The following is a 138,672-nucleotide window of genomic DNA, read 5'->3' as shown; positions in this document are numbered from 1 at the left end:
CATAATCAAGATCTTGAAAGACATTAATATACAGTTACGTCGGCCGCCAAATGCCACGTGCATCACCGGCAAGTACTATGCGCATACTCACAGCTAGGGACAGTTAGGCAAAGCACAAGTTAGGAATAATCTGTTTAGATTCAGAACTCAAGAGAAGAGGACATGCCTCACCAGCAATAAAGAAAAATGTTTTTAAAACTTAATTCTTTGCCCTCGACTCATAACTATATACAAAGAATTCTGGAAGCCTTGCAATGCGAAGTTTAGATTCATTCCAGATTCTCTTCTTTTTCATACACTTGATTCTTCTCCGTTAGCGACATAGTCGCGCTGCGGACCGGTTTCAACTGCCGTAACTCTTCTCCGTTGAAAGATGCAGTCACGCCGCGTTATCTTCAATTCTAGGTTAAGGTAACCATGAAACACGTTGATACCAAAACCAAAGGGCTTCAAATTGAAGGGTGAAAGTTCTCGCGTCGAAGACGACAACGCCCGCGACCAAGCTACCTTTGCGCATGGCTGCAAAACCTGTTCGTTACATAACTTTTTTATTTATTTAATTTTAGAGACTTTGACCTTCTTGGTCACATTTGACTGGAAAATTCGCTTGAACTTTATATTTTAGAAACACTGGGCGCCGGTGAACATATGGTACAGCAATTCCTTCTTCTTCTTCTTCTTCTTCTTCTTCTTCTTCTTCTACAACGAGAATTTACCCCACTAGGGCTTTTGAATCCAGCTTCCTGAGCTAAGCTGAGTAAGCTAACCTGGAGACATAGACCTATATAATGTTAAGGACCAACTGCTAAGGCCATATGTCCCGATTTTCTGTGATTACTGTCCCTTACTGTCTGTTTCAGTCACAGCTTTCTGCGAATATCCGGTTATAATCCGGTTTCAGTACAACCGTGCACTGATAACCACACAGGCGCGCTGTCAAACTATGACTACGGCGCAACTCGATCGGCCAACATGTGTTTCATATCAAACCTATTATTTAATACGTGTGACCAAGGTGGATCCTAAGAGAGGTGAGCTCCAAAGCCTTGTCGTGGCACCCATATTGAATTTGTTTTCTACCAATAAAAGCACATAACAACGATGCGTTATCAAGTTACCGGAACTATTTTAAACGTTTTGCCTTTGCTGTTAAGTTAATACTTAAGTTAATTCTGAAGACGCGGTATCACCTACGACAATCTGATGACCATCGCGATGCAATCGAGTGCTACTGTTAGTTTGTTTCGATCGATGTGGGTCATCCAACGGCCACATTTTATCTTTCGGAAATTGATGTAAAATAAGATTCTTAGCTCTTCATTACCTCATTTTTTGTTTTATGTTGCACAGCATCCCCTAGTGGGACAAACCCTCCCTCCGAAGAGAGTTTCGGTGACCGAAAGACGCTATATTTGAGTCGTTTTTGGATGCAGAAATTGTTCCTCAACCGGAACGAAACGGTTAATCATCTACTCACCGACATAACATCCCAGGGAATTCAGGAAACGATCGAAAAGTTTTTGCGAATGCAAAAAAAAGATTTGAGCTTCTCCTTTCGATTGTTGACCCAACAATTACCAAAATGGATACAAATATGCGCAAAGCTATCACTCCTCAGGAAAGGTTGATGATAACGTTGCGATATCTGACAACCGGCGAAACATTCACTATTTGTACTTGGATGTTGGACAATTGTATTTATTATTTGATTTTAGGTTTCGCGGCACTCGATAGGTAACATTGTAAAAGATGTGTGCACTTGCATAAATAAGTAGCTTTGCGATTATGTAAAGGTAAGAAATAATGAAAACAAAATCGTATGTTTAGGTTAAAAGTTAACAAAATTAACTGTGTCGGTAGCGTTGGCTTTAAAATGTATGTTCTCGTATGCCGGAAACAAAACTGTAGCTAATTAACTCTAAATCGCTATTTGTGTAGAGTCCTCGAGAAAATTATGTGTGTTTGGAGACTCATCTCCACCTACGACTCGACCGAACGATGCGCCTGCATGAAAAATATTCTGGCAATATGGCATGCCGTTATAAAGTTATTCGCTTGTGAAAGGTGTGTCAGTTTTCAAGAGTCATGTGATTTAGAAAAGTAAAAGGAAATAATCAATTAATTTTTTTTTAAATTTATTCATGATTTCATTCATCATGGGTTTTCGCAACTTCCAAAATGGCCCGTTGGATGTCCATAATGCGACGGCGTTTTCTTTCCGGAAATGTACGAAGCACATTTGCGACGTACTTCGCAAATTCCTCCGGATCTGCACTGTCCGGTGTCGCGCTTTCTGGCGATTCACCGGGTATTTGCATCCGATGGGGGAGGGCTTCACTCTCCCCGTTTCCCTGCACGTCCTGCAATAAAAAAAAAACCATTTGTATATGAAACACACTATTTCAAACGCCACGCAGAACTCCCGTATATGCACTCGATTTGGATATGATTTAATCACACGCGTGGTAAACGTTCGGATCTTGCTGTACTTACCAACTTTTCGTAGCTTCGTCGATTTTCTTGAGTCATTGTTAAAAAAAACGGAATACAACTAAATAGCTTGTACACGTACAACACAATCGAAGCAACTGCTTTGTTTGTTTACATTTTGATCATATGTTTACAATCTGTCTAACTCGGGGTCCACACTGCAGCGCGACGTCCCGTTTCAAAAGTAGCCCAGTTTCGGCAGAACAATCGCGCAAGCCAAGCGCGACAGAGGTAGGAGAGTATGTGGAAATATGTATCACATTGGGGCGGAAACTCGGCTAAAATTTTTTATTGAATTTTGAGGTAATAATGCATGATATTTGTCTAGTTACGTCTTTTATGCACCCTGAGTGAGTTTGGCGCTTCTACATTTGAAATTCACTGAGAAAACAAACTTAAACAAACAACGACGATATTTTGGCCCGCCGTAGGAAGTACATTTCCACATCATCTCCTACTTGTTGAAGAGCAGTTTGTTTACGTTTCGGCACCCGAAAAAACTTTGGTAAAAATATCAATTAAAACGGAATTTGATAACTGAATTACATTTGTGAAGGCTAGAAATAAGTGATAAAACGAAAAATCCGATGTTTCGTGAAGAATATTGATCGTTTTGTTCGCGTTTGTATTTTGGTTTGTTTACGTTTTGTCCAGCTGTCGGCTTGTTTTCGTTTCGAATTGACATTTGACAAGAGCTAGCGCGACATCGCGTTTTTCGCTGTTTCTACACTAGCGCGATTTGTGCGACATTTTTTTTGTATGGAGTTCGGCCGCCTGTCAGGCGACGTCGCGTTTCGTGACGGGACGTCGCGCTGTAGTGTGGACCCCGAGTTAGGGTCAGAGTGAGAGGTTTTGTGACTACACTTGCATCGCTCGATTCTGACAGAAAAATCGGTTTTTGACACTAGGAGCGTATCAGTTTTTTGGTATGGTACGCCTAATGTAGTCACGCGGTAATGTTTTGTTTTGGATGGAAAATTTTGTTTGCGGTGGAAAACAACATAAATTCTGCAACTATCGTCGGTCGCGGTCAGTGTTTCTGCAGGTGCCGGTGAAAGCTTACAAGTGTTGCAACCGAAAATTAATCCAGTTAGTTAACCAGTGCCGGCCACAAACCTTTGCTAGGGCAAGCCCCAACAAGAGAGCAAGTACAAAACAATGGATGCAGACGGCTTAAGATGTTTGCTCAGTGGAGATTATGGGCTGGTGGAGGAAGCGTTGAATAAATTCAACAAACAGGTACCGTACTACTGTCCACCCCCTTCCCAATCGGATTTATGAAACTAAGACTTCATAATACATTCCCACGGGACGCTGATACGCAACCATTGGCGTAATTTTTAATCGTTTCTTTCTCCTCCTCGCGTTCGACCTAGAATTCCCAGGTGTTCAACTTCATGCATTTCACCAGCACGGGCCAATGGGTGCTAATTTGGAACAAGCTATTTGCGTACCTGGCCGATCCGGGAATGCCGCATCGCGTTGGGTGCCTGATGGCGATTAAAGTGCTCAGTCGGGACAAAACGTATCTGAATGAAACGGTGACGGTGGAACAGCTCGACTTGCTGCTCCAGCTGGCCGGTATTGGCACGCTGGACACGTGTGAGGCCACGCAAGAGGTGCAGGTTGAGGCCCTGAAATGTCTCAGTAACATGATATTCCAAAGCACCAAGTGTCAGGAGATGTGTCTGAGCAATGCTTCCACCGAGGGCATCATCAGGCGCGTCAAAATGTACAAGTAAGAACGACGCAATCCGAGGCTTTAGAGGGAATGCTATGATCTTTTATTGTTTTATCGCAGGGAAGCACCATACGGGTATGACATAAAATATTTCGACATGAAGCTACTGTTTCTGCTGACAGCGATCAATTGTGATATTCGAGCCAAAGTGCGAGATCAGTTGCACGGTCTGGTGTATCTCGTCGAGACGTTGGATCTGTTCATGGGTCAAGCGGCAACATTTAAAGAGTTTAGCGTAAGTCCACCACTTTCTCGTTCGTCTTCGTTAATTGACTTAAAATTCCCCCCTTTGCAATAGGATAAAGATTTGGATCTGATCAACGAGGTACTGAAGGTACTCTTCAATCTCACCGTTCGCACATCGGACAACCTCGTTCCGGAGGAGGAAGAAGCGACGCAATTCCACCGGCTCGTCACCGTGCTTCATGATCTGTTCTTCTATCGCACGCTGAACCGCGACAAGATCGTCTCACTGCACTCGAACATCGTCAACCTGCTGACGAGCGTCCCGGTCAGTTGCTACGTCGAGCTGGTGACATCGCTTAGCGCCAAATGCGACAGTCCTCCGGCGCGCGGTGGCGACGACCCGATGGTGATCGTGCCGTTCGAGAGCAAAAACATGTACGTGCTGCACGTGCTGGTGGAGTTTTTACGCAAGAACTTCCAGAAGGCGGAGAAAAAGTCCGACCAGTACGAGCTGCTCTCCCCGATCCTGACCGTGCTGATCAAGGCGATCCGAGCCGATGCAATCAACCGCCGCTACATTCGCTCGGTCGTCCTACCTCCGTTAAGGGATGTACGTGATCGGCCGGAGATTGGGAAGGAGCTACGTAACTACCTGTGCTCGCTGCTGACCAGCCCCTGCACCCAAATTGCCGACCTTTCGGCGGAGCTCCTGTTTGTCCTGTGCAAGGAGAACGTCGGGCGGATGATCAAGTACACGGGGTACGGTAATGCGGCCGGGTTGTTCGCGAACCGCGGGCTTCTCGGTGGCCGAACGGCGAAGGGATGCGAGCAGTATTCATCGGACAGCGAGGACAGCGACACCGAAGAGTACAAACAGCTGCAGCACGCCATCAACCCGGTGCTCGGGTGTTACGAACCACCGAAACCGAACCCGCTGGAGGGAATGTCCGAGGAGCGCAAAGAGTACGAGGCGATGGAGCTGGTGAAGCTGATGGATAAACTGCAGCGTCAGGGTGTGATACAACCGTGCAAAATAGGCGAGGATGGCCGACCGCAGGCCGTGGAACACATTATGGAGCTGCAGGAGGAAATACCGGAACAACAGCGAGACCATAAGCGAAAAACTTGAACAAACCGAAACTAGAAGCAAGCAGCTTCCCTATCCTCCCCCCTCGATAGCTTCCCGCATTCCCGTAGCTCGTCGTAGTTCGAACGTCCGACAGGTGCGCCGATGTGTGGTTTCAAATTGCAGTATTTTCAACTATATTGACGCTGGCGAAGTTGGCTGTGCGCGCGCTTACTCGATTGGCGAAACTAACGGAACGTTAGGAGAGAAAATGAAAAAAAAACCGCTGCCAAATCTTGTTCGCTCCAACACCATTCGTCGCAGCAATCCACGATGCGCGACGGATGTTCATCGTTTGCCAAAGTCTATTTGCAGTTGCTAACATTGAAAATTGGCCACTCCATTTTATTGCAATCGCTTCCTTCGTCATAACCAATCAAAGGATATCATTAAAAGTGACCCAGTTGAGCGATTTCTTGCTCAATATTCCATTCCAAAGCCGGGACAAAACTGGCGATACCGTCAAAATTAAGATTGTCCAATTTTGAATGTTAACGACAATGCGACATCTCCATAGCGATTATTTATATTGTAGTAGGTACAATTCTTTTTCCCTGCTCTGCTGTATAGAACATGTGGATGAGAGAGCCTAGCTGTTGGTATGTCTGTATACTATTTCTGTATGTCCTGCTACCTTTGAATCACTTAACTGATTGGTACTATCTAACTAAGCACCTCCGGGATGGAACTTTCTTAAGCGTTCAAGCATAATCAATGGCACCGTTTCGGAAAACGAACGCTTTCTTATTCAATACACATAACACTCCACATGTACACACCTCGAAAGGGAAGCAAATGTTTGCAAAGTCTGCACATTTGCTGCTAGTTGTTATTTGTTGTTTTAGTTTTTAGTTTAAATTTGCCTCGTGGCCTTCGTTGTTTTATTTAACTTACTTAACTGTAGTCATAGTGTTTTTGTTGTGCTTCGCTGTCCGTTTCGACTTCCCTAAATGTTGTAGTCCTGTGAATGTATATCGACGGAAACAAATATTGGATCTCCAGCCAACTTCAGCCAATAAAATTTAACATGAGAAGAAGCTACAAAACGATATGGGGCGTGTTTGTGTTTCAATCACAATACGATTTTTATTATTTTTATCTCCTAGATTTTCGTTTGTTTGAATTAGTTGTTTTTACATTGGGTTGACAACAACCACCGCAGAATATAACAAATGAACCATTCGCTCGCTCGGTACTAGAAGTTCGCTTCCGAAAGATGTTCGTTAGATTTAATCGCTTCTACTGAATGTACTGTGGTGGCGTAGGTTTCTCGAACTCATCCAACTCGGCATCGTAGTACAGGGCGGCACGGTACGGTCTCAGTTCCCATGGTACCTGTGCGGAGAACAGACGGTTATTGGAGTCTTTCTTTTTGGAATGAAGCTGCTTCTGAATGCCCTTACCTGATCCTCCATGTACGTCAGATTGACGCCCAAATCTTCCAGCGTGGGGACACCCTTCTGCACCTCGTCGGTGTGATACTCACGCTCCACGCGTTCCGTGTGCAGATCACCGATCGGGAACGACGGTGAAAGCATTTCCGTCAGCAGGACCTTCACGCGGAACGTGGGATCGTAGCGCAGATCGTACCGATAGTAACCCCACCATTTCTCATCCTTGCGCATCACCTGATGGAACCAGTCGACCAGCGCCGACAGCTTGTAGCGACGCGGTCCCAGCGCCTGGTATGTCTTACCCTGCGAGTCTGAATCCTTGATGGCGTTAACGATGCCCTGGGCCAGATCGGCGCAGTACACGGGCTGCTTGACCGTGCGCTCACCCTTATACCAGAGTGGCATGGCGCGGAACTGTCGGCGCCAGATGTGCGCGTAGTAGCGCAGGAACCGATCCTCCTGGCCGTAGATGTCCGACGGACGGAACACAATCGCCTCGGGGAACTCTTCCCGCACGGCCTGCTCACCGTAGTACTTGCTCGACAGAAACTTGCTGCCCTCCTTGGTAAAGAACGGCTGCGGGGTCGGCGTTGCGTTCAGGCTAGAAACGTGTACAAACTTCTCCACGCCGGCCTGGCGTGCGATGCGTGCCAACCGTCTGGCGCCATCGACGTGCACGTCTTTGAAGGAGAAATTCTTGGTCTCCCAATCGCGCCCCACCAGATTGATGACGACGTTCGAGTGTTTGACCGCCTTGTAGATCGCTTCCTCGTCACGCAGATCGTACGGGTGGAACAGAACCTGGCCGAGGTCACCGACCAGCTTCAGGCGCAGCGCTTCGTAATGGTCCGCCCGGTAGGGAATGATCACCTGGCTGCCAATTTTGCCCAGCTTATTGCACACGTAGCGGCCCAAGAATCCGGTGCTACCGAACACGGTTGCCACGATGCCGTTGAAGCTGGAACGACCACCGGTACCGCGCTTCATCGCGGCCAAGTTGGTCGTCTTCAGCTTACGCGGCGCATCGGTGCTGTAGTTGGCCTTCAGGCAGACAACCCCCAGCAATCCGGTTTGTTGTTCTGTCGGAGAAACCGAAGAGATTGTAAGAAAACTATCATCCGTCGTGGACCTAAACAAATTACATAACAAACAAACGGATTTGGACGCAAAAGCGGCTCGAATTGCCGGATTTGCTCACACTATCCAACCGTCGGAACGTACTTGCCAGGTGCACCCCGTTCACCAGAATCAGCGATGCCATTTTCAGATCCAAAATCTGATTTTACGGGATCCGACTGGTCACTTCTTTCGTTTCCAAATCGCCTTTTCGTCTATTGTTTTTGAAGAAAAAATAATTTCTCTGCTGTCATTTTGGATGTCAAAATTGACCGAATGACGTTTAGGAACGAATTGAAAGTGATCTAGATAAAAATTTATTTGTAATTTTAAATAAAATAAATTCTCTTCATGATATTTCATTAAAATTCTACACAATTGAACAAACATAATTTCAATTTGTTTAGGTCCTTATAAACGTTTCAAACAGGAAAGATTCCGATTTCGGCTGGTGATGCAACCAAAATATTTACCTTTTTTGACACACGAAAGCCGGCTGTCATCGCCGGACTCGTGCCTCACGAAAATAAATCAAAAGCGCGTTTATTTGTAAATTAGTATTTTGTGTATCCCGCTTACCGCTGCTGTAGAAAATGTTACACAATGTTTTACGATTACACCAGTGTCGAAGAAAGGTGCACATTTTCCCTCACGTTCGGTGCTTGAGACGACGATGGTTTTCAACGGAAAAGCTAGAAACCCCGGAAGTGGATGTACCATTGAGCACCGGGTAATGTGAACAGGACAATCAGCTGTGGGAATTGAAAATTCTAACAGAAGTTATTTGCTTCCCACAGGCGAATTGTTAGGATATCTTCGGGAAAGTATGCCCGATTTGCCGATGGCTGCGCCGTCGTGTCGATAGGAGACACTGCCGTCATGGTGACGGCCGTTGCGAAACAAAAATCACAAAACTCATCCTTCCTGCCGCTGGTGGTAGACTATCGGCAAAAGTCTGCCGCAGCCGGTCGGATACCAACGAACTTTCTGCGCCGAGAGCTTGGTCCATCGGAGAAGGAAATCCTTTCCGCCCGGCTTGTGGACCGCTCGATTAGGCCTCTTTTCCCGGCCGAATTCCGTTACGATACCCAAATCGTGTGCAATATGCTTGCGATCGATGCAAGCAACCCACCGGATGTGCAGGCCATTAATGGTGCATCAGCTGCCCTGGCCCTGAGTGACATTCCGTGGAATGGGCCGGTCGGTGCCGTGCGCGTTGGACTGGTAGATAACGAAGTTATCATCAATCCGACGCGCAAGGAAATGCAACTGAGTGCGCTCGATCTTGTGGTGGCGGCAACCCGGCAGAATTTAGTCGTTATGCTCGAGGGTCGGGGAAACGTTGTGAACGAGAACGAGCTGCGTATGGCAATTAAAAAGGGCACCAAAGAGGCGCAGCTCATCATCAACGGTATCGAACGGTTACAGAAAGCCTTCGGAAAACCTAAACGATCACTCGAACCCTTGCCCACCGTAGACGAGGAGATTCAAGCCGCCGTGCGCACAATGTCTGAGATGCGGTTAAGGGAAATATTTCGTGACTTTTCCCACGACAAGTTCAGCCGGGATCAGGCCGTCAGCAAGACGCGCTCGGACACGATCGACAAAGTGTGGTCGAGTTATTCGAGTGCAGATCCGGGTCTCATCTCGGAAGCTTTCAACAAATTCACCAAACACGTGTTCCGTGAGATGCTGCTCGAAGAAGATCGACGCTGCGATGGGCGAGGGTTGGACGATTTGCGTAACATTAGCTGCTCGGTGAATCTCCACAAACCACTGCACGGATCGGCGTTATTTCAGCGTGGTCAAACGCAGGTCTTCTGTACGGTCGCACTCGATTCGCCCGAAAGTGCCCTCCGGCTCGATCCGGTTGCGTCACTCGACAGTGGGATGAAGTCGAAAAACTTTTTCCTTCACTACGAGTTCCCACCGTACGCGACGGGGGAAACGGGAAAGGTGGGGCCGATCGGACGGCGTGAAATTGGGCACGGCGCGCTGGCGGAGAAAGGTCTCGTACCGATCGTTCCCAACGAGCATCCGTTTACGATACGGCTCACGTCGGAGGTGCTTGAGTCGAACGGATCCAGCTCGATGGCAACCGTGTGTGCCGGTTCGATGGCCCTCATGGACGCCGGTGTGCCCGTGCAGGAAGCAGCCGCCGGTGTGGCGATTGGATTGATAACCAAGTACGAAAACGATGATACCAAACACTTACAAGACTACCGGATACTAACGGACCTCCTCGGTATCGAAGACTACATGGGTGACATGGACATGAAGGTGGCGGGCACTCGACGGGGCATCACGGCCATACAGGCGGACATCAAAGTTCCAGGCATTCCGCTAAAAGTGGTCATGGAAGCGCTTCAAAAATCCATGGAAGCACGATTTAAAATTCTCGATCTGATGGACGCAACGATCGCGTCACCACGGACTGTTCGGAAAGACAGCTGGCCCGTAACGGACCGATTAGTAATCGAGGCTCACCAACGCCCGAAGCTGCTCGGAGCGGGCGGTACTAACGTGCGCCGGTTGTATCTCGAGACGGGCGTACAGTTGACGCAGGAGGACGAAACCAGTTTCAGAATTTTCGCCCCCTCCGAAGCGGCCATGCACGAGGCGAAGGAGTACCTCGAGAATTTGATGAAAACGGAAAAGATACCGGACCTCGAATTTGGGGCCATCTACACTGCCAAGATTGTGGAGCTGCGAGACACCGGAGTGATGGTGACACTCTACCCTTCGATGCCTCCGACGTTACTTCATAATGCTCAACTCGATCAAAGAAAGGTAAGTCATGGTAGGCGATGAGATAACATAAATTAAAGTTTGTTGTACGAATCCATATTTTTAGAAGCAAATCGTTAGGATAAACTAATTTAACTTAGTTTTAATTTTTCAATTTCAACTGAAACTTCTAACACATCTGTTTTAGCACAAAATTGAAACGTTTTAAGCAGCACGACAAGCACACATCTATTAATTTATCATTATGTAAGAATAATGGTTCATGCTATGATCATGCTTTACTCAACCCAAATTTAAGGTGTTAAATCCTCACTCACTTATTCATCATTTGAAAATATTTTTTTAAATCAATTGTTAAATGTGTTTAGGTGTTTCATTCGGTATTTAACCTAACAACTTCAAAACCTAACTCTTTACCTTCATCCCAACTGTAACGATGTTCTTATTACAACGTTGACATGCATGAGTCACAAACTATTCAACATCCAAAGTAGCGGAAACATGTTTAATGCAGCGAAAAAAAACATCATAATAAAAATTTATAAACATTCAAATCATTGGAGGCAACAGTACGCTCTGTAGAAAAACTAAAAAATTAAGCTATTAAATCGTTTCCTTCGATTACACCATCGCTCTTTCACAGATCGCCCATCCCTCTGCCCTCGGTCTGCTGGTCGGTACCGAAATACAGGTGAAATACTTCGGCCGCGACCCGGTGTCCGGTTTCATGCGTCTCTCGCGCAAAGTCCTGCAAGGTCCGCCGACGGCAATGATTCGCAATCTCGATCGACCATCCCGATCGTCTCTTGCGGGCGGTTCGGATCAAGCGACGACGACGACACCCACAAACGGCACTGGTGAGGGAATCAAGGCGTAGCCTTAATCAGTTTTATTTACTGGTGCGTGGTCCACGGTCCGTGATAGAAGAAAATTAAAATAAAACGTGTACATATTGCTATTCTTAAGTTCTAAACGTTAGCCTCTCCTGATTGATGTGCTTTGTTGAACACTATGTTAAAAACGGTTCACTGATATGTTTCCGGTATAATCAACGCAATACCGGCGGAAATAAGGGCAGTTTTGCTCAAACCCGGTGCCACTTCCATCGCGATCGTGCACAACAGCACATCGCGGGAAATATTGTTGTACAACGGTACTGGGAGGACGTCGACCCGGACTGTTTTCGCCGCTGCCGTCGATTCCTTTGGATTGTAGTTTAACTCAAACTGGCCCGTCGTGTTGACGTCGGTCGACGATTGCTGTATGGCCAATTTATTATGCTTCAATGTACCACCATCAATCTGCACCGTTCGAAGAGAAAGCAAATCATTAGAAGAAGCATATAAGTAGACGTAATTAATTAACTCCTTACCAATAGTGGTGCCACCATAACGCCACCATTCTTCGCAACACCACCACTACCGCCTCCGAAAGTGGCACAAAGCATTAGCTCGGTGGTGGAGATGGCCCTCTGTTTCGATCGACAAAGCTTAAGGGCCGTCAGCATGGCCTGCACATTGAAGAGATGATTGAAATCGACCCGTTCGATCGTCTGCCGTTCGAGTAAGTCTCCAAACATCCTCTCGGCGTGGTTCGTCTTCCAGCTGACCGCCCGCAGATACTCGATGACTGTCTTCGGTCCGCTCCAGAGGCGACGCCACTGCACCGGCACCAGATTGTCGCAGATCGTGGCCAGTAAGGCGCGATCCTTTGCGTTCAGCAGACCCGCATCTTTGAGCGCCATTTTCAGTGTTTGAAAGTTAGCGTCGATCGTCGCGTGCAGATTGCGGGCCACCGTCAGCTCCGATACGATGAAAATGGTCCACGGTTCGGTGCTGTCGCGCGATCGTTCGATGAGCGAATCCAGCCGAACGATGGTCGAGGAAGAAGCCGTGGTCGGACCCGATGAGAGCTTATGCCACAGGCCGACAATCGGGCGGAGCCGTTTCTCGAAGTTTTGTACCGTCCCCGAGGAGAAGTACTGGGAGCGTAGGATTTTTAGCGTATTCCGGCAGAAGATGAGATCCCGCGAGGCATTCGTTGACGCGGGAATACCGTACAGTGTGGGACTGTCCGTGTCCGGCAGTTGATCAAACGCTTTCATGTAGTCCTGCAGTACGCGAAAAAAGGGATTAAAAATCAATCTTTATTTATTTACCCCCATTTACCTCTACGTGACTTGAGTTAGGCACGGTTATGTTGAGGAACATTGGTTGCCAACGGCTTGTCATGATCTTCTCGTCGACAAACTCTCGTATGAGACACTCCAGGCGGGTAAAGTCCTGATCGTTGTCTATCCGACCACCGTAGCTCAATTTCTCGCTCAATCCTTGCACCAGTGGCCAGGGAATTCTTTGACTAACACCAGCCGCCGAACTTTCGACGTACTGTATCATATCCATGGCGGAGCGTAGATCCGCATCGGAGAAGTCGTACCTTTTACTCCAACCTTTGAAACAAAAGTTACTTGTGTAAAAGCTAAGGAAGCGTTGTGATATCAATCGTTTTGTGCTTACCTTGTGGGATGTATGATCTTCTCTCCTGCACGATCGAATGCAAGAGGAACAAGCCGACGTACAGCTTGATCGTTTTGTAGTCCCTCTTCTTGGCACCGATCGCGTCCGAGTGTTGCTCCAGCAGAAGCTTCAGCTTGTGCTTCAAACCCGTCGGCGGTTCGTACAGCACCTTGAGGCACTTCTTTAGAAACACCTCCCCGATGTGCTGGTCCGTCTCGGTGGTCAACCACAGCCGAAACCCTTCGGCCAAGTTGATTGTCTTGAGCGCATCGTCCAGCGTTCCCACCAGGAAGTTCGGCACCGTGTGAACGTTCTTGATGCAGATCCAGCTGCCCGTGTTGGCCGCATCCTTCACGAGCTTCAGGGCTTCCATCTCCTGTCCCTTGCCGATGGCGAACTCGCCGTACTTGGCCAACCCTATGCCGGGTGTTTGGCGTGCGTGCTCGCGGATTTCCTCCGACGGATCCATCCCGGATGCGGTGACCAGCAGGAGTGGTTCCGTGGGGGACGATTCCTCTGCGAGACACCGGATCGAGGGGCGCGTACTGTAGAGCGTTTTGATACCGAGCATGTTGCGCACCGATCGGTGGATCGTTTTGATGAGTAGATCCGGCCGGAGGACTTGCGCTATTAGAATCTGTTGGAACTCGCTCAACGATACCGGGGTGACGGCTTCATCCGCTTCGATGTACTTGCGCCAGGCTGTTTCGTTCGCCAGATCTAGCCGACGGTAGAGGTCTGGGAGGAGTGACTGCAGGGCGAGCACTTTCCCGCTCAACTCCGGCCTTATCCAGGCGGGGCAGTGCCCTTCCCCACCGGTCACTTCGACGTTGGTGAAGTTGTGTACGAACGATTCCCATTCCCTTTCGGGAGCAAGCTCCGGGAATGCTTGCTTGCACACGTTAAGCCCTAGAATGATCTGGTCATCCTTCGGAATGCTACGGCTCAGTAGGGAGTAGACGCGCCGTACCAGAATCCTGTACAGCTCCTCCTGGCCCGTGTGCTTATCGTTGTCGATGACGGAGAGGAAAATCGTCACGTACTTTCCTACGTTGATGGCGTAGAACCGACGGATGCCCATGTACAACCGGGCCGCCATGCCACTCAATTCCGTCCGCTGGGTGTAGTGTTGCATGATCGTGTCACGGACTTGCGTGAACTCTTCCAGCGCCTGCTCGATGGCCCCCGTACTGCTCTTGATGCTGTTGAGTGTGTTCAGCAATGGCTCGTTTTTAAGCAGATCCCCCTGGGCCGACGAAAGCTCCTGCAGCAGTTTGTCCTGTAGGTTCAGCTTCTCCTTCATCAGTTTTCCCTCTTCCTGCAGCAGCTCCGTGCGCTTGCGCTCGATCTCCGGTTGCTGGGCGTTTACCCATTTCGACGTTAGGACGTCCGTCAGTCCGGCCGTGGTGGTGGTGAACCGAAGCGACATCAGCTGCGCCCGCAGTTCCGCCCCGAGCTCCAACCCCTCGTTCTGCGTGACCAGTATCAGCTTGAAGTCGTCGTGCAGGTCGATCGCTTTATTGCCCACCTGCAGCAATCGCTTGTTGAACCGACTCTGAACGGCCGTGCAGAAGAGCGTCAAAAGTGGTGGCTCAATGACGTTAACGTTTTTAACGAGCAATATCTTCCCGAACCGAACGGCTAGCTCGAGACTGTAGCCGAACCGTTCCGCTCCCTGGCTCGTCACCTCGTAGGTGCGCCCAAGATAGGACAAATAGTTCGCTAGCCACCGCTGCCCGTACTCGGACGGATCGACCAGCAGCGGGACGGGGGTCGAGGCGTAGGGCAGCGAGAGGTACTTCACGAGCATACTCGCATTCTCCCGATATTGCTGGTCCGCCGTGAGTCCCATGCTTTCCCAAATGATCTTGTCCTGGTTGGAGACCAGCTCCTGGTCCATGTCGAACGCGGTGGTGTTTGTCAGCTGAGCCACCTTCGCCATGCAGGACCTGAACGAAAAGGCACGGTACATAAAGGAACAACCGGTATTTTATGGTACTAACTATATCCGAGTTATAATCATCCGATCGTAAAATTTAGTTTGTTTTTAATATGTAAACCCTTACAGGGATATTTTGTTTTAAAGCACTAGTTTTGTTCATGAAATTGTTAATTTTAAATCATTCATACACACTATTGAAATATTTAATAAACTTATTATTACTTTTTTAGCTTTTAAGCGTTTTTACATTGAGACACATTTAATAATGTACATTCAAGGGTTTAATTATAAATCGTTTTCGCAGTTTCTCCACCACGTTGTATTTTTTTTTGTTTTTTGATTTCATAGGCTTTGACCACGTTGTATTCAGTTTCACGTAGCTGTTGCCGTTAAAAAGTAATCTTGATCCTGTCTTTCCCGGGAGGACCAGTACTATTATTTGAACATTGACATTCGCAACTATTGCGCTATAGAAACGAAATGCATGAGGTTCAGCAAACTTCTTAAATCGGTCACTGATTAAATGGACTGCAAAAGAAACAGTCTCTTAAATGTCAACTACAAACCTTCGCTCCTCGAGACTCAGCTGCGAGAGGTGTACTATGTTGAGGGCGGTCAGAAAGCATCTTCCATCCAGATGTTTGATCGCATGGTTCAACTCGTCCAATTCCTTGCTCCAACTCGTGTACTCGGTATTTAGGCTCTGAACCAGTATTTCTGCGGTGTGGAGAGTGTTTCTGGAAGGGAGACGAAAAAAAAGAAGTTTATTGGACAACATTTTGATCGCATCGGAGCAAACTCAGATGAAAATGTCTATGGATCGATTACATCGATAAAGTTCTGTTCAATACGAGCGTGTGAGCATTGAATAAAATGGTTACATCGTTTGAAAAAGTTCGTCTTGGCGTTTTTGAGGGGTGTTGTAGAGTTGGTTTCGTTGGTTTTGTCTACTCCCATAGCTAAAATGCATTCTACTTACAACAGATTGAATATAACTGAAATATCACATTTAAATGTTTCTTGTCCGTCCGATAATACCGATAATCATCGGTCTCCTGATAACTAATCTTATTTAGCATGGATTAAAAATACTCCAAACTTGCAGGCGGAATTTACATTCTAAAGTCGATGCCTAGATCCAAAGTGTTGGTTTAAAATCGATCATCTTGTTAAACAGAATGTAGAGAAATCGATCGTAATGCTCACTTTGCTTCATCCAGTTTTATCTCCAACATGGCCGCCTCCTGCGTGTACACGTTCAGCTGCTCGGACAAACTCCGCACCGTGTCGTTCACGTTGTCCAGCCCGCTGGAAAGTGATTGCATTTCGGCCTCCGCCTGGTCAAGGTTTTCCTTCAGCTGGTTCTGCTCGCGCTCGAGAGGTTTGATGCTCTGCATCACCTTGGCGTACTTGACGTTCGCGATGACCCACGCGGCGAGTGGGGCGGCGGCCGCCGATGCTCGCTTGGCATTCCGCTGCTCGTACGAGTCTGCCTTCGCCTGCAGCAGCTTCTCGACGGCGGCACAGTTTTCCGGCCCAATGCGGGACGGATCGAGCGACCGGATGTCCTCTTTTACGCCCCGCTTAGCCAGGAACGTCTTCATGCTGTTCCACGACGTATCGCGAATGCCCATCAGTCGGAGCACGCCCTCGAGGATGTCGCGTACGATTTCCGGCGGGGCGCGCAGTGACCGGATCTCCGAGAGGGCTTCCGTTTTGATCTGACCGACGGCGGCACTGGCCTCGCGCAGTGTCGGTTCCACCAGGCTCAGCTCCTCCTCGATGGCGCGCTTGCGTTCGATCAGCTTCTCGCTGCTTTCCTGCGTCTGGCGCTGCAATTCGAGCAGTTCCGTTTTCTTATCGTTCGCCGAATGCATCGTGTTGGAAATCATCTCCAGCGATTGGTTGGCCAGTTTGCGCTTCTCGGCCAGCGCCTGCTGCTTTTCCTGCGCCTCGATCTTTAGCTTCTCGACTACGCGGTGCGTTTCTGAAAGTTTATCCACACCGATCTGGATCTTAGCCTTGTACTGCTCCTTGCCGATCTTCTCTTGCGCGTACAGGTGAAAGTATGCCCGCATCAACAATACCCGGCGCAGCGGACAGTGACTCCACTCGGTTAGACCTACAGCAATGAGATCGTTGAAGTACGCCGGAAGGGGTACCTGTTCAACGCTCTTCAGTTCGCCCGTTCCAGCGCTTCCATCTATACCGTGCAAATATCGACGGAGATCCTCCACCCGGGACACGCACTCCGGCAGCATCCAAATCATCTCCGTCTTTTGATACAACGCCGGGTATCTCTCGAACAGCGTGCGCACCGTCGGCGAACCGGACTCCAGCACCACCACGAGGTGAAAGTTCATCCGAAGCCGCTGCAGGAAGTACGCCGCCAGCGACATCTGGTACGACTCCAGCGCAGCCTGGGCTTTGAGCGGTGCGGCAATGTTTTCCAGATCATCACCGAAAAAGTCCACCAGATCACCACCGGCCAGGATGGCTTCGCATGTCTTCATCGCGTCCGGAAGGTATCCGGTGACGGAATGGTGCAACACGAACGCCACCGGTTCGTTCTCGAGGGCGGCGTTCTGCAGTACCAGTTTGAGATCGTTGTTGAACTCCGCCATCGAGTAGTGGCGGGATAGTTGTGGGAATGCCACCCGGACACTTAGCAACGTGCAGGCTGTGTAGAGAGCTTGTAACCGACCGGAACCAGCCCGCCCGGTGAGTACTAGATTGGCGTAAGGACGTGACAGGGCACGACAGATGGCGGCTACCGTTTCACAGAAGGCATCGCCCATTGGGAGATCGATGATGACACTCTCCGAGGCTGAAAATAGGGAAAATATTTGTGACTACATCCACTCAAAAACCACATCAATCCTTACACTTACTGCAAATAGACACACTATGGCCGACTGCTTGACGCCACTCGTCGGCCGACACCAGCTGCAGCTCCCCACGGCGTTGGGCGCCTTCCTTCGGGACAAACAGCTCGCTTGTTGGTAGCTGCTCCAGCATACGAAACTCTTCGCGTAAAATTTCATCGAACCGATGACGCTCCTCCAGGGACACCAACCGATCGCGGAAGATTCTTTGGCACTCGTGCTGCAGCGCTTTGCCAAAGTTTTCCTCCGGGTAGAACAGCAGTCCCGAGATCCACTGTTCGATCAGCTTCGGTGTGAAGCGGTAGTGCGTTGCCTCGGCGTGTTGGAATTGTGCGTTTATCGTCAGGTACACGTTGATGATCGATCGGACCAGCTCGTGTAGTTTCACCCGTACCGTACCCTTGGCCAGCAGATTGTACACCGGCAACAGGATGCTGCGCACGATGCTCTCCATGTCCTGCTCGCTCGGATAACCAAACCGAACCAGACGGCTGATCGACAGGAACCGGGGTGAGAGTACCGTTTTGCCAAGGTCCGTAATCGACGCACAGACCTGCACTCCGCTGACCGAAATCCACTCGACACCGTCCGAGTAGAAGCCATGCCGGTGGATGAGCTGGAGCAGCAACTCGACCACCTCACACGTGCCCCAGCAATCCACCGGGCAGAGATCGATGTTCTTGAGGTACAGGACGATGCGGGAAAAGTTTGGCCGATACTCCTTACCCTTGACGGTCGTTACGATGAGCGAGTTTTGCTTCAGAGTGTAGAGAATGTTGGCCGTCGTTAGCTGGGCACTGCAGTTGATCGTTACCAGCTGGTAGCCGCTAAACTCGCCGACGATCGTCTGCAGCAGGAGACTTTTGCCGTTGCCACTCGGACCGACCAGAAGCGCCACCTGGCGTTCCTTGGAGGCTATGATACGCCTCAGTAGATCACCGTTTAGCTTCATTAGTGGCGTTTTGACGAGCACGTTCACGTACGTACCATTCTCGATCGCCGCCCCCATGATATCGTCCGTGCTGTACAGTTCGATCATGTCCCGGAAGCTGTTGTAATAGTGGAACTCCGCCACCGATCCATCGGTAATGGCAATATCTGCCCAGGCATACACCTGATTCGAGAGAGAGTTTTTGGCCGCCATTCCGAGAACACCGCCTAGGCCGCACAGTAGATCGGTACAAAATTGATCGGCGTTCTTGACATCCTCGATGGCTACCAGGGCGGATTGGGCAAGGCTTACCAGCGAGTACCCGGTGGGTAGTTCCTTGTGCCCATCGATCCAATCGATGGCACGGTACAGGTGTTGATCGAAGTACGCCTTAAGGGCGTGTTGATCCCCCTGTTGTCGGGAGATCCAACCGGACACGATCAGCTGGTAGGGGAGATCCTCCGCGTTCAGATTGATGATGCCCATGCGCGAGATCGTTGCCGGTGAAGCCGTCGAGAGATCGTGCGTTTCGAAGATAAAGTTTACATTGCTTCCGAACTGAATGCGCCAACCGGAGGGAAGCGTAAGCAATCGGTTATCGTCCAGCACCGAGTTGAGGGCTTCGATCCACTCCGGGTCGACGTCTCCGTCACAGATGATCCACGAGGTAACGTTGCGCTGCTCGGCGTTCACTGCGATGGCCATCGAGGTGAGCACCCCGTCAGACCATTGTCGCGTGTCCGGATCAAGCTTCCCGAGCAGCTGAACTCGGTTCATCGATTTCGGTGATATGGTGTGCATGCGTATGGTGTGTCCCTGAGCCACCAGGGCCTCCTTTAGCAGTCCTATGATGGTGGTCTTACCGGACTGTGGTGGACCGATCACAACCACACCCATACGCTTCTGGAGTTGGGCGTGCAGTTCCAGGCACTTTTCAATCTGTCGTTCATGCTGCTGCTGACCGAGTAGAGAAAAGGCGTCGGCCAGCTTCTCCCGAAGCTCGGTGTCGCTGCCGCTCACAATGGGAATATCCGGAAAGACGTTCGCCAGCAGCACATCGAATCGCTTGGCGTCGGAAATCGTCAACCGGCACATCAGGTTCGAGCGGATCACGTTCACCACAACACCGGCCTCCTGTTCGTACGAGCGACTCCCTTCGGTACCGTTCAGGGCACCACCACAGGCCAACAGAACCGCCTTCAGCTCCCTCAAACCCCAGTCGTAGTGGCGCTGTCGGGAGAGAATCCTCTGGGCCAACTCGAACAACTCCACAATCTGGGCTCCTATACGTTCCGCGTTGACAAACCCCTCCACGAACAGGGTAACGCACGCGATCTGCTGAGGACGTGGTGCTTGCATCGCAATCGGACGGAACAGTGCCTGCAGGTTCAGCGGTAGCTGCTGTCGACCACCGTACTCCTCGCCAGCCGGATTCAGCGTCACAAACACACAACAATGCTGATCGAGTGGGATCGTTTCGCCGTTCATCGTCACCTCCGTGCGCTTGTCCTTGAGGGCCCGCTGAAGCGGTTGGATTAGCATCGAGATCGACGAAAGTGTTGCCTCCTGCAGTCGGTTGAACTCATCGAAACAACCCCACGCACCGCACCGAGCCAATCCGGAAAGGATGAGAGCCATCGCAGCCGTGTCGATGTTTTCATCGCAGTTAAACACCAGCACCAAGCGGCCGAGCATTGCACCGAGCGATTTGACGCACTCCGTCTTACCGGTGCCGGCTGGACCGAACGGGTTCCCTCCCAAACCGAGCTGCATGGCCTGCGTTAGGGTGAGGTAGCAATTGTGCGCCAGCGAGGTGTACACGAGCTTGTTGTAGTTGCCCAAAAATTCGTACGAATAGCGAAACTCGGCGTGAACCATCCGCACAGTGACGTTGGCTTTGGGGTCGGCATAAAACTTCAACTGCTGCAGCCAGTACCAGTCGGTGGCGTTGGTTACGTTGTGCGAGAGAAGGTAGTCCACCGTCGTCTGTTGGTACACCAGGTCAATCAGCAACGAGCGCAGCTTCACACTTGTCAGATGATTCTGACTTTGTTGCAATAGCGTCGAGTACTTGGAGATTTCATTTTGCACGTGCTGTTTGAGGTTTGCCAGCTGCATACCAATGATGGCCTTTTCGGCGCGCTTGGTAAAGTGAATCGCATTGGCAAGGCAAATCACCTGCATCGGAAAGCGCTCGATCGTGGCGAGATCGAATGAGTCCGCCCCTTGAACACACTGCCCGATGGAGTGCTGAAGTGTCTGCTTAATCCGTTCGACGAGCGTGCTGAGCCAGTCCTCCACTGGAGTCCCGGGGACCGTAATCGGTTCTAACAGTGACACCTCGTCACCCTCTTCGCTGGCAAATCCGACCACTCGCTCACATGCGTCCCCTTCTAACAGCAACCGATACACACCCGGGAACAATTTCCGGATGTGCTTCTGAATAATGCTCTCCTTGGACGACTGCCCGAGCAGCTCCAGCAAATCGTCGTCGGAAAGGAAGTAGAACCGCGAGAATGCATTCCGCTTCGATTTGATGTACGTACTGAGTGCATTCTGGCAGCGTGTGATTTGCCCCTGCAGTGTCTCGATGATCGACAAGATGTTATTGATCCGATTGAGGGACACAACGCGCGGATCATCTGCCACCTCCTTCATGATGTAGCGAAAGTTCTTGTCGATGCTGCGAAACACCGCTTCCTCCTTCTTCAGCGTACCGACACCGAAGATTGGCTCGAGGTAGATCCACCGCTTCTGTATCTGACCGAGGTGCGTTACAATGTAGTCGAGATTGTTCAGCTTTTCCTCCCAAATGTCCGCCTGGTCGGAGAACGACTCGAAAGACGCGGAGTTTTTCGCCGACTGCAGCAGAAACTGATTGTCGCCAATTTTGTTGAGCGTCTCGACGTAATCCTTGATCAGCTTCATCGGTGCACCCTTCGAGTCGATGTAGTCGGTTAGCTTCAGCATCGCCGTGACGCTCCACTGTTCCAGCTCGACGATCGCCTGCCGGATGACGTGCTCGGAAGCGGCACTTCGAACGATCGTTTGAATTTCACCTGCCTGTTCCTGCAGCCGCTCACTCGCGCCGAGTACATCGCCCAGGCAAAGATCGTGCAGCGATCTCGAATCGATGGCCAATATCATGCACAACTTTGCCCAGTGCTTCTCGATCAGTGCGTCCGACTGGAGCGTGGTGAGAACCGGTAGCGCTCCCTTGTACCGATCGATCGTGCCACTTATCCTCGCGCTTGCTACGCTGACCTGCGGCTGGTTGGAGTGCGCCTTTTCCCAGCGTCCAATGAAATCAGTCAGGATGTGCGGCCGACGTCGGTAGATTGTCCACTCCTCGTTCGCTACCGTGTCGTAATCGTTGAGGAACTCATTGAATATATCCCAATTTTTCCCCTGGTCCGTGATATCACGCTCCAGGTTGGTGAATATCTCGTCGAACTCCTTCGGTACGGATATATTAAACTTTTCCGTCTGTTTACTGAAAGAACGCGAAAAGAAAAGGTTTCACCTTTTGCACAACAACGAAAGTTACCGTCACTTACTTGAGGGTTTCTCGCTTGTTCAGGATCTGTTTCCATTGCGATTGCCGGTCGCGGAACAGAGACATATCCGCATTTTCATTGGTCTACAATATTATGCAATAGTTTATAGTCATGAGTTTTTAGAAAACCGGAACACCTGCAACATACCTCCAAATCTTTTATGGTCGACTCCCAACGAATGGAGAACTTTTCAGCCTCGTCATTCAACTCATTGATTTGTCGTAGGATGTTCTCTTTGATTATATCGAGCCGTCCCTGTAGCAACGTTTGGTGATTGTCGATAAGTGGCTGAAGCTGGTTCCACTGCAGCAAGATGCCACCGAGCGCGGACACACGCTCCTTGCACCAACCGGCCAAGCACGTGTCCTTACCCTGCAGCGACTTCATCAGCTCACTCATCTTGGGCAGATCGTGGATGATCTTCTCATACTTTGCGCTCGACTCCGCAATCCCCAGCTCATCCTGGGGAATGTTCTGCAGCACATTGAATGAGTACGCCAGGTACTCCTGGATCTCAGCAATACTGTCGAGAATGGACGTACGGAGACTCCCGGCCAACGCCTCCCAGTACCGCCGACTAAGCGCCTCGATGTCGCTACACAGCGGAGCGTAGTTTATCAGCAGACAGTCGATCTCCTTCTCGCGCTCCTGAACCCGGGCCAGCTGTTGGCTGAAGCGTTTGCACGCACGAAAGTTGTTATCCCAGTGCTGCCAGCTTGTGCAGTGTATCGTGCACAGTTGCTCCAGGTCGACCATCCCGAGCGCCACAAACGGTAGCCAACTGTCGCGGAACTCGAGCAGCTGCCGGAACACGATCTCCGACTTTTCATAGATCACGCCAAAGTGCTGATAGTTCCGATCGATCATTGTCTTGAAGAGGGTGGTGCTCTGGTCGGAGAGCCCCTTGAAGTTGACCGGTTTCTCGATGAAGCGGCGCACCTGTGAGTAATACCGGGACTTGATCTCTTCTAGTGTGGGGCGAAACTGAATGCGCTGCTGGCGGAAGATGAGATCGACGTGAATTTCAGGCAACTTTTGATGGACATCCAGTAGCCCGGAAATGTACTGATACTCGAGCACTTTGTACAGCTGGTGGTCCCAGTGAAACTTGAACGGGTTCAGATTCCCATACCCCTGGCGCTCCATACTGACAACTATTTCTCGCAAACCCCGTATCTCCTCCTTCCACACACCCGCCTGGCGTATCAAATCGGTCTCCATGAGCTTCAGTATGGCCTTCCGGGCCTGCTCGTGGTATCCGGCGAGCAGATTATTGTCTTTCAGCAGCCGCTTTACGGCATCCTGTAATGCCTCGATGTACCGCTCGACGGAATCCTCCTCGCTCCACGACACCGATTCACTCTTGACCAGCTTCGAAAACTCCATGGCGTTCTTCAGCATGATCGGACGAACGCAGGGCACCATGACGCCCCCGATGGTGTTGTGGAATGTGGCCACTTGCTGCAGGCGCCTAGCGTGTGCTACAAACCGCATCGAGTGTGACACGTTGCGCAGGATCTCGGGCGTATGCTTCAAGCCGAGGTTCTGCAACTGGCGTGCCTCGTCGATGAAGGTGACCAGTTTCGGCCCGAACGTTACCTTCATAAGCTGATTGTCCGACTTATCGAACACCACGACGGGTTGGTTTTCGCGAAGACTGCAAAAGAAAGTATTTACTATGATTAATGATGCCCATCCATCATTCATCACACACCGGGGGGAGACCGTACCTTAAAACTCCATCACGGATGGCCATCATGGAGTTTTCGGTCCACGTTTCAAAGTTGCCCCGTACGAGCGCCTGCATTTCCTCCTTGAACTCAACTATTCTTTTCAGCACTTCCGCATGGCCTTCCCGATCCCGGCACAAGCTGGCGACGATGGTCTCGAGTTGACCGAGCTCGTCCTCGACCACCCGGTAGCAGCGTGTCTCCGCCACAATCGGGGTCACGTCACTCTCGGTGAAATTAGTCCCGGACAGGAGCTCGCGAAGCTCCCTCAGCATGGTATCGACATTGCGGAAAATTTGATTCCTCTCCGGGGCGAGCGTTTCCAGCACGAGCGGACGGGTGAGTAATTCCCGATAGCGGTTGAAAACCATCACCGCATGCCGGGGATTGCCACCGGTTTCGAGGATCTTCTGCTGCAGCACAAACGCCGCACGCTCGTCGATCTTTGCGAGTGCGTGTTCCATTTTGGCTTTCGCCATTTCCCATCGTTTATTTCCCAGCGGCGTTAGGTCGTAAATGTTCATACCTGGGAAAAGGAGGGACGATAATTCGCTTCCATCGCTATCATTTTAAACTGTCTCTTACCATGAAAGGGTAATGCCACTTCGTTCACCAAAGGAAAATATTGTTCACTCTCGAAGAATAATGCGTACAGTAAATCTTTCACGTGTCTTATTTCTAGGATCTGCAAGTACAACAATATATAAATTTGAAAACGGACACACCTAATGATAAACGCCATTCTTACCTCCTTGTACCGTGTTTGAAATTTGCTCAAAAGCTTCGACCGGTACGGTTCCCCCATCCACGGATGGGGCTCGTAGTTGGGCCAGAATAGGCGCGTTAGTGAGTCGAACGTTTGAATCCACGAATCGAGCGTTTCTTTCACGTGCCCAATAGCGTCATCCTGAGCCACCGTTCCAATGTCCCACATGTCCACCTCCGTAAGGTGTTCTGTACAAGATGCGACCACACGGACGGCTTAAAAATAGTAGGGAATGCTTAATTACATCGCCTTTTTTTTTTTGGTACTACTGTGACTTACAAATCATGTCGAAAATGCTACACATCCGGTTCTGGGGGTAATGGTTGGGCAAGCGCCATATTTCATCCAACACCGTCTGGCACACGTCGATCATTTCGTCCAGCTTGTTCAGGCTCATTGTTTCGTTTTCACTGCAACGGAAAGGCGTATCATTGTAGGAAGCACTGTGAGTTCTTCTCTGTCTTCGTTACCCAAACTGTTGGCTGATCTTTTCCAACATCGTCGCGAACGAGCGTGCCGTTTCGCGATCCGCTTTGGTCGGCAGGGATTTCGTCTTGTGCAACCAGAAACCGACCTCATCCTGCAGTGACAGAATGCCCGACTCGGTAAGCCCCAGCGATAGACCCAGGCTAGAGTGTAGGTTCTGCAGCAGGCCCCGTATTTCCGCCGGGTACTCGGACTTTTTCAATATGTATGGCGAAAAGACGCGCTGCAGCGTGTTGTAGATGGACTTTGCCAAACCGCCCTCGAGCGTCAGGAGCCCTATTTTGGCTGGGCCCGTGTGCCCACTGAAGTCCAGGTTCGGTATCTTGTAGAACAGCAGCCCATACTGGTCCTCGAGCGGGACGACGTTCTGCAGCAACACCTCGCCGTCTACCGAAACGGCCGCCAGTACGGTCACGTCGTCGTTCTGGAGGAACTCCTTTATGACGTCACCGTTTTCCAGCACTGTCACGTCGAAGAACTCAACTGGAAACGCAATGGAACCGCAGTTTTCTCGTTATCCCGCAACACCTGAGGCCAGGAAAACACTTACCACAAGCATTGTAGATAAATTTGTACCGGTTGGACATCGTTTGAACAGGTTTCGATGATTAATTTCAAGGAAACTGGAACACTTTCATCGGCCGCTTGCCGTCCGTGAGTCCTGCTCGCAAGGACCGCATAAAAACTCGCTGTGTTTTCCTAACCTTGTTCCCATGGTTACGGTGACGACGGTATCGACGACGATGACGCAAACGGTTTCTCCGGGAAGCGACCGTTTGCCGGTGCCAGGGAGGTGCGACCGACGGGAACTTGTTTACATCCTTTTTGAAGGTTGTCCGGTGTTCCGGTTCGGCAGTGCAACAGGTTGGCGTGCATCGTAACCCATGGTAACCGGTGTTTAATTTCATTCATCGCTTTTTTATTTAGTCTCGATGATTGTTCCTTGATAAATGATCGATTAAAGTGGAAACTTCAGGGGTGTACAATCAAAATTTTATTTCATTTGTATGAAAGCAAGCAAAACTATTTTACAAAAAAAAACAACTCTACAGTTATTTCACGAACAAATCTACAAGAGTTAGATACGATGGTGCGTCCGAGGGTGCAGATATCACATGGGTGTATGTTTTAGTGTGCAATTAATAGATGTTTTAAAACACTCAACGTGCCGATGATGACAAGTAAAACCGATGCTGGTGTAACGGTAATGCTCGAACCTGAAAGATAAAACGGATAGTTTGAGATAGAAACGTGTTAATGATGTGTTCTATTCTATTTTTTTAACTTACTGGCTTTGAAGCAAACATTTTCCTTTTCTATGTGACCGGGCAGGCAGACGCATGCATTCATGAAGCACTCCATTGTTTGCTCGTGCGGTCCGACGTGGAACTGGTAGCAGTTTTGGTCGTTGTTGCAGCTATCGCCATGAGCTGAAAGACCGACGAGGTTGATTAGTCGAATGACTGTTACATTCTAGTTCGGCAGGGGAACAAGGAAAACAAGCGCGAATTGTAATTATTATCCGTTCCACTTACCTATCTTGCGCTCACAAACGTTCCGTATCTTCTGCTGTCCACTCGTGGCGTCGCTGGCGTGCACCGGAAACTGGAAGTGATTGCTATCGCACACGCACCGCTGCTGATAGCAGATCGAGCCGACCCCCAGCGTGGCAATGCACTGGTTCGAGTCGGTGCAAGGTTGTTCAAGTTCGGCCTCGGCCAGGCAGCTACTGTTGGTCGAGTCGGCCACGAATCCCGTGCCGCAGATACACTGGCCGCTGTGGCAGAGCGCATCTCCAATCGTGCCGTTCGCGCACTCCTCGTTCGATTCGCAAGGCTTCGAAAGGTTAGCGACCGCTAGCCGGCGCGGAAAGAATAATCGTTAATGTGCCATCATCTCCGTTGTCATCGGCTGACCGATTGGTCTACTCACCTATTATCGAGTGACAGCTGCCCTCGTAGGTGACGAAGTGCTCCTGGCACCGGCAAACCTGTTCCGTGCGATCGCATTCGGCGAAGTGATCACGGTGGGAGCACTGCCCGCTCTCCTCACACTCCCCGCCCAGCGGGATCGATTCTGCAACGAGAGCGAGAGGAAAGCGATCGAGCCGGCGCGTTTCGCATGATCCAGCAAGAAAGTGAGGTTAGGCAGAAGGTGAGGTGTCCGGGGAGCGGACAGGAGGACACACTTACCATGGACACACTTCTTCTCCACCCGGCTCGGGAGAAACCCGTCCTTGCAGACGCACCGGTGCGTCTGCTCGTGGCAGAACGAATTGGCGACCTGACACGGACATTGGCCACCGATCTGGTTCGACACTCGGTTGACCTTGAAAAAAAAAATGGAAGGGCGTACGGAAGGGACAGTGATAATCCTACGGCACGTGTGTGCGATCAAGTTTAACTTACCAGCGGCTTGCACTCGGTGGCATTGTTGTCCCGCTGGAGGTCAGTGCACCGGCAGTGCTCCTCTACGCACGTGGAGTTGACCGTGGCACTGCGAAACGCCTCGCAGTCGTGATCACTTTCGCACATCAGATCGATAATACCTGCGGTGTTGCAATTACTCGTGGTGTGATTGATCGGAACATCTGGACCACCGTTGTGTCATTTACTTACCGCTCGATCTGCTGCAATCCAGCGCAACGATCAGGACGAAAATCACAAACCGAAACATGGCGCCCACGATGATTCTGTGTGCGATTTCTCCGAGCAGATGGAATAGAATGACGCTTTTAGGGGCTTGGGGCTGACTAGCGAAAGCTTTTATTCTTTTCTTTTATAATGTTCTTGCCATAATTTAACGGCTAAACGGCAACACTCTTCGTTTCATCGATTAACTGGAGAAATGTCAATTTGAGCAGTCGGCATAAATTGTCCAATATTCAGTTATCATTTTCAATCAATTATATTTCATTTCTGATTCATGCCGTGAGGATTCTGACTTTTTACTAAAAGGTTTTTTTACTTTTGTTAATAATTGCTACGCCTTTTAGAAAATCGGTCCCGAGGCTCACAACCTCGACGGCGTGGGTTTGAATCCCAACCGAGACCGGACCCTCCCCTGTACGAGAGGGCTGACTATCCGCATTCACATAGGGAAAAAGTCTAGTAAGCCCTTAACGGGTAGGTATGAGATGTCTTGTAAGCCCTTAATGGGTAGGCAAGAGGTCGTTACGCCAAGAAGGTGAAGAATAATTGTTCCATTTTTTTAAATGAGGAATTAAATAATGAGGTTTTATATAGGTAAGAAATGCTATTAGTGAAGAAGTTGTTTGTACTTGGTTGGTCTTGCAGTATTCAAATTTTGATTTATAAATAAATTACGGCTTGGCAAATATTATTCTACTATCAAACTACCTAACCGGCTGAAAATGTAGTGACATGTCGGAAGAAAATCATGTTTGTCATGAGGTCATCACGATTGCTGAGACCTAAACAACGGTACCTGTCCTTTTTCTCGGCGCGATAATTTATACAACTATAAGCTTTATCTGCAAGGCTGTCGGGCTAAAATGTATGAATTTTTATCTTTCTCTGAATATATTTTACTCATGGCAACAAATGAAAAATAATTTAGATGAAGTCACCAACCGCAGCGTATTCCCAAGACAGACGCGAGCGCAATACGCTGGGATATCTTCTATCTCCTAGTTATACGGCCGTAATACCATAATATATAAATCTTCTTTATCCTATGGATTCTGCTTGTTGCAGGTAAGGCGGTTAGGGTAATGTAAGAATGGACGGACAGGAGCTAATAATGAATTACAATAAAAATAACATGCTGTAAGCGAGCTCAACCAGCACACGCCCTGGAGAACCCGTCTGCATCTTCCACCCTGGGTGCTTTGTGCGCGAAACACGTTTGCTTTTATTTCCGTATTCCCACGAGGTCCCGCAGCCCTATAAAGGGTTGCACCGAACGTGGGCTCAGATCAGTGCGTTTGCATCTTCATCGTCGACGAATGTGTTCCAAGTGCTCGAACCGACTAACGATATGCTTCGTTCTGTCTGATAAGTGATCTTGTTACTGGTGTTTTTTTTGTGAAGTTGTGATTGTTACCCGGAGTTTGTGAAAAAAAAAATTGTGTGAATTTTGCGCTCACAGTTTTGTGCTATCGATTGAAAAATGCAACATACGTTGAACATCTCGACGGCCGAGACTCCGATGGAGACGGGACCGCCGGAGGAGGGCAAGCTGAATGTTTCCGAGTTTTATCGCGGTGCGACCGTGCTTATCACCGGTGGAACCGGGTTCATCGGGAAAGTGTTGGTGGAAAAGCTACTACGGTGCTTCAAAGTGAAGAAAATTATTCTTCTCATCCGTCCGAAGGGCAACATTGGTCCGTCGGAACGTCTCCAGCAGATGCTGGACGGCCCGGTCAGTCTTTAGAACTTCTGTGCTGTGTGGAAGATCATAAAGAGTGTTCTAACGCTTTCGACGTTTTGCAGATATTCAACACGCTACGCAATAGCAAGGCCAACGCTCAGCATCTTTTCAGGAAGGTCGTCGCAATGGAGGCCTCCTTCGAGCAAACAGACATCGTGGACGATATCAATAGAACTAAAATTTGCAATGAAGTTCAGGTATGTGGGGAATTGTATCAGGTGTAGTGTTTGAAATTGTTCGGAGTTTTCGTCCAAAGACCAAAGAACCAAAGAACGAATGACTAAAGAACACTGATATCAGTTCAGTCAGAATAATTTGTCGGGTCACTTTTCCTCGTTCTGATCCAAAATGAATAGTGGTATAACGTAATCCATTTGCGATCTTTGCGGTTTTGGCTGTCCGACCTAAAATACAGTTTACAGAAAACGTTCAGCAACAAACCCAACATAAACTACACCACAAAAGTCAGCACACAGCAGGCCAAATATATTAAGAAACGCCATTTACGTTGTGAAGAACAATTAGTTAATACAAGTAAAATGAAGGATTCTTCTTTGCACTGTTCTCTACATATTGACGCATATTATCATAGATTAAAAATACTCAGAATTCCCGTCACAGTTGGGGCACTTATGTAGTGCTCAGCCTCCAAATCCTCTTAATCATGCGCCTCACCTGGTTCGTTATTGTGGTAAAACGACCAATTCTTCGTAAATTTTCAACCTAACATTTATCTAACAAAGCAAACGGCATTTGTTTCTGTTTTAACCTGCTGTGTACTGACTTTTGTGGTGTAGTATATTTTGCACTACTGTATAAATGAAGGAATTACCTTAAACCCGGTTAAAGTCCTGTAAAACGAAAAACGGACAATTTCCACTACTACATCTGGTTCATGTTACCTACATGATCGCCCGAGCAACCGTTGATAATATTTATCATTTCTTGTTCCGCGAAGATCGTCTTCCACGTGATGGCGTCCATCCGGTTCGATGAAGTCCTGGACGATGCGATCGCCATGAACGTTACGTCCGCCCAGCGACTCTACGCACTGTCAAACGCAATGACTCAATTACGCGCGGTCGTCCACGTGTCGACGTTCTACTCCAACTGTAACCGGGAGCACATTGAGGAGCGCATCTACGACGACATCCCATTCGGTGGACTCGATCACATCACGCTGATGCTGAAGAAGCTGGACACGCGAGAAAAAGAGCGTATGACGCAGCTTGTCCTGGGCGAGATGCCGAACTCGTACGTGTTCAGCAAGAAGTGCGCCGAGGCGATGATCGGGCGCGACTTCCGGCACCTACCGATCGGTATCTTTCGGCCGCCGATCGTGATCTCGAGCTACCGCGAGCCGGAACCGGGTTGGATCGACTGCTTCCACGGTGCCACCGGGCTTTGCGTGCCGGTTGTTGTCGGCAAACCCATGTGGTATTACGGCAAGCCCGAGGTTAAGCCGTTCATGACACCGGTCGACTACACCGTGGCCGGCATGATCGTGGCCGCCTGTGACATTGGTCAACGTCAGTGCAGCATTTTGCCATTGGAGAAGCCGGTTCCGGTGTACAACTACACGTTCGAGAAGAATGCGTTTCCCTATGCTAACTTGGTGGAACTAGTTAGCTCCGGGCTCCCGAATCCAGTTGATCGATGGTTAGCGTAAGTAGTGCTTTATCAAAACCTCTTCGTTGGCTACCAGTTTCATCCTTTTCCGTTATTCAAACAGAGGAATCAAGTGCCGAATAAGCCCGTGGAAAGTATTCCCCAAGATTTTGCTATGGCTAATGACGCTCCAGGCTCGGATAGCTGATGAGGTGTTGGCTTGGTTTGGAAAGCGAGGAAGGTAAGCGATCACTAGCAGCGCTCACCCAATTTGGGAAGGTTCTCTCCTAACCACTTTTTAATTGCTGCCCATTTTGTAGCAACGTTAAAATCGTCTCGGCAATCTCTACCCTTGCCAATGCGGTCGAATTCTTCCGCTGTCGCATGTGGACGATGGATAACGGCAACGTGAAACGCATGATATCGCTACTTTCGAGTGACGACGCGAAACGGCTCGACATAGACGCAGATCGAATCGATTGGCGGGACTACTACAAGTCCTTCGCCAAAGGAATCGCAATGGAGCTGATGCGAAAGGCACGTAGTAGACAGCAACGGGCCAAAAGAATTTAAACTTCTGACTGTTCTAATCTATACTTCCGGAAGTATGTTTAAGGATGAAATTTTAAAGTATTTTTGTTAGTTGTGCCTGCCTGGTTCTTGACTCATATTTATTTATGATTATTTTTCTCAATACAAATAAAAATGAAACAAACTTATTAAGTTGACTCATTAGGTTTGTGAAATCCAATATATTGAATATGAACATAAACAATTCTTTTCATCTAATTTTAATTCAAACTAATATGATTTGTAGTATGTGTTTTATAGAGAAATCTTCAAAACTAGAATTTACAACAATCATAGAAAAGTATAAGTAGTCATAAAAAATGGCATTCAAATTTTTTCAGTCAAATCATGGAGCCTTTTTTTGCAGCACCAATTTAAAAAAAAATAATAATCCCAACTGATTATACTGGAATGAATTTTATTTCGCACACCATCAATAAAATAACAAAATTTTGATGGTTTTTTTAGCCATGGTCATTTTATAAATAGAAAAAATTTCACATTATTGATGAATATTGATAACGTCAATTGTAGACTCAAGTACAGCCCAACACCGGTTTAACGGTTTTGAGTTTTTCAATCTCGTCCTCTTTTTTGCTTTCGTTCGATGTACGCGTAAAATCCACTAACATAATTCCTAAAGTAATCTTCCCAATCCAAAAGATCGACATCGAACTCTAGCAGCTTTTCTTCCTCCTTTAAAAGAAGCGAGCGCATCCGCTTCACATTATCGTTCCGTGCCGTCCAGCTATTGGACAGGAAATGCGTGCAAGCCGTATGCAGCCGTTGCAAGGATGAAATTGCCTTAACATGACTGTGAAGAAAAGTTATAGATGTGAAAGGAAACTTTAAAATCGAAAAAATAATCTCCAAATTATAAATCGTTACCGTTTAGGCTTCCTAATGAGGCAGCGCAGAAAATCGGCCAGATATGCCTGCAAGTAGAGCAACCAAAAGGTGATACGGGACAAAATAGGTCGTCGCGTTAGACGAACTCTAATCGTGCTGAAAAGTGGAATCGATGAAACACTTAAATAACTTTAATTTAAAACGTTCTAATCCGAACTCCAAACAAACCTTAAGGCACGTTCTATGGCCGTAGGTAATCCGGATCCAACATAGGCGATAAATTGCTTCCAGTTTAACGGATTTTCGAAGGCAAAGTTATAGACGGGAAGGCAGGGCACTGTTCGATTAAACGATTCCAACTTCTTGCGCTCGTCGTGCCGGGCTCGGATGTCGCATGCGGCTGTAATCATTGCAGCGATACAGTAGTCGGCCGGAGCTATCGTGGAAAGACTTGCTGGATTGCCCTGATACCAGACGAGCCGTTGCTGTAGGATCGCTACAGAGAGGCCGGTCGTGGCCTGTATGCCGTCCACCCAACCAGGCGCAGGTTCTTGGTAGCTGGAATTCACTACTGGAGGACGGAAGATTCCCATCGGTAGGTCCGCGAACTGCTGCTGAACCATCACTTCAGCGCACTTCTTGCTGAAGACATACGCGTTGGGCAGCTGACCGAGGATGGTCGGGGTTAGGGCATCCCTCTCGGACTCCGTCAGTGCATCGAGAATGCGTCGAATGTTATGAAGCCCGCCGAATGGAATATCGTCGTAGATTTGTTCTTCAATGTGAGAACGGTCACAGTTGCTGTAAAACGTCGAAACGTGCACGATCGATCGAAGATTTCGCGCATTGCGGATGAAACTGTACAGCTTCTCCGCAGTGGTAACATTGTTCTCGAGACTGTTTTGCAGATTATTGGTTAAATTTACATCGCCTATAACGTGAAAAACAATCTGCAAAATTGTGAATAGTAGAATTAATAATCGTTTGGGGATTACAAAAATACATTCAGATTTAGCTAACCTGTGTGTCAGTTAATAGTTCAGTCTTTTGAGGTTCCCTAACGATCTCTTCCGACGTGAAGTCAACATCGATAGATTCCAGCTTGGCAAAAAGAGCATCAGGATGAATTACCGTCCTCCGTATGGTATTGAAAATCTAGAAAATTTTGAATTTAAAAACTCTGTGACCTTTGGCAAACAGCGCAAGTTGAACACACTTCAAATTGTGGAAAGTTTCTGTTTCGAATACTTTCCCACTCGAACCAGAGATTCACGAAAAAAATTTACAAATGGAAACCTTTAGTTTTACGACATGATTAAGGCTATCCACTGCATATCACCATACTAACCGGATCATTTATTATTTGCTTGAGCCGTTCGGAAGGTTTAACATTTCTCCGTTCACGTAGCAAAAGATAGATTTTCTTCACCTCAAAGCTTCGCAACAGCTTCTCCACCAACACTTTTCCCATAAAGCCGGAACCACCGGTGATCAGCACTACTGCATTGCGATAGAAGTCGCATACGGATAATTTAGGAGTCGAATCTGCCATGGTCAGTCTAACACACTGTTTCGTATCACAATGGTACTGGATCCGAAGTCTTCGACCAACTCATGGATATCGCACACTAAGCTTAAAGGCTTAAATGCTACCCTTGTTGACCGTACTCAGGGTCGTAGAACTTTAGCTTCATTAGAGCGGTAAAAGTGCATACCTAATTATACCGTGTGCTAGTTATTTCATTGTCAAATATGATCTTTTTTTACTTGCTTGTTTTTGTAACAGCTATCCAGTGCAGTATTTTTTTTTATGCAACACGTACAGGTTGACCGTCATAACATTCCTCTATTTTTAGCATTCAATATACCGTTACGATGCACTGTTGAGAAGGAACAACTGTTGGGCATCAAATGAACTATTGTTCATTATTTTTAGCTCTATAACACACTCATTTTACTAATCTTCTCTTTTCAATATTTTGAAAACGGGTGGCTATTTTCGCAAACAAAATGAAAATTCTGAATAGTAAAAACTAATTTGAGCATTGTTTTCTTTTTCAATTATTTTAATATTTTACTTCCGACAAAAACTAAGACTCAATGCACGCATCTCTTCAATGAAAAACGGATCATGATTGGAGTTGAATAATAGTAAAACATGTACGACCGATTGAATTGTGCATTAGCTTTGTAATAACACATTTAGTTCTTTTCTTAAATAACCACCCGTTTAACTTCCCTTATGGGTTAAGAATAGTACCGGAGTTTTATTAGCATCGAGGGTTTATTTGATAACATCACACAACGTTTGAAGTGATGAACGTCTGTAACATCGAATCTTATGAATGGGTGGAATTTGTTTTAGGAACCTTCACTCGATAATTGTGCATCGGAAACAAATATGGTGGTCTCTTTGGTGCGTACTTGAAGGTGCATTGGTAGTGCATAGACTTCCTGTTTCAGTCGGATTGAAATAACACGAACTTGTTTAAACTTTCATTTAATTACCACTTTACCCTTCCAACATTAAAGTTTGAATGTAAGGCTATTAAAAAAGATTGACTTACATTTATTCTTACTATTTTAACTGAAAAAATCTAAAAGTATTCTATTTTTAGAAACCTGATGTTAAAAATGCATGGTGAAAGGTCCACGGATTAGCATTTAGAATATCAGTGCTAAGTAAAACTAAGAGTCAACTTTATAGTGCACAACACAACAAAGAACATTGAAATTGAAATTTACTCGATTCGTCTGTATCTACCAACGTGTGCATGTCTTATCACATAAAATAGCACCGGTTAAGTTTTCTTAAATTCGCGGATTTGTACACCACTCACACGAACGTTATCGGGTTAGATATCTATTGCACAATTTCCTTTGATAACGAGAACACCTTGTGCGGCAAACCAAAGATACCACGATCGTGCTTTCGAAGTGACTAATCCATCAAACAATTTCCGATCGTACCGGATTCACCTCTGCGCTCTCTTCTGACAACGGTGTACGAGCTAACACGCGATGTTGATAAGATAACGGCTGTCAGGTGCAGTTTAAGGTCATTTTCTTTCCCCTCGGCATAGTTCGAGCCAACGGTATGGCTTAAGTGTAAAATTTCTCGAATCAATATTCATGAAGTCTAAGACATTTAAAATTTAAACTTTTTTGAAATTCCAATCATCTGAAAACGTTGGTTTATCGGTCGGCGCCTGAATGTATGCTACTTGTTACAGGTGGCATTAATCTTGTCCAGGGATCGTCAACCTACCCTATTTAAAGATCAAATATCTTGATTTAGTCTTTTATGAAGTTTTCAAAAACAGAACGAGCTGAATGAGACGCTTGATTTTCTCGATTTTAAATGTGCTGTATAGCTCGGAAACAGCGTCACTCGTTGCCAACGTATATCGTGTGAAGTTACTCAAGAAGAAAAGAAGAAATGTACCAATGGTAATTAAAGCTACGATCAACTGTGTTTTAAAACTCGTTTGCGCTGAAAAACCGTGCGCTAAGTAGCCCTTTGCGAGGCGGAAGGTGTTGTAATGTGCATGATGAATACCTCACAACCCTCGAATGAGCTGTCTTCAGTTAATAACGGTTTCATGAGATGCACTTACTACTCCTATTAGCAACGATCCTCTTTTTCGCAGCCCGACCTCAGCGGTCCGTCAGCTGATCTTTAACAACGTGCTAATTTCTCTTGGTGTGTGCGTGCGTGTGTGCGTGTGTGGCACGGCTTGATGTGCGTCATACGCAACGGAGCTCCAACATCAGCTTTGCCGCGGATGACCCGACCCGACCGCCGATATCGCAGGCCGTTTTGGTGGAAAACCCCGCCGAAAAGCGTAAGTCTAAGCTAACAAAAAAGTAAAAAGTAAAAATAAAAATAAAAAGATTGGTACTGGGAGCGGCAGCCCGTCGGTCGGTGTGCACCCCAAAATCGCAACATTCGCACCCAGCGGGCTTGCATAACGACGAAATGTTGGATGAAGAAAACCGAAATCCTCAAATATCGGACCGAAGATATGCGTTTAGTTATTTTTTTTTTTGGTTGGTGTGCGAGGATCGACTCGTAGAGTGATTTGGCTTTACAGGAGGAGCTCGGACGAGGCTATAAACCGTCGGAAATCGGTGACCCGTCATAAGGCCACGCGTCGTGAAATCAGTGTCAGTGTTTCTCCTTCGAGATATACCAGGGTTGTCTATGTGAGAGGATCCTGTTAGCATAACCCTTTGATTTTTGGCACATTCCAAACATTTTCAGGAACATCCTTAAAGCTGCAGATGATTTGAGACCACACTTCTCCCTCTCTTCTTGTAACCCTCCACACGGGTTTCCCGACTCCAAAATGGCATGGCAATGACAAACGGCCAAATAAGCGACTCGGGTTACATCGGCTCGGCCCCCAACTCGGACAGACATTTTCACATTCACTCCCCTTTGTGGGTCAGCGGCTCCGATCGGCTGATCGCTGAATGGGAAAATTAATTTCATCTCTTCACCCTCCCTCTGTATCTCGTCCCCTTCCTTTCAACCCCCTTCCAAACCTCTTCAACAAAGAAAACGGGTGCCTTTGGGCTCCTTCTTGTGGAGATATAACTTTTGTTTCGGTGGCGTTGTTGTTCCACGAGCGAAAGGAATTTGCAGCTTGCGAATTGTGTAATTTGTATATTATTTGCTCGGTGTGACATCCACCAATCGGTTGGCGGCTTATCGCTCTCCCATACCTCCCCTCCATCCATCCATCCCTCCCTTTTAGAGTGCGTGGAATTATTCGGCGCAGGTTATGTAGCCGGTCGATCGTTTCGCCATTTTAAGTGCGTTTCTGTACATTCATACATTTATGACATTGAAACGAGACAGATGGTCAATAAGATGCCCGATAACAGCCAGTGTTGGGAGAGTGCGGTTGTTTTGATTTTGCATACATATTTTTCAAAGCCGTAACCAAACGGCCGAAGGAACGCAAGGCCGTCAATGAGCCGTTCCTAAAATATCGACTCCAAATAATGGACCGCTTTAAAACATGGGTGCGGCTCTATTTTTAAAAAGCAACGTCAGCATACGAATATGGGTTTTAAATATGTTTCTTTCCCGGGGTCGGCGTATTAAGTTACTGATGAAGTAAAAAATAAAACATTAAAATACATAATTTTAGAACATGATGGAATGGCGCGTTGGGTGTTCGACCTGTTGTATGGCTTTTTAAATTTTATTTAAATTCTAAATTTTCCTTTTTCACCATTATTCAAAGCGCAAATTTAACGGTTTAGGAGGAAGGAACATTTTCATGCGCTATTGCCATCGCTCATTTTCGTGTCTTCACGAGTAACGCCCGTTTGGCATTTTGTGTGAGCGTGTGAAAAAATGAAGCATCAAAGTTGTAGTACCGCGACACTAAAACACGTCACACAATGGGCTGCACACAAATACACCGCGCGTGGACACTGACCGCCGCAATCGACCGACAGCCGGCAGTATCCGGCGTCAATTGACACACACGTGTGACATTTCCGGTAGTCTAGAATCGGGTCCGGAGCGCCAGCGCACGCGCCCTGCCCGGAGATGCGTTTACTACCTTTACCAGAGGACATATCAGCGCCCGTCCGTTCCTCGTCCACCGGCTGGCGACACGCTGACGTTTTTATCGTTACGTCATTTCTGTTCGCACAAACGACTTTGCGAAAAAAAATGTAGACTCAAATGTCAATGGTAAGTAGAACAACTGAAGAAAAGTCCTATCGTGTGGTAGAATGTTATCTTAAACTTTTCCTGTGAGCGGTGAGTAGTACCACCGTGCCAAAATGCATCTGATTGGAGCCGCTCGGATGGTACGATTTTTGGAGATGCTTGTATAAGCAACGGCCAAACGTAGGACCAACTAACGCGAGAGCCTTTCCTGGTGGTGATCCAGCTTCGTGTGACAGCGCCTTCGTCAATCGGACACTGAACCCGTTGGGGGCTAACGAAAAAAAAACATTGAAAAACGAAAAACCTAGAGCGACAGATGAACCGCTGGGAAAAAGAGAGTGAGAGTTTTAGCCAAAACGGCAGGTCAAAAGGGTACGCCGTTGGTGGGGGAGGGGGAGGCGGCGAATATTACGTAAATTCTAATGCCTCACATTGGCGCGCCACAACATTCGCGGTCGCGGTTCAGCTGCTCCAAAAATCTGGCCAAAAACACATACCGATAACCGCGAGGAAGGGGGGGTGAGGATGGAGCGAGCAAGTGCCGTAACCAAGCCGAAGTGACCGCACTGACCCGAATCTTCCGTGGCTTCCCTCCGTCTCGGCCGTTTGGGGCGCCTTCTGCCGGTTGCTTCATTCATGCGCCCAATTTGCTGCATCTGGGCTGCGGGGTTTGGGGCCGATAAAAACGAGAAAAAGAAGGCAACATTAAACAACTCCCTCCCGCATCTTTTCTGCTCACTTCATTGAGATTGAACGGTGTCACAGTTTTCTTACAGATCGTACGATACCACCAGGATCATACCAAAACGGATACTAGGTTGGATTAAAAAATAAGCTAGACTAATGATTCAAGTAAAGTTAAACAAATAAAATTTAAAACCTTATTTTCGTGATTTTTTGGAAGCATACTTTAAAAAAAATATAGCGGAACATTAAAAAGAAACAAGAATATCTTTAACGAACAAGGTAAAATTCGAAAGAACATGAAAATAAAAAAAAATGAGTTCAGTTTCGGTACGCGATATAAAAACCGAACAAATTGATTACTTACTATCATTTAATCAAATTTATCAAATACATGCAACCACCATCAACATGACATAGATATTTCTGCTTTTGATGACAAAAAAAATTTAACATTTGAAATGTTCCAAAAATGTATCCACAATATAATCTTACCCTAATAAAACCCAAATTTCCATATTCCTACACAATGAATAAAAGGATCACGGTCTAGAATGGTCATAAACTGTAGTAAAATGTTCCCTTTTTGTATATAAAATCTCTGATAAGCGTTACAGAAGATACTTAAAAATTGGCTTTCGATAAATTAAATTTTAATAATATAATTTTTTGGTTAACTGTTAATTTAAATTCCCTCAAATAATCCATTCGAATTAAAAATATATTTTATTTCTCAAACATTATCTGCTTGATCTGCTTGATATTTTTCTTCCCAAGTGTGTTCCTAATTGTTATCAAACAAAAATGAACCATCATTGTCGGAGAATAGTAGCAATCTGGGAAATAGTCAATGAAGCGAATTTCCAATTAGAAGGCTTACTAACTATTAAAAGGAATAAAAGGAATCACCGGAGTGAAACGCTGATCGGCTTTTAGTATATTAATATTCTTAATCCTTAATTCCCCATTCTCGAAGGATATTACGTGTGCACACGCGTCCTTTCCGCTTTGCTTGCCAACTGATTTTTTATTAGACGTTTGGATTTAGCTGTGTTTGCGTGTGTGTGTGTGGTTTCCTCTCAAGGTTTTTCCTATTTATTTTTTGGTCCATTGTTTATGGTATGCTTTCGTTCCGTTTCATTTCTTCCCTACCTGCCTGTCTTTCTCTCTCACTCTTTTTCTCTCTGTTAGTTTTTTGTGTGTTGGGGTCGCGTGATTTCGCACCCTTCAAGGCCCCATCCCCCACCCTTTGCTCTCGTCGACCCCCGCCGGTCGACGGTGGTCGATGTAACGGCGAAGATGAGGCCTCCAAAACCGCTCTCGGGCGAGTGAGAGCCGAAAGCGCCAAACAACTGGGGCCGGTTACATAATCGGTGAGCCTGCAGGGCCTGGTACGCACCCCCGGCCTGCAAACATCCCGCTGGTTCCCGGTGGTGAAGGCGTGTGACATCGTGGGCCCGCGAGGGCGAGCGTGCGAGCGAGAGGCTGTGGGACTTTTTCCCCCAACAATCCGTCCTGCTCCGGTGCCCTGTTTCTTTTTTTGGGTTTGTCTTGTGCGTGCCGGGGATCCTTCACTCCTTTCCAAAGCTTGCTCGCTCGCTCGTTTGTTTTATTCGGGTCTCCCTCTAGCAACACAACGGTCACAGCATCTCCGGGGAGGGCATTATGTTTTGGAAATTATACTTTTACGAACATCACCGTGGGCCTCCCGGACGGTGGAGTGTAAATAGGTATTTCGTAATACATCCCGAAGCCCACATTTAGCTCCAAGCAGGCCGCGTAGTTCACGTCCACCTCCGATGACGAACGGGCTGGACCAAAGTCTCGGTCCGAGGTCCGAACGATATATGTCAGAAGATCGCGCGCGCGAGATACTTTCTCCCGAGCCGGACCTAAAGGTGCGATCGTCGTCGTGCGTGCATCCGTTCGAACGCGTTCACCGACAAGGTCCAGCAACGTAGTCAACAATTCCCTTTCGTTCTCGGTGGTAGTGTTGATCAGTCAGTCAGTGTCGGCGACTCCATTCACTTTCTCTCGCCCGAACGGGTTTTTCCCGAAAAAGTTGTTCTGCGCGTAGCGTTGTAGCCGGTTGGCGGACATTCCAGGCATAGCTCTCCGACCGTCCTAATGCGACGCAACGTAGACAGGTGTCCGGATTCTGGATGAAATGGGGCTCAGAATTTCTCGGAAGATCGAAGGATAAACAACGCCACTGCCGAGAGTTACTGTCGTTGGGTCAGTTAATCTCCACTTTATTTGATTAACCAATTCACACTGTCGCTTGTCGAAGGGCTATAATGCATTCTGTAGGCGAAAAGGGCGAAAGGAAGCGGTGGCAAGCGCGTCCAGACGAGACACCGGAACTCGTCAATTCGTTGTTTCGAAACGCTCAGCGTCGTTTGCTCAACCACACTTGCCCTTCCTCCGGACTCATAATTCAGCGCGTTTATGCGCATGGTAAGTTCGTCGGCCCTTTCGGGACCGGCAAACCCAGGATTGAAGGGCCACGGTGTTCTGTTTTCGTGCCCCCCCCCCCCCCCCCCCCCCCCTTCCCCTCTCGCTACCGGTGGGCTTATTTATTCGATCTCTCCCGCCCTATCCGTCCTCCCGTCAATCGTATCCATCCCACGTCAACAGCTAAACGAGCGTTAAACGACACGAATGTCCGGCCGCCTCTGGGTGGAACTGGGTGCGGCGCGGATGATCCCCAACTAGAGCAACAGCAAGCTCCGCTCGGTCCGGACGGCTTAACCTTCAGCCAGCATTAAGACGCCGTCGTGTTATCGGCCGCCATTATGCTGCAACACGCGATCGACGATATCACATCCGTCGTGGACGTCATGGTGTGGCGGTATTATGTAGGGCAAAGCTGTGGAGGAATCCAAGATCCAGGGGGAGGGGCTCGGGAACAAGCGGATCAAGGAGTGCGGCTCCCGGATTTGTGACGGACGCGTGACAGCACGCGACGAGTTGGTGTTACGGCGGTGTTGGTAAAGGAATCCAATTTCCTGGCTCACCGACTAAATCTGGAGGACGTGACTCTTGGAGTCGAAGAATTTTGGATCGTGACATCAAAGGCGTTGGAGTTTAATCATTTTAAATTAAATTAATTTTACTCCACGGATTCAAATCGACCGTTAATACTAACAATGTTATTAAATGTCAACAGCAGTTACTTTAGCCCTTACAATAGTCTGCCTTATGATTGCATTGACACCGATTTGTTTTGGTTTGAATTGTTTCAACCATTCTGCCTCCAGATGAGCTGATCCGAACCCGGACAGAAGCCACTAACTTCGACTCCTCAACCCTTACTTAAGCCCCCGCTTTCGAAAGGAACAACAATGCGCATCGGGATATTTGAATCCGCGGCGCCCCGGGAGACCAAGAACCTGCACCCGCTTGGGCGAAAGTAGGACGAATTCCGTGTGTCGCAGCGCGCGGAGAAAGAGAAAGAATGGTGAAAGTTTTTTTCCTATGTCCACCTTCCTAAACCATCCTTCACCACTAGCCCCGCGCTCGGCGCTTCATGGACATCTCGGTGGCAGCAACAGAGACAACATCCCTGCACGTCTCTCGCTTTCGCTGCGTTACGCACTGCACTTTCTCTTTCTTTCGTGCCATCCCTTTCTTCCAGCGTCTCTCGCTCTCATCGGTGCGCTCTCTCAGCGCTCTCTCTTCGTACCTGCCTCGATGCATCTCGCACACACGTGCGTTGGAGATAGTAAGAAAACAACAGTAAAACATATTTTCTATGCTCTATGGCAGGGGTTGCCAAGTTCCTGTTTGTTGGAGAAGTCAAGAAGTCAAGGTGTGCAACAAGCTGAAACATTTTGTGGATTTTTAGAATCAAAACATATTTTGCGTTTTGTAAATCACCGTTTATTGTCATCATTTTTTTTATTATTCAATTTTCTAAAGCAGGTATTGTTTGATTGATTAAAGTGGGAATTTTTGCGTAAATTAATGTTACATTACAGTTTGGCCCCGGTTTTCGTCAGCCTCGGTTTTCGTCGTTTGACAAATCGTTCGAAGCTGGTTTATAGTAGCGTGTTTAGAGGCCGGTAGGCTAACGGCCACCAACGGCTTCACGTACGAAGCTCACGGAACAAAAGATTGATAAGCGCGGAAGAGCTTCACATACGAAGCTTACAGAGCGGAAGAATGATAAATGCGGAGGGCTTCACATACGAAGCATAAAGGGACGGAAGGGAATGAACGCGGAAGGCTTCACGCACGAAGCTTACAGGAACAATCAGAAGTATATCAATTACGGAAGGCTTTACATACGAAGCTTGTAGGCACAACACAATGGCAAAGCCAACAATTATAAGAGACGAACGGGAGATGTATGTATGACAGAAGTAACATAAACAAGTAGTACAGGTTTTCTGCTTCAGACTACTTTGCGCAATCAAAATTATCTTCTAATTGAAACACTGAATGAATTATTGTAAACCTACACGGCATGGAAATCAAAGAAGTAAAACGGAATATAAAACGGTTGATGGCCATTGATTTGATGATAAAACACACAAACTTTGTTATAGTTTGAAGAACACCTTCATATCAACCACTGAAAATTCAGACGAGAAGAATGTACACATCCAACGTTTGTTATGTGTCAGTCAGGAGTAGGTATTACAAAATTAAGAACTGTAGTCCGCTAGCCTCGGTTTTCGTCGCTGTTAAAGTCTGGTTTGGTGATGAAAACCGAGGCCAGACTGTATTTATAAACATAAAATCCATTATTATTTGTCTTCAGTTGCAGAATTGCCTTGCTAAAACCTATTTCTTAAGGTAGAATCCAAATAACATGCATAGCGCAGATACTTCATGTGATGTTTGGCACTTCTTATTCAAACGAAGTGCGAAAAGAATAACAACCCATCGAAAATTGATACAAAAGTGTTGTCTATACCGAAAAAATGGAAAAAGCTAAGGGAGACGATAGCTTTGTTCTACTTATGTTTTACTTATAAATTTTACAAATTATTCAGAAATTGGTGTAGAATAATGAAGAATAGCGATCACCTAAGTTGTTTTGTCGAATTTAACAAAATAGTGAACTGTTTTCCTTTGTGTACGTGGATAGTCAGTCCTCTCGTCCGGTCCGAGGGGAGGGTCCGGTCTCGGTTGGGATTCGAACCTACGCCGTCGAGGTGGTCATGGGCCAATTCTCTAACCGGCACTACCGCTCGGCTGTCGCGTACCACCTTATGAATCCCTCTACATCTAATAACAGAGTAAGGATTAGAAAAGTACGATCAAAGTTTGTTCATACCATCAACTACGGCTAACAAAATATGTTCATGTCCACATTTAAAAGAATATTTGGCATTAGAAAGCAGCTATGCCATCTCGATGTTCCAATTACTTCTTGTTTTCGAATAGAGCGTACCGACATGAACAGCTCAAGATTTGGCTTTTGAATTGGCGAACCCTGGTCCATGGTAGACTTTCATGCACAATTGATCCCTGTCTCTTTCTTTTGGATAGACACTTTACCTCGCTCTCCTTCCGTCGGGCACACATACATACGTCCAACCCTTCTCTTTGGCAGGTACCCACATAAGATGTACCGCTGCGACAACTTGAGACGTCGCGTACCGATCCCGTGCTGCGCGGGTGCTTCTGCGCATCCTGCGTCTCTTGGGAGTGCTGTTCGGAAAATCTAACACACCGAGCGAGAGAGCAGACAGGGGTACACGCCGGTCTACCGGGGCCCTAGATAACAGCCGTCCCTGCCTGCGGGTGTACAAGGGAGCGACAATGCCCGCCGGGGGTAGGTGCCAAAGCAGGATGCAACCACTTTATATTACTAACAACCTGGTACGCCCGCGGCCTAGGGGTGGCGGTAGGCTCCGGCATTTTTCTAACGGGTGATTGCCGCTAGACGCACGACAGAGAGAAGATATTCGATCGGCCGGATCGGTGTTCAGCTGGAGTACACCGGAGTGGGATAGAGCGATAGTAAGGGAGCGAAAGAGACCGCGCGGACCAGCCGCGAGTAGTCCGACACCACGGCCAAGCTGTCGGGATGACGGGACTGCGGCCGCTCTGCGGGCCAGTCCGCGAGTTCAGTGATGTTTTGGATGTTGCGTGCACACATTGGTCGGTCGGTTAGTTGTTCAGTGCTCGCGTACAACGCAGTCGGAATCGAAGCCACCCTCAAGCAGTAACAACAGTCAGACGGTCCCCCGCCGGCTTTGAAGGTGGTCATCAGCAGCCGTGCCAGCGTGGTTTGGTGTGTTCCGTCTCGTGGTAGTGTGTTCACCCAATCCCTCCCCTCACCAAAAATTTGGCAAGAGGAAGAAGGATCGTGAGTGCGTTGGACGAGTCATTCGCGTGCGTGTCGTTCGTGCAGCGCGTAATGAGTGCAAGGGTACTGGGAAGGATTAACCACCATCACCACCACCACCACCACCACCAGCAGCAGCAGGAGGAGCAGCACCAGCAGGCGCAGGAGCACCAGGAGCACAAGGATCTAAGGCAGCACACTAGGGGCGCAGTACCGCACGCGTCAACGCAAGATATCCCAGAGTCGGCAGCAAACGCTCGGCTGGTGGGGCCATCGTGTGGTGCTCGAACGGCCATCCCATCTTCCCTCTGATAGTGCCAACACACAAGCCAGACACGTACGTACCAAGAGACCGTATACCAGCGAGGAGAAATCGAAGTCCTCGCCGGAGCCGCTAGTCATCGCGTGTATCCGCAGTGGCACTGCATTCCTCGGTGTGTCGGTGATGTGTGTACTTAGCGGGATGGGGTGTCATTTAGGACGTGGAGTTCCACTAGGCTCCTCAAGAACCGTCAGCCGAAAATCCTGAACCAAGGAAGAGCCTCTTCAGCTATTCGGAACCTTTTTCCCCGGATGTGCAAAGATTTCACCAAGGGATGAATTGATGATGTGCGGTTGTGTGTGAGTGTGAGTAAAGAGGAAGGACCCGAAGGGAGGAGTGTAAATGGAAGCGCCGCCAGGCCTGCCGCCACCCTTAAGTGGCGATTAAGGCGGGCGGCTGTGTGGCGCGGGGGCTGTCGCAGTCGGTCTCGCCACCTTCAGGCCGACCGTCGCCATAATGTGTCATAATGGCAGTATTCTGTGATTTCGCGAGCGTCGAGTACCCTCCACCTTCAGGATATGTCACCGGGGAAGGCTGTGCGTTCGTGGACGGTTCGGTTCCGTTTCCCTTTTACCGAGTACCGCACGGGAGTATAAAAGAAAATAAAACCCCGTCACTTCGCCTCTTCGATAATATCAAATCCCTCACCCCCTGCGGGGTCTGCAACCGCCCGTCGCACATCTCACAACGCAAACAACGACGGCCACACGGTTTCGTGACGTTTTCCGGTGTGTGTTTGCAGCGAGCGTGTGCCGAGTGTGCGCAAAACGGAAAGGCAAACGATGCAAAAGGAACAAAAGCAAACAGTAAACCAGCTATCATCGCCACCCCGCAGCACGTGGTAGCAGGGTGCGAGGGTGGCAAGGGTTTGGTCAATTTCCTTTCCCTTTCCGTGTGGCGGTGGCGGTTGTTTCCATGATGGCCCTTTTTTGTTTTTTTCGGCGGTCTTGTATAGTTTCCCGTCCACTGGGACATTTGCAGTGCAGTAATGAAACGTGCTCTGGAGACCGCGTGCGTTTGCGCGCCCCCTATTGTGTATGTGTGTTTGTGTATGTGCGCCCGTTAATATGTGTGTGTAATTCCTTCTGTCAAGCAGTGTCGTCGGTGTGCTTTTAACTTTTCCTATCACCGAGACAACCGCGAAAAACCGCCTCCAAAGAGAACCTCTCGAATGGATGGAAGGAAGTTGCCAAATACGCGAATTATCTGATGTTGTCGAGCGAGTCTTATCCATCAATGGCGTTGTTCCCCTCCCCGGTGACATAATTCACTTGATTCTTGATTCTCCTTTATCACCCGGGCGAAAGGGAGGTGGTGGTGGTGGTGGTGGTGGCGGTGGTTATGGTGCTGGTATCAGTCATCATCCTAATCGGTGATACTAGGCGTGGTGATTGACGACTGTGTAGTCATCTACCCGGTGGTGAACTTCTTCGGCCAAGTTGCTCGCATTGCTTATTGCTCAACTTTCCCCCATCGCAAAGCGGTTCCTCCGCCGGGTTCACCTACCTTCCCACGCACCGATCCTTCCCCATTGCTAGGGGGAGGCATACACGTGCACGTGGTTTTTTTTTCGTACTGAGAGCGATGGATGACAGCAAGCTCCATTTGACGGATTTAGAGTCGCGGACAACCTCGGACAATCAGCTCGGTTACGTATGTCTGCGTGAAAATAAATATTTATAGTGAGAGAGAGAGAGAGGTGGGGTAGCACACCACACGAGAACGGAAACGCTGTAAATTGATTAATATTTAAAGTGCAAATCGTGCCCCCCTGTTTGACGTTGTGAGGCACGCATCTACGTCTAACGCCGTTGGATCCAAGAAGGCCGAGCGAATGGACTATTGAACGACACGGACGAATTCTGCATAGTGTATGGCAAGGACACTGGCGTTTGTTTACATGTCATTGCACTGCGGTTGAACTACGTGCGACTGATGAGGTAATTGAGGCGAGTTCTCAATCCCCATTCAGAACTGTCACCGTTGTGGGTCTTCCGCCCACTGTACATGGCTTTCTGATAAGCTCGAGGGTGTGTTGTACTTACTAGGGCACGAGGGTGGACATCTAAGTACACGCACCTCTGTGTGTTATAACCCTGCTTGAGTACCGTTTGGAGAATGTGCAGTGAGTTTTCCCCCTAGCGCCATTCGCGGAAACATTCACGCGGAGGACAACTGCATGAGCTGTAGTGCAATCAAACAAAGGGACGAAATCAGGCGAATGGTAGACAATATAGATTTACTGTCTGCGACGACATCATCCACTTGACATGGCGTCGTTGATTAAACTCAACTTTCTTCTCTTCTTTCTCCCACCGGCGTGCCATTCCTATCCTTTACAGAAGTTCTTCCAGAAGTTCCCGCGCAGCGAAGTGCTGGAGAGGTGTAATATTTCGGACAGTGGCTGTGAATCCGGGTGCTGTTCGGATGCCGCGGATAAGTTGCCAATAGCACCGAAATTCAGTGTGTGCGTGTGTGTGCGTGTGTGCGTTTGTAGATCGCGATATCGATGATCGTAGGATAATACACAGTGCATTCCCGGTGTGTGACACCAGTGCAAGTCAGGTGTGGATCGTGGCGTGGTGATCGGTTTAGTTGTTTGACCGTCTGTTTGTTAGTTCGTTTGTTCGTTCGTGTGTAAGACGCAGCCAAGGTTAGTGAAGGTTCCCACAAGGTGTGTTCCGAGAGAAGAAGAAAACAGAAGAGAAGTGTAAAGGGCGTTCCATCATCGTCCGATCGACCGAATCAAGGCCGGCCTGCTTCCAGGAGTCGAGGTATCGTTACGCATTCGATTCAAAATATTGCCAGCATCATGAGTGACAGCTGTGGGTCGAAGGTGATCGAGTTCTACCAGGACTCGGTCGTGATGATCACGGGCGCCAGCGGTTTCCTCGGGAAGGTGCTGCTGGAGAAGCTGCTCCGATGTCTGGAGGCACGCAAGATATACGTCCTGATACGCCGGAAGCGGGACTACAGTGCGCAGATGCGGTTAGAGCAGATCCTAAAGTCGGTGGTAAGTGTTGTGCACTGCTCCGTTTATCATGTGGACGTTGGACTCGCGGAATGGAAGGCAATTGGAACAAAACCTGTGACATACATTCTACTAAACATGCCTACGATGACCAACCGGTTGTGATTTAATCAAGACCTTGGATAGACGATAGACGCGTTCAAGATTCATTCTGTTCCGCACTACTTCCTCGTGGAGCATCTGCCTTAGCGGGAAGTGGTACTTATCTTTCCTATCCCGTTCCGTAGTTGTTACTGTGCCGAGCACACTCTCCCTCGTTTACGGTACATCTAGAAAAGCAGGTCTTACGTTTCACAGTCCACAGCGTCACGGCTGCTCTTGAGTTCTTCCTTCCGGAGTTTGTTTGATTTAATAAGTACGCTACACCGCTCGGCCGACCACTTCGTGGCGTCGCAATGCAGCTGGTTGCATATCTATCACGCCGTGTTTTGCTTCTTCTTCCACCGCTAAATAATCATTCGTCCATCTCCTTGCCCCACCCCCGTGCCCGTACAGTTATTCGACCGCGTTCGCAGCGAAACCAAGGCGGCCAAGGGGCTGTTCGATAAGATCGAGGCCGTGGAGGTAAACTTCGAGCGGGACGATCTCGGTCTGGAGCCGGCGCTGCGTGACCGGCTGCGGAGCGAAGTGGAGGTGGCGTTCAACCTGCTCGCCTCGGTCAACTTCAACGAGGCGCTCGACCAGGCCCTGGAGACGAACGTCGAGTGTACGCGGCGCGTGCTAAATCTGCTCAGCGGTGCCCGGCGCATCAAGTCCGTCATCCACGTGTCGACGTTCTACTCGAACTGCAACCGGACGATAATCGAGGAGAAGATCTACGACGACATCGGCTTCGGCGGGTACGACAACATCAAGAACACGTTCGCCAAGCTGCAGGACGACCACAAGCAGTTCCTGTCGCCGGTCGTGCTCGGCACGTTCCCGAACTCGTACACATTCAGCAAAAAGTGCGCCGAGGTGGTCGTGCGCGACAAGTTCGGCCACCTGCCGGTGGGGATCTTTCGGCCACCGATAGGTAAGTGTCCTTTAAGGGAATGTCCCCTGAACCAGGTCGAATTGTAGCCAGGGACCATTTTGGCGACTGAGATCATTTACAAATAATCTCCCTATTTGTGACCTGACTCTGGGATACTCAGGATTGTCACCCAGAATTGATTCCTGGAAAGTCACAATTATCATCCAGCTGTCATATCAAGTAGAACCTAATTTCTCTCCGCCTTTTTGGTTCCACAACATAATTGGTAACCGATGAGTAATTGACAATAGTCAGATCTTTTAAAAACGTTGACGAATTGGTCGAAACAGGAAAACCTTTACCTTAAGTACTTAAAATTAAAATTAATGTGCCTAAGAGAGTATGTCGAAAAGAATACGAGGTTCTTCGTATACAAGAAATTCAAAATTTCAACATCATAACAGGGTTTGAAAAGCAGATGAGGTATAACTCATGTAGTTGGATACTATCGGGTGTGGAATGGTTTAGGAACCGCTGCAACAAATGTTCTTTACAGCTTATCACAAAGATGCAGAATCGTAATGTTAGGTATTCTATTTTTGTGAGATAACTTAACTTAGGCACGTGACCATCGTAGATAATTGAATTTTTGATAGCCTAGCAAGACCTGATACGGATAAAACGAGCTATAATTCATTATCGTTGTATCGTCTTAGCGTGGCTGAATTACGTAAGGTCTGATAAGATTCCTTAGAAACTCTATCGAGCAGCTCTAGCTCGGTGAGGAGCTCGCTTAGGCGGAATCCCCGGGCACTACATAAAACGTGAACAGCTAATCCCCTAACCGGTGATGTGTGTCTTTCTTCCTCCGCCAAACAGTGACCTCCAGCTACCGGGAACCCGTACCTGGATGGATCGATAACTTCAACGGGCCAAGCGGCATGGTGGTGCCGCTGTCCCAGGGCCTGTACAGTGCCGCCCTGCTGGATCCGAAGAAGAAGCCGTTCATCGTACCGGTCGATTTCTGCGTCAACGCACTGCTGATGTGTGCCTACGACGTCAGCAAATCGAGCGTCGTCACCAAAACCATTCCCGTCTACAACTACACCGACGACAGCAACCTCTGGACCTGGGGCCAGGTGATCAATGGGTTCTTCAGCGGTCTCGGCCCGATCCGAAAACTAGTGGCGTAAGTAATCCCCTCGTCCCCCCCTACCCATGCTTGGACCTAACGAACTAACGAAATTCCACCGTTTCCATTTTTCTGCTTCCATCCAACAGAAAATACTTTACCGGCACAATCACGGTCAATCCGATCCGGTACGCAATCTGCAAACGGATCATGATGTTCCAGGCGTTCTGTCTGGACCTGGTCCGCACGTTCACCGGAAAGGAAAAGATGTAAGTGTGAGCTGCCCGATTTGTCTTTCGCCGTTTGCCCTACCCGAAACTCAGCCACTCCAACGCGGCTTAGCTAAGTGTGCGGCTAGTGGCTTGCTCCTGACACGGTTTTATTTCCGAGCCCCGTTACGGATTGAAGGTTACGGAGTCGCCGGGCGGGAAACCGCGCCTGGTGAAGGTGAAAGAAAAACAAACCAGCCCGAACCGGTCGCTTTCCCGTAGTCCCGCGGAGTGCCTTTACCATTGAGCCATCTCCCGGAGAGACTCTTCGCTGGGAGCGGGCTATCATCCGTCAGCTGAGATTTGCAAGAGTCACCGGGACTTCTCCGGGCGGTAACGGGAACGATGACTCCCGCTCGCTTCGGAGCCTTTTCTTTCGTTTCATTCGGTTGATTCGAAAGCTACGGGGGAACGGGGGGGATGGTTTCTGCGGAGGATACGAAACAGCATGTGGATAACTGGCACGCCGTCACCGCCCCGCAAGCGTTCCTCCCATCGGAACCCCCTTGCTATTCGCCTTGCGGGCCATAAACGGGGCCGCAAGGCGCAAGCACACTGCAAAGGTTTCGCGAAGAAAATTCCGCGCGAGAGTTTGTTGCTCCGGTTTGGCTTCGATGGCGCTGCTGTGCATAACTTGTGGCCCCACGATCCTCTGCGCACGTTCCGCGTCGACCGTTTCGATGGGTTTATTTTGTTGTTGTGGCGTTGTGCTGTGTTTAATCAATGGCGAAAAACATAAAAAAGCGCCGGAAACTAGGTTAAACCGCGGCGACGACGAGGCCGCGCTGGATGAAATGGGAAGATGCAGCTGGAAAAGAAATAGGACAGTACAACTTTTCATTTTTATTCGCTAGTGGTGGTAATAATGAAGCGCGCGAATTTTGAAACCAAAAAAAAAACATAAGGCATGCAAATTCCTACCCATCCAACGCGTCAAAGAGGCTTTGGCTCAACCTTAACTGTTTGATAATTATAATCATAATCAAAAACCCCGGCAAAGCAAATCGATAAAGAAGCGAACCGAATCGGGTCTGTGTTGAGCCGGCTTTGGGGTGATGATCAGCTGAACGCTTTCACCCTGAAGTAGTGGTAGTTCGATCACCCACCAAGAGGGCGATGACTCATTGGGATTGATTTAATAGTGGAAACCCAGGCGAGGTTGTGTGGAGATGGGTTAGTTCATGACGACGAAGTGCTACAAATCAGAGGTTAGAGGCGTCTCTCTGGACGTGATCAGCCGACGCGATCATAAACAATGAGCCAGCGCCGAAGGGGAAAGTGATCGGTTTACTCACTGCGGCGTTTTTCCGAGGAAAAAAGATTACTTTGGGTTGTGGTCGCAAACAAACTTGGGTTGGACTCTTGCCTCGTCAGATTTGGGTGGAGATAAATTGTCTCTTTTGAACGCTGAATTGCAGAATAGCTGGCAGAACAACCGAATAGAAGGGAGATTTTCATGAAGACAAACAAAACTGGAAATCCTTTATTGCTTGAAACGGTACATCGCTTTCTATGTTTCGTTTGATCAACGTCGCTTTTGATAGACGTGAGTGTTTGGCAAATTATTGCAAACGGTATATCAACATCTGCAGCGCGGAATCACGATCCGTGGATCAATTATGGCAATCAAATCAACGAATGATAGGTATGAATCCGGTCGAAAACGGCGCTTGAGCTATTCCCATATCTTTCCTCTCGATCTCAGTTCAAATTTCTCCATTTTGGTTCTCAGATATGTATAAGAAAAGGAGCTCATTGCTTTGGTTATCTTTTATTTATGTTGGGGGAAACAACAAGGAATGAATAAATTAACCGCAACTCTAGACTAGGGCTCTTGGGGATTTATCCTTTGCTTACACCTAACAATATTGTCCTTCTTCAAGCTGATGAATAAGAAAAACTCACAAGGGAAAACACGAAGTCCTACTGCTTTCATGTGAAATTCTGAAGGAGTTCACCGGTAACCGGTGTAGGTTGATAAGTTATTTAATAGTAATAGCAACACAGGGGTGCTTTTAACCTGTGCTGTGTCATAGGTACATATGTTTATGCTCGTGTTTATTTGGATAAATATACCAAAGGGTTCTTGTGAAGGGGATGTCCGATTTGTGGATAAAAAAAATAAAACTTCAAATGCCACAGGGGCTGATACACCTCCGTCCCATTCGGTTGTATTCGGTTTGATTATTAATCGATCTCGATCGATCACAGTTTGAAGGAAATTACCCTCGTCAAACTTTTCCACAGAGGGACCGAAACCAGGTTCATCGTGTCTGGTCGGGAGTTCGCCCCCGAATCTGTGGTAGAACTCATGTTATTTGCAGTGCGCAACCCGGCCAGAGCTGACCTTGTGTGTGATTCGCCCCGGTCCCTGGTCGGATGACAGCATCGTCGTCCGTGCAAGTTCGTAATCCAACCGGGCAGCCTCTAGCCCCGCGGACATATTGCAGACTTGCCGCCGGACGGGATGGTGCGTCGAGGGGGAAGAAACTAATCAAGCCCGGGAGTAAGTGTGTACGCCTGCCGCTTGTTAACGGTACCGCCGGGCCCGCGGATCGGTGTTGGGTAAGAGTCCGTAGTAATGAGTAAATTGGTTCTTATGCGCGCGGGGACCGTACGAAAATAAACGCTACCCGCGGAGACCGTTACGGCGGGCGGCAGGCCGAGTTTGTGCAATTAGTTGGAGTGGATGGCGAGTGGAGTGGCGAAATCGCACGCGAAAGATATATCATCACGCGCCCGCAGCATCGTACGCCACCATCGTCGTCTCGGATGCAGCATAAGAACGCACGCCTCGGCAGCAGCCTCGAGCCGAAGCAATCTCCTGCACCTGTTGCGACGGTGTCCCTGCGGTGCTTCAAACCCACCGTTTGTTGTTTTTTTTTCTGTCTAAACGGACATGCCACGGTCAACGGGTTGTCGGAAAGGGTACTGAACCGCTCCGTGCGAATCCGTACATGGCGCAATCGCACCGGTCCACACATGGTCCACAGGGCATAACTGCAAGGGTCTGCGTTGCGATTTGCTTAGATTTTGCCACCAGCTAGTGGACGGCCATGTCACCGAATTCGGACACGGACCCCGACGGCGATCGAGTGGTGCGGAGGGCTTATGACCATTCGGATCGATTGCACCATTGAGAGTGATCTGCGTCTAAGCGCCGTTCCCTGTGACCTCTGCGAGAATGCACCCTTGCTGTATTAACTTGTTTTTACCTTCGCCTTATTGCCAAAGCCTTCGCAACAGCAGATCGGTTTTTTTTTTTGGAAAGGGTATATGTTTCTAACGACTCGGAAGCAGTTAGACCAGTTTGTTGGAGCGTAGAACTCTTGTGTCGGTTCTTGCACATTAAACCACTTTGTTGCACCAATTGCATCAGACTTATGTCTACTAGATTTCTAAATGGTCTTACTCCAGCACAGATCCTGAGACTGATGGAAAGATAGAAAATTGATCTTTATGACTATCGATTGGAGCTTGGAAGCTGAACTCGAACATTGATGTTTAATTACATAATTGAGTGCAAATTATCGTCAATTCGGTTAACCAACCGATTGTTCTATCTCGTCTGATAATCTGGTCTGGTTTCAAGTCGTACGGATTTTTTTCTAGTTTTACTCTCTAGAGTTCATGATCATCTCAATCAAATTCTCTTCCATCAAACATGCGTTAAAAAAACTTGCAAATGAACGCACGTCCTAGCTGGATCAAGACCTTTCGCATCCTTTTTTCTACCTTATTTTGCGGATGAAAAAAGTATTTGTGTAATCGAAAATTTAATCGCTATATTTGTATTCGAAGAGTTTGTTGTAGAAAGTTTCAAACAACAAAAACTGGAGCTGATCATCAATCAGGCATGACTCGAACAAAATATGAAATGTTGTACTATTTAACTACTTTGTGTTATAAGAATTGATGATTCCAACTTTAGTAGTTCTTGTTGTTTTGAGAAGATCTTTGAACCTTTACATTTTAAAAACATTGTATACCAATTTGGAGGCGAATGTCTCCTGCATTCAAAGTTAATGTTGAGTTGCTAAAAAAAATTCAGTCAAGCTGCTGTTCCTTAAATGAGTTTAAGTTTTTTACAAGATAATAAGAAGATTTCCTATAGCATCTAAACAGTTCATGATCGCTATATAAATTGCATAAATTACAAACAACAACGATAGAATTGAAATTGCGCTAAAACATCAGACAACTAGCCAAATATTTTCGACGTGCGATTTTCTCTGACAAGGGAGTCTTTTCTTCTTCTCTTGTTTAAGCTCTTTTGAAGACAATTAACTAATCCATCGTAAGAAATAATGTTAAAGCTATGGGTTACCTGAGCTGATTGATAATGATCTAACGAGTTACCAAAGCTGAAAGCAACAAACAGAACAAAAGCAACAATCACGATTTACTAATATTTATTTGTTTTGCCGCTCGATATATCGATTTCATGTATACGAAACCTTCACCTTTTCGATAAACTGTAAACAAAAAAATCCTTCCCAACATAACGAAGCATAAATTTAGAAGCAAAAGAAAAGCAAAAGATGTGTCTGGACCATTTAGGCTTCCCACAACCGATTCCGTTCGATTGACATATCGATCATACGATCGTCGCCTAAACCAGTTCCACGCAGACGGGAAAGGCCTTTACCTTAAGGAAAACGAAAAGAAATGAAGGATTAAAGCCCGTCCGTAACAGCGAAACCCAACAATGAGTGACCCCTTTTTCTTCTTTCTAATGCCGCGCGGGGGACGTCGTGGGTCATTTTTACCTCGCCGGGTATTCGAGTGGGCGGGACAGGCGTATCTCCGAATTTTATGTAACCTCACGTGACCCAAAATTCGCTTTCGACCACGGGTGTGGGTGGGGAGAGCGAGGGGGGGGGGGCTGGGGGAGGCCTTCATCTACCCTCTCCGAGCACCCGCATCGATTGATCCATTGTGACGATGCTGGACATCGATGCCGTTCGGAGAAGAAGTATGAAATGGAGAAGAAAATGAAAGAGGATAATAATAATCCGGTTTTGCAAACACGCCTGGTGTGATGATGCTAATTTTTGGGAGCACGAAACCTCGCGACATACCGATTACATAGCCGCCATCGCAGCCGCCTCGGCCACAGTTATGTCAGCTCGTAGGTCAGCCGAGCGACGAGTCCGTGCCAGATTCCTTTCCGTGATGTTCCAATTTATCGCCGGACCGACTGACCGGTGCGTCCTCAATGGAAGGATGTCGATGTCGACGTTACCTTCGATTACGAGACGATGGCGTCCTCGTGAAGCATCCTAACGATCGTTTGTTTGCCGTATGCGCGTCGCGACACAGATTCCTCGCTCGGTTTTGCCCGGCGATGCGTACTTAACCTTCGATGGTGTACAAACACTATGGCATGGCGCTTTAGCGTGCGCAAACAAACGGGCAAAGTGCTTCCCCTGGCGCCAATCCGGGGCACGCTTTCGAACGGATGTCGCGAAGTTTTTTCATGGACATTGGTCCGTTTTTGTTGTTCTCGTTTTCGGCACGCTTTCCAGAATGCAACGATTGTTCTCCAAGATGGTGACGCTGAGCGAGGTGTTGCGCTTCTTCTGCCTGAACGACTGGAAGATGACGAACGCCAACATCCGCCGGATCAGCGACGAGATGTCACCGCTCGAGGCGGAACTGTTTCCGCTCGACATCAGGAAGATCGACTGGACCGAGTACTACCGGAACTTCGTGCCGGGCGTGATCAAGTACGCCGTCCAGCCGCGCACCCCGCGCAGCAGCCCGAGCATCACCGAGCGCAAGCTGAAGGAGTCGAAGCTGCGGGAAACGAAAAAGCTCAACAGCGGCCTGTTCTACCTGCTGTGGAGCTCCGTGTTTATCATAGCGCTGAAAATATTCAAAAACCTCTTCAACAAGGTGTGAAGAACCCCTTTCCAACTCAGTACGCTTCCAATTTATTTAGGTTGAATTTAAGGACGGAAAATGGGACACGAACACACACACACACGCGTACACACACAAACAACACATCAAAACACACGTGCGCACTGCAGGATTGGGATAAGCAGAACCCATCGGCGTACGCAACAAGCAGCAACAGCAGCAGCAACAGCAGCAGTAGTAGCAGCATCAGCAGCATCAACTATTGATCTAGAATTAATGAAACATACACAACTCACATTCAAACATGGAAACGGAAAACATCAACAACACAAACAAAAATCATTAAAATAAAGTATAACAAGTTAAACAAAGAAAAAAAAATGAAACCAAGAACAACAACAACAACAACAACAACAACAACAACTTTGCCACTAGCTACGTAGAGCTAAGATACCTGAAAAGTTCAGTGACAGATTTTTTTTCCACAAATGATAACGATTAAATTAATTAATAAATAAATAAACATTTTGTAGGCTTTTTTGTACTTGTCGATTGTTGTTATTCGCCGTTGAAGCCGTGTTCTATCACAATGTGCTAAAGAAGGAAGAAAAAGGTTTGTCATTTTTCCATTTGATCATTGATCACGTCCTTATTTTGTTCGATTCAGATGTGAATTAATCGTAATAAAGAACAACGATTGTGACTGATGTAAATGTTCAATGTTGATCTCGTAAAAGATGGGTTTTATTATTTTCTTTTTATCTAGGAAGTAGGTTTTAAAAAGTTACAAGAAAAATTTCAGTTAATATACAATGAATAGTAGTAGTATATGGTTTATTTTTGAATTAATATGTTGGTGATTTACATCATTTTTAATACAGTTGTACCGGGTTCACTTGTTGTTTTCCACGTTGAATTTGAATACTTTTTGGCATTGCCATTTTGAAAATGATAACCATTGAACTCCGTAACGCGGGAAAAAATTTGGAAAAAAACCCTCAGACAAAAGAAAAAAAAAATTATAATATTTACATTACTTAACCTAAATCTTAACCTAGTCTAACTTATTTACTTATCTCTTATGCAGAACAAGTTGATTTATAAAGTACATGCTACTCATTTCACACTTGTTATAATAGTTGCAGTTCAGATTTTCTAGGAAGTCACTTATCATAGGTGAATTAGTTCTTTCATGTAATGACCGTGTGCTGTACCATGGTGGCAGATTGAGAATTATTTTGAGAATCTTGTTCTGTTTTTTTTTGTAGTTTCTTAATGAACGTTCGTGCGCAATTATTCCAAACTGGAAAAGCGTAACTAATAATGGGACGAAAGCATGTTTTGTAAAGCAGTATTTTGTTTTTCTGATTTAGTTTCGAACTCCTGTTTATAAAGGGATAAAGTACTTTTATCAGTTTATCTATCCTATTTATAGTTCAATATACAATGAATCTTATCATCTATTTGCAAGGAAAAGCAATTGCAAATTATCATCAAGAAATCGAAGGTTTTGTGGCAACTTACATAATCGACGATTGAGCCAAGATTTGTTTTAATGATTCAGTAAATCACTATTTTGATCAACTAGCGGTTCAGTTGCGTAAACTAAATATTGAATTATTAAAACTTTTCGCATTTCAAACTGGTTTTAAATTGGATTTAACTCAGTTCAAACTGTATTCAAAATACAGCCGTTGGACTACCCCTGAATGTAGGCTTTACAGCAATGCACAAGGCAAGTTTGAATTGAAAAAATAGTTCACGGCTCACCATTTCAACCAATGCCAGGAATAGTTTTGTTATATCAATTTATGAATAAAATATAATCCAACACTAATAAATTTTCTAGAGCCAGATTGTTGCAAAGCAAACAGCTCCACAGCATTGTCCTTGCTATTGACAAAACTTGTTTATAACGACATCGTATCAAGCAACCCGTTGCCATGATGATGGTTTCTGTTTGTTTGCTCGAGTTAAAAATCGTAGTAAGACAGTTCTATTGCTAGGAGTGTTCATTCAGATCCCTTCGAACGTTGGGTGCGTGAAAATGTCGAACAGACCGACGCGTCTGCTGGAAAAGTACGACCTTCTGCTGGATCAGTTGGATTTTGAGCACATCCGGCAGTGCAACGATGGTCGGCAGGTGGAAAACATTCTCAAAGTGTTGCGCTCGGGCGAGGAAGGATATTTTCCGCAGCTGACCGCGTTCGCCGAGGAACGGCTGCGGGTGTTACGGCCCGATAGTAAACTCTTGCGTAAGGAGGTGCCTCTTGCTACACGCCATACCATGCCGGAGGAACAATGGAACTCACTGTGTAGTCAGTTGAACCGCTGGGAAGACGAAATGAAAACGCTTAGCAGCGAAATTCGCTCCGTTGAGCTTCCGGACGACGACGGCACGTTACCTCCGGTGCGAAAAATTATTCCCGACGCCGATCAACAGCCGGCCAAACAACGCAATGCCTCAGAGAAACCTCCCGCCGAGAGGATTCGCTCGTGTGATTATGCGCGCTGGGACCAGTACGATCCGGAGACGGAATTGTTGAAAATGGATCTTGACGAGGAGCGCCATCGGGAATTAGTCCGTGCGAATAATCGTAAAAATGTCGAACCTCCAAAAATCGTGGAACTGCCGCCTGAAGTGAAACTGTCGGAGCAAGAAAAACAGGTACTGGCGGAAAACCTTCGGCTCAAAGGGAATGATTTCTTCCGCGCGAAAGAGTTCAAAGAGGCCATCCGGGAGTATAGCAGCAGTTTGGAGCTGTTGCCGACTGCCACATGCTTCAACAATCGGGCCATGGCAAGTGAGTACCCTTTGTCGAATTTCGACTAATGGTAAGCTAGGGCAAATATAAACTCATCCGAATATTACAGATATAAAACTGCATCGTTACAAGGAAGCCATTGCGGACTGCGATCAATGCTTACTACGTGAACCGGAAAACGTTAAAGCATTATTGAGGAAAGGTCAAGCTTTAAAGTCAAATAACAATCCGCGAGAGGTAAAACTCTTAACTGTTTCTGTTTGTAGTGTTAGATATAACCCCAATTTGTCATCTTTTTAGGCCTACAAGGTATACTGCGAGGTGTTACGTCTCGAACCATCGAACTCTATTGCCCTCAGCAGTATGGCCGAGCTCAGGCGACAACTACCGGATCTTCCACCACCAAACGCTTTCCGAATGACGATCGAGGAAGTGAGCAATAGTCCGGTGGAACCAAAGGAAGATGAAATCGACTTTAGTGCCTTGGTGAAACCGAAGAAAATTATCAAGGATAGGCTCCCGACGGCGATCAAGCAGCTGAAAAAAGATACGGCTAGTGTTATACGCCAGGGCGCTCAGGAACAGGCAGTACGTAGTAAGCAACCGATAACGTTACAAAGAGATAAGAATCACGCCCAACGTACACCTTTGATAGAGGAACTGTAATTTATAACAAAGAAAATATATAATTTACACTTCATTGAAAAAATAGCCAAGTATACTCTTGAACTTCTTAACACTGTCGCTTCGCTATCCTCATTCGCTGCAACGCGGCGGCAACTCCTTTCACAAAGTAGCGAAAGTAGTCCTTCCAGTCGAGCGTTTCGACATCGAACGGTAGCAGCCGCTTCTCTTCGGGTGAAACACGATCCCATAACCTCCGAATGTTGCCATTTTCCACCGTCCACGAATGGCACCGGAAATAGCTGGTCGAATCGTCCAGGTTCACCAATCGTTTGATGTTGGTGTAGTGTCTGTTGAGGAAGATATCGAAAGGTGACGGGATTTGTCAACTAGGAGAGGGATTCTTGTATATCTGCTGGTGAAATTAGCTAGCCTTACATTTGTTTCTTTCCGGTAAACATTCTAACGAGATCTGCTATCGTCGCCTGGAGGAGCAAGTAGCAGATGAACAGTTTCCTCATGAACATCGAAGATGTAATGTGGATGGTGTAGCGGCTTAATTGAGTGTCAGAGAAGTAGAGTTAATATTCATTCAACTGCGTAAAAGGCAATTCTTACCCAAAAATACGGCCGACCCACGAGTCTATGCCGCGGGCTAGCAGCGCACCAGCGTCCCGATTTCGTATCAAATTGTCCCGGAAGGCGTAGTTGTATACCGGTACGAGCTCACCATGGAGTAGTCCTTCTGTTCTGGTGCTGTGTGCAATTAGAAACGAAAGTTGATCGGTCAGAGAATAGCGGAGCATTTTGAGGAAACGTTCCCAGGCTGATACCAACCGTTGGGCGTTATTCCAACCGACCGCCAACAACGCGTTGACGCAATAGTCCACAGGAACCATGTGCACGGTGGCATCGTCCGCACCATAGCACCAGAACACCTGCCCCCGAATGGCACATACCACCAGCCCAGCCGGACCATTGAAGTTGTTCACCCAACCGGGCGACGGTTCCCGGTACGCCGAGGACACGATCGGTGGCCTAAACACGGCAATTGGTAGATGGGCAAACTGCTCGTGGATCATCACCTCGGCACAGCGCTTGCTGAACGTGTAGCTGTTCGGCATCGGTCCGAGAATAAGTGGCTTCAGTGCGTCCTTTTCCGCCGCCGACAAATGCTCGAACAGGCGCAGGATGTTTTCGAACCCACCGAACGGCAGGTCACCGTAGATCCGCTCCTCTATATGGCTCCGGTGGCAGTTGGAAAAGAACGTCGACACATGCACGATCGACTGGAGCGCCGGAAATTGTTCCACCATCAGCAGCAGCTTGCGCGACGATACCACGTTCGTGTCGAGTGCCGTATCGATGTCTTCGTTGAACTTGACCGACGCCATGACGTTGAAAACTATCTGCGGGAGTCGTAACCATGGTAAGCGATTGCTGCTTGAATGCATCCCGAGTACCTCGTGGCAGTTCGATTGATGCAAATTACCTCCACTTCTGCCGCAAGTACACGCTGGCTTTCGGCACTGATGACTTTGTCCGACTGGAAGTTCACCTCGATCGGGATCACCTTCGAGAGGAGTGGTTTCCCGCCTCCCGGAGATGCCTTCAGGTTGTCGAAAACCTGTACATAAAAAAGAGATACCAATGAAGCGTTATTGCGAACCATCCGCCAAAGCTTGAAAATCGGCGGAGTCTTAAGAACTTTTAATTGATTATTCCTTCTTGAGCTTTCTTATTCTCCCTTTTATTTGCCGTTTATTTGAATGGCTCTCTTGAATAAGATGAAATCATTCTGGGAACCCCCAATTAAACACTCATTTGGCAAACTTCAGGAAATAATGGAGAACATTTAGAACTCATTTGGTGGTATTAAGAAGGATAACTAAGGAGGAAATATTAAAAATTGATCTTTGAAGTAGGGAAAGTAGAATTTTACGTTGGCCTGAGCTCTATTGCCTCTATCGATTAAGTTAGTTATTAGGATAAGAGTATCAACAGATAGGGAAACTAAATACTGACCACATCCTCGAACACATCCTCCAGCCGTTGGGTGACGGTTCTATTGCGCTTCGGTCGCACCAACAGGAACACTTTATTCACTTCGAAACAGCGCAGTAACTTCTCCAGTAGCACTTTTCCAATGAAGCCCGTTCCTCCGGTTATTAGTACCGTTTTGTTTCGATAATACTTCCTTATGGCACCCTCTGCACCAGGTACACATCCCAAATCTCCCATTTTTATGCTCACAACTCAAACGATTACTTTTCCTTCGCAATTCGCAGACACACGTGGAACACTTTACAGAACACAAATGCAGCGTAACAATTCAAAATTCGTTCCGACCTGTTCTTCCCGCTGGTGCACGATCGACAATGAAAGTGTTCCCGGTCTTGTGCCGGTCTTATATCGTAATCCACCGGCTCTTCAAAAACCACGCATTACTCCAAGTGTATTTAGAGAGCACCGTTTTTTTAGGTTCCCCAAACTTTGTTTTGAAGCTGAAGTGGTCGAGAAGTTTTGCATACACCTTCGGAAGGGGTGATCATCTGATTCGAACTTTGTTCGCCGATCTGAAGATCCTTCTCGAGGATGGATTCGACCGCGTCACACCGGTCGTATCACCACCACAACCACTTACCCGGCACATGTAATGAATGGGTATTATGCTTAGGAACTGGACCCTGATGAGAATCCGATTCGTAAGTGGAACACATTAGGTTTATCAATGACGCATGTGGATCTCGTCCAGCTAACAACACTATCAGCACCATAAGGAAATTCCAATCAAAAGAAAACCATCGGCCATACTTCAGCAACTGATCTTCGACAACAACAACAGCCAGCAAACCTGAGTTCAAGTGTTTACATCCCCCCAAAAAATAGCGCTAGGCAACGTACCAGCAAACATCGTACCAGTCACATACTTTTTGACTGAAGTCAGCTAAGGTTTGGGAAATGTCTTATTTTTTGCGCCAAGACACATGCCTCAGAGTCAGGGAAGCGTTTCGCAGACCGTGTGGTGTCACCGATTCTTCTTCTGGTTCGCTTCGTGCACTTCACCTTGAAGAAGTGCTCGAGCTGACGCACTCTCTCGCTTACTACCTGCTTTGTTTGCGCTGCCGGGGAGATTCCTAAGTGTCGCGTGGATTGTAAGGCAAACTGCTAGAACAATTAACCAACAGGTGGTATTCACCGGGGAATTTTAGGTATTAATGTATTCGATAGGACAAGTAGGTTATTAAAAGGTACGAGTAACATTTTATTTTCACAACGAAAACAGAGTATTTTTTCACATTGGTTTCGTACTGGCTACGACTATGCGCTACATCTCTACGCTCTATGGTTTATGGACGATCAGATCCCAGGTGTCCTTGAGGCGCAACCCGAGAACATCGTCCGCAGATAGTGCCGTCGTACCGTAGCTGAGTACACTGTAGCGTCGGAAGAAGTACAGCACTCCGGCGAACCAGGTGGCAAGGATGGCGCGGAATATGGTGAGTACAAGCTTCGAGCGGCTACCGGAAGCTCTGATAGCCTGCTGACAGTGGTCGACTACGAAACAGAGGAGAAGTATCTTGAACATCAGCGCCGGTAGGTAGTTGTACAGGAACAGCGTGCGCTCCATGAAGAAGAACGGTAGGTAGTGGATCAGGTATCCGGCCAGAAAGATCTCGCCTCCGAGCCGGAAGCGATTCCACGCTGCCGGATCCAGATCGAAGAGCTGGCGTCGTCGGCGAATGAGGTAGAACACGAGGAATCCTACGTATAGCACGATTCCGAAGGTGGCCGAGTACCAGATGACGAGGTTTCCGAGCAGATGGATCTGAGCGTTCGAGTTACCATCGATCCAGTACGCGATACCCTTGTCCATAAGGGGCCACTCGTGCGGTTCCGAGGAGTACATGTGACTTTCGAGCTTGTCGTTGTGCAGGAGCATCTTCATCTGCAGCTCGTAGAACTTGTTCCAGAAGGAGAGGGTCGTCGGTTCGGTTGGAATCATCTCCGTCGTGAGGAGTTTGTTCAAAACCTCCTTTTTGTCCTTGTGCTCGGTGTACCGGTGTTCCTCCACGTTCCAGATGGTGTCGATCGTGTACTGACGTCGGTCAGCGACCACCTCGAACTGGTTGAAGCCCCAATCGGGCAGCTGTTCGCCGGAGTACTTCAAGGCCGCGCTCGTGTTGACGTGCACCAGTCGCACCTGGGACGTGATCGCATGCCACTTGTTCTTCGACTCCTTGCCGTTCAACAACTCCACCCTCCACAGCAGGTTCCCCGGCATCGAGATGTTGTAATCAATGTAGCAGGACACTTCCTGGCACAGGGGCGACATCGGAGACGCCACGTCGTGAGAGTTCAGCGCCCGGCTAGTGACACCGTGCACGAGCTGCACAACATCTCCATGCTCGATGTAGTCAGGCTCGTCGTCCACCATGAGATTGTCCTTTTCCGGACGCTTCACTATCCACCAGTTGTTGACATCCTTAAACCCGTAGCAGGTCACCTGCTGCTGATGGCTCGAGCCACGGTCGTCGCTGTACTTGATCGGGTACACGGCTGTATGGGAATGCAACCAACACACTCGACCGTGGGTATGCTTCAGCGTAATCTGTGAGCCGTGTTGAATGCGCAACGGTTGACCCTTGGTGATCGAGGCCAAACCTCCCTCCAGCGAAGCCTGGAAAGCGCTCGTCATCACGTTATCATGTGGACCCGCTTTGTACAGCATCGCAAAGTGTACGTAGAAACACCCGAGGTAGACGGCCAGCGAGGCGACCAGAACGAGGGCAATCTGGACGACAGCCTTCCCGATGATGTAGACGTTCGACTTGCGCCGATCCGGCAGCTCCAGCCACACGTGCCGTCCCACAATGTACAACGCCACCAGGTAGCTGTAGAATCCGATAAACTTCACGCAGATGGCCGCCGTCAGAGAGCAGCCCGTAAGCGATCCGAGGACCCACCAGCGTACAGAGAATGGTCGTGCCTGGACAAACTTCAGCACCGACAGAATACCGAACGCGGCGAAGAACAACAACATCGACTCCATCAGGACGAATCGGGAGTGCGTCAACAGGGCATTATCTGGAAATGGAAAGGTAGGGAATTTATTTATTTTGGTCTCAAGCAATTTGAGATGTTTTGCATACCGAGAATAATGAGCAGTCCTCCCAGAATGCTGACTCCTCGGCCAAGTTTCACCTGTCGCAGGATGGAGTAAACGATCGGTGCCAGCAAGCTTCCACAGAGAGCCGGCACAAACCGAAGGGCAAAGATTGGGACGGACTGGAAAAGAAGTTGTAGAGATTAATATTGACTTAAACAAAACAAACACAAGTTACCAAACTCGTTAATCATTACCAATTAATTGGAAAATTAATTTAGATCTCATGCTAGTTTTAAATATTCAAATTAAATAGGGAAAAGTGAGGCAAGTTGCCCCGGTGGAGTCAACACCGGCACTTTTTTAGCTGAATTATGCCATTCAAAACACAATGAAATAATAGATTGTATTCATTGCCATTCCTAATGTTTCTCATGTGAATTTTTGAATTTTTACATTTAGAATGGACCGAGGATATAGAAGATTGCTATAACATGTGTTAAAATGTTGTTGCAAATTAAATAGAATTACTTTTGTTGCTTAGCGAATACTGAACAGAATTGGATTCGTAATCCTTGCAAGCTTATTGTGGAAACAAAACTAATCAGGGGCAATACGCATCGACTTATTAGGCTTAGGTTTGAAGATACAAACTTAGGCTTGGGCTTAGGAAGATCTACTAACTTATTTGTAATGTCCTAGCTAAATTAACTCATGGTTCCGCTACTAACAAATTATTAATTTTTCATATTTCATATTGAAATATATGAAGTAAAAGTCATTGCAGCAAAACACATTCAACTCAATATATTCTCATTGCAGATGTTTAAAAAATATCTCATCACGATTAATAGCTCGGATCAAATAATTACTAACGGGCGTGAGGAACGTCCTCCCTACCTGGGCCGTTTGGCTCCACAATTTAAAATGAAGCGTGGAAAAGAGTACTATTCAAAGTCTTCATTTATATGACAATTTCAGAGTTTCGATGTCAATTACTTTTTTGGGAGGATGACAGAAGTTAGAGAGTCATTCTGTGAAAATTGGGAATATTGAAAAGTCGGCGAGAAGTTAACGTTTTCAGAGAGTCAATTTGCCTCACATTACCATTACTTGACAACAAATAGAAAACATTCAAAGTTACCAAATTTGTTTAAATAAATCCCAATAAAAGCTTACGCGTCGATAAAGAGGATGCCATTTTTGGTAAAAACCATCATTATTACATTGACCCAATCTATTCATTGCCAAAATATTTGTCAGAATGGTTGGCACTGACATTTGACAAATATTAATGACACACAGTTAGGCTGTACTTTCATTCGGCATCAGACAGTCCACTGCATCAGTTCCCCACTCGTCTTTCGCTAAATCATGCAAGGTGAGCGAGTTTTGCTAAACCCTTCTGTAAACAGTACCCACGTAATGCACACGACAGCGAAGACGGGCAGCGTCTTCACTTTCATCTTCAGCGAAATAATCAAACGCAACGGGCGGAACCCCCTCTCCGCAGTGAAGGTTGCGGTTGAACTTGTCAGACTTGCTGAGCTTCTGAAACCAGTTTTCTATTCAAATCTCATCGGCCACGCCATTGAGTTCGGGGTAATAAATCGGCCGGACGAAAACTGGTTCCCTGGTGGACGGTTGGCAAATGGTGGCTTCTCTTTTTCGGTTTACGTACCTCATCGTAGGCGCTACCGATTTTCGGAAACTCGAAACTGCCACTATAACCGACGGCTCCGGCCGCGCCCGCGATAAGGAGCTTTCCCAGCGGGGGATGCTGGTCGAAGTAGAACGTGTTCTTGAGGTAGAGCGATACAAACTTGCCAAAGTGGATTTCGTCGAAGCTGCAACGAAACAACGGGGAAAGAGATAAAAATGCCACACATCCGGGAGAAAAGCACTGAAGCTTGGAGGTTCAGTTCACACCACACTACTTACACAACTCCCCTCGGGTGTGTTATGCGATAGAATCGCGTCAGAAACGATAGCAGGAAAAGACCCACGGTGGCTGCATTGAACTGCACTCGTATTGTGACGTTGAAGCGATCGTCGACGACGTCACCGTTGGTGACTTCCTCAATCGCCTCGGTGAAACCTTTCAACTTTTTGTCCACACCATGCCCAGACTTCAACGGGGCGGGTTCGTCGCTTGATTGATGTCTTTCGTTTTCGTCAAGCGCAGCGCTCTGTTTACTGTCCTCTTCGGTGACTTTCTGTTGCTTTTTCTGCGGTTTGCGATTCCGCACCGTCGTCCCGTCCAAAGAATCACCAATTACCTCCATCTCGAGCGGATAAAATCACCAACGCGATGACCAATGCCACGACATTTACACACAGCTTTACGCAATCGACGCCACGGTCTGTTTTCGTAGCAGAAGCAGCACCCCGTCCCTGTGGGCTACCACGCAACAACAACAGGTACAAAATGGAGCTCTGCTTGGTCGTGAAGTGAGCAGTAAACTGACTATTGGGAACAGAAACAGGGCGCTACGGAACCACCCTCGGGGGGATTTTCGGAAAGCTCGTGAAGGTAAATGTCAAAACGAGCAGTTTCAGAGGGGATTGATACACGGAGGGAAATATTTTCACGTTTTCGTGAGCTTTTTGGTTTTGTGTTGCAAAGCTTTTTTCTCGCAAGGCGCAAAGTAAGAAATTTTATAGTTTTAATTATGATGAATTTGTGTTAAAGACTTAGATTTATTTACACGTTGTCGAACACATGCTGATATCTTTTTATAGGATTAAATTTCTTGCTCCAACTGCTTTTCTCTATCTCGTTCGTAATTTTCAGAATTTTTCATATTTTTTCTTGTACAGAATAAAGTGAATTAATATATTTGAATTGATTACAATGAAACATTTATCATAAAAAATAAAAAAAAAAAATATTCAAGAGCTTCGTTAGACTTGGTTTTAAGTTTTGGTTGTCGTTACTTGATTAAAGTATGTAATAACAGTTGAGCTATGGAAAAACGACTGTTGTTTTAAATATCAAACGTTTTTATGGTTATTAATAATGAACCCTTTGCCACAGGCTTCATCAAGTTTTTTTGATAATATTTTAACATATTCGGTTGTCAATTTCAACAAAATCTGCATTATATGATATCACTTACCTATGATGTATTAAAATAACAATAATTTTAGTTGTATTATTTGTACAATTGAAATAAGGTTTGTCTCTGTTATTTTGTTTTGAGAGCATTTTGAGTACCATGCACCCTTAAGGGTTCAAACATTAGATGGGGTGGATTTTTCTTCTCATCTCGCGTGAGAATTACCAACACTCACGCAGCTACAGGTGATGGCACACCTTTTGCCACCAACACAGACGCAACAGCCTACGGCCCTTTATGGCGGTGTGCGTAGTATAGAAAGTTGCTGGGTACGATCAGCAGCGCGATCGAGTCGAAAAGGTTCCTCAGTTTCGTTTGTATTTCGCTCGCGCACGGACCTTTTTCCCCGAGGAGGTCGTATCGGTTGTCGGCCGTGCCGTGCTTAGATTTATTGTTCACTTCCCCGCCAGGAAAGTGCGGTGCTTTTGTAATATCAGGACTGAAACCGAGAAAGATACAAAAGGTTAAAGAAAATTTTCGTCTTGTGGTTGGAGATGAAAATACATACGAGAACATCATCTCACGACGATTGAGTGATTTCGCATCGTCTCGCAAAAGTGTCAAGCAAGTGTATGTCATTGTTACTCTCCCCCCAAGGGTGCTGTTCGCTGTTTCTGGTGCTAACTTTTTCTACCCTCCGCAAACGTGCAAACATCCTCCATTTCGGGAAAACTTTCTCGTGCATTGAAATCTAGTGATTATTGATCGTGCGCTGTGTGTGCGCTTTTTGATCGCCTGTCAACCCCTTTTGCGGAAAAATCGTCAAATTTTTGTCGCGAAACGATCGCGCTGTGTGTGAGTGTGAGCGGGAGAGACTAGACTCGCGCCGCGGGCCCGAGAGTGAACGAGAAAGAGAACCACCAGTCGCCAAAGAGGAGCGTTGTGGTTGTGTGTTGGTTGTTTTTGTTTTGCTGCCCGTTTTCCATTCCCTTCGGGCGCAACCCCCGCCACCGCGCGTGGAAAAGGGGTGGGTGAAAATAATCCATCAGAAGAATGTGAAATTTGTGAAAGGAATTTCCCTCGCGCCACGACAATGTTGTCCACCGCGAGATGATTAGTGAGGTGTTGTTGAGGTGCTGTTTAGGCATTCGCTAGTATATTTTTTTGCCTCTCGAAGTGTGTTTTAAAGTGTTCGTAACTCCGTAAGCGACGGTGGCAAGTTTGTGCTCGTGTGCTGCCCCAAACAGCAGGAAGCATTGTGATGAATCTTTCCACCCGCGAACAATAGGTATGGCAAAAAAAATGGTAGCTTGTGTATGTGTGTTTGGTTGTGGTTTCCTTATTGCTTCCTTTCATTCCTTGTCCAGCTCCTTCGGACAGTTTCAGTTTCAGCGACCTCCAATCGGCTCCAATCGGCGCCTAACCTTTACATTTGTGTCACTGTATGCGTGCGTATGCCAAAGGTCCAACGCAATCGCGAAATAAAAAAAGAAGCGAAAAAATGAATGGATAAATGCAAATCTCTCAAGGCGCTCGCCTCGAAGGGCCCCAAGAAGTCTGGCCGCGAAGCGTGCGGAGGGGGCGTCGAGGGGAGCGTTACGTTCAAGCTAAGACCCCTCGGTTCTCCCTCCCAACCATCGGTTTGTTCTTTCGCACCACGATCGATGGCACGAGACACACGAACGGCGGTATTTGTTTTTTGCTGATTTAAGGAAATGCCGACTCCGAGCGTCGGTTCTACGGTCTGGCTAAAGTTTAATAATTTTCATTATCTAACGACGCTGCTCGGTCGAGCGCACACTTCGCATGGTACTCCTCGGGTCCACGCCGTTCCATCCATTATGTCACGCCAAAATGCCACCCGATGCACACGAACGCCATGGGCAGACATTTCTGCCCCGCGGTGCACTTTGAAGGTGCGTGAATAAAAAAAGAGTTGCATGGGAGATGCGGCGGGAAACCCCCTTTACTAGCGCGGGATTTGATTATTTTCCAGCAAACTTGTTGTTTTTTTGTGTTTTGGTTAGTCAATGAGCAGACGAGAATGTGTTGGATCATCTTTGTTCGGTGCATAGTTTGTGGTGCTTTGTAGCAAATTGACAATCAGGAAGGGAATTTATAATCTTCCTACATAATAACAAGTATCTGTCTACGATGAATATCGTTATTAAAATGTTGATGTTTGGGTAAAAATGTAAATTCTATACCTCATCGGGTAAACAGGAAAACGATTATATCAATCAAGTAGATAGAAATCTATATTTAACAAGTTCTGTACTTGTTCGACCCTAAGTAAATTGTAGAGCAAAATATAAACACAAAAAACATCTTTCTTTGTTAGATTTTTTCGATTAAATTTTTACTAAAGATTGTTCCAAATTTTTACAGTTTGTTAAATCTCGTCGAGTTAAATCTCGGCATCAACAATTCGATCAATACAATTTTCGACATCATAACGAAACAAAATTCTGCTCTATTCTCCATAGAATAAACAAACAGAAACAGTATTAAGTTGAAAAAGTAAAAAATTCAACAAAAGTATCAAAAAGAATTTGTAACTAAACTTTGCAAATCAAAATATCAAAATTAAAATGAAAAAGATTAAATTTTGCAATAATTGGATTAAAACATTGAAAGTCCATTTAAAAGCATTACATTAAGGAAGAAAAGATAAAAAACAGATTCGTCACTTGAAATGGCTTAAGTCTACCTTTCATATACCGTTAGAAAATGGAAAATATTTCACTAGTTTTTTATAGAGAATCAAAAATACCGAATAAGAGTGTCACCCATATGTGGGTGACGTGGGATTAAACATTTTAAAACTCGAAACAGAGTCAAAGAATAAGTGCTAACTTTTTATTATTTCAAACTCATCAAACCAAACTTCATAATTCGTTCTGGGATGATGATGGTGAGATCAAAAGCCCACCTCTAGAGGGGGAAGATCATACCGACCTCAATACGGTTCCTACGCGATGCATACGTAGCTGTATTTACCCGTCAAAGTGCCACGGGCAGCGTCTCATCGTGGCGTCAAATCTGCTGCAAGCCAGCCCAACTCAGGTGACTGTTTTGTTGCTTAACTGGGGCACGTCTCATCACCAGGCGATGAAGAAGCCGGAATAAACCGTGCCAAAGTAATCAAGTCGTGTCTTTTTATTTGGCGATTTGCCATGGATGTGTTTTGAAGGAAAAGAGGGATGAAGCTAAATTCAAGTTGGAGGTAATTTGGCCAACAATATTCCTCCCTCGAAAACCACGTTTATATTCACGATCGTGTTGAATATTTGTTCCAAACCACAACGGAAAAAACCCTCTCTTTAACGGCTTTGCCTGATGTAATCTTCCTCCGACGAAGGTATTTCGAACCGCTTCAATCCGGCGTTCCCTCGAGCGATCCGCCCTTCTCGGCACAAGGCACAGTTTGTCACCTACAATTAGGCCCGGTTGCATCAGAAACCTTTGCGGGCCGTTCGGTTGGAATTGTTTCGTAGGACCACCATCTTTAACACGGACTGTCTTCGGCGGGGGCAAGGGTGCAGAAACAAAATAAAAGTGGGCCACAGTGGGAGGGCAATTGAAATTGTAATCATTTGCTAATACGATCCACCTCGAGCGGGCGCCCGGAGGAGTATGCTGCTGCGTTCGCTGCCTTTTTCTCCCTCTAGAGCATAAGAAATCACCCATCCATCGAAACCGCCGCTCCTCAAAACGGATTGTCTTTCCCGTTTTGATTGGATTCTCTGTGATGGGTTGTTTTTTTCATTTCCTTCTTCTCTCGATTCCCCGTTCGCTGCCATCATCATCTTCAACTACAACCTTCGGAAAACAGGTTGTCCACCGCCAGCAACATGCTCCTCAGGAATGCTACCCGAATGCCGACGCTGACGACATCCACGGTGGATGATGTTCCGCCGTGTTGCTTGAATAGATTACTGCTGCTGCTTCGGAGGCGGCTTATCTGTTTTTCCTCGCCGCTGCCAGATCGTGCCCGAGGGGAAAAACTTGTATCTATGGCCCGAAGTCGGGCGATAGGTTTTGTTGCACCAAACGACATGCGCAGGATGCAAACAACCGGGTTGAAAAAAACACGCTTTTGCTTAGAGCGAAACGATTAAAATGTGTCAGATTGTGTTTTTTAACCTACTTTAGTTTAAGGAAATTAAGCTATTTGTTTAATTGTGATTTCTCAATAGACGGGTCCAAATCGTTGAGCAGCATTGAAACTGTTTAAATTGAGTTTTATTTAAATAAATTCTCTAAATATTTTCTTACCTTTCCATAATATTAATTAGGTCTGTGTCGTCAACAACCAGTAATATAAAATGGGTAAATTTTGTTTGTTTTTCTTGCGTTAGTTTGATAAAGCTCTTTTTGGAAAAACTTTTGCGTTTAAGTTTAAAAAAAAAATTGAGATTAAATTTTAATTGCATTAGTCACTTTACAAAGTTACTGAACAACATACTTTTTCAACAATTCTACGCAGCTTAGGGTAAAATAATGTCTTTGATTTGTCTATGATTAAAAAATCATCAGAACGATTCGAGAGAACACTTTCATAACTTACTTTTCACTAGGGTTGTTGATAATTCTAATATAAGAAATCAGTTTTGTATAGGTCGCTTGATGTTTTATCCATGATCTCCTTATGACCGTTCAATAATAAATCGGGTGGATAGAAATTTGATTTCGTAACATTTTAAATGGATAACAATTGTGAGGTCGTTGTAAAAAAAGTCGTTTTATTTTTTCCTCAAATTTTATTGAAATTTACATAGAATTGAGCCAAAATGGGATTCCGAAGTTGATGTATTTGTTTCAAATGAGCATCTTAAATTTGTTTTTATAAATGCCTTTGCAATCTGATTGAAACGATTTGTTTACTTTTTTATTTCCAGCAATACGTGAAGCAAACCTTAATTTCACGAGCACGACCGAGAGAGATCGGTAACAAGCAAAACCCCGGTGGAAAAACGTTTGAATCCACTGACGATCGCATCTCGAACCATGTAACGCAAGCTAACCGAGCCAAACGAGCGTCCCCGGATGGAAAACCAGACATCCCTCATCGAATCTCCAAAAAGGTGCTAACGTCGAGCGTGTGCTTTCGTTTGAAAGCCGGGAGAAATTTCCATTCGCGGTGGTCAGTTTTCTGCCTACAGGTGTAACCGACATCCAGCCGGGCACGCAAAGCGCCAAGCGGGAGAAGACAGAAGCCATCCAAAGCGAGCGAAAGCGTCCGCGTCGTTCGATCGAGTGGGTTGAAGAAATGATTTTTCCGATCCGAGTCGTCGTCGTCTTCGACAAGTGCATTGGGCTGTGACGGCTGCAAGTGGTTTTGGTTGGTTTTTTTTTCTCACCGTTTTGTGTCTGTGTTTGTGTGTGTGGGCACGAGAGGAAGGGGAGGTGTTTCCAGTGCTGCGGTGAAAAGTGAAAATTCGATCTCCCCCACGTGCGTTCGCTCGGGCGATCATTTCGGGCGGAGGGAGGCCAGAGATCGCACCGATGCTGATACGATGTTGCGTTTTCGTTGCCCTTGAATGGCCGTAGAGTATCGGGAGTGTGGTCTGTGTCTGGTGCTCGGAGTTTGGAAAAAAAAATCGCCAATGCAACTCGCCAACATGCCCGTGGAAATGTGAAAGTGCAGTGCACAATTCAATTCGTGCGTCGCTTTAAACCGAAAACGAACGAGCTAAAAGAGTGTTGGGTTGCGGAGAGGGAAATCGAAATAAAAATTACACCAAAAGAAGTGTTCGAAGTAGACGAAAATAGGCAGAAGGCTTGCAGTGTGAAATATATCCTTCATTTTCTAAGAAGTGCAAGGGCAAGCAGAAGAGCCAGAGAGTAAAAGACGTGATTGGTGCTCGAATTTTCCACAGTATTTGTCGTGCGGGCGGTTACTTCCCGGCGTCAAGGACTTGAACGGGGTGTTCATTACCACCAACACAACCATCGTCCATCGTATTTCGGCGGACGGTTTAGCCTGGGCCGGATTATGGATCACCGTTCCGGCGTTCGCGGCCGACGAACCGATCGGATACAATGAGCAACGGCGCGGCGAGCGGCTCAGGCGGCGATGCGGACAGTTTGGTATGATTTTTCGTTCATCTTTTCCTACCATATTGCATATTCAGAATGGTCAATGGCGTACCAGAAACGAAGGGTGTTGAGAAAAATGTAATATAACCGAAACAAAATTATTTTCATTTTCATGATTTCTGTCGTAAAGTTAAATGAATTTAAAGTTTGATACAATTAAGAATGTAATAACGAAAATATTATATCAAAAGAAAGGTGTTATATAAGAGGGCAAACATTTGAAAAATAAACGTTAAAAATAATTTAATTTTCAATTCCGTATATCTTGTCTGGTTTTTATAACTTCAATTACAACATATTTATTTAAAGCTCTATTATCAATTATATTTCTAATTTTGTGGATACATTGTTTTGTAACGAGTGAGAAAAACCGCTTTGTAAATCGATTTTCGCATTTGTCCAGGTTTTTGAGATCAATTCAAGATGCCTTCTTCTTAAACCGACACGTGTTAGGTTTATGGCGTTTGGATCTTCGTTTGCGAGGAAGAAAGGAAACAGAAAAGGAAGAGAAACCGAACAAAAAGAAAACACCTCACCGGCAACGTGTCACTTTCCTAAGGTTATTGCGCCCCGCGCCAGCGTGTGAACGGTTTTTTTCTTGTCCATAGTTTTGTTCATCGTCGTGGGATGATGATTGGGATCTTCCTCCAAACCGACGGCGCTTCGGTTTTTGAAATGGGAGAAGTTTGTATTTGGCCCGTTTTTCTTCTTTTCATTTGCCCCGAAAATGATGCTGAGAAGTGGTCAACCAGGGCAACGCTGCTCGGGAAAAAGATTCACCCAGTAGTCGCACTGGATATTGCACCGAATTGAGAGCTGGGTGTCAAAATGGTCAGCCCACGGATTGATGGGGGAGGGCCACTACACCGACGTGTTGTCGGTTTTTCTTGCCACGGGGGTGTGTAGTGGGCAAAACTACCGTGGGTGGGAATTTTCGAGTGTCAATAGCGGTCACGGAATGTGAAAAATACCGAATTGAGTGAGTTTTGCTTTTTCACTGACCTACTGCTACTGCCGCACAATGTTGTTGTTTATCTCCGTTCTGATGCTTCTGAGGTCCGAACTTTCAACTTGTATTGAAATTTTAATCGCACTTATCTGATGCTCAATGACATTGTTTGCAGATGTTGGGTACATTTAAAAATGAAAAAAATGAGACTAAAATATAGATAAAAATGAAACAATAAAAGGCATTTCTAAATAGAAAAAGGTAACAAAAGCTTTGTATAGCAGAAAGCAATTTTGATGCCCACTATGATCTTGTTTGAAAGAAGAACTTTTTGCAAATTTAAAACAACTTTGAATATGTTAGGGCGTTCTTAATTCCCTGTTTTAATGCACATAATTCTGATAAGATTTCTTTATAAAATGTATCAAACTGAGGATTTTCTGAAACAAAGCAAAGACTAAGTATCTATTAGTATTTATAATTACCATAGAAGTCAACAGAAAAGTTGTATTTAAAAAATATATTTCTAAATCCTTTAGTTTGTCAGATTTGTTAAAAGACCACTTCAGTTTTAGTTTAGCTTAATGTGAGCTTCGTTAAGAAGTTCCTCTAAGTTAGCTTTCTGTTTAAGCATTTTTTTTCAATTTGTTCAAAACCTTTTGTACTTATCGGATGCGCTTTGCATTATCGTTCGATATGAAATATTTTGCTAACGGCTTTCAAACGTATTCCAATTTTTAGCATAATTTTTTTATAAATGGATATCACGAACTAATCTATGATGAACATTAGCGATGGATCAGACAACAGCGAGCTAAAAATTCATTTGGATGGTGGCACGCTAACTAATAATCACATATTGACAATATCTACCTCGAGTGAGAAACAAAATTGGTTCTTTCCTTCAAATCCACTGATTTTATTGATTATGCGTGTTCAATTGAATTTGTCTGTTTATCAAATGTATTACCAGATTTAAATTTACATCGCTCGTTACGGAAAATCTTAAACGAAGATATAAAGAAATATTATCGATCGAAACCTATTTCTCTCCCGATAGGCCATGGTTTGAAATCAAATTTCTTGGATATGTGATTAATTAAGATTTTCGTGTTCAAAACTTGCTTTTCAACTCACAGTACTATTTTTTAACAGTTTTCACTTTTAAGTTTCATTTATTTTTTATAAAGGATTTGAACCACGACACTTTATGTATTAGAGAATGCATAATTTTTCTTGACGTTTTTGTAGACAAAGTCAATTTTGTATGGTATTTAGCAGACTGCAGTATTTTCTCAAATGAGCTAAAAGATGTTTTGTATCGAGCATTCTAATAAACATTTTTCGAACAGCCCTAAAAATTTGTGGACATTTAGAGTAAACAGAAAAGCTTCCTCCGGTTCTTTCACTGCGTGGGTTCCTCAATTTGGATCGACCCTTTCACCTTCAGAAAGAGTATTTCTTCGGTAACGATAACTCTTCACGAAGCATCCGACCACTTCCCAGAACCTAGCAGCAACCTTTCAGCAACCCAAATTTCGAGCCGCTTGGTGGGTCGCCAAAAATGGTCGATCTTCAAATACCACCGGCGGACCGTTTCAACCCGCACGCTTCGGTATGTAACACCCCCCGGTCCCGTTCCCATCCTACATTGTTGCAGCTGGCCCCTCGACTTCTTGGGCGTTCTTGTATGATGTTTCGTGCGGCTTTCGAACGCACCGAAAGCGAGAAGTTTGCGATTGCGCGCAAAGGTTACATTGCGCGCCCAACAAATGCCCAGGCTGGGGGAGGGTGTGGGAGGGCTGGTGGTGGTCCACGATTGCAACCGCGAACGCGTAACGGCGCCGATGACCTACATCAAGCGCGTGCAAAAAAAAAAGGAACGGATCCCTCGCGAACACGCGCTCTGGTCAAGCGTAAAGAAAGTCAAGGTGAGGAGAGTTTTCGCGGATCGTCTTTCGGTTTAGAGCTTCAGCAAAATACACACACACACACACAAACACACGAGGGACCGTGGGGAACTGACTGTTGCTAGTCCACAAGAGATAAAAAAAAACATCGGCATCAAGAAATCGCACCATCGAAGCTATGTTTGATTAGAGGTTAGCGGTTTGTCTGTTCTTTCTCGTTTCCAAGCAAACAAACGTCTACCAAATTCAAAAACCGTTCGATACCAGTTCCCAGCGCGTACCTCAAACCCCCTTGCCAAATTCTTCCCGCACATGAAGGAATAATAATTTTCATTCCAAGGCTTTTCAGGGCGTTGATTTAGAGAGCCCGCCCGAGAAGAATGGCGGTTGAGGTGACAGAAAATTCCGAACGACAGAACTTACGACACGCTGCATTCATTATCCGAAGGTTGCGCCGCGAGTGGAGGGCGGCCTTCTTGGTGAACCACGCCGTGGATTGACGATCGACACTTTTCGGTACTGTCGAATCCTCCAGGCCCGAGAAACGTAATTTTGCCAAATCGATGTCAAATGACGTGGGAGGGCGCTGGGGTTTCATCAGATTTGCTAAAAGGAACGGTTCCATTTTGTCGCGCGTGGTGACACTCCCTAGCGACAGAGAGAGAGGGGGCAAAAGATACTTCGGTTTGTCAGGTCGCTTACCTTCAACAATTGCGACTGAAATGGAGGGTTTTCTCGTTGATCGATCTCTATTTACCTTGTTCATAAACGCAACCGACCTGTTGGACACGAACTAACCGATTTAAAATAAAAAACTATGTACTAGTTAATGTCTTGAGATGTCCGCGCCCCGGCCTGGTCCTCATTACCCGGCTAGTGAATTAATCCACCCATCTCGTGAAGCATTCGTATTCGTTTCACTTTCTAATGGTTCGCCCGTACTCGGCCCTGTCCTGTTATGGCCTTGGAATGCGCAATGCGCTCAAGCCACCTGCCTCGGACCGGCATTAATTCCCGCACTAACCGGGTGGAAACGGTGGAAAACGATTGGCCGGCGCTGGCATTGCGATCGAAGTAGGCGAAACAGTACGCTCCGATCGCATACTAACGCCACTCCAGGCCCCGAAATATGTGACGCGCCGATCATCATCAACATCATCATCATGCATGCAGTTAAAAATGCCCGTCGCTCACTTTCCATACATGCATCTTGCATTGTTGTGCGATGGCCGGTTGTTGATGGGCTTTTCTTGGCCTCGCCAGTGAAAGTGTTCGGCTACGGGATGGTTGTTAATATTTAAGGGAAATTTTGTTTTTGGTCCGCCATTTAAATTTGATGTTGATTTCGTGTGACTTTCCACCGACGTTAGTACAACCGATGGGGGGAATTAGCGAAACGCGTTAGGAAACGCACAGGGGCTAGCGCTTCATTATGGTTTTATTGTGGTGAACGAAGGTTTCGTCATGCAAATGTCGGATGGGTTCGGTTGATCGGTTCGAAACGGTCCGACAATAAATGGAAATTATCGTATATTATGGATTATACAGTGCACCAACTGAAATGTTTTTAGTTATAAAAGACATGATTGGAGAAAAACATGGATTTCTCATAAATAAGTTTGTATTAGGTATATTATGGTAAGCTTTTATATTCATTGAATATATAGGGTAATGGTACCAATAGTGGCGCCTTTCGTCATGTAATTAACAATATGATGTAATTTACAATTGTCATAAACACAATATTTTACATATTTATACAAATTATTCATTATTTTTCTCCAAGCAACTTTTTTAAACCATAAAACTACACAACAAAGCAATTATTTCTTAGCCGATTGTCCTTCTTATAGTTGTGGTATGGACTAACTGTAGTGGTGGTAATACAGAAAACTACGAAAGACTAAATATACTTCGACTGTTATTTAATTGCTCACAGACCAATGGATTGTCTTGGTCTTAGACCAATAGTCTCATGGAGCGGTGCATTTTGAAAGGGATTTATAGCCTTAAGAAAATCTTGACATTCCTATAATTTCTTAAAATAATACAGTAAATCAACACAACCTGTTTGGAAAGACGAATTTTGAAGCCTCTATATTCCAAAGTGAGAAGTTTTATCTTTTGAACACGCCGCAGAAGATCAAAGAATATTTCATACTCGAACAAATAACGCTATTGTATTTATTTCTTCCTAGAGCTAAGATTTTATTCCACTACAACCACTAGCACCACTGTGAGATAACCTACCCTACATTGAATAGCTAATATTTCAATGTGTTGTATTAGACCGCCAAAACTTTTATGGTTTAATATTCTTATTTATAATTTTTCCAAACTTACCTAAGTATTGAAGGGCTGTGAAAATCTTTTAGAGAGAGATTTACTTCAGTGAATATTTTAAATTGTATTCCTCAAACAGAACACAATGACAAGTACTTTCCACGAACAACAAAATACCCGAAACAAAACATTAATAAAAAATCATATTACATAATGGAAATATTTGTGTTGAAACTATAAAATAATTACAATGGTTACTAGAAAAAAAGATGTTAACAGACTATAAAAATTGATTTTTTAGTTGCGATTGCTCAAGGAAAACTTTAAGAAACCTTTAAGTTCCAAAGTGTCGATAAAATTAAATAAATTAAAACCATGATAGAGAACGGGAAAAATGTACAAAATGTACAAATGTTTGTGTCCTCCATTAAAAACTCCTTATAAAATATGGTCCGCATCAAAGTTGCTGGTCACGATATATTTCTCTCTGCGATTTGGAAGGCAATGCTTGAATTTTTACTCTTATTTTATGTTTTGTACAACTCAGTGTTGTTTTAATTTCATAAGAGACAGTTTCACTTTCAAATAGTTTGATTTTTTAGATTGGGTTATTTACAAGATAGACAATTTTTGTTTCAACAAATACTCATCACCTCTATCATACTTACCCGTTATGATACAAAACTGTTCGGAATGTTTGGCGCTACCGATCGATGGCAGACGGATTGAATTCTTTCTGTTACATCGCTCAACAAACATGTGGATAACACATAAACAACCGCGAGTGGTTAGGCAGGAAACCCCCTTTCCGCCATTGCCAAGGCCACCAACCACCGGCCCGTGGAAAACGGGTTCCCAAAAACTTTCCAATCGAAATTCCTCGCTGACCGTGTGGTGTAAATATTGCTCGGCATTATTGCATCGCGTAAATAGTAATCAACCTAATCCCGATTCCTCCCCGGGCGTAGCTTCCAACGGAGTTTAAGTTTAATAACTTATCAATTCCAACGCGTGAGGTTCATTAGACTGGAGCAGCTGGGGAAGAAAAACACTACGGTTGCAAGATCTGTTTTTGGCTAATCAATGCCCACCGGTAAACTGTCCGACGTGCGAATCTGACGTGTGTGTGTTGCCAGCTGGTAGCTCACTTCCTTCCACTTCAACGCAGGAAGCAACACCACGAAGCTTGTGACCCGTTTCGGCACCCCGAAAATGGGAGATTTGCAAGGCAGCGGAACAGAAACTGCACACGGCAAGGCGATCTGAAGGCGCCCCTTCGATCTTCGAAAACACTCGACGCGCTTGTGGAGGGAAAGATCCGGTCTCCGGGATGGAGGAGAAAACCAAAACCACGCGTCGTGCGTGCTGTTCGAGAGTTAAAGGGAAAGTTTGGAACATGTGGCGGATGTGTGTTCGGTGTATGGCTACGCCAGCCGCTCACGTCCTATCTTTCTCTACCGCACTTTGGTTCGCTTCGCTCACGAAACTCTGGGCATGTCTGCCGCCTGTATGACTTTGCCGATATTTGACACATCCGGTTACGGTACAGAAGGTTTGAGGACCACTTCCACGTTCGAACATATCCAGTTCTTCAACTGTTTAAACTCGTCACTAACATTTATTGATTTGCCATTAACACTATCACCATCACCAGCACTTAGTTGGGACTAGGTCGGGAATGTCACACTTGCCACGGTTTGCCACCGATTTCCAGGACGCCTAAGGCATCCTTATACCAACGTCGCTATATTCTATACAGGTTGCGGGAAGTCCTGAGGTTCCCCCACAGGTTTGATTGGGTTCTCCAGGACCTTCCGATTTAGGAACGACCGTTGCAGACGACATTCTTCATCAGATCGCACTGGCCAATTGCCTGGTTGAACAGGAGTCCCACAGGGCAGATGCGCTCGTGAGCTACACCGTGGAAGCAGAGCACGTACCGATCGCACCGAACCGGATTGGCCAGGTGGACGGCACCTGTCGGCGGGCAGGCGAAGCACTCGTGCACGGAGGCCTGCAGGCACGACTGACGCCCCTCGTCGAAGCGATGGCCAGCGGCGCACAGACCGTAGAACGGTTCACCCTCGAAGCAATAGTAGTACGAGCGGCAGTCCTGCGGGTTTGCGATGAGGTACCGGCCCTTCTGCCGGCAAATCGGTTGAGCGAAGGCGGCCACGCCTTCCCAGGTAGTCGCCAAGGTTACTACCGCCACCAGCACGCAGGCAAGCACTGTCGGTGTTGATCCTGCGAAGAGGTGGAATCACTCGGTGAGTGTGGAAGAATGACCCGACGCAGGGACGACGGTATCCACGAGTACACTACCTTTCATCGTAGGGCAGGAACTGGTCGCTTTCGGAATGTAATCGGTCCCTTTTATCATGTTCGCAGACATACCTTGAATTTATCACCAAATTCTCGCTAAGATAACAACGAACAACTGGCACGTGCTGTCAGGTGTCTGGACGCTGAGTTCTGGTACAAGCGCACATCCATCATCATGTTACCGTGTCTCGTTAGTGACTCGCTGTAGACGCTGGTTACCAGCTGTCGAACCTATTAGCTCCCGGGTCTTCCTTATCATGACTACAACTGATACAAAACATCCAAAGTGCCCGACGCGCTTCTAACGCGTTTGATTTCTATCTCCTGTGGGCCGGTGATATGTTTATTTTTAACATCAACCAACCGCAGAGGAATGATTGATGGCTGGTGGGCTTCCTCCAAAGGACAAATCGGTGATCGGAACGGTGACATATGCGAGATGCACCTAACACATTGACACTCGCAGCGTACCCGAAAACCATGAATGAATCTTTTCATTCTGGTACGATAAAATAAGACATGACGTCAACGTTTAGTCCGGATGTGTTGACTTGTTTGGGGATGTTTATTTCGCCTCCCTTTCGAACCACCCTAGGTGTCTTCAAAGGGGATATCCAGATAGCGTACGTTTCCGTACAACGATTCGATTATGTTTTGATCAAACTGAACTTTCACGATAGCAAAACCAAAATAGATTAGTGATTCCAAGAAGTTCAAGTCTTTTAAGCCTGTCGGATTAGATAACCACTAAAACGTAAGCTGTCAACAACAAAACCGGGTCGGTTTTCCGGACCAAAATTACGACTCATCTTTCCGGGTTGAGGCGAGATCCGTTTTATGGGTCAAAACTTAACTGAAATTAGCCATTTTGCCCAACTGTTTTGTTGTCCTGTTCAAAGAGTCTAGAATTGAGCTCGTGGGTAGAACACGCGTTTCAAACACTTTTCTGAACATCGTTTATACCAGGGGTCGGCAAAGTCCGGCCCGCGGGCCAAATCCGGCCCGCCAACTGATTTTATCCGGCCCGTAAGAAAATTTTAGTGGTTCATACAAAAACCCCAATTCAACTTTTATCGGATTTGTCAGGTTTGTTTTCTTGCCAAAAAATGGATTAAAATTGTTCAACAAGGTGTTCCTGTTATATGTTGGGATCCAAAATCAAAATTCAACAAAAACAAGTATGAAAATGTTTTAAAAAGTATAATGCTACAATTTATATAACTTTATAACACTTTTTATATAACTTTACTATTTAGAAAGTTGATACTCCATTAAAAAGGTGACTACAAAATATTCAGACATCGTTTAAGGTATCCGGCCCGCGGTTTCACTTTCCTTTGAATCATTTGGCCCTTTAGGGAAATGTATGCCGACCCCTGGTTTATACGGTAATCTTTAGGATGCAATTAAACGCTAGACAAGTAACCATTTAAGGCGTTTCCGTTAAACGTTTGATGAACAACGACCACGGCCCGGTTGGGAGCTAGAAGGAACGCGGTGCTATCGATGAGTAATTGTTGATCCAGCTGGTGCGTTCTAATAAAGACCCTTGCTTCTCCGTCAGTTCGTGTACCGCACACAACCCACACGAGTGTACGCACGGCGGCCGGAGAAGAAGACCTGAATTAAAAACAATAACAATCGTTCAAATATCCCCATAAGGCGCCCGAGAAACCCCTCATCAAACACTAGACAACGCCGCATGCTGTTGAGTGGTGTTGAGAGCCCGTCTTCCGAATTGGGTCAGAAATGTGCGCCCGGCAGTTTCCGAAATACCGTGTGGGATATGACGCCAAAAGTTCTTCAGTGTGTTGGAGGGATGCATGATTCAGCATCATCGCCAACGTGCCGATTTATGCCGTAATTTCATTCGCAAGCTAATTACGCCGGATAAATTGTTCCGTGCTCTGGTGCGATGTGAAGCAAAATATCCTAATAAAGCTAATTCCGTGCGATCGGTTGCAAAGATGAGAACAGAAACATTGCAAAACCATGTTTGGGGAACATATTTTCCAACAGTATGGAATATCGATAGTCGATAAGTTTGTTCGATTATCTTTTTTTTTTTATAAAATCTTAGATCAGGTTTATTTTATCTGAGAAGTTGATATTTTGGTTTTTATTACGTGTACTTAACACTAGAATACATTGTTTTGGAATTTTTGCGATATTGTTTTTTTCGCGGTAATTTTGACCTCTCTTTTTAAGACGCAATCCATTCTCCATTTTTGAAGATTTTTCAAACCTGCAAACGGCTGCTTTTTAGTATATGTTTTGACTATTTTTTGGATAATCACCTCTCCATCATTCCGCTAGCTCGGTATAAAGTAAACAAGATTTGAAAGGAGTTTGTATCTCTTTCAGCTTTTACTATTTCAACATTTGAAATGTAAATTTAAATAAAGTGTAAGAGAATAGTAATGTGACTTAAAAAAAAGTAAATAGAAAGTATGTGTGAAAAAAAGGGTGAAAGCCATACATGAAAAATAATTTCATATTGACGAAACGAATTGGCCTTAAAGTTGTAGAATTTAAAAAAATTACTTTAATTTTCTCAGAAAAATCTGAAATTTTTGTTTAAGATGTAGCTTTGGATTTTCAGAAAGGCCTTTTTGTTAAAAAATATTCAACAGTTTTTGTGATATTAAACACGAAAATACCGGTACGGTTAAAAAGGCCGCTATTTTGACTTGTTTGTTGACTTGTATGTGAAAATTATAGTTTGTAATTTTATGTTTTAAACATACTAACAACCTGGTGATGTTCTTTAATTATGTTTCCTTAAAAAAATAATTTTTGCATTTGACCACTTTGAGAGAGTAATTTGATAATTTAGACTAATAAATAGATAATAGTATAAGTAACAACACAGAGTACATAATGCCGTGTATTTGGGTAATATTGGAACAAGTAACAACGGCTCGCCGTAAATTTAAAGTGTTCTCCCTTCGAGTTGTTGTTGCAGCTGCAAGTGCTATTGAATTTTCCTAACCACCATCATTGGGCCCTCCCCTCGGGGACCATTACAACAACGGTTTACACTGGCTGCACTCTCGCCCCACGTGCGGTTCCCTTCTATCGGAGTTGGTGCAGTACAGTTAGTTCTTTTTGATTAAAACCCAGCTAACCGTGACGTCACTGCATCGTCAAGCATAAACACCCCTACCCCCGGCGGGTCGTCACACACATCGGGATCCGGGAGGGTCCGGTACGTCGGAGGTCAATGGCTAGCAAGCACGGGTTGGAAAAGTTGTAATGACCACCGGCTGTGGGACGAAGGGCCACCCTTCGGTACGCATGGGAAAACGCACGGAAAACAACGCATTGTCGATGGTATACTACGCTCCGAGCTGAGAGTGTGTCTTTCATACCAGGCTGCATTCTGGTGGGCACTTGATTTCACGTCGGGGTTGTTCTGAAGGAAAGTTCACACGCTAAACAATATTCTCTGATTGTTTTTCTTCTTACCAAAGGTGCCGATCTTGCTGGAACTGTTTGAAAGAAATATCCTCCTTCGAGCGTAACGCCACGTCTAACGCCTCGTCTTTAAAACCTTTTAACCCTCGGTCAATCAGACCGGTTCGAACGCGCCGGACGTGTGTTTTTGCCAGATTTTGTAATTTTGTGCAGTCCCCTCCTCCACCGGCTGTTAGTGGAGTTTTGCCGATTCTCACCTTCATTCGTCTGACTACTTCCGTGGCATCCTCAACCCGCAACGTGCGTTCCGCATGGGCGCCCCCAACAAAACACAGCAAAAAAGACAATATGAAATAAAATGACCATTAACATTTCTTTGCGTACACTTCCCTTCCCCCTCCCGGCGTGGTGGTGGGGTGGCCAATTTTCCACGGGATAGTCAGATTTTCGAACGTGTGTTTACCGTGATGTCATACCGGTCCGGTGATCATTTTCGGCTTCCGTCTGAGGCGTCGTTAAATATGCATTAGAAGTGGAATTGTTATGAACACTCTGCCGCTTTTGCTGTGACGCACTTTGGTGAAATAAATAATTAATTTAAAAATCAGAAGAACATCAACAGCCAATCAGGTTTCAACTGTTTCCTTATTTTATGTTTTAGTACATTCATCGCCAAAATGTAACCATATCATCATATTGCTTTTGGCATCCCTGGGGTGACCAAAGACTCGGAAAGGAAAACATTTGAGTCGGTTCGGTTAAATCTACTTGCTTTGTTGTTGTACATTTTATTCTATTTTAATCCCTAAGGAATAAATAAATCATTCGATGATTTTTCGTCAAACAATATTCTTTAATGTATTTGAATTATTTATTAGTAACCGTCACAGCTTATTCGTAAACCCACAAATGCGTTACAAGCGTTACCGGCGAGTCTACAAAACTGCGAAAAGGCGAATTCTCTCTCAAAATCAGGCGAAATCGCTCTTAAAAAGAAACGGTAAAAATGACTTTGTAAGGTAACGATTTGTTCGAACTCGATGACCGGAACCGGTAGAGCGATTTTTCCCGGTACGTTTCTGAACGCGGATGCGGATGTGTTGGTGCACACAATGCCAATGTGTTCGTGGCCCGGTTCATTCTCCGAGAGAGAGAGAATTGTTCGCTCTTCGCCTGGCGAGAACTGTTAGAAAAACTAGAAAAGATGGTCAAAATGTAGTAACATACTTGAGACAAAGTTACGCGTCTTGAGTAGACCATTCGTTTGAGGGAATATTTATCAAAATTGATAGGGGGATTAACAAGTTAATGGAAAATTGAACTTTTCAACCTAAAGTGCTAATCAAGGTTGCTTAACCTTTTCGCCCGTAGGCTGAACCCGTCCCAGACAGGTGTTTTCCTCAAAAACCAGAAACGATGGTAAAATTTTACCTTCCACAAAGTTGCGCGTCTTGAAAAGACTTTTAATTCGAGGGATCACATGGTACAATTCGGTTTAGCGCCCATAAAGTTATCAACAAATTTGTCATTTCAACTGAAAATACCGACCAAGGTTTCTATACCTACGTCCGCATTCAAATATTTATTTAACACTAGAACGCAGTTTTCGATTTTAAGCTTAATATTTAAAAAAAAGGCTTTTCTTAAAATCCAAAGCTATATCTAAAACAAAAATTTCTGATTTTTGTGCTCGACCAGTTCCGAGAACCAACTTGACAATCCCTAGAATGCTTTTTACGGGTCATTTTGACCCCTACTTGTAAAACTTTATATCTTCACTATTTTTGAAAATTTTTCAAATCTGTAAACTGTTACTTTTTAGTGTGGTTTTTGACTATCTTTTGACGTTTTTGACGACATTATTTTTCAAAGGTGGCCTAATAAATAAACATCATAGCGCACACTTTTTTTCTGAATTTACATGATACATTTTGAAAAAATAAAAGTTGAAAAGAATTAAAATTCGACACCGAGCTAGCGGAATGATGAAGTAATACATAAAAAAAAACGCCAAGAGATAGTCAATAAATATACTAAAACATAACAGTTTACGGATTAGAAAAATCTTCAAAAAATAGTGAAGTTATAGCGTTTTCAAAATAGGGGTCAAAATGACTCCCAAAAAGCATTCGGGCAAGTTTCCAAAGCAATGTATTCTAGTGTTAACCATCTTGGTTCATGGAATAAAAACAGAACTGCGCGGATCGTTTCAGCGCCAGTTTCATTCAGCTCGTCAACGCGTTCGGGTGTCGTTCTGTTCGCCTCAGGTCCCGCGAACGAAAGGAAGACTCGCGCGTGCTCGTCTGTTTATCTCGCCGTATATGTGTGTGTGGTTTTGTTGTATGTTTTCTTGCTCTTCCTCGCTTATGTGTTACGTGATTCCTCTTGTTCAGCGGCTTCCTCGCTAAAGACAGCGTGAGAAAATTGTCCCACGGCACGGTCCTTCGACGAAGAGGACGAAGGAGAAAGCCCAAAAGAGATGGGCGAGAGGGAAACGTTTGAATATTTCTATCATCATTAAACATTACCTACGCCACCGCCGCTACCCCTCGTGCATGACCGTGTCACAGGCAGTGCCTGCAGGTCGATTAGTGTGTGGCTGAAGAGTGCTTTTCCGGGCGAAGTGGCAATTTTGCATCGAAACGCTCAATCCGGTGAAAGTGGCACTAAATTATGAATGAATATCGTGACAAAATTGTACCGCTGAGGGGTGGGATAAGAAGGTACGGAAACACACTCGTTCGATGTTTTTCCTGCTGTGATTGAATAATCTCTCTCGAACCATCACAAACCGTAAATGAAAGTATGGCAATCAGTAATGCAGCGTGCCTTTGCAAAACCGCTCGGCGTCTTGACGTAAAACGCTACTATCAGTGCAGTTGCAGTTTCCGTGGCGAGGCGAAACAAAGTTGTGTTAAAAAAGAAAACGTGCCCGTGCCAAGGGGTTCTCATCGTAGTAAACAATAATATTAGCCCGCCCTTTATTCGCCGGGATTTCAGATCGCGAGCGGCGATAAGATGTGAAGCTGGTGATTTGCGCTTAACTTTCTTCCACGAGCAATCACGTCGAAGTGCAATTACATAAACCAACCCCCGGGCCAGGCGATACCGATCACAATCTCAGGCCTACTCCAGCCCACGACGACGCTGATAGTGACCGTGATGGGGTGTACGTTTGCCCGTTTTCCGACCGTTGCCAAGCGACGTCGCTGAAGCCCTGCTTACACGGGGTTGTTAATCAGCGTTAACGTGGTTTATTATTTTTATTATCAATCTGCGAAGAAAGTACGAAACTTGGGCTGTGTGGTTTTCAATTATCGAATTTAGTTGATATCAGGCATAGTTTCGAAAAGTTATTTTTGGTTTTTGATTACTTTTTATACGTTCAATACGAACGTATACACGATTTTGTTTAAAGAATTTATCCCACATTTACGGAGATTTTATTTACCAATCGGGAGTTACAATTTTTCAGGGGAGTGTGTGTGTCGTTGTAAAGGTACCTTAATGCGAGGAAAAAGAATGTTTCCTGTTTAGTCGCATGTGCTGATGGAGTCGCGTGACACGAAACCGTGCATGAGGGCACAACCCACCCTCGCCTTTTAAAGAGCTAAATCGGATTTATTTTTACCGGCCAAACGACAAAATCTTACCGTTTCTGCACCGGCAGGCGGAAGGGCGGAAAATCACATGCCAAACCGCCAAGTGTTGCGGTAGGACTTGGTATGTTGGTGTCGCATCACTTCCTCGTGCACAGCACACAAGGAAGTGAATCGTCCGCGGCGGGACACACTATTTGCGCACGACGCACGACCGCGGAAATCGTCGCGAGGACGAAAATGGGAAATGCGGACGCAAAGACGACGCCGACGGTGGTGGTGACAAGTGAAACGGAAAGCATGATGAGCTCTGCCAAGAAAGCATGAAATGAAATCAAAGCCAAAACGCCGTGAACCCCATCACCAAACTAATAGAGAAGAGTATGGAGGGAAGTGGAAAAAAAACAACATAAAACGACCCCACATCTTTAAGCCGTGCACTGGCGGCGGCTTCGGCACGAGTTTTCTCCTCCAATTATCATTAAAATCCCATTATGGACGGTCGTGCGCGTGGTTCCCTAAGGGGGTATGCACGCCCTTTTTTTTTTGGTTGCCCAATACATGTGCGCACGTGTTTGTTGGGGAGTTGTTTTGAAAGGCTCCTATGTTTGGAAATAATTTTTTCATCATAAAAGACCTTTGATTCCTGCTAATGATAACGGGATGGCAAGGTTTACAGAAATGGTTATCCCGTTGCCAATGAAAAACCCAATTGAAAACATCTCACCAACTATGTATACATGTTCGATCGGGCCACCGACCTGAACAACGAACTATTTCCGAGTGACCGATAGCCCGAAGGGAAATTCACCGTTTCGTCTATAAATAATTACCGCCAATAATTTCGCTCCCTTTTGATGGGAGACAGGACCACAGGGGGACACGTGGGGAAGTAGGTGGGCGTGGGTCGTGACGGTAGAAGTAGTCTCGGCGCCCAATACCCGGCAAGTGCGCACGAGAGCCAACCCCAACGAGGTGGATGTTCGAAGGCTTTAAATAAACCGTCAATAAGGGTGGTAGATTCGGTTTCGGGTCGAATTTACCGCTTGGAGGTGCATCGAGCGGAATGAAGGGCTTTTTCGGGATGGGGTAAAGAGGAAGTAGGTTCTGGAATCTTTTCCCGGAATAATGTCCTTGAAATCTGCTTAAAAAAAGGACCCTCCAGGTCTTCCTGCTTCCATCATACTCTCTCAATGGATGCTGTTGATGCATAATTGATTGGATATTTTGGGTTCAAGCTGGATTAAATCAAAAACCAACGTAGAAGGATGTCAATCACTTGGATTGATGCTTTCCTTATGACTCAAAAATCGTTTATGGTTTGTTTAACAAGAAAATACCACTACCATAATTTCTTATGCTTGGTTTTAATTCGTCATTATCTGATGATAGTATTTTCAACTTTTAAATGTTTTCTGTTTCACGAAAAACATTATTTTATTAACACAGCTCGAAACATCAATACTTGTGAAGCGACCCAGTATGACTGTTCTCAATTGCTGCTACCGATCGTTTGTTCTGCAACGTTTCAAACAGTGCCCCACGTGCCGCCGGTAAACATTTTTTAACCCATATTTCCGCATTTGTTGATACAACTTCGCCAGAATGCTAAACATTTATCCCGCCTCCATCCTCGGGGGGTCCCTTAGTTAATGCAAACAATTATAAACAATCGCCATCGCACGCCATTTGCGTTTCCAGCTGGTTAGCGTTTGGCCGGAACTTACCTTCGATGAACCGGTGCGTCCTCGGATGAACAAACGGCGATGGAGGCTGCGAGTTAATTTCCCTCCAGCGAAGCGGAGTACGGTGGCTGACAGCTAAAATGAGCTGAAGTTGCCAAACCAAGCTGTCTGTCAGCTACATCCGCCGCGATCGGTCGGTTGGGATGGGGGCGGGGTTCGGGGCGAGGTTGCTAAACGTCTATGGAACACCGTTTTTCCTTGTCAATTTTCTTCCGAGTAAGTTGTCTCCCCTCCCTCTTTGAGGAAGGTGAGGTAGGGGGTGTGAAGGATATCGGTTCGCGGTTAAGATGAGCTTTTCTTGCACATCCCTTCCGGCACGGCAACGTCCACCGAACGCAGACAATGACTCTCGAGCTTCAAGACTGACAGGATGTCCCGAGCCGTTTTTTTTGTCTTTACTTTTTTCGTTCGTGACACGTTCAAACGAACCTCAGATTGGAGCGGCTTCGTTTTACCGTCTGGGCCCTCGGAGAGGAGGGATGTTGTACACGTGCTGCTCTTGCAAAACGTGGGCAAGCTGTCGATAAAACAAACCTCTCCTCCAGCCTGTCATTTTTTGTCCCCAGGATAACTTATTGTTCCACTTTAGCAGCGACTTGTTTAAAAGAAAATCTCGTATATTGGATGTTACAGCTTGTAGGATGGATAAACAATATAATAAAGGAAGAAAATGAAAAAAAACAACGCGTTGATTGAATACAGGGTTGATGTTATTGAAAAAAAAAATAAGGAAAATTATCTTGTTTGTATCTTTTAATGTTTCATTTAACAAGTTGAACACGGCATCACACATATTGTGAGTGACAGCAGTATTCCTCATTAGCATTGATCACTAATAGATTTATTATAATAATAATAGACCTATATCGAAGAACTTTTAAGTAATTAAAAAATGTATTCTTTTGGAAAGCATAATTTTTTCTAAACTTTGGTTTAGAATTAGAAATTTTGTAACCAAATGTTAAGAATACCGGTTTTTCTAGAAAATGTATTCAAAATACTATTTAACACGTTTTACCAATCGTTTTTGCACACTTTTTATTACAATCTTTTTTAATAAAATGTGTTTATAAAGTTTATTAAACCGACGGTTTTCGAAGGCTAAGCAAAAACTTAGTTTCCCAAAGAATTATTGTTTAATACTACAATACTTTTTATGTTGCATTTCGATTTATTTTAGGGGCAAAAACTTTTGAGAACTAATGACAGCTGGCTATAAAAAATGATCGATAACTGTTTTTAGAACAGTTTTTTTGTACAATCAGTTCTGATAAAATTTGTTTATAAAACAAATGCTTAGGCTGTTTAACAACTGCTACAGCCTACCATTATATAAGTTTCTTGGTAAGACCCACTACGCGAGTTATTAGCAGTCAAAGTGTTAAGTGCACAAGTATATTAACGTAAAGGGCTAATGTAGATTACTGCTGTCACCCGCGAAATGGGTGACGTGGCATTCAACGTATTGATAAGCGATTTTGATTTTCATATTTGTTTTCTTTACGTTGATATTTCAATTCTACATTACATTTTTCACATTTCAAACAGATTTGAAATGCTTAAACATTGTTTCTATTGATATGCTTCTTTTTATAGATTTAGTTTTTCTTATCAAACAAATACTCGAAACAAAAACTTTATCAACCGTAACCAACATTGGTTACTTGAAACCCCTTGTTCCGATTCCGAACGATTTTGCATCACTTCATAAATAACATAATAGCCATTTAAAATAGCTCCCACGTCGTTTTCTACATCACGGTTGCTTTTTTTTTGTTCTCTTCCATCCCCTTGACATGCGACATGCTCGTTGCAAGGGTTGCCCATTTACGAAGGGCACAATCAATTACATGGCAAATGATCAGCACCGGCATCACCGTTGCCAACACGGTCTAGATGCATCTGAGGGATGGTCGCAAGTGCATACTCGCCTGCATGTGTAACCACCAACCCCACGCTGATGCATTCTCGCGATTCCTCCCCCCGGTTAAATTGCATTTTGTATGGCCCGAGGCCCGTGAATGCTAGTGTTCGTTGGCTTTCCGTTCCTGCCGCTCTTATCTGTGTGCGTTTCACCTTTTGTCAGTTACTGTGACTGTTACGGACTGATAGAGTTATGTGGGCGCGATAAATATAAACAACCTTTTTTTCTCTGTCTTATTTTGCCATCCAGATGCGCGCAGATCGCATCGAAGGACATTTGCGTGCAGTTGTTTCCGTTCTTTTTTTTCCCACCCCACCACACCCGATTTGTTTGCACAGTGTGCATAAAGCCTGAAAATAGACGGCACCATTTTCCGCTGCGCCCGGGATGTTTGTGGAAAGTGACATCCGGAGTTTGATTAACAATGGACGTGACTTTGATTTCGTGCTGTGTCTCGTTGGGACAAGGTTACCACCTGCACGTTGGTGGTGTTTGAAAAGTAAAAACATGAGTGATGGAAAATTTAAATCTAATTTTTCATTTCTACTTGAGAATAAATTGTACTTTAAAAGTAAACCTATGTTGTTTCGAAGTCAATCAATTTGTTAATATTTCCTTCAAGTTATCCATTTTTAAAGTTTGTTGAACCGCCAGGGAGTTGTTTAAATTAAAATATCTACAAAACCAGTTTTTTTGACCTTTGATCATCAATTTGCTCTTTCGCATTATAATAATTTATAAGATAGTTTCAATTCAACCATCTTTCTCGGGACAGACCCCTTGAAAAACCGCACTAAAAAAGCCAAAGGCATCATTAACAATCGTCTGGCATGCAAAGCGAAAGCCAACCTGTTTCTATTTCGCGACTAGACTTTCGATTCCCCAAAACTACATTCGCTATCTGGCAAGTGTTGATATCCGCGTGCCATCGAAACCGGCCGTTGTGGCGTTTGACATTGGCAAACCTGTTTGGAAGCTCCCAAAACCCGTTCCATCTGAAACGGGTTTGGTTTGGGAATTCACTAAAAAAAAGTTCGCAAAAAATCGACATAAGATTTTGGAACCGCAACAGAGGATGATCTTCCTACTTGAACTCTTCTGTGTCATGTCTTAGAACGTCCCTCAGGAGGAAAGTTTTGCGCTGCAAACATAGCTAGACTAAGACGTTTTGCATCGCTGAACATAGCCACATGTTTTCCTTTTTCCTCTTGTTTTTGGCTACCTATGAATGATTCGCTTCCAAACAAAGAACATCCGTACCTGAACGTTTTCACTCGTGCGTGACTCGCGGCTCGAAAGACGCTACCCTAAGCGCGACGAAACGGAAGTAAGGAACGAGTCACAATGCAGCCTTAACTCGGCACAAAGTTGTCTCCCCCCCTCGAGGAACTAGAGATAATACCATATGGAGAAGCGAAAGGCGACATAGGGCCACCTGAAAACAGGCACGACGGAATCTTGTGGCGAACCATTTTCAAACGACTCCCCAAACACGGGAAGGAGGGAAGGGTTTGCCGAGACAAAAGCAACCCTCGAGCCGCCGGCGAACTCCAGCTCTGGTGTGTGGCGGGAGGTATGTAAACTCCAACTATGGTGGTACAGCTATTATTTCACTCCCCTTTCCTATGGCGAGCCTTTGCGACGCTTGTCGTCGATGCTGGTACATGTTTCTTTGTGCTTCTCCTATTAGATACAGTTGGTAGAAGAATGAATAGGTAGATAAAAAGAAAATAAAAACATATGAAAAAATAGCTAATGACCATATCTAGTCATCCCACTCGTCGATCGAGTGATCAGGTCCGGGGCTGAATGACCAACGTTTTCAACATCGAACCTTCTTGGACCAAAAAAAAACAACATTCGGTTTCGGTTTAAACCAATTTCAGTCGAGCACCTTCGGCCCAGGTCTCCTTCCCTGGGGAAATGCGCTGCCAGCGTCAGGTGATTGGAATTTTCCTTCCGTTCGCAAAAATTTTCACGGGCATTCCTTTGAAGCATGGCGACGATAGGGGTTACGGGCCGGGGGTTCATTCCTGCGGGAGGGCGTGAACATCTATAAATAGTGCGATCTTGCACCTACGTTCAAAAATCAATGATTCACGACGGTTTGGGGCAGAGGACCGGGAAAAGGAAACTCGATTATTGCCCCAAAACCGATCCGGGTGGGAAGATGGTGGTTGCCAAAAATACTGTATACCGCCCGCGGCGTTTGGGAAAACACGCGTGGGAAACAATCGAACACACATACGCGGGCGTTTCCGAAAGGCGCAGGTAGCGTCATCGTGGTTTGGCAAGAAAAACTCTTCCCGTTCGAAGGGAGGGCGGTGGTGTCGGTGGCACGTGGCGAATATTTTCCTCGCTCGGCGAAGCACACCATCATCGATCATGACGTCTCGGGTGTGCAGGGGGCGGGGTGGTTTGGGGCAGCAGCATCGTGGCTCTAATCGTGGCGTCTTGGCACCTTTGCTCTCGCGAGACGCCGTCGATATGTCGTGATGGCGGATCGGGTCCGCCGATGTTTGGTGGTGTGTGATCGAATTCCGCCCCCGCGAGCGCCGCGCCGTCGATTACGGTTGATTAACCCGATGAAGGTTGCGTTTTTCAGCACATTTTCACGCATCGTTGGCGGTGTGTTTAACCGCGTGGAAATGTACGAACCCAATGCATTCGATGCAAGCGTTTGTTCAGTTCAATAGTTTCTGTAAACCAAATTCGTAAATATAAATTACAGGTTTTTTTTGTGAATTTTTTATTCAAATGAACTTTTTTTGAAACACACAGATTTGTAAAAGTTTTATTGAACGATGGCAATACAAAGGAAAGGATTATAGATTTTTGTCAAACTGGGATCCATGTTGGACTTTCAAGTAGTTTTTCAAACGAATTATCATTACTCCTGTAATAAAAGATGCGGAAATGTTCGAAAAAGCTAACAGTTTCTGTACCATAAGCATTCTCTTCAAAGCAAAACTTTCTGTCTTTGTAGATATGTCTAGTATATCGCGTTCTTTTGAGTATTTTTCCCTAATGTTTAATATAACATGAGTAGACAAATCGCTGCAATAATATGTTTTGCGTATTTTTATAAGATTAATTATTTTATATATTTATTATATCCTGAAGCGGATTTTCCTATGAACACACACTAAGCGGAAAAGCTTGTTGATAAAATTATAAAGTTGTCAGAAACGTTTGAATGGTATAAATTAGCCTGCCTTTTAATATGTCGGTGAATAACATTAGGAAAAACCTAACATCGATACAGGTTCGCCATATTAAATTGTCATGTACTTAAAGCCATGAGAGAGCGTTTGTTACCTTTAACGCAAGGGGTTTAAAATAGATAGCCAAAAACTAAATTAGCTTTTATCAGGATTAAACATTTTACTTAAGTTTAAAAAAACATTAAATTACATGGATTAAGGTAAAAACATTCATGAATTTGCAAAGAAAGAAGCCAGAAGAACATTTGGAACAGCTTAAAAAAATATTTGATACACAGTTTAGCAACACTCTTCGTTGATTTCATCAGTTTCTTTAAAATATTTTTGAATACAACCCTGCGTGTCATGAAAATATACAATAATTTAAGCTCAGTCTTAGGTTTTTGATGTAGAAACATTGAAAGCATCAGAACTGATGTCACATCAGTTGGTCTGTCCAAACTGGCAACAAATTTGATAACACCATAGTAGAAACACTTAAATGTGATTTGAAATGAAATATAGCAATAACTTTACTGAGGAGCAATCACCTAACCATTCCTGACGCGAGTAAGAATTAATAACATCCTTATTTTTCAAAAATTATCAACGGCTCACATCTTATTACAGATGTCCGCAAAGAGGCAAACTTTTAACATTCCAAATCGATAAAAATAAAAATACATTCCAAAAACGCTACTTTGCAATTGTTGCGACACTGTCGCTTCGGGTGAACTCACAAGATAAACCTTAGGGATACGGGGACCAACAAAAAACCAACTTCTTATCCACCGGCGAGAGGACGAGAATGATGGACGGGGGAAGGCGTTCCGGAGGCAAGTACTCCGGCACGGTACTGCATACTGGCGGTCGTTTGGCAAACTTCCCTTCCGACACAATAAATCTTCTTTGTCTGGCCGGTATGGATGGTGGAATGTGAACATAACAGCATGTTATTGCAAACCTCCCTGCCCCGTTTTTATTGCCTCCGGTCGGTGACCGGCGACGAATGGCGTGAGGGGTTGGGTTCGGGACGAGCCCGCGGGGTGAAGAAGATATTTGGCTTCCAGTTTCGATAGTGTATGAGCAAACGTTGTGTTTGTCTGGTCGAACCGGTTGGTGGACACTCCCATTTAGGCATATGAAACTGACGGGAAAGACGGAAACGACACGGATTGGAGAAAGAAAGTCCGCACTGTTCCGAAACTAAACAGGCCAGCCTGTGGGCCTCAAGTGGCAGCTTTGTAAATAGCCTTCGGGGCATAACAGTGGCCCCACCTGGGTTCGTTGGGACGCCCAAGGCATATCCGCTGGCACCTTTCCACAAATGGTTAAAATTGCCAACTTTAAAACGTTTAAATGTAAAGTACTTTGTGGAGAAATGGGACTAAATTTGAGTATATTTTATTCAGCGAAACATGTCTAAAATAAAATTTAATAAAGTAGCATATGTTTGATATTTGCTTCGAACAACCCTATGTCCGACGATCCGCTGTCCGACCTCACAATGTGCTCACGAATCGGTTGTCCACAGCTGGATCGAGTTGAACGACTTCCCAACGACACCTAGAGAGGACGAGGAAGTGTACATTCTGCAACATTGTTGGCCACCAGCACGTCCAGAGGACGTCTCTCCCAAACGTTCGACGCCATTCGACACCGGGTATCGCATTGGAGGTGCGTTTCGGTAAACATGCGACTGCACTGCTAGAGATAAACATATTCGTAGACACACACACAGCAAAACGGACACTGGCATGAGGTATTTGCAAACATTGGGATCCTTTTTCCGGGACCGGGACTATGGCTCCCACCTCAAGTGCGCCTACTTCCGTCGCACCCAAGAGGGGGGAAACAAGGACGTCCCGACGGGTTTCGACATCCGGTGCGCCCAGGCGAATACAGGATATTACAGAATTTAATTACCAACGGAGAAACAGGGTCCCGGGTTTTACGGCCTGCCGGTTGTGGTTGTGGATCCGAACGTTCGAGCGCTCGACGGTTCGATCGGTCGATTCCCTGCTCTGGTTCTTGGCAGTAGGACCTATTGCCTATGCACCATGCTGTTGCATGGTGGTAAATTTAGCCCGACATGTGATGCGCGACCGGCAGCGATCCATTTGGAAGGAGATGACGATGGGAAGCACCATTCTGTTGAAACTGGCAAGACAAAAGATATCAGTTGCGGCGAACGAAAGGCATGTGGTCGATGGGATTTTGAGCTGTTTATTCCAATGTCTGACAGTTATGGTTGATTTAAAGGTTGATTTTACATTTGGTTTGAACAAAACCAAGAAACTGCACAATTGGAAGAAACTTTATACTGAAACATTGGTGGATGAATTTCTATTCCTATTCTGAAATTTTAAATTCCTTTAGTTTTCTATCTTCAATATAGAATCACAGAGAGCAAACCTATAGAGATGAGAAAGAACCTAAAACTTTCTTGCATTTTATTTTGAACCCTCATTGAGTGAATAAACTACTTCATTCATAGAATAAACCTATCAGAACCTTGATTCTAGGATCTGGAAAAGGGAAGCGTTAAAATGATGATAGAATTCGCTTAAGAACCTAAACTTCTTACATTCAAACAAAATAAGTCAAGTGCTCAAGTTGGGGATATCAAACCTTTGGGTAGTTTAAATCGTACTAAAAGAAACACAAAACTAATTTCTTTATTCAATGAATAAACTACTTCATTCTTAGTGGAAAAAGCCCTGAAAACTGAAGCATAACAATCAAGTTAGAAGCTGAAAAAGAACCTAAACAAATCCTTCTTTGATTCTTTTTCAAACAAAATAAATCTACTGGGGCTTTGGAACATCAAACACTTTTGGGCGGTTTGAATCGTGCGAGAAGCTGAAAACAATAATTCCTTCAATCAGTGGACGAGCTACATCAGGGTTTCGAAAAGCGAAAGGAAGAATCAATCCGGAAAACCTCACAGTTGGAATGATTCCGGAGTTTTGTTTGGATTTCGACAAATAAACACTCCTCCGAAGGGTTCGTAATTTCCGCATGCGGGGTTTGGTCCTAATTAAGTACAAATTGTTTAGACGAACCTTACGTCTCGGCGGCCAAAGCCAAATGTTTATGTGAGGTAAATGATTGGGAGTGGATCGGACACAGGAAGGTTCGGAACGTGGCGCCGTACAGTCTTCGTACCGAAGGAAAAAAGAAGGAAAACAAAATCAACTGGAACCCTTTGGGAGTTGTTCGGAGAAAAGGCTTTCCTTATGATGTTGCGTGTTATTAGTCATAAGAAGGTTTCGATTGGCATTTCTCCTACAGTTTCGTGCCGCTTCAACGTCACGGTGCGCAATCGATAACAACACCTTCGCCTCGCGGTATTCGCTTCGATTTTTACGATTTATCCACCCGCGGGTCGCGCGGGTTTACCTAATGATTCACCAACCCCTCGTGGGGTTTGGTCGCGTCAAATTCGTCGTTGGATGTTGCAAATGGGCCACCCCCAGATGTCGCCCAACCGCACGTGGCGATGTGCGGAGGAAGCGCGCTAACGAGCTCGCTAACAAATGTGGGACTGTAACTACATGGCCGGTGTGTGTGTGTACCTGTGACCACAAAATGACCACCAAACGCAATACTGTGGTTTCGGGTGACGCGCGAACGAACTAATCACGTGTCGGGCTGGGACTGTGTTCTAAGTTTCAATCGATTGCTTCCTGCACGTGGTAGGCCACGAATTTGTGTGCCTCAAACCTTTGATTGTCTTCAGTGAAGTACAGTCGATTCGGTAATCCTTTGATACGCACGTAAGGAGTTGAGATACTTTCACAACAAATAACCAACCTAATGGGCAGATTCAACGAATGTACTCTAGACACTCAAGAAAATGTTTAGTTCGTTTCAATAATGACGTTGGCAGTTGATGGCGATATAAACTTTGGGACCTCTTTCATACTTTATTTTGTGATACAGTCTTAATGTTTAATTGCACAACGTTTCAATGATTTCGTATTCATTAGCGACAACCCTCCGAGAATCAAGTGAAAAGTGAAAGCAAGACAAGGCCGAAACTGTTCACAGCAGCTATCAGGAGTGTATGTTCCCGCGAACTGCGTAGGCCTGAGATTGATTAGCCCTCGGCCCATCACTGCAGGCATCTAGAATCTTCAACAGTGCAGCTCCAGTGTGTTTGTGTCGGTCCGAATGTGTCGGTAAAAGGCCGCCGGAGGAGCACCAATGTTTTGCCCGAGTAACGAGACGCTCCAGAACATTACGGAAAAGACGAAACTGCTGGCCCACAAATGCACCCAGCAGATACGGAACAGTGCCAGCAGTGCGGCCACGGTAACACCCAGCGCCACCGATGGTTCCGTAGGCGATGGGTCGGGTCCACACAACGACCCCGGCTCGGGTGATCCTCAGCGATTGAACTCTAAAGAGTCGACCGTTACCGCGACGGTGACGGCGGCACCAACGGGGGATGGTGGAGGTGGTGGTGGTGGCAAGAGTGCCCTGCGCTGCTTCTGCCCCTGCAAGGGAACGCTCAGCAAGATCATGGGCAAGAAGCTGGCGGGTAAGGAGGGCCCGGCCAGTCAGCAGCGCACCACCAAGTGGTATGTCAAGGTAATACAGATGGCAAGCTCGAGGAGCGACCGTAACGTTACGGTGCGTTATGCGCGGGGCGTTAGCCCGCACGTTTCGGGGATGATGATACGATTTAATTCGATTAACCGTTTGATTGGATGAAATGAGGCTACGACGCAATGGTGGTTTCATTAAGAGGGGTTAACAATCGAGTCGGCAGCGTAGTTTCCTGGTTGCTTGTAACGTAACTGTTGTTCCGCACCCTACAGAAAAGGTCAAATATTTAAAATGTGCCCTTATCTTTTCAATATTTCAAAGGTTCTTGCTTAGTGGCGGATAAGGTGTCATATTCACAAAACGCTAATTGAACAATTCTTTCGCAACTCATTTGTTAACACTAGAATACATTGCTTTGGAATCTTGCTCGGATACTTTTTTGGGGTCATTTTGACCCCTATTAAAAGGCGCTATAACTTCACATTTTTGAAGATTTTTCAATTCCGTAAACTTTTACTTTTTAGTATATTTGTTTACTATCTTTTGGCGTTTTTAATTTTTTGATATACCAATTCATCATTCCACTAGCTCGGCGTAAGGTGAAAAAGATTGATGTGAATCAAATTTTAATCCTTTTCATCTTTAATTGTTTTAAATGTATCATGTAAATTCAGAAAATAATTCACATCTTCAAGGTCAATTTGTGGCGTCATTTGTAATTGAAAAATCGTTTTATTTTTGGAATATTTATCAACATACTAACTTTCTAGCGCACAACTTTTTTCTGGATTTACACTATAGATTTCGAATAAATAAAAGCTGAAAAAGTTCAATTTTGACCGTTTTTGCTTAACACCGAGCTAGTGGAATGATGAAAAAAGGCATCGAAAAGCCAAAAATGTCAAAAAATATCCAACAAATATACTAAAAAGTAACAGTTTACAGATTTGAAAAATCGGTAAAAGAGTAAATGAGGCCCCGGCCGCCATGTTTTCGATCGTGGCTACACCTCTTGTCGACGTTTAAACTGAATGTATGCAATTGGTGATACATTAATTCGTTAAATTCAACCTACGAGTATTTGAACCGTAGTGTGTACCGTTAATTTCGGCTACGCAATCAACCTAGGGGTGCGGTATGAGGGGGGCCCACGGGCCCCCCTTATTTCTCAAAACTATAACAAACTCTCTTTTTCGGTAGACCTAGCGCAGTCCGCTCGCTTCGCTCGCTGCGGGCGCGCCGCCGTTTCCAAATCATTTCTTCGGCTTAACTCATTGTTTCATGCTGTCCACCATGTGTGGTATAGTTTACTTACTAGTAACTTAACATGTAAAAGTATATTAACCCGCATTCAACTTCCACTGGGTGATTAGTTTAAACCGTTATGTTCTTTTAAGCGAACCGTTAGCGTTCAAAAATTCGAAACGAATGCATGTGTCGCGCTTTGCATAGCTTCAGGCGCTTAATGTGAACCAGCAGGAAGAGGAGAATCTAGCCCGGGGCCTCATTTACTCTTTTACCGAAAAATCTTCAACAATAGTGAAGTTATACAGACAGAAAAATACGGACAGAAAAATCTCAATTTTTTTGCTTTGGATGTAGCTTTGGATTTTAAGAAAAGTCTTATTTTTTTGTAAAAATATTCAACCGTTTTCGAGCTATTAAAATCGAAAATGGCGTGGGGGTAAACATGACCCTTATTTGGGTTTTAGTGTTAAACGTTCAATGGTTTTTACAGTTCATACAATCGTCTAATCAAAACTTCTTATCACTGCTCAGCGCAGTCGTAAACAAAACCAAGGAAAAGCAACGCTGCACTTACTTCCGAGTTCCCTTGTTTTATTTTTGTTCTGTTCCGGCATTCTCTTTATCTCCGGGTGTGAATGTCTAAAGGCAAGCATTAAAATCAGCCCAACCCTTGCATATGACAACATAGACCACTCTGAGGGAGGGCAAAGGGTAGCATCTTGAACGTGACAAAGTTTTGTTTCCCTCGCCATTGTTAGAGCTCAGCGTGTTTGGCGTGACTCACTTTGCCTCAGAGGGTATTCCCTTCGACACTTTGACCGGTTTCGGGCGTTGTACTGTGCGTGTGCCACCGATGGTTTTGTGTTTGCGCGCTGGCAGTTGGGTTTACTTCACACTTTTGCTTATCTCTTGTCAATCCCCCTCTGGCACTCCCTCTTGTCTGCTTCCTGCTCCCAATAAGACGGAGCGGGGTAAGGGTTTGTAAACAAACGGCTCAAAACAGCGTCAACGCGGCGTTGTGCAATATGCTTGGAGGAATTGATGGGAACGTAATTAACCCGGGGCCTGAACTCCACCCGCTCGGCTCGGGACTAATTTTTCTTTGATCTTCCTACTGTTAAAGTAACCTGTTTTTTTGTTTCCAAGTCCGTTTCGGTTCAAAGTCGTCTCGTTGAAGGCAAAAATACAATCGGTAACATGATTGAAAAAGTGGTGAATGTTTATTTATAAACAATCGTTACGAAAGGGAACGCCTTGGTTCATGGCATACTACTTAGGTGTTATAGGAAAAAGTAATGCACTGTATAGAGAAGAAAAAATAGACTTAGAACAAAGTCTGTTACAGCATTGAAACAGATGTTTTTAAAGCTGAAACAAATTAGAACTAGAAAGTGATATTACCAAAGGAGTGTTTTTCATTTATGAAACGAATAAACTTTAAATAAAATACGTTTCTAAGTTTTAGCTCCGTGGTTTATGGTTTTGTCGTATATTATCAAGTTTTATGTTATGTTATTTTTTATGTTTGTTTTATGTTCTCTCAGTGGTTTGTTTTATTTTCTCTATCAGTTTTAATTGAAACAAATCTTGTTTACCTTATGTTGATGGCGTTTTCCACTTGTTTTCGAACTGGGTTGACTTTAAATATTCCGTTCTGGTTTATCCGATACATTAATTCACTTTTCTTTTATGAGTCAAGGGCTTAACTGTTAAATTTCAAAACTTCTCTATAGAAATATCGTTTTCCGAAAAGCTTAATTGCAAGTACTGGAGAGATATCTTACTAGCCCTGGACATTCGTGACTCACAATGATCGTTGGCCATTATAAATCCTTCTAAATTTATTCACTTTAGACGGAAATCCCTCCAAGCGATAGTCGGCTGATTTGGATCGTTCTTTCATTTGGGCTTTTTTCCTCTTTTATTGCCTCTTATTTTTTTTTCTAACGCGCGTGTTAGCCGGCTTTTCCGCCACAAAGAGACTTGGAGGAAATACGTGCCGAATCGCGTCCCACATTACGGCACGGTTCGCTCGGCATGGCGCTGTCGTCCGGAGTTCACGATTCCTCCCCCGTCCCCGGGAGAGGAGACAATGGAACCCGCGCGAGCCGTATTCAAATGCACGTCGTCTTCTCCTTGGAGAAGGGTTTCTAACAATGGGCGACCACCCCGGTTTTCGACTGTTTGTGACCTCTTGCCGGTGTCTTAGAAATGTGTGGATGGATGGTTTCGGAGGTCAAAAGGTTCAAACGAAGCCTTGACGGTGTACACGTGGTGCTTTTTAGTAAAAGAAACTCTAGATAAGCCTAGCATGAATGTCTTGAAGATGAAAGTCTACGAATAATGTTCGTCGAAGGAGCAAATAGTACAAGTTTAAAAATGTTTAAAGTATATCTTTGTAAAGCGCCCTACACAAATTCATGGATTCTCCACAAGCGTTCCCCACAATTAGTTGAGGTTGATCTCCGAAACTTCCCCGGTTGTATTCCCCCCTGAAAAGGATTGACCAGAAAGAAGCAAACTATTCTTATTGCTCACCTACCGTGACGGATGCGTTTTACAACCCCCCAAAGTGTTCGAAACAAAAATAGGAACAAAAATCAGAAAAAAAACAAAACTATGAAACTCGGCGTTAAAAGTAGCGTGCCGATGCGAACGAAATGTGGCCCCGTGGAGAGGATCGTGACAGCCGGTGCGAGAAGATGTTTCTTCCATTGTTTTGTTTAGCTCCAATTTGCGGCAAAATGTTACCGAGGGTAGGGTGAATCCGTCTGTGTTTTTTTTTTTTTAATTGAGGATACTTACGGAAAGGTTGTGATCTTGAACTTGAGTTAGGGTTTATTTTTAATTACTCTAAATTCGCTTAATTTATATCACCCCGCGGGATGACTCACTCTGAGATATCCATCCATACGATGACGTATGGTACGCCGTTTGACCAAGAAGAAGGAAAAACTAACCCAAAAGTTACCTTTAAATTCGTGGAGGGATATCAAACCTGACGATCCAGCCAAAGTGAGACATTGATTTAATGGAAACGGTTCTGTTCGTTCTTTTCACACTTTCTTTCCAGCAGCCCACCTGGCGTTTGTGGGGTGAGGAACGCGAGGAAAATGCGGTCTACACGGTCTACCTTAAGAAGGTCCGCTACCATCGGCCGACGCCCAGTGCCAGCAGTGTAAGTAGAATCTCAACCAACTCCAGTTTGGTCTCCGTCTTTCGATTAGTTCGTTCTTCTTAGTTCGACGAAAGTTTCTTCCACTTATTTTAGCTGTTTTCCATACACTGCTGCATTTTCACCATGCACCACAATAATCAACATAAACAGAAGACGAAGAAAATGAGCATGATTTAGCCAGCAATCGATGCTGGCAACGTTTTTGCTAATCAGGTCACCAGACATGCAACCATTTATCGTTTCACCCTCTCTCCGAACAACCGAACCGCTTTCTCCTGGGATTATTTTCGGCGTCCCCTGAAAGTGCTTCCCACCTTCGCCGACGAATGCTAAAGCGGACCGGGTTATCTTGCACACACACTCAATCTCCAGTCGGACGCGTTTGTTTTTTGTGCATCGACGTGATTGGCATGCACATGGCTTCGATTCAGCATCGATTTGGATGCTGCACCGTTTGCGATGGGATAGAGCCATCGCATTTAAATTAAAATAAAATAAACCCCCGGGCAGCCTTTCCCCCTAAGGTTGCGGGGATGGAAGGCTTAATGGACGCTAACGACGTTTGGCACCGGCCTGGCGGTGCAGTTTGGCGTTAATTTAAATTGCTTTCTTGCTAATTCAATGTAGGCGGAGAAGGTCAACAAGCCCATTCGGAGGGCCAATAAATCAGGCCTATTTATGCTGGAAGGATGTGGAAATAGTGTTTAGAATTTATGAAACTAGAGAAATCTATACAGCTAAACATATTTAAATGAAAACAATAACAGTTCTTAGATAAATTCTCCGAAGTGCTAAATGAAACGGTCAAATTGAGCTTAAACGCTTGGAAATGATGCAACCAATGCCATTTGCCGGCGGGAATAATTTGCCCGATCGATATTAAGATAGAACACCCCGCGGTGAGATCAAATTAGACATGCAAAACCGAGTGCCCTTCTGCACCTCTCCCTGTCCATTGTTGAAACACCTGTGTCCGTGGGAATCAAACACCTCCACCACGCCTGGTGGCGTATGTTCCGATATGGCCTGGAAACCGCTTTGTTGCATAATGTTGCATCTCGGAAACCCTGGAACCCCTCTCCAGACCGCTCGCCGAATTAGCTTGGACTCGGTGTTCTCCGGTTCCATTTGGACAGCTGGCACAATGCTTTGTTTAGCCATGGTACCTGCTGGAAACGACTGGTGACACATCGGTTTTACTAGAGACCTATAGCCCTCGGGAGGGTTGGGAAAATCGTTCACTCCCACCTGGGATGGGTGGAAGTGGCAAGTGTGCAATGGGGGGAGTCGAGCGAAATTATTCCACCCCCATTAAACACGGCATCCACTCACCGTTAGAACCACTTGTAAAACAATGGAAACTGACCAGGGTAAGAAACGAAGGAATAAATTCTGAACCAGACGGTTGGGAGGAAAATCGATTGAAGTCACACTATTTACATATACAACATTGATTTAGGGCACAGAGCAGGTTCAGTTTAAAATCTGGGTTAACATGACGAATGGTAATTGTGTTGATAAACTTTTCATGGATGCACTACGTGAAACGTCATTTCTATAGAACAATCATTACAACTGTCATAAACTCGTTTTAAATTCTATTATTAAACGATTGTATTATTATTCGAGTTTTAAATGTTATTATAGAAATTTATAACATTTACATGCTTGGTGAAAGATACTGCATAATTTAAAAAAAAAACATCTAGAGTAATCTTTATACCAGAAAAAGAATCGCCAAAAGAGATCGCTATACAAACTCCAGTAACTGAGTGGTTCCATTAGATAGCACGATTGATCGATGCAAACACGTAAGCGAGATGCAGACAATTTCAACAATTTCTACCTTGAGCTTAGATAGCAATAGCACCGTTGAACGAGCGAAGCGAGCGTGAAAGTGAGATGCACAATTCCTACGCTCCGGTTTTCCCACGCACTTTACGGTTTCCCCACCCGCTGTGCTTTTGCTAAGGATACTATGGATGCAAGATGGTAGGGGAAATTTTTCTTGCGCTGAACGAGTTTTTGGTAGTCGATGGTTACTTTGCCGAAATAAAACAAAGCAAAGCGTGAACGTGCTACACAGTTTCATTCAAAGTTTGCAATACGAAGGAAATGAAACGTTTTCGAGATTTAAGGGACAATTTTTTCGAAAATTGCATTTACTCTTGGGAAAAGTGGTGCTGCAACGTGATGGAAATAACCAACGCAGAATAAAATTAAGTATAAAACTAAATCCATAAGGTTAGGCCCTATAAACGGGCCCTGTAACCGGGAGCTGTCAACGGGCCTACTTACCGGGCCCTAAAAACGGGCCGTATTTCCGGGCCATGTAAACGGGTCCTGTAAATTGGCCGTGTTATCGGGCCCTCTAACCGGGACCTGTCAACGGGCCGACTTACTGGGACCTGTAAATTGGCCGTGTTACCGGGCCCTTTAACCGGGCACTGTAACCTGGCCCTGTAAACGGACCCTGTAACCGGGTCCTTAAACGGGCACTGTAACCGGGTCCTGTAACTGGGTCCTGTAAAATGGGTCCTGTAACTGGGCCGTGTAACCGGGCCGTTTTACCTAGTAGTAACAAAATAACGCTTTCTAAAACATGCGTTGAAAGTCTAAAATGCACTGAATAAAACAAAAAACTGACAGTATAAATCAGTTCTATAAACAAAAACTAAACAAGCAAAGAACAAAAAGTCAGTGGTGAACTAAATTTAAATTTTTAATAAGTATGCTTTCAAATTTAATTCAATTTTTTTCATTTTTTGTATTGTTATGTGCACTTTGATATCAGGTATTTGGCCAATATAATGTTATTTTGATTTATATTACCTTTTTTATTTGCTCCCAGCACGAGTTTCCAAAATTACTTCAAGCTGACCTGTATTTGTTACGAGGTTTGAGAGAAAAATCGATAAATCAAGTTTAAAATATTTATCACCCACCTGCCTAGCGTTGCGTGGGTTGTCCTGGCCAATGACTCGTGAGTTTTTTCCCCACAAAGGTCGCACTTTATTGCGCGGGTCATGTAAGAACACTAGGGTTGTTTTCATTTGGAGTTTTCTTTTCATGGACAGTACAATCGTGAACCTGAGAAGGGAAAACAATTCAATCGGTAGAGCTTCATTTGTCAAAGTACTTGTTTAAGTACTTTATCAATTAATCATCACTGTTTTAGTGTTTGATTTGCATTACCGATATCGTTCGAATGTCATTCCGTATTCTTATCTTTTCGTGCACTTTACATAACGTCGTTATAATCGTTCATTTAAAGTTTGTCTTATCACAACAAAACTCTTCCACTTTTCATATATGCAGCAAGATTCCGATGACGAAATTTCGCACCTGGAGTGGGAAACGGTTCGCGTGCGGTTCGTCAAGGCGGCCACCCTGTCCCGGCTGGTCGATGCCCTCGCGACGGACGACGGCGAACTGGAGAGCACGTTCGTGAACGTGTTCCTGAACACCTACCGCACCTTCGCCCAGCCGGAGAAGGTGCTGGAGCTGCTGCTCGAGCGGTACGAGCAGCTCCATTCCGAGCCGGCCCTCCTGCAGCAGTCGGAGTCCGTCTCCGACCAGCATAAGAAAACTCTAGGTAGGAGGCAGGATCTTAAACTGAGTTCTAGTGTGTCGTGCCTGCTCTTACTAACTCATGATCGAAACTTCTTTCCTTCTGGCGTTCGGCAGTCTCTGTACTCCACGTGTGGCTCGATGGGTTCCCCGAGGATTGGGACACGGACAATTTGCAACGGCTGCTGGCGTTCACCTCAAAGCGTTTGCCAAAATCGGAAATACACATGAAAGCTTTAAATAGGTAAGTGGGTCCTCACTGGCCTGCGTGTGCCATCTCGTCCCAAAATCCTTCATTTTACATCCCTTCCATGTTTTGCAGGTTTACAAATAGGTTAGACAAGTACAGTAGAATACCACCGCCGCTGCCATGGTCCAACGATTATCACGATTTCGCCGACCAGTTCGGGGGCCTCTGCCTGACGCCGGCGTTCCGCGGTCCACCGTCGCACCTGCTGAACTCGTACCGCTTTCCCAACATTCCCGTCAAGCACTTCGCCGAGCAGCTGACGCGCATGGACATGGAGCTGTTCAAGCGGCTCATCCCGCACCAGTGTCTCGGTGCGATCTGGTCGAACCGGGACAAGCACGAGTGCAGCTCCGTACTGGCGACGGTCACCCAGTTCAATGCCGTCTCATTCCGTGTCATCTCCAGCATTCTCATTGAGCCGAGGTTGAAACCGCAGGAGCGTGCCCTACTCATCTCCACCTGGATTGACATCGCCCAGGAGTTGCGGCTGCTCAAGAACTTCTCCTCGCTGAAGGCGATCATCTCCGGGCTGCAATCGAACGCGGTCTACCGGCTGTCGAAGACGTGGGCCGTCCTACCGCGAGATAAGGTGAGTGAGCACTCAAAGGTACTTTGAAGACATATTGTACCTATTTCTTTACCTCTTCCTCTAGTTGGAGCTATATAACGAGCTGGCGCGAATATTCTCCGAAGACAACAATGCCTGGGCCCAGCGGGAGGTGCTGATGCGCGAGGGGACGGCCAAGTTTGCCGACACGGTCGGCGAGAACGATCGCCACCTGCAGAAGGTGTTCCAGAAGCAAAACACGCTCATCAGCCACGGCACCATACCGTACCTCGGGACGTTCCTGACCGATCTGACGATGATCCACGCGGCCATACCGGACTCGCTGCAGGATGGGCTGATCAACTTTGATAAGCGACGCAAGGAGTTTGAGGTGCTGGCCCAGATCAAGTTGCTACAAGGTGCCGCGAACACGTATCACCTGCCGGAGGATCCCCTGTTCGATCGGTGGTTCGCCTCGCTGCTGGTGCTTGACGAGCGGGAAGCACATACGCTCAGCTGTTCGCTCGAACCGGCACCGGAAATGACCAAGCGACCGCCTGCGCCGACTTCCAGTACCGGTGGTGGTGGTGGTGGAGGAGGTGGAACACCAGGTCACAAGAAGAGTGACTCGATCGCGTCGAATTCGAGCAGTGGCGCCGGTTCTCAGTTCTACTGTGATATTAATAGCACGTCTAATGCGAGGTAAGACTCTTTAACATTACAATCCAAAGAACGGTCAGTTTGATCGCTACGCAATTTTCGTTTTTAATATCTCGCCTCAAAAAGCCTAAAAGATAGTCAACAAATGTATTAATAAGAAACCATTTACGGATCCGAAAATCCTTCATAAATAACCAAGTTATAGTGTGTTAAAAAGCGATCAAAATGATCGCTAAAAAGCCATATGGGCTCGGATCTGGCTAAAGAGAAAAATCTGATTATTTTTTAGATGTAGCTTTTGGATGACCACTATTTGGATTCTAGTGCAAAGATCATCGCTTGTTCCTAGTTTGCTAACATCTCTCTCGTATACTCTTTTTGCAGCTACAGTTCACGCAATAACTCTCTCGATCGAGACGCGACGCCACCGAACGCGTCCCTCCTGTCGGCCGCCAGTAGCGTATCGTCGCTATCGATGGACTCGACCACATCCAGCAGCCAACGGTCGAATCACACCAGCCAGAACGGTGGCGTTGGGAGCGTCCGTACGCCACAATCCGCCCGGGTACACAACGGTACCGTCTCGGGCCGAAGTGCCAACGGAAGCCACCACGAAACGCCCATCATCAACGGGCAGCTGGTGGCCAACTCGCCGCTCAAGGCCAGCTCGCCCGATTTCTACATCATCAAGGTGACGTACGAGACGGAGCAGGTCGAGCTGGACGGGATCGTGCTGTACAAGAGCATCATGCTGGCGAACAACGAGCGCACACCGCAGGTCATCCGGAACGCGATGCTCAAGCTCGGCCTCGAGGGTGACCCGGACCGGTACACGCTCGCGCAGGTCCTCCCGGACAAGGAGCTTCTGCTTCCGAACAACGCCAACGTTTACTACGCGGTCAACACGGCGTACAATCTGAACTTCATTTTACGCCCCAAAAAAGACACCGCTGGCTCGGCGGCATCGAGCGTGGCGGGTGGTGCACGCCCTTAGAGGCATCGAATCTCATCACATGTACATTCTTGTGCCCCTTGCTTTGGGCGATCGAGTGAAATGGGCTGGTTCACGTTGTACAGCTATCAAATAAGCCCCTTTCGCCCTTCGCAAAGCGAGTATCGGATCTATTTTTGTTGCTTGTTTTTAACCCAACGATACCCTAATCTATCGCAAACCCGTTCGTATCTAGTAGAGTATTCCTCCGTGCTCATTTTATTTCGTATCCGTTAGTGCAATCCGCCAGGCAAGCGCTGCTAGTGAAGCACGGAATAGTTTAAGTCAAACTAAACGGACAACTGGCAAACAGATCTGAGGGATAGCCGGTAGTGAGTTGAAGGGAGTTCATTTTACAAACAGACAGACATACATTCGAAACGGAGGTAACAATGGTACTACGAAACTACGTGCGCAAACCTTTCCATACCGGAATAACTGACAAGACTATAACTCAGTGGAGTTTAAGATGAGGTTTTCGAGTGGTTTGTTTGTTCTTCTTCACCACCGTGATCTCTGTCCGTCACGAAAACCCCAACACGTGTGGATTATAGGAGGAGGGTGTGGGGAATAGGGAGACGGTGCGATACGATTGTGCGTGGGAAGGAAAATTCAAACTTTACAATGCAGCATGATGCAGGGTACTATGTATATTTCTGGATCTATACAACAGAAAACAAGGGCGTCAGAGCGTTTAACCCTACCGACGCATGTATTTTATTACTAGAATATTGAATAAACAGACAACATGTTATAATCAACAGGGAGTTTTGACTATTTTATTCTGCACAAATGATTACGATACGGGTAACAATTTTCGTAACATATGCAGATTAAATTGTACAATGGTTTTACACTCTTCGGTATGATCGTAGGATGCTGACGAGGGTTTTGATTTGTACGTCCAACGAATTAAAATTCAAACTTTGCAATAAAAAGACAAACAACAATAAGAGCCAAACAACAACAACAGTCAGTAAAGCTGTCAACACTCCAACATGCCGTCAATCAGTATGTTTTTATCGTCTCAATAGTGGACACTCCGAACGATAAGGTGTTAAGCAAGCCGTAGACGTTACATATTAATCTGCACAGATGTTTGACGTCTACGGCTTTTCCTTAGCTCTTTCCAACATCCCTCGAGATATTCGGGATATCTGGAGGGATGTTTGACAGACGATGGGTACGAGAGAACAAAGGAAATCTGTAGACGTCAAAGATCTGCACAGATTGATATGTGACGTCTACGGGCTGCTTTATATACACTGGGCCCAAAGTTAATCCGGACGCTCAAAAAATGAGCATGCGTCCGACTTTGTGGTCGATTTTAGAGTACTTAGAATTGATAACAATGATTTTTTTTCATTGCATCTTCTTGGTGCACCTTCATACGAAGTACATGCAAAACGAACGATGAAAAAAATCGTACCCAAGCGGCGCAATAAACAATAGAGTTGAAAAAGTCAGAATTTTGACGGCCAATCGCAAAGTCGGACAGTTATATTTCATCGTATTTTTGTTAGCTAAAGTGGTGTGTAAGTTAGTTTCGACACTTGATATTTGTTATTATCGATGCAGACGTCTCTTGGGCATCGTTAGAAGCACTCGGATGATTCAATTTATTATATTATTGAAGTTTTTATTGAAATATGCGTCACACCACTTTGTTGGAACGAAACGTTATCATTTATCCATCATAACGATGGAAAAAGATTTCAAAACATATGAAATTAGACTAACATTAGCAAACTAACAGATTCAGACATCATTAAAAAGCATACCACTTCAAAAAGTATCCTAAAATCACCAAAGAACTGCTCTTTGCAGCACACAATTCGGGAAATGGGAGGAAGAACCAATCGATCCAACCCTTTTACTACTTTACTACTTAAAAGAAACTTTACTAAAAGTGTTTGTTAAGTGCTCTAACTATAAGGAACTATTTACACTGGAATGGGCTGCATGCCATAACCCCGGGAAAGAAATCATTAATATCGGAGAAAAATTGAAAACTACGATTCTGTTGCTGGAACTGATATCGATAAATATAATGATTTAAGGAACAAATTATATCATTCTACGTCGATAAGATAGTTAAAGTTAAACAATCATGATATTTTGTGCAAGTCCTGTGTGCAGTTGACACAAAAATTTGCATTTTTTTCTCAGATAGAAGGCGATACATATGGTGCGTTCGAGGGAAAGGGTTTCACCAAAACTGTCCGAGTTGTTCAAGGTTCCTAAATAATATGAGAGTGCATGTAAGCTAAAGGAGTTGGAAAATTACATAATATTAGGGGAATAGATGAGAATTAGTAGACGGGCAATAGTAACTGGGTTACATCAAATGGTTTTTTTAATCATTCTACCTTCCCTCTCCTGAGTTGTGTACTGCAAAGAGTAGTTCTTTGGTAATTTTAGGATACTTTTTGAAGTGGTATACTTTTTAATGATGTCTGAATCTGTTAGTTTGCTAATGTAAGTCTAATTTCATATGTTTTGAAATCTTTTTCCGTCGTTATGATGGATAAATGATGACGTTTCGTTCCAGCAAAGTGGTGTGACACATATTTCAATAAAAACTTAAATAATATAGTAAATCGAATCATCCGAGTGCTTCTAACGATGCCCAAGAGACGTCTGCATCGATAATAACAAATATCAAGTGTCGAAACTAACTTACACACCACTTTAGCTAACAAAAATACGATGAAATATAACTGTCCGACTTTGCGATTGGCCGTCAAAATTCTGACTTTTTCCACTCTATTGTTTATTGCGCCGCTTGGGTACGATTTTTTTCATCGTTCTTTTTGCATGTACTTCGTATGAAGGTGCACCAAGAAGATGCAATGAAAAAAAATCATTGTTATCAATTCTAAGTACTCTAAAATCGACCACAAAGTCGGACGCATGCACATTTTTTGAGCGTCCGGATTAACTTTGGGCCCAGTGTATGCACCAACTATACCTTCATTATTGAACAATTTAGGGTAGCATCTATCGATATCGTGATGAAATCTACTGAACAATGCCTGATCCACATCACAGCGTATCTGTTGCTCATCCACCTGGATGCCTGGTGCCTTTGCAGAGGGCAACTCGTAAGCAACTGTGGTTCTAAATCTGCAATGCAACTTTCCAAACAACGAAACCCTGAGCGTTCTCCCTCGAGAAAAACTTTCCCATCAATGGTACGATAGAGGCTGTCGAGACCCGTTTTCCATTCGAATAGTTGGTCCGTACACTGAAGACAACGATCATCCGCTCGAACTATAACGGTGTTTGAGTTCCATCTCGTACAAGGGACACATTCAACCGTTTCCATTTGCATACTTGGACTAATGCACTTCGAGCACGAGCGGACTGACAATTCCGGTAGGTGACGTTCAACCGATCGAACACCGTCACACATCGATCGCCGGTGACGTACCGAATGCACGTTTTTCAAACTTCCTCTCATAGGACAATACTAGGCAAGGCGCTGATACTCTCGATCGAAAAATGGTACAACCAACAAAGAACATTCCTGCTGGGTGTGTCCGCTTGGAAGGATCATGGAGGCGCAGGCTCGATCACCCTCCAGGCAGTCTTTGGTGAGGGACCGGGCGGAACGCAGTTTCCATAACACGATGAAACGCACATATGGTAGTAGAACCCATCTACAGGACATACAATTCAAGGTAAGTTATAATATCCTATACCGGAAGACAATGTACTTGCTGCTTTCACGAATCTACATCCTATTACCTGCCGCAACAGATACTTTTTCATAGTCACAACCTTCCAGTGCTACTGATTTCACAAAAATAGTCTTACTGTCCATTACAATTCAACCAGCATCAGATTAGCTATGGTTGACAGTGTGGTAGCAAATTATATTCAATATCCCCCCAAGGGATGAACCCATTCGAGTAGTTCCTTTAATAATCTCCACTAGATGTTATGGACCCAATTGAAAACCATAGGATTTATTGAAACATTTAAATTGTGCTTATAAGAGATAGCGTATCACATACATATGCATCTGCATGGATGTGGGTGGGCATGTACTAATAGTATTGATGCTTATTTATTAGCCATTTGTATAATTTTATAAGAATGTATAAGTATTATAAGAAACGTGTTTGTTGGCAAAATAGTACTGCTTTACTTGAATAGGAAATTTAAAAGGACCGGAGTATGTGTATAGTAGTGACCATAAAAATATACAATGTAAACGAGTATTGCGGTAAACGCAACGCTGCATTTAACGACTTATCGTTGCAGTGGTCTTTCTCGCACAAGAAACAATGCTTCGTGTCCAATCCTTCGCACACGTTTTCCATGGTGTTGTCATCTGATTCACAACCACGCAATACTGAAATTGAACATGATTGCTAGTACTACCGAAAGCATGTAAAAAATCGTTGCAAACATACCTTTTCCATCGACTTCCTTCGCAAAGCATCGATCATCTTGCTTATACCGTTGACAATAGCTCGCCTTCAAAGGACTTGCATCCCTGGAGCAATTGTTACCCACTTTCTCCGAGCTGCACTGTATGCACAATCTCCACGGGTTCCGGTTGCACGAGTTCCCGGTGCAGGTGACGCAAGACTGATCCGTATCTTCCAAACACTGGCTTCTATGAGGTTCCACCAAATGCGAGAAGCAACCTCGGTGAAGTTTTCCATCTAAAGTAGAATCATTTCGTGTTATCTGAGGAAACACTTTGAAGGGCACCTTTCGTTCCTACCTTCAACCCGAGAGTAGCACGGCTCGTTAAGGTACTCGCAATCCTGATCGAACAGGGAACCATTGGCGCATTGCGGATCGCTGGATTCGCACACGAGACAGTGTGGTGGCATCAATGTGCTTCCGGAGTTCCCATTGCAGCCGTCCTCGTTGCATTCGACGCAAGTTTTCTTTTGGTCACAGTACAAAAGTCCACAACCCCTGCGAACTGAAGAGGTGTTGCATAAGACATGAATTTAAAACGGATAACAACTTTAACTTACTTTCTTGTTCAGTCCGATCCTCAAAGCAGTGATCGTCCAGTTTTTCGCAAAACTTCAGATTGGTCGCATCGTTCTGCGCCATCGCGCAATCTGCATTCGTTAGACTACTGCACTGGTAACACGCGACCCATTTCGCACTGTTGCAACCCTGCTGGTCGCACGTATGGCAAGATCGGCTGAATGGGCTGCGACAATTATCCTGTTCTGCCAGGGAAAGATCCGTCAGACATCCACGATGTATTCCCTTCTGGTCGGGGGTCTTTCTGTAGAAACAAACGTCGTCAGGGTCTTTGCATAGCTTCGACACTGTGGTTCCATTCACACAGCTCGGGCCGCTGTCCGAGTGACACTGTTGACAATTAGCCGGACTGAAGAGGCTTCTATAGGAGTGATGATTACACGCTTGACCAGTGCATTTGAAGCACATTTCCGGATCTGTACACTGATTGCCCGAAATACTGGCAATGCATCCGCGAACAACTACATATTGAGATAAAGTTTTTTAATTGAAACGGAAATGCTTTCACGAATCGTTACCTTCGTTATCGACTTACAGGATTGTTCTGCAACCATGGTGAAACACCCTGTGTCCTGGTAGTCCACACAATACTGCAACCTGTCACTGTTTTGCTGTGTACTGGAACATTCTACGCTTGTTGCGTTGCTACACTGGTAACACTTTGGCCATGCTAGATTATTGCAATCTTTCCCATCGCAAACCAGACAGTTGTTATTTACATCACACTCTTCCGAAACGATATCTGAAAGGCATCCCCTTGTGAGTTTACCTTCCGAAAGCTTCATGTAGCATCGATCGCTGTGATGTTTGCATTTCTGCCCTTTTTCTTCCAACACGTCACAGCTTCCTTCGTTAGAGCTACACTGAAAGCATGTGTGAGGATGCTCCAACTCTTCCCTGGATATTGAATTACATCCAGTACTATTGCATGCAACACATGCGTTGTTATTGTTGCAGATGGCATTTCTATCAGTTGTGCAATCTCTAGTCACTTTGGATGAGAAAGATATAAGTATATTCTAAGGAACTTCAACAGCTACTACTACTAGCTACTTACGAACATCATTGACAATTGATGCGTAGCAAAAGTTGGTCTTGCTATATGACGCACAAAATCTCAGTTTGTCAATTGTCAAGCCTCCGTTACACCAGGACTCAGTTGAACTATGGCACCGATAGCACATAGGCCAGACCATCATATTACATCCAGTTTCCTCGCAGGTGATACATGACTGATTTGTTTCATTTTGGCAGGGTTCAAGAAGATCATCGTTCAGGTTCGAAAAACATCCCCGTATAAGGTTATTTGCTGTTTCAATAAAAGTGATGTCTCACAAAACTGGGAATAAGCAACCACTTCAGATCTCTTACCATTGTCCACAGCTGTATAGCAACGGTCGTTTTGCAGAGGGCATGATTTACTCTCGGCATTGCCCAGAGCACAGTCAGGACTATCGGCCGATGAACATTGTTGGCATTTGATATGGACAAGCGATGCACCGGCAGCTTTGTTGCAGGAATCTTCCTCACACAAGTCACACACTTCGGCATCGGTGCATATGTCGACTTCGCTTCCGGCGTCAGTCTGGCAACCTCGCTCGACCTGATCATTGATAATTTTGGTGTAACATTTGTCCTGCGAATTATACGCCTTACAAAACGTGGATTCAGCGTCTTCCTGTTCCTCAGCGCAAGTTTGGCTTGTGGAAGATTGACACTGATGACACTTTCTCCACAGATTGCTATTGCAACCCGACTGTTCACAGACAATGCATGACTGATCGCTTGAATCAGAACATTTTGCTTGAACCGACTCATCCAATGTGGAGAGACAGTTGCGTGTCAAAATTCCATCTATAATGATATAGTCCAGGTCAGAATTACGGTATCGAAAAGTTTTCTCACTAAACTGGGATTAAGGAAACACATGAAGATGTCTTACCATTGTCCACAGCTATATAGCAACGATCGCTGTGGAGAGGGCATGATTCACTCTCAACATTACCGAGAGCACAGTCAGGACTATCGGCCGATGAACATTGTTGGCATTTAATATGGGCAAGCGATGCACCGGCAGCTTTGTTGCAGGAATCTTCCTCACACAAGTCACACACTTCGGCATTGGTGCATAGGTCGACTTCGCTTCCGGCGTCAGACTGGCAACCTCGCTCGACCTGATCATTGACAATTTTGGTGTAACATTTTTCCTGCGAATTATACGCCTTACAAAACGTGGATTCAGCGTCTTCCTGTTCTTCAGCGCAAGTTTGGCTTGTGGAAGATTGACACTGATGACACTTTCTCCACAGATTGCTATTGCAACCCGACTGGTCACAAACGATGCATGACTGATCGCTTGAATCAGAACATTTTGCTTGAACCGACTCATCCAATGTGGAGAGACAGTTGCGTGTCAAAATTCCATCTATAATGATATAGTCCAGGTCAGAATTACGGTATCGAAAAGTTTTCTCACTAAACTGGGATTAAGGAAACACATGAAGATGTCTTACCATTGTCCACAGCTATATAGCAACGATCGCTGTGGAGAGGGCATGATTCACTCTCAACATTACCGAGAGCACAGTCAGGACTATCGGCCGATGAACATTGTTGGCATTTAATATGGGCAAGCGATGCACCGGCAGCTTTGTTGCAGGAATCTTCCTCACACAAGTCACACACTTCGGCATTGGTGCATAGGTCGACTTCGCTTCCGGCGTCAGACTGGCAACCTCGCTCGACCTGATCATTGACAATTTTGGTGTAACATTTTTCCTGCGAATTATACGCCTTACAAAACGTGGATTCAGCGTCTTCCTGTTCTTCAGCGCAAGTTTGGCTTGTGGAAGATTGACACTGATGACACTTTCTCCACAGATTGCTATTGCAACCCGACTGGTCACAAACGATGCATGACTGATCGCTTGAATCAGAACATTTTGCTTGAACCGACTCATCCAATGTGGAGAGACAGTTGCGTGTCAAAATTCCATCTATAATGATATAGTCCAGGTCAGAATTACGGTATCGAAAAGTTTTCTCACTAAACTGGGATTAAGGAAACACATGAAGATGTCTTACCATTGTCCACAGCTATATAGCAACGATCGCTGTGGAGAGGGCATGATTCACTCTCAACATTACCGAGAGCACAGTCAGGACTATCGGCCGATGAACATTGTTGGCATTTAATATGGGCAAGCGATGCACCGGCAGCTTTGTTGCAGGAATCTTCCTCACACAAGTCACACACTTCGGCATTGGTGCATAGGTCGACTTCGCTTCCGGCGTCAGACTGGCAACCTCGCTCGACCTGATCATTGATAATTTTGGTGTAACATTTGTCCTGCGAATTATACGCCTTGCAAAACGTGGATTCAGCGTCTTCCTGCTCCTCAGCGCAAGTTTGGCTTGTGGAAGATTGGCACTGATGACACTTTCTCCACAGATTGCTATTGCAACCCGACTGGTCACAAACGATGCATGACTGATCGCTTGAATCAGAACATTTTGCTTGAACCGACTCATCCAATGTGGAGAGACAGTTGCGTGTCAAAATTCCATCTATAATGATATAGTCCAGGTCAGAATTACGGTATCGAAAAGTTTTCTCACTAAACTGGGATTAAGGAAACACATGAAGATGTCTTACCATTGTCCACAGCTATATAGCAACGATCGCTGTGGAGAGGGCATGATTCACTCTCAACATTACCGAGAGCACAGTCAGGACTATCGGCCGATGAACATTGTTGGCATTTAATATGGGCAAGCGATGCACCGGCAGCTTTGTTGCAGGAATCTTCCTCACACAAGTCACACACTTCGGCATTGGTGCATAGGTCGACTTCGCTTCCGGCGTCAGACTGGCAACCTCGCTCGACCTGATCATTGACAATTTTGGTGTAACATTTTTCCTGCGAATTATACGCCTTACAAAACGTGGATTCAGCGTCTTCCTGTTCTTCAGCGCAAGTTTGGCTTGTGGAAGATTGACACTGATGACACTTTCTCCACAGATTGCTATTGCAACCCGACTGGTCACAAACGATGCATGACTGATCGCTTGAATCAGAACATTTTGCTTGAACCGACTCATCCAATGTGGAGAGACAGTTGCGTGTCAAAATTCCATCTATAATGATATAGTCCAGGTCAGAATTACGGTATCGAAAAGTTTTCTCACTAAACTGGGATTAAGGAAACACATGAAGATGTCTTACCATTGTCCACAGCTATATAGCAACGATCGCTGTGGAGAGGGCATGATTCACTCTCAACATTACCGAGAGCACAGTCAGGACTATCGGCCGATGAACATTGTTGGCATTTAATATGGGCAAGCGATGCACCGGCAGCTTTGTTGCAGGAATCTTCCTCACACAAGTCACACACTTCGGCATTGGTGCATAGGTCGACTTCGCTTCCGGCGTCAGACTGGCAACCTCGCTCGACCTGATCATTGACAATTTTGGTGTAACATTTTTCCTGCGAATTATACGCCTTACAAAACGTGGATTCAGCGTCTTCCTGTTCTTCAGCGCAAGTTTGGCTTGTGGAAGATTGACACTGATGACACTTTCTCCACAGATTGCTATTGCAACCCGACTGGTCACAAACGATGCATGACTGATCGCTTGAATCAGAACATTTTGCTTGAACCGACTCATCCAATGTGGAGAGACAGTTGCGTGTCAAAATTCCATCTATAATGATATAGTCCAGGTCAGAATTACGGTATCGAAAAGTTTTCTCACTAAACTGGGATTAAGGAAACACATGAAGATGTCTTACCATTGTCCACAGCTATATAGCAACGATCGCTGTGGAGAGGGCATGATTCACTCTCAACATTACCGAGAGCACAGTCAGGACTATCGGCCGATGAACATTGTTGGCATTTAATATGGGCAAGCGATGCACCGGCAGCTTTGTTGCAGGAATCTTCCTCACACAAGTCACACACTTCGGCATTGGTGCATAGGTCGACTTCGCTTCCGGCGTCAGACTGGCAACCTCGCTCGACCTGATCATTGATAATTTTGGTGTAACATTTGTCCTGCGAATTATACGCCTTACAAAACGTGGATTCAGCGTCTTCCTGTTCTTCAGCGCAAGTTTGGCTTGTGGAAGATTGACACTGATGACACTTTCTCCACAGATTGCTATTGCAACCCGACTGGTCACAAACGATGCATGACTGATCGCTTGAATCAGAACATTTTGCTTGAACCGACTCATCCAATGTGGAGAGACAGTTGCGTGTCAAAATTCCATCTATAATGATATAGTCCAGGTCAGAATTACGGTATCGAAAAGTTTTCTCACTAAACTGGGATTAAGGAAACACATGAAGATGTCTTACCATTGTCCACAGCTATATAGCAACGATCGCTGTGGAGAGGGCATGATTCACTCTCAACATTACCGAGAGCACAGTCAGGACTATCGGCCGATGAACATTGTTGGCATTTAATATGGGCAAGCGATGCACCGGCAGCTTTGTTGCAGGAATCTTCCTCACACAAGTCACACACTTCGGCATTGGTGCATAGGTCGACTTCGCTTCCGGCGTCAGACTGGCAACCTCGCTCGACCTGATCATTGATAATTTTGGTGTAACATTTGTCCTGCGAATTATACGCCTTGCAAAACGTGGATTCAGCGTCTTCCTGCTCCTCAGCGCAAGTTTGGCTTGTGGAAGATTGGCACTGATGACACTTTCTCCACAGATTGCTATTGCAACCCGACTGGTCACAAACGATGCATGACTGATCGCTTGAATCAGAACATTTTGCTTGAACCAACTCATCAGTGCTGGAAAGGCAGCCTCGCTCCAAGTGGCCGTCTATATTACGATAGTAAGATCATAGCTGTGATTCAATGAAAAGTTTGTGTTTAGATGAATGTTTTATCGCAATACAGAACTTACCTGCAACTCTTGTGTAACATTCAACATCGCAGGTTACTACGGTTGTTGTATGATCCGTGTGTTCACAAGCTTCTCCTTCATAATCTGTGCTGCAGCTAACACAATCTTTGTAGCGCCTCAATGTGCTTTCATCGGCATAGTTGCATCCATCACCGGTGCAGATGGCACACATAGAGCTATCTTCACATGGGTCTATATCAATACCAAGATCAGTCACACATCCACGATTGACGTCGTCACCAACAATTTTGGCGTAACACTTCTCTTCAATATAATGAAATCCATCACAAAATTCTGCAAAAAGTTCGGTATCTTCAGGAGCTGCACAACTTGGTTTGTCCAACTTAGAGCATCGGTAGCATCTTAACCATTGCTCTACGTTACAACCTCGACCTACGCAAGATACACAAGACGCATCTTCCTCATTCTGGCACTTGTTCCTATCCTGTTCAGAAAGTGTGGATAGACAGTCCCTCTCCATGACTCCGTCTAGAAATACAATTTAGGTGAAGAGAATATTATCCCACAAAACTAAGCTTCAAAAGCAAAGTCATACCTTGAACTCTTGTGTAACACTCATCGATTAGGTTATCACATTCTTTAGCTTGATCGTTGGTCGCTTTTTCACAATCCATAGTATCATCAGTATCTGAGCGACAGCGCAGACACATTTGCACCTCGAGCAAGCTATTCTCTGACTCTACGTTGCAACCATCTTCTGAGCATACGAGACAGTTCTTGTTGTCTTCACAAACCTTGTCAGGCAGGGTGAGCTTCGAAGTGCAACCCCGTTCTAATTCTTGATCCAATATTCGTGAAAAGCAGCGATCGTCGGTGGTGAAGTGTGGACAGAACGATGCCTTCATCGTGGTGCTCATTGACGGTTCTGTGCAGTCATTGTCAGTAGATTTCTTACACTGAATGCATCTCAACAAGTGGTCGGTGTTGCAACCAGGTGCATTACTGCATGTCACACAGGTAGCATCGTTCGAATCAGAACAGATTTCCTGTTCTTCCGATGGCAGTGTCGATAGACAATTTCTATACAGAACGCCATCTTATTTGAAAGGAGCGATTTTTAGAAACTACCTAGTACCTTATTACGTTCATAAGCTGATCTTATTTACCTTTGATGCGCGAAAAGCATTGATCACTTGATTCGGAACAATCTGTGGCCTCCAATGTTCCCAGTATGCAAGAATCGCCATCTTCTTCCGAGGAACACACCAAACACTGGCTTGCAACTAGATCTTCTGCCGACCGACATTCTCTCGACAGCCGTAACACATCCAGATCTGTTTACGATTGTTTTGTGCCGATTAATGATTAATAATGGATTAAACACTACAGAGCCTACCTTTGACCACTTGAGAATTGCCATAGGAGCTATCATCCGGGAGATACTGTGGACAAAACCGTGCTTGCTGCTTATCAGAACAACTGTCGTGCAACTGTCCACTATCATCGCACTGGGCACACTTTACCCAAGTGTGACGGTTGCATTCATTTTCAGTGCAAGCTATGCAGGAACTGTCTGCTCCTTGTGAACATTGCTGGCGTTCTTCGCTGGATAACAGCTGGGATAGGCAACCACGATCCACCACACCTTGAAATGGTTCCGTTAAGTGGGTTCACTACGCTCGTATTTTAATAGCCGTCACTTACCATCTGCTATCCGAGAAAAGCAACTATCAACTATTCCTCCGGTACAGTTTCCAACGAGTTTCCGCAGTCCCTCGTCACAACCTGTCTGCGTGGAGTTGCATATCAGACACCGATTAGCTCCGGAAGTACCTGCAATGCGAATCATACGAAGTATAGGTAAAGTATCGGTGGGCTAACAGAGTTATTCTTACCAACTGTGCTACTTAGAAGAGAATCGAAGAAGCAGCACCAAAGTACAACCCTCTTCAGTAGGCTCCACATTTCCAGTACACCTTGGACGAGCTGCACAATTAAACTGAAACAAGTGTCTTCGGTGAGTGAGGCTTATATACGCAAGTGACTGATTTTTATAACGAGGAATTAAAGCGACTTTCTTGTCAGCAATATAGCATTGAGCACCTGCACAATGAGTCAAACAATTATCAATACAAATCAGCACAAGCTGAACCAGTGCAATACAAAATGAAATCATTTACTGTTGATCAAAGGGTTTAGCTTGTTTTGAATGATACAGCGTTTTACAGCTCACCTAGCAATCGGGGCAGTGTATGTAGAACATCAAGAATGATAGCCTACTGCAGAGTATTTGATGTAGAATAGCAAAACCCACAAGTGGCAACACAAACGGGTTAGTAGAAAAATCATCACTTTCTAGGATCTACCAGAATGAAAGTTGTCGCGTGGATGTTTGTAGTAGGCACGACCAGTCGAGGGGTGCTGGTAAAAGTAGGGGAAATCGCTTTTTCGCATCAGAAAATGAGCGCGAATCACAACAATCCTCGAAAAAGTATGTTTTCGACCGGAAAGCGATTTTCCCCTACTTTTACCAGCACCCCTCGACTGGTCGTGCCTACTTCGAACATCCACACGACAACTTTCATTCTGGTAGATCCTAGAAAGTGATGGATATTCTACTTACTGGTTTGTGTTGCCACTTGTGGGTTTTGCTATTCTACATCAAATACTCTGCAGTAGGCTATCATTCTTGATGTTCTACATACACTGCCCCGGTTGCTAGGTGAGATGTAAAACGCTGTAACTAATAATTTGCCCAATATCAGTGATGTGTCAACGTGAAGAAAAGTTTGAAAAATAGGATGCTTACAGCGTAGTACATAGCGCTTAATAAATGCTTGCCTTTATAACAAAAATGTGGTTATGCACCATTGCTTGCACCATTTCTTCAGAGGACTGTTTTTGGACCATCTTATCGAAAGTTGCGGCACCCTCAGTTTGACACTTTTTCGCGAGTTTTCTTGCCCAAAAAATATCTCGAATCCAAAAAAATATAGCTGGGTAGTTCATTTTGAATGTTCAAAACCACGAAGCGGATCTTCGCAACGATGGTCGTTCCGATCAGAATTGTTGCAGAAGTAATAATAGTTTTGATTACGTCATTGTATTATGTACATATCTTAGTATACACAACGCTATACTTCTTCTTCTTGGCGTAACGACCATCTTTTGGACATATCTGCCCCGTTAAGGGCTTACAAGACTTTTCCCATATGTGTACGGGGATAGTAGTGATGGGTAAATTCGAAAAAAAATCGGAACCGCTTCCGAATGACTCCACCAATATCGGAAGCGGCTCCGTATGGTAGGTGCAATACTTCGAGCTCATAACCGTTCGGAGCCGTCCGGAACCGTCCGGAGCCGCTAGTCGGCAGCCGGAGCCGTCGGCAGCCGGAGCCGTCGGAGCCGTTGGAGCCGCTAGTCGGCAGCCGGAACCGACTGGAGCCGGAGCTGTCCGGAGCCGTCCTGAGCCGTCCGGAACCGTCCGGAACCGTCCGGAACCGTCCGGAACCGACCGGAACCGACTGGAGTCGGAGCCGTCCGGAGCCGGCTCCGGCTGCCGAATCGTGGGTTTTACTAAGCTGTTACTGGGTTTTACTAAGCTACTGTTTACATTCACGTGTTGTACTTTTTCTTAATCCTAAGAGCATGTTAAACCAACTGAATACACGACTTGCGTTGGATATTGAGAGAGTCAGTAGTTCTCCTGCAGTTAATCCGCATATCTACATTATCTAATCGATCACGTGAGTACTGGTTGTAAATGTTACAAAAGTATTACTCAATCTGTTATAATCGCAATAAACCTGGGGATAAGTGTCCATTTGTAGCAACACTTGAAGTCAAAAGCAAAGCAAAAAGCCAATCCACTCGAACTCGGTTTTGGATTAGATCCGCTACAGCATTTGTCGATGCGATTGACATTATGCAATCATTTTAATTTAGTAACGTGATCTCGGTCAAGAAGCGTTACTGTGGTTAAACGACAATGTAACGCCAATCTCATCGATCTTAGATCATTTTATCTATACAGCCAGGCCTTATATCAGGTTTGCTAGGTTATTTAAGATAGTAGTGTAACAAATGAAGCAGTCGCATTTAGAAACAAAAACAAGAAACCTTCGCTAGATGCAAATGTCATACCTGCCAAATTGAAATGATGTAATCCTGCGCACTATCGGATGGGGATATTTCAGCAGACATATCACGTTACAAAATATCCCCCACTCGACCCGATATCGACTGTCAAACGGCCGTATCCCGCGAGTTACAAAAACAAATCATACTTATCCTTTTTTCCCCGCCGCTTATTGCGTTTGTCAAAGAAAGCTTTTGAGAACTATCTTTTCATCTCACCGCTTATTCCGTATCTCTCATTCTCTTTCATCCGTCTCTTTCCCGCATTTGTCAACTGTGTGCTGTTTGGAAGGAACCCGTCTCGCTTGCACGAACACGCGTCATTTTCCGAAAACATTTTCCTACTCGCCACGAAAAAAGAGCGAATGACGTTGACGCGTGACATTTTTCCTTCATATACGTTTACTCTCACACACATACAAAAACACACATACACATGTTCTGATTTGTGTTCTCTCGGAAAAGTTTCCGTGCTTTCGCTCTCGCTTTCACCCGCTCGGAGCGTCTGCTCGCACGCCAGTAGGTTTTCCACGCGGAAAAGCTACACAAACTGCCTTCGTTTGGCTGCGTCCCTTTCGCACCGGATCCTGCTCATCGCTCCAGTTGCTCGGAAAAGCGCTCGCAGGCGCCTCGGCGTTACTCGCACGCCAGAGTAGCCATGATGAATTTTGTCAGTTCGAGGTGAAACGTTGCTGGCAAAGCATACTACGGTACGGTACCGCTCGGTAGCTAGGGTTCCTAGGGATATTGGAGGAGTAGCAAGGAAGAAAAAAGGCCAGCCCCCTCCCCCCCCATCCAGTGGAGATAAAGGCAAACGCAGGTTCAGCTTTTCCAAGGGCAGCCGACGCCAGCAGACGGACGACCCAAAAGCGCGATGGCGGTGGTGTGGCTTGTCCAAATCGGAAAAGGTTTCCGAAAGTGTCTTCGAATCGCACCGATACACGCAACGTTGGAAGGGAAGAAGGGCCGTAGTGCTGGAGTGTGCTGGAGTGCGTGGAGATGTGTATTTACAGCCTGCCCTTTTACCAGTGCGAAGTGGCAATAACCTTCCTATCGTTTTTTTTTTGTCTTTTTCTCATCCGTTCGCCTCTTTTCCTTCGCCCATTCGAAAGTGTGTGCAATCGTTCGAGTTTTCCCATCCCGCGGGGTGGAAAGGCGAAAAGTGTGCGTACGCCCAGGAAGATATCTAGCATATTCTGATGGGGGAGGTGGGTTGTGTGTGGTGCGATAAAAGGTCGGGATAGATCCGACTAGAGGAGCAATACAAAAAAGGCAGCGGGTCTTCGAACACTATCTAATCTAAAGTGTGTCCAACAATCAGAAACTCAAACGATGAGAGCCACCCCTCCCTACATGGCAATGAGGGTAGTAGTAATGGTAGCAACAGTGAGACAGTTTGTCGATAAGCTGAAAGCACGTAATGTGAGGTCCAATCCCCTATTCAGTGGTGCCCTTTTCGGTAGATCCCAAAGGATACAGGATCCAAGTCTGCAAGCGATTTCCGCAAGTCGGTCTGGATGTCGCACGATCGATCCAGAGCTTCAGGTGCCGGAGTCGGAGGTCACCAGAAGTTAATTCCGCTAGGATCCGTCGTCGGTTGAAGCACAACAAAACGCATCGCTCTATCGCGCTCTCCCTCTCTCGCGCTCTCCTCAAAGGCTCCACCAAGCGACGCACAAATAGTAGAACGGAGGCTAAACAGGCTCCACCGCTTTCGCATACCCCGACCGTTTGACTTTGAAAGCTGTGTCCCTGTGACATCAGGCTCAGGCCCTTTTGCTGGCGTGGGAAACTTTCCTCGCGCAAACTTCAAAAACCCCAGTATTGACAACTCTCTTCGCGGCTGAAGCGCGAATGAACTTTCACGCACCCTCCCCGTACTCCACTGGGGGGGGGGTGGGGGTTGCGCCAATATGAGCTCGTTATATCGTAGGTGCTTATTTTTTTAACTTCCATTTCTTGACCACATCCTATATGTGCCTCCCGTATGCGTGTGCGTGTGTGTGTATGTTTGTGTGTACGTGGAAAACATCTAGAGAGAAAGAGCGATAGCGAAGTGGGTATATTGTGGGTGTGAGTCCGGTTGGCATCGAATTTCCGTGAGATTTGGGACCGTCGCGGACCGCTCGGGAGCATCCCTGAAATGAAAACCCAGCGTGCGCTAAGGCGAAAGGCGAATTGTCTACCATCATCATTGTCGTCGTCGTAATTATCATCGAAACTATCGCTTGCTGTCAAGTCCTGAAATCGTCGACGCCTAGTTGGAAGGTGAAGGTGTCACCGACCGCCGCTTTCACCCGTCCCGGCCGTCGCCGTCAGCGTCGTCAAAAGGAAAAGTGAAAAATGTGCTTTCCCCACTCGCCGCGGTGTGCCCTGGTGCGCTGGAAAATGGAAGTAGGGCAAGGTGGCAGCAGCAGCAGTAGCAGTACAAGTAGCTCCGATAGTACAGGGTGCCTCAGAAGTCATCGTGTGTGAGAGTGTGTAGGTGTGTGTACTGGTGTCGAAGGCTTGCTCCGAAGCTCTCACCTCCAAGAGCGCCTAGTTCAACCGATGTGTGTTTGTGTTTGGTCCTGCCGAATCCTGCCCTCGGAGAAGAGTGGAGCTTTCACATCGCTTGGTGGTGTGTGTTAGCGTTCATTGTCCCGCTTGCGTTGGTGTGCTTGGGAAAGAAAGGCGACGGTGACGCGGATGTGTTCTCCTCCATTCGTGTGCAAGTCTCGACACACCGACGTCTACGTCTGATCGACTGGAGCGGAGGAAAAAAGGGAATGGGAAGGGGGGCCTTTCCCTCGTTTGTCCGATCCTCTCCTGTTAAGGATGATGTGCAATATTTGTGTATACACCCCTTGCGCGTGCTATACAGGAGCAGCCAGCGCCGCGCCATCTCACAAGGATAGATAGTCGGTGTCAGTCACTGGGCGAGTGTATGTGAGATGTGGCCAGCAGGCGCAGCAGTAAACGGGCTCCCTCGGCCGTATGACGTGCACGGTGGTGAGCCGTTGCGACGGTGTTGGTGCCCTTTTTGATGTACCAGCAGGCCATCTTCTACTAGGCCACGGTAGCTGAAGCTTTAGTAGCAGCTACTGTACGTGTCGTGTTCGTGCCCCGCGTCGACACATTGCTTCCCGTGACAATTAGTGTGCGGGTGTAAGTACGTATGCGCCTGGCTCTGCTGTCAAACGCCAAAAGGTAGTAAAGTGACACGAACGTACAGCGAAGTTAAACAGAAAAGTGGACCGCGAAACCCTCTTTAATCACGTCAAACCCCGCAGGTTAGGCTGGTTTGGCTGATGGCGAACGTCGATTAGAGGCTGGTGGGCTTTACCGAATGGCGTAAATTATGCGGAAATTTGTGGATCATTATTCCGTGCGGTTCACGGGTTTTCCGATTTGCTGGCGAAAGGGAACAAAAAGGAGCATTTGCATGTGCCACTGCCTTCATCCAAACGATTCGCGGATGTGGAAGATTAGAAAGGGTACAATTTCGAACCTGCTCAACCTTACGATAATCTCAAAAAACAAATGGGATGTGTCGGGAATGTTAACCACGCAAGGGAGGGAGTTAATTTTGTTTCAAGTTTTTTACATTAGCTGGTGTTGTAGCCTTCAATTCACGTGGAAACAATTTACCTTATTCTAAACTAAACATCTTATGATAAGAAGAATCACCAACAGTGTTCGGAGGTTTTAAACGTCCAATTTCCTCAACAAAAAATTTCTTCATACGGAAGGTATCACTTTTGCTTATGTATGGTTTTGATTCGCTTTGTAAATTGTTAAAAGCTTAGCATATCGTTAACCAATTTTAAGAAGCGAATTATCGCTTTTTGTTAGAGCAATAACACGGAAATTGTATTTTGAATTAGAATAAGGGTTCAATGAATTTCAAAAATTGTTTTACTGCTAGAATGTTTAAACTACAGAATGTTCAAGTCATGTCGACAGTTTTTGGAATAACTCAGCGCTGCAGTACTGTTCATTCGTCATGAAAGAGTAATTGGTCAAACAATAGTAAAATGGTGAATAAACTAGTTCGACAGGTTCTCCGTTTTCCGGATTCGGATAAAACACGATAGGTTATGCTTTGAAATTGAAATTTAGTCCCATCAGTCCAAAAACCTACTGATTTTGAAAACCTAGTCGTAGGATAACGAATTAAATGCCCTTGTGGAGCCAAATGATGATGTTTTTTCATCTTATGAATAGTTAAAACTTTATTACCCCAAGATTTATGCTTGTTCTGTTATTCAAACGAGAATCATTTAAGTCTTACATTTACCTATAAATCAAAATTTTCATATTGTTTGAGATTTGGCAGCTCGTAGTTTACCAATACAAAAAGCATGTAGTATAAAAATTAAAAAATCGAGAATTACTTTCGTTTAACCGTAAATTAAATAATTACATCCATTAATTTCAAGTGATATTCGCAATAAATGATGTTTTTTGGGGGTCCGCGACAGCCGAGCGGTAGTGCTGGTTAGAAAAATCGGCCCATGAGCGCCGTGGCTTCACCACCACTTCGACGGCGTGGGTTCGAATCCCAACCGAGATCGGACCCCCTCCTCCTGTACAAAAGAGGACTGTAAGAGTCTCGTAAACCCTTAACGGGCAGATATGAACAAACAAGGTCGTTACCCCAAGAAGAGGAAGAGATGTGTTTTTAATATCTTCAACGTTCAACCCTATTACGAACAATTAATAGATTAGTATACCAAGTAGTGTTTTCAGCCAGAGGAATATTTTCTTCTTCTTTTTAAAACGAGAGCAAATCGGTGTAAAACAAGATACAAGTCTACCAAAAACAAATATTTTTGGCAACTTGCCTAAGATTTGCCAGAAAAAGAAGTTTGCTCCGTATTCAGAGTTATGCACAAAGGAATATGGTCACTTGTTAAACCGACTAGCTGACTTATCGAATTGGATTTTGACCAGAAAGGCGTTGCAAATGCCCAAAAGCCTACAGTATAGAAGCACTGTCTCATGAGAAAAGTCAAGGAAAGATGTGACAGCATGTTTATTTCATTCCTTTTATACCGTCACTTTAATACTGCTACTCAATCCAATAGTAAAACGAGTTGGTAATTTCAACAAACCGTACCACTGGAGTCACACAAATCCATTTCTACTCCAACGGTCGTATGAATAGTCGCTTAAAAGTTCCCCCCTCGAGCCGCAATCGCACACGAAATTCAACAGGAACGGGCCGAACGGGGCTGGTAGGGAAAAACTAATAAAAATCGGTAGATAAAAGCGTTCAAAATTTATAAGCTCACTTCAGTCCCCGCCGCCCGCCTTTCCCGACCCGTGCGCCACTCAACCGCACCGCCTAGTAACGGATCCTTGCTGACGTTTAGGGGCACACACAGAAGAAGAAGTCATAGAGACACGAGAGACGCCACTCCCTGACCGGCCAAACACAAGCGCCGCAAGGATACGACGAATTCATCGGTTTTCGAAGAAGGATTCGCCCATCCTGCTGGACCCCTTCCCCCGAAAGGGTGGGCGGTAGGGGGAGGGGGCATATAAATTAGTCCTCCTTACGCGGTTTTATGTTTGGCAGTTGGTCCCGGTCCGGTCCCGGGCGCGTTTCGGAAACACCACTGCGACTAAATGGCACTGTCGGGGCACCGAGATTCGGATCGATTCCGAAAACCGAGCAAGCCAGCAGCAAATAGGCCAAATACTACGCGCAACCCCGGCACTGATTGTTCGATGCACATCTTCCTTGGCTTGGTCTCCCCCTCCTCCACTCCTCCCTACCTCCTCCAGCCATTTGCTCTAGCTCTTTCTCGCTCGCTGGCTGCCAACCAGCGTTCACTCGCACGCAAGGCACCCGGTTGCGGTAGGCCTCTGTCGTTCAGGTTGCTCCATTCCGACACTAATGTCGTCGTGGTCTTCGCCGTCAGTTGTATTTCCGGCGATTGACGATAGCGGGAGCAGGGGGGTGTGGGTTGCTGAAGACAAGAGGGAGGCGTTTTTCAGTTGCTCGCCACAGAAAGGAAGAAACCAACAAGCCGGGGGAAAAAAAGAAGGTAGTAGAAAGGAAAAAAAGTACCAGCGGACACACGATGGGACGATGGGAGAGCCTACTAAAGTTCAACATCATATTCGTGCCCTGCATACGAATATTCGTTTTCGAACGACACGATCCCTTTCCAGTGTCATTTTTATTTTTTTACTTTGCGTTCGGTTTTTTTTTCTGCTCTCGCTTCTTGTTTCCACTTTTTCTTCTTCTCTGTCTCGCCCCGGCTTTGTCCCATCCGGTGGCGCTGGAGCCTTCCGGCACCCACGCAAACCCGGAAGGAGTCGCTGGGAGTCGTGTGTGTGTGTGTGTGGGTGTGTGGTTAGAACAACGATGGCCGGGTATGAATATAACAAAAAAAAAGCAGCCCTGCAAAATTAGGACACCGAAACTTTTCCCAAATGGGTTTTTTTTCCCTCGGCGGCCGCAGAAAAGGAAGGACGAGTGAGGGTGCGTGTGTGTGTAGGTGGGTGAATGTGAGCGATGTTCAGACCTTCGAGGTCCTGATGCTTCTCGCAGGCGACATCTTCTCGCCTTCGCCGGCAGCCCTGGAACCGATCCAGCCGGCCATTATGGAAAATTGCTCCCGCTTGCGCTTGCGGATGGCACCCACACCCCGACCTCGTCGCAACCCCTTTACACCACCCAACGTGTGTGTGTGTGTGTGTGTGGCACGTGACGATGTGGCTCATGATTGATCGCGCGCGAGGGCGCAATTGTTAAGCGCGCGCCGGTCCGGGGGCTTAAATGAGCCATCATTTCGCCAGGGATTAATACGGGGCCCTTGTTCTAGGGCAGCCGCGATGAAACGTGATGAAATTTAATCAACGCCCGCGGCGAGCTCAAATATGACACCCAACGTATGGTGATTGGCCGGTGCCGGATTTATTTATTCGATCGATTGAGATCGACGACGTTTGTCTGAGCGTCGACCGATGCCACCAAACGGCGTGAGTGATGAGTTATTTGCTGCATCATTTCCATCGCTCTTCGCTCCCAATGTGATTCGTAAAGATGTAAGTTAATTAGCAAAACTGTGAAAGCTATACGGATACGGGAATGTCATATTGCCGTACTTCTCTGTCAACATTTCTGAATTAATTTTAAGGTATAAATTTATCACGAAAATTAGCATTAGCGGGGTTGAACCTCATTTCGATGTAGGGTAATTAATTGCATACAGCTTTTTGCACGTATTATACTTAAAATGTTGTTCAACTGCATTGGAAATATTTTTTTTTTTTAATGTTATGTTTAACCAACTTCGTTACTCTACAGTGATGTTCTTTCCAAATGCCTTCTGCTTCATTTTCGAAGGTATTCAGTTTCTTTTTATCTCTTAAACATGATTATCTATCATCAATGTTAATTTAAAATGCTCTAACGATCTATTATTTCTGTAAATGTTGACATTTCGTTTTGGTCATTGCGATTCATCGCATGGTTGAGCCAGGAAGTCTTGAATAATATACAAAGTGCGTGCAGAATTTTTGAAGTAAATTTGAAAATTTTGTTCCTCGCCTTTTCGTTACATCATTCAGAGAAATTTGACAGCACTGGAAAGGTGACTGTGTTAGGTATCAGATAGAAATACCGGATTACTATACCCAACTATATCAAATTAAACGACCAAGCGGTTGCCCGCCGTCATTTTATGACGCGTCAGAAAAAGTGAAAAAGGATGTTTTTTTTGTCAACAAGTTTGTAGAAAAGTTCAGTTTACAAGCAAAAACAAGTTGAGTGTACACTTAAACTTGGAAAAATAATGGTTACACTTGATTAAGGCATGGTTGAATCCATCAGGCCAACGTTATACCTTCATTGGCAAACTATAAGGTTTGTTTTGGCTTTTATAGACGTAGAATGCGTGAAGTTCAAAATACAATGCAATTTACAATGCTCTGATGTGTGTCACTAATCCAGTGTGTACCGCTAATCTGTATAACGACTAATTTTTGGGTATAATATATAATATAATATAATAATATAATAAGAAGAAATGTTGTGTACATCAAATATTCTTTACGCTGTATTAAAAAAAAAGTAGAATGATCAATCAAATGGTTTCTACAACTTCCTCTCTCTCTGGAAACAAAATCCTATGCTTCTTTTCTGCAAAAAACTTACTTTAGCTTGTTGAGGAGTTTGTTGTGTAATTAATTATTTTAATTCAGATACATCCCTCTGCTTCACGTAATTCACCATTCCCGGGACGTTCGTTCTAGCATGTTTCGCTTGCGTTTGCGGGAATTTATCGTTCGTCTATTCTCGCAAGGATCCATGGTTTCGATTATCCGCATCCGTGAAGCTTGAAATAACTTCGCCCGTGTGTTCATCACGCACGTGCGCACCCAAGGTTCAAGGCAATATCCGTTTACTAATCTACGTGACAGTTAATTGCATATGTTTTATTTCATTTCGAACCGTAATATTATTTGCTGCAACATAGGTATTGCGGTGGTAAAAATCGATCCGAAAACCGTCCAAAAGCAACGCCCTACGGTCGAAACAAAACATTGGGCTAGCTTTAAAAAGCAGAAAGTCAAACCGTCACTCGAACGTATAACTTCTACGGTTGATTTGGCTGTAAGCGATCAACGTTGGCGGAGTTGGTCGTCCTGCCACGCACTTCCCGTTACGTTGTGTGCAAGCCAGTCCACCCGCGAGCGTGGGAGAGACCTGTTTCTTTTAAAGCATAAAACATACAGCATGAGAGAACCGGGTCGGGTGAGGCACGAGAGAAAAGCAACGGAATTCCCATCTTTCGCTGGACGGACGGGAAAGCGCCCTCGGTGGGGACGTGAGGGCGAGCATGCGAACGTAGGGCGCAGGCGTCCGCACGGAAACACGAGATTTTTGACAGCCCAAAGTTCAGGAAGGTACTACAAGGGCCGGGAATGCTGGCGAACACACACGCGTAGCAATTGTGTGCGGAAAATGCGAGAAAGTAATAGAATAGACGAGAAGGAAATTCGAGTCATGAACCATTTCGGTGGCACGTTGATTCCCTCGAATGATCACACGGCGTGCTTAGTCCTTGTCTTGGATGGGAACACTTTCCCTTAGAAAGTTGTGTTGTTTGTACGTTCGGATCAGTACTAAGCTGTCAAAAAGTGGCTGTCAGTCGTGTGATGACAATTTCAAGCTCTATTTGATACCTGTTTGCAAAGCCCACCGTCGAACTCGAGAATCAGACAAGAAAAGCCAACCTATTTGTTCACCTTGTTAAGGTCAAGGGAAGTTACTCAAAGGTGGAGGAAGTTAGGCACAAGAATCTGTGCGTAAGCTCCTGCGGAGGTGCATCTCAAGGCCATTCTAACCGCCATACCTTGAGCAAGAAGAGTCCTAGTACACATGCACCAAAAGATGCCACCTTCAATGGTCTCTCCTCGTGTGTATGTGTTCGTGTAAATCTGAGAAAGAGCAAGTGCTTACTTTATGGATGCAGTTTATCTAACCCCAACGTTGAAAACAAATCTACCCCGCTGAAATGTGCTGACAGCAGAGATTTTAAAATTTTAAGGTTATGTTGCACCGACGGTGGCACGAGTATTGGCAAACTGCTGTGTTTGCAACAGTGATAAAAGTCCCTCTGACGCCAGCTGCTGACCTTCTCTTTCTCTCACACACACACACTGTCCCTCTATCCCAGCCAGGTTGTGTGGAAAAACTGTGTCAATGAGCCGGAAAGTGAAACAAAGGTATCGCACCGGAACCATCCGGGAGAGCACCAATCACCGATGGAGCGGATTGAAGGTGGACAAGCAAAGCGATACCATAGCAGGACACCCTTTCGGGTTGTGCAAATGGTGTGGAAAACAGCGGTGGCAAAACTTACCCTTCACCCTTTTTTTTTTTGCAAGTGGAAAATTAATACAAGGATAAGGCTCTCCAGAGGTCGGGCCTCGAACCGGATGCGCGCTTTTGCGGTGTGGACCATGGGGACACTAATGTAGGCCACTGTCAAATGCAAGAGCTTCTTTTATTTCCACTTAACTACCCCCTCACTCATTTTCTCTCTCGCTTTCGCTTGCTTTTCCTACCTCGCTCACTAGTTCTGGTGCAGTCTCTGATTTTCCCTGCCCGCTCCTACCCTCTCACTTTGGTCGACATTCAACCTTGACTGCCTTTTCCGAAAGTCCCACCAAAGCGTTTTTCCCCATCGTGCGGAATGAGGAAAATGGAACGTATAGAGAGCGAAAGGGGGAAAAACCGGATGCAGTTTATCTTCATCGCTCCCCAGCCTGCTGGTTCCGAACTCTCCGAGAAATCCAAAGAATGGGGTGTTCTGTCTTCCATCCAAACCATGTTCACCCGCTTCGCAACAACGTGCACAGCTTCCTGCTCTCGTCCGAGCGTCCGTTTTTCCGTCTGCAGCGATGAATTTACGTCACATCCCACGTCGATAGCAGCAGGTCGGATGATCGTTCGGTTCGGGACCCACCCCTCGCCCAACACGTGGGGGAAAATGAAGAGGGCAAAAAAAGGCAAGGACGTCATCGCTATCATTCGCTTCGATTACGGATGCGAGAATGCATCACCCGCACGACATCGCAGTGTGCTGTGTTAGTGCGTTCGAGTCCGTGGTGTGCTGTGAAAAGTGGCGAGCAAACGGGTCTCCCTTTGCTGCTTGTTTAATAAATTTCCCTCTCGTCGATTAATTGCAGAGTTGGCTTAGTGAATAATTGAATCAAAGATAGCAAAGCAAAACAAACAAGTGCTGTGTGGAGGTGATCGACAAATCGAGCAGTGAAAGTGGCACCAGCGAAAAGTGTTTAGTGGAAACATGAATAGAAAAGCGTGTGCAGTGGTGTGCCTGATCAACAATGGTCCAATTGTTTGAACCAGCGGTTTGTGAACGTGCCATTTTTAGGGAATAAATGTCAAGGTGAACGCCAGAGCAAAAAGCAGTGCAACAGGAGAACGAAACGGAGGCCCCCCCCGGGAGGGAGCGTTAAGAAACGAGCAAGGAATGAAGTGTCTCGTTCGTGGGTACTAATAAGGTTGAAAGTAATGCCCGGGCCGTCTTAGAAGCGGTATGGCCTGATACGGTCGAATGATGGATTATTCTCTACTCAATCGTTGTGCTTCGTATTTCGGATAACGTTAACAGAAAAGGTAAATATTTCAAACCACATCGGTATGTTAAATCAGTAAAACGGCTTTCTGTTTGAAACTTACTAAAATAAAACCGGGGGTGCCCATGGCGCAGCGGTAGCGCGAGGAAACACCACACCACAGGTGTGGGATCGAATCTCGAGTCTGGCACCCTCCGGTATTACGAACGGCTGACCACCGATCTATAATATACCGTCTTTCGGTCACACAAACTCTCTTCGGAGAGAGGCCTTGTCCCACTAGGGGATGTCGTGCCACATAAAAAAAAAAATAAAATAAAACCTGACTTTTCAAAATATTCTTCATAAATGACAACTAAAAAAAATAAAATTTATAATTTTTTACATTAAACTTTAAAAAAAAAACTTTAAACTTGAAATCTGTATTAATAACAAACACGATATGTTTGACAATTTTGGGAACCACCATTTTTCTAAATCCTTAAGAGATCTAACCCAGGGGTCGGCATACATTTCCCAAAATGGACAGATGATTAAAAGGAAACTGAAAGCGTGGTCCGGATGCCTTAAACGATGATTTAATGTTTTCAAAGTAGTATGGAGTGCCCTTTTAAATGGAGTGTTAACGTTCTAAATAGTAAAGTTATATAAAAAGTGTTGAAAGGCAACACATTTTCGTTGAATTTTGATTTTAAACAGGAATACCTCGTTCAACAATTTAAATCTTCAGTTTGGAAGAAATCAATCCTGACATCATCAACAAATTCGGTAAAAATTAAGATGGATGTTTTGCATGAAGCACTAAAATTTTCTTACGGGCCGGATGAAATCAGTTGGCAAGCCGGATATGGCCCCGGGCCGCACGTTGCCGACCCCTGATCTAACCAATAACTGAGAATCGAGTTTACTTCACTCAAAGCAATGTATAATAATTGGTAGTTGATGATTAAAATATCTTATTTTTCAACACAAATTTGTCATTTGTCACATTTTCAAAACTCGATTTATTTTTTAAGTGATATGCTTAAATCACATCAAAGTTACGCTTGAAAATGAGCGAATATTTCTCAAGTTCGAATTTATCTAGTATTTATCAAATCAGAAAGCAAGAAATTTGCAATACAGACCAGGAAAAGTAAGATAGAAAGATTCTTTTATCCCACCAAAAAATTACAATTTTATCTCATCTTTTTGTTAATAAAATGATTTAAATAAATTTGACAATT

General features: G+C 45.6%; 14 protein-coding genes across 14 annotated transcripts; 6 read left to right on the top strand and 8 right to left on the bottom strand.

Moving 5' to 3' along the window:
* The first annotated feature begins 3,487 nt into the window (after positions 1-3,487).
* On the top strand, positions 3,488-5,572 carry LOC131289176 (synembryn). Its single transcript, XM_058318385.1, has 4 exons — positions 3,488-3,729; positions 3,867-4,228; positions 4,292-4,466; positions 4,530-5,572. Exons 1-4 carry the CDS (start codon positions 3,649-3,651, stop codon positions 5,544-5,546), a joined length of 1,635 nt encoding a protein of 544 aa, XP_058174368.1. The 5' UTR covers positions 3,488-3,648; the 3' UTR covers positions 5,547-5,572.
* A 1,030-nt stretch (positions 5,573-6,602) lies between these two features.
* Positions 6,603-8,268, bottom strand: LOC131289175 (NADH dehydrogenase [ubiquinone] 1 alpha subcomplex subunit 9, mitochondrial). The gene is made up of 3 exons (XM_058318384.1): positions 8,159-8,268; positions 6,947-8,016; positions 6,603-6,878 (listed from the first exon to the last, which is right to left on the bottom strand). The coding sequence occupies exons 1-3, from the start codon at positions 8,196-8,198 to the stop codon at positions 6,783-6,785; spliced, it is 1,206 nt and encodes a 401-aa protein (XP_058174367.1). The 5' UTR covers positions 8,199-8,268; the 3' UTR covers positions 6,603-6,782.
* A 361-nt stretch (positions 8,269-8,629) lies between these two features.
* LOC131286126 (polyribonucleotide nucleotidyltransferase 1, mitochondrial) lies at positions 8,630-11,761 on the top strand. The gene is made up of 3 exons (XM_058315016.1): positions 8,630-8,783; positions 8,851-10,843; positions 11,445-11,761. Exons 1-3 carry the CDS (start codon positions 8,647-8,649, stop codon positions 11,676-11,678), a joined length of 2,364 nt encoding a protein of 787 aa, XP_058170999.1. The 5' UTR covers positions 8,630-8,646; the 3' UTR covers positions 11,679-11,761.
* Positions 11,762-11,826: 65 nt separating this feature from the next.
* On the bottom strand, positions 11,827-26,201 carry LOC131288116 (cytoplasmic dynein 2 heavy chain 1). Its single transcript, XM_058317227.1, has 15 exons — positions 26,165-26,201; positions 25,599-26,097; positions 25,408-25,538; positions 25,111-25,343; positions 24,948-25,047; positions 24,363-24,888; positions 22,780-24,289; positions 22,633-22,715; positions 18,151-22,568; positions 16,466-18,086; positions 15,826-15,996; positions 13,318-15,266; positions 12,970-13,250; positions 12,174-12,911; positions 11,827-12,102 (listed from the first exon to the last, which is right to left on the bottom strand). The coding sequence occupies exons 1-15, from the start codon at positions 26,199-26,201 to the stop codon at positions 11,827-11,829; spliced, it is 12,573 nt and encodes a 4,190-aa protein (XP_058173210.1).
* A 384-nt stretch (positions 26,202-26,585) lies between these two features.
* Positions 26,586-28,290, bottom strand: LOC131287649 (tenascin). Its single transcript, XM_058316718.1, has 7 exons — positions 28,233-28,290; positions 28,023-28,162; positions 27,807-27,942; positions 27,547-27,690; positions 27,150-27,470; positions 26,904-27,044; positions 26,586-26,831 (listed from the first exon to the last, which is right to left on the bottom strand). The coding sequence occupies exons 1-7, from the start codon at positions 28,288-28,290 to the stop codon at positions 26,743-26,745; spliced, it is 1,029 nt and encodes a 342-aa protein (XP_058172701.1). The 3' UTR covers positions 26,586-26,742.
* Positions 28,291-29,745: 1,455 nt separating this feature from the next.
* On the top strand, positions 29,746-32,187 carry LOC131285541 (fatty acyl-CoA reductase wat-like). The gene is made up of 5 exons (XM_058314399.1): positions 29,746-29,997; positions 30,069-30,203; positions 30,965-31,671; positions 31,739-31,855; positions 31,935-32,187. The coding sequence occupies exons 1-5, from the start codon at positions 29,746-29,748 to the stop codon at positions 32,185-32,187; spliced, it is 1,464 nt and encodes a 487-aa protein (XP_058170382.1).
* A 573-nt stretch (positions 32,188-32,760) lies between these two features.
* Positions 32,761-34,585, bottom strand: LOC131285540 (fatty acyl-CoA reductase 1-like). Its single transcript, XM_058314398.1, has 5 exons — positions 34,382-34,585; positions 34,054-34,188; positions 33,262-33,983; positions 33,073-33,189; positions 32,761-32,998 (listed from the first exon to the last, which is right to left on the bottom strand). The coding sequence occupies exons 1-5, from the start codon at positions 34,583-34,585 to the stop codon at positions 32,761-32,763; spliced, it is 1,416 nt and encodes a 471-aa protein (XP_058170381.1).
* Positions 34,586-48,844: 14,259 nt separating this feature from the next.
* Positions 48,845-57,323, top strand: LOC131285539 (fatty acyl-CoA reductase wat-like). The gene is made up of 5 exons (XM_058314397.1): positions 48,845-49,045; positions 49,559-50,078; positions 50,898-51,207; positions 51,300-51,419; positions 56,948-57,323. The coding sequence occupies exons 1-5, from the start codon at positions 48,845-48,847 to the stop codon at positions 57,321-57,323; spliced, it is 1,527 nt and encodes a 508-aa protein (XP_058170380.1).
* Positions 57,324-59,331: 2,008 nt separating this feature from the next.
* LOC131285538 (sperm-associated antigen 1) lies at positions 59,332-60,715 on the top strand. The gene is made up of 3 exons (XM_058314396.1): positions 59,332-60,088; positions 60,159-60,286; positions 60,350-60,715. Exons 1-3 carry the CDS (start codon positions 59,332-59,334, stop codon positions 60,713-60,715), a joined length of 1,251 nt encoding a protein of 416 aa, XP_058170379.1.
* A 67-nt stretch (positions 60,716-60,782) lies between these two features.
* LOC131285537 (fatty acyl-CoA reductase wat-like) lies at positions 60,783-62,914 on the bottom strand. The gene is made up of 6 exons (XM_058314394.1): positions 62,699-62,914; positions 62,166-62,300; positions 61,511-62,082; positions 61,292-61,429; positions 61,112-61,228; positions 60,783-61,023 (listed from the first exon to the last, which is right to left on the bottom strand). The coding sequence occupies exons 1-6, from the start codon at positions 62,912-62,914 to the stop codon at positions 60,783-60,785; spliced, it is 1,419 nt and encodes a 472-aa protein (XP_058170377.1).
* Positions 62,915-64,016: 1,102 nt separating this feature from the next.
* On the bottom strand, positions 64,017-68,065 carry LOC131287500 (protein O-mannosyltransferase 1). Its single transcript, XM_058316552.1, has 4 exons — positions 67,722-68,065; positions 67,462-67,627; positions 65,827-65,962; positions 64,017-65,761 (listed from the first exon to the last, which is right to left on the bottom strand). Exons 1-4 carry the CDS (start codon positions 68,063-68,065, stop codon positions 64,017-64,019), a joined length of 2,391 nt encoding a protein of 796 aa, XP_058172535.1.
* A 13,837-nt stretch (positions 68,066-81,902) lies between these two features.
* On the bottom strand, positions 81,903-82,463 carry LOC131285536 (protein obstructor-E-like). The gene is made up of 2 exons (XM_058314393.1): positions 82,406-82,463; positions 81,903-82,327 (listed from the first exon to the last, which is right to left on the bottom strand). Exons 1-2 carry the CDS (start codon positions 82,461-82,463, stop codon positions 81,903-81,905), a joined length of 483 nt encoding a protein of 160 aa, XP_058170376.1.
* An 18,039-nt stretch (positions 82,464-100,502) lies between these two features.
* Positions 100,503-111,294, top strand: LOC131285535 (ral guanine nucleotide dissociation stimulator-like 1). Its single transcript, XM_058314392.1, has 7 exons — positions 100,503-100,889; positions 105,169-105,273; positions 108,592-108,868; positions 108,961-109,087; positions 109,166-109,682; positions 109,747-110,342; positions 110,685-111,294. Exons 1-7 carry the CDS (start codon positions 100,503-100,505, stop codon positions 111,292-111,294), a joined length of 2,619 nt encoding a protein of 872 aa, XP_058170375.1.
* Positions 111,295-115,457: 4,163 nt separating this feature from the next.
* LOC131285533 (uncharacterized) lies at positions 115,458-124,171 on the bottom strand. Its single transcript, XM_058314391.1, has 16 exons — positions 124,102-124,171; positions 123,911-124,039; positions 123,603-123,851; positions 122,802-123,131; positions 122,246-122,734; positions 121,742-122,161; positions 119,395-119,877; positions 118,824-119,306; positions 118,253-118,735; positions 117,682-118,164; positions 117,368-117,619; positions 116,846-117,301; positions 116,292-116,771; positions 116,037-116,236; positions 115,713-115,992; positions 115,458-115,651 (listed from the first exon to the last, which is right to left on the bottom strand). Exons 1-16 carry the CDS (start codon positions 124,169-124,171, stop codon positions 115,458-115,460), a joined length of 5,481 nt encoding a protein of 1,826 aa, XP_058170374.1.
* Positions 124,172-138,672: the final 14,501 nt, after the last annotated feature.

The sequence above is a fragment of the Anopheles ziemanni genome, chromosome 3 (genome assembly GCF_943734765.1).
Source record: "Anopheles ziemanni chromosome 3, idAnoZiCoDA_A2_x.2, whole genome shotgun sequence".
Lineage (NCBI taxonomy): Eukaryota > Metazoa > Arthropoda > Insecta > Diptera > Culicidae > Anopheles > Anopheles ziemanni.
The sequence above is the reverse complement of the archived record's forward strand: the minus strand, read 5'-3'. Positions and strand labels throughout refer to the sequence as shown.

What these genes read in the sequence shown, in the direction of transcription:
- LOC131289176 (XM_058318385.1), top strand. Translation starts at nt 3,649, where the DNA reads ATGGATGCAGACGGCTTAAGATGTTTGCTCAGTGGAGATTATGGGCTG. An exon ending in AGGCGCGTCAAAATGTACAA is followed by an intron (nt 4,229 to 4,291) that starts GTAAGAACGACG and finishes GTTTTATCGCAG; the next exon opens with GGAAGCACCATACGGGTATG. An exon ending in CAACATTTAAAGAGTTTAGC is followed by an intron (nt 4,467 to 4,529) that starts GTAAGTCCACCA and finishes CCTTTGCAATAG; the next exon opens with GATAAAGATTTGGATCTGAT.
- LOC131289175 (XM_058318384.1), bottom strand. Translation starts at nt 8,198, where the DNA reads ATGGCATCGCTGATTCTGGTGAACGGGGTGCACCTGGCAA. An exon ending in GAACGGGGTGCACCTGGCAA is followed by an intron (nt 8,017 to 8,158) that starts GTACGTTCCGAC and finishes TTTCTCCGACAG; the next exon opens with AACAACAAACCGGATTGCTG. An exon ending in TGACGTACATGGAGGATCAG is followed by an intron (nt 6,879 to 6,946) that starts GTAAGGGCATTC and finishes TTCTCCGCACAG; the next exon opens with GTACCATGGGAACTGAGACC.
- LOC131286126 (XM_058315016.1), top strand. Translation starts at nt 8,647, where the DNA reads ATGTTACACAATGTTTTACGATTACACCAGTGTCGAAGAAAGGTGCAC. An exon ending in GATGTACCATTGAGCACCGG is followed by an intron (nt 8,784 to 8,850) that starts GTAATGTGAACA and finishes TGCTTCCCACAG; the next exon opens with GCGAATTGTTAGGATATCTT. An exon ending in CTCAACTCGATCAAAGAAAG is followed by an intron (nt 10,844 to 11,444) that starts GTAAGTCATGGT and finishes GCTCTTTCACAG; the next exon opens with ATCGCCCATCCCTCTGCCCT.
- LOC131288116 (XM_058317227.1), bottom strand. Translation starts at nt 26,201, where the DNA reads ATGTCCAACCGGTACAAATTTATCTACAATGCTTGTG. An exon ending in TTCAAACACGGTACAAGGAG is followed by an intron (nt 25,048 to 25,110) that starts GTAAGAATGGCG and finishes TTGTACTTGCAG; the next exon opens with ATCCTAGAAATAAGACACGT. An exon ending in CGACCATAAAAGATTTGGAG is followed by an intron (nt 22,716 to 22,779) that starts GTATGTTGCAGG and finishes ATAATATTGTAG; the next exon opens with ACCAATGAAAATGCGGATAT.
- LOC131287649 (XM_058316718.1), bottom strand. Translation starts at nt 28,290, where the DNA reads ATGTTTCGGTTTGTGATTTTCGTCCTGATCGTTGCGCTGGATTGCAGC. An exon ending in CCACCGAGTGCAAGCCGCTG is followed by an intron (nt 27,943 to 28,022) that starts GTAAGTTAAACT and finishes TTTTTTTTCAAG; the next exon opens with GTCAACCGAGTGTCGAACCA. An exon ending in AAATGTTTGCTTCAAAGCCA is followed by an intron (nt 26,832 to 26,903) that starts GTAAGTTAAAAA and finishes TTTATCTTTCAG; the next exon opens with GTTCGAGCATTACCGTTACA.
- LOC131285541 (XM_058314399.1), top strand. Translation starts at nt 29,746, where the DNA reads ATGCAACATACGTTGAACATCTCGACGGCCGAGACTCCGATGGAGACG. An exon ending in CCAGTTGATCGATGGTTAGC is followed by an intron (nt 31,672 to 31,738) that starts GTAAGTAGTGCT and finishes TTATTCAAACAG; the next exon opens with AGGAATCAAGTGCCGAATAA. An exon ending in TGGTTTGGAAAGCGAGGAAG is followed by an intron (nt 31,856 to 31,934) that starts GTAAGCGATCAC and finishes CCCATTTTGTAG; the next exon opens with CAACGTTAAAATCGTCTCGG.
- LOC131285540 (XM_058314398.1), bottom strand. Translation starts at nt 34,585, where the DNA reads ATGGCAGATTCGACTCCTAAATTATCCGTATGCGACTTCTATCGCAAT. An exon ending in AGCAAATAATAAATGATCCG is followed by an intron (nt 34,189 to 34,381) that starts GTTAGTATGGTG and finishes AAAATTTTCTAG; the next exon opens with ATTTTCAATACCATACGGAG. An exon ending in CTCATTAGGAAGCCTAAACG is followed by an intron (nt 32,999 to 33,072) that starts GTAACGATTTAT and finishes TTTTCTTCACAG; the next exon opens with TCATGTTAAGGCAATTTCAT.
- LOC131285539 (XM_058314397.1), top strand. Translation starts at nt 48,845, where the DNA reads ATGAGTGACAGCTGTGGGTCGAAGGTGATCGAGTTCTACCAGGACTCG. An exon ending in AGCAGATCCTAAAGTCGGTG is followed by an intron (nt 49,046 to 49,558) that starts GTAAGTGTTGTG and finishes GTGCCCGTACAG; the next exon opens with TTATTCGACCGCGTTCGCAG. An exon ending in GATCTTTCGGCCACCGATAG is followed by an intron (nt 50,079 to 50,897) that starts GTAAGTGTCCTT and finishes TCCGCCAAACAG; the next exon opens with TGACCTCCAGCTACCGGGAA.
- LOC131285538 (XM_058314396.1), top strand. Translation starts at nt 59,332, where the DNA reads ATGTCGAACAGACCGACGCGTCTGCTGGAAAAGTACGACCTTCTGCTG. An exon ending in CAACAATCGGGCCATGGCAA is followed by an intron (nt 60,089 to 60,158) that starts GTGAGTACCCTT and finishes CGAATATTACAG; the next exon opens with ATATAAAACTGCATCGTTAC. An exon ending in CAAATAACAATCCGCGAGAG is followed by an intron (nt 60,287 to 60,349) that starts GTAAAACTCTTA and finishes TCATCTTTTTAG; the next exon opens with GCCTACAAGGTATACTGCGA.
- LOC131285537 (XM_058314394.1), bottom strand. Translation starts at nt 62,914, where the DNA reads ATGGGAGATTTGGGATGTGTACCTGGTGCAGAGGGTGCCATAAGGAAG. An exon ending in TGGGTCGGCCGTATTTTTGG is followed by an intron (nt 61,229 to 61,291) that starts GTAAGAATTGCC and finishes CACTCAATTAAG; the next exon opens with CCGCTACACCATCCACATTA. An exon ending in TTTACCGGAAAGAAACAAAT is followed by an intron (nt 61,024 to 61,111) that starts GTAAGGCTAGCT and finishes CTTCCTCAACAG; the next exon opens with ACACTACACCAACATCAAAC.
- LOC131287500 (XM_058316552.1), bottom strand. Translation starts at nt 68,065, where the DNA reads ATGGAGGTAATTGGTGATTCTTTGGACGGGACGACGGTGCGGAATCGC. An exon ending in ACACACCCGAGGGGAGTTGT is followed by an intron (nt 67,628 to 67,721) that starts GTAAGTAGTGTG and finishes GTTTCGTTGCAG; the next exon opens with CTTCGACGAAATCCACTTTG. An exon ending in AGGACTGCTCATTATTCTCG is followed by an intron (nt 65,762 to 65,826) that starts GTATGCAAAACA and finishes TTCCATTTCCAG; the next exon opens with ATAATGCCCTGTTGACGCAC.
- LOC131285536 (XM_058314393.1), bottom strand. Translation starts at nt 82,463, where the DNA reads ATGATAAAAGGGACCGATTACATTCCGAAAGCGACCAGTTCCTGCCCT. An exon ending in TTCCTGCCCTACGATGAAAG is followed by an intron (nt 82,328 to 82,405) that starts GTAGTGTACTCG and finishes ACCTCTTCGCAG; the next exon opens with GATCAACACCGACAGTGCTT.
- LOC131285535 (XM_058314392.1), top strand. Translation starts at nt 100,503, where the DNA reads ATGTTTTGCCCGAGTAACGAGACGCTCCAGAACATTACGGAAAAGACG. An exon ending in CCAGCATAAGAAAACTCTAG is followed by an intron (nt 108,869 to 108,960) that starts GTAGGAGGCAGG and finishes GGCGTTCGGCAG; the next exon opens with TCTCTGTACTCCACGTGTGG. An exon ending in CCGTCCTACCGCGAGATAAG is followed by an intron (nt 109,683 to 109,746) that starts GTGAGTGAGCAC and finishes CTCTTCCTCTAG; the next exon opens with TTGGAGCTATATAACGAGCT.
- LOC131285533 (XM_058314391.1), bottom strand. Translation starts at nt 124,171, where the DNA reads ATGTGGAGCCTACTGAAGAGGGTTGTACTTTGGTGCTGCTTCTTCGAT. An exon ending in TCTTCTAAGTAGCACAGTTG is followed by an intron (nt 124,040 to 124,101) that starts GTAAGAATAACT and finishes TTCGCATTGCAG; the next exon opens with GTACTTCCGGAGCTAATCGG. An exon ending in CATGGTTGCAGAACAATCCT is followed by an intron (nt 116,772 to 116,845) that starts GTAAGTCGATAA and finishes CTCAATATGTAG; the next exon opens with TTGTTCGCGGATGCATTGCC.